General features: G+C 39.6%; 5 protein-coding genes across 5 annotated transcripts; 2 read left to right on the forward strand and 3 right to left on the reverse strand.

Annotated features, from left to right (window-relative positions):
* Positions 1-11,593: 11,593 nt before the first annotated feature.
* LOC121370838 (serine/threonine/tyrosine-interacting protein A-like) lies at positions 11,594-43,206 on the forward strand. The gene is made up of 10 exons (XM_041496341.1): positions 11,594-11,731; positions 13,180-13,212; positions 13,872-13,925; positions 16,102-16,199; positions 17,991-18,051; positions 18,995-19,071; positions 21,262-21,312; positions 39,587-39,659; positions 40,762-40,825; positions 41,850-43,206. Exons 1-10 carry the CDS (start codon positions 11,687-11,689, stop codon positions 41,930-41,932), a joined length of 639 nt encoding a protein of 212 aa, XP_041352275.1. The 5' UTR covers positions 11,594-11,686; the 3' UTR covers positions 41,933-43,206.
* Positions 43,207-49,843: 6,637 nt separating this feature from the next.
* LOC121370840 lies at positions 49,844-63,166 on the forward strand. Its single transcript, XM_041496343.1, has 2 exons — positions 49,844-49,975; positions 61,547-63,166. Exons 1-2 carry the CDS (start codon positions 49,879-49,881, stop codon positions 62,221-62,223), a joined length of 774 nt encoding a protein of 257 aa, XP_041352277.1. The 5' UTR covers positions 49,844-49,878; the 3' UTR covers positions 62,224-63,166.
* A 517-nt stretch (positions 63,167-63,683) lies between these two features.
* On the reverse strand, positions 63,684-91,713 carry LOC121370839 (5'-nucleotidase-like). Its single transcript, XM_041496342.1, has 9 exons — positions 91,206-91,713; positions 87,611-87,827; positions 74,473-74,658; positions 69,383-69,580; positions 67,685-67,816; positions 67,046-67,168; positions 66,263-66,427; positions 65,200-65,403; positions 63,684-64,030 (listed from the first exon to the last, which is right to left on the reverse strand). The coding sequence occupies exons 1-9, from the start codon at positions 91,551-91,553 to the stop codon at positions 63,846-63,848; spliced, it is 1,758 nt and encodes a 585-aa protein (XP_041352276.1). The 5' UTR covers positions 91,554-91,713; the 3' UTR covers positions 63,684-63,845.
* A 20,722-nt stretch (positions 91,714-112,435) lies between these two features.
* On the reverse strand, positions 112,436-112,936 carry LOC121369919 (dynein light chain Tctex-type 5-like). Its single transcript, XM_041495000.1, has one exon. The coding sequence runs from the start codon at positions 112,934-112,936 to the stop codon at positions 112,436-112,438; it is 501 nt and encodes a 166-aa protein (XP_041350934.1).
* Positions 112,937-124,124: 11,188 nt separating this feature from the next.
* Positions 124,125-132,933, reverse strand: LOC121370287. Its single transcript, XM_041495425.1, has 5 exons — positions 132,523-132,933; positions 131,511-131,538; positions 130,118-130,357; positions 125,551-125,672; positions 124,125-124,691 (listed from the first exon to the last, which is right to left on the reverse strand). Exons 1-5 carry the CDS (start codon positions 132,796-132,798, stop codon positions 124,500-124,502), a joined length of 858 nt encoding a protein of 285 aa, XP_041351359.1. The 5' UTR covers positions 132,799-132,933; the 3' UTR covers positions 124,125-124,499.
* Positions 132,934-144,179: the final 11,246 nt, after the last annotated feature.

Consider the following 144,179-nt stretch of genomic DNA (forward strand, 5'->3'; position numbering starts at 1 on the left):
CATAATTAAACCCGACGGGGATGCGTTTGATATCTGATTAGCAGACGTAATTAATTTCTACTGGACAATAATGTTCCGCTGAAATATGGTTGGCAAAACGAGGACATGCCTCCGTGATCTATGTAAAAAAAAAAAAAAAAAAATTCTGTATTTATTTCTTTAATTATTTATTTTTATTTATTTATTTATTTATTTATTTTATTTTTTATTTTTATTTATTTGTTTGTTTGTTTGTCTGTGTTTTTGTTTATTTATTTATTTTATTTATTTATTTATTATTTTTTATTTTTTAAATTTGGTCGTTATTGGTTTATTGCTGTTGTGGGGGATAGGATGTAGCCCAGTGGTAAAGCGCTCGCTTGATGCGCGGTCGGTTTGGAATCGGTGGGCCCAATGGGCTATTTCTCGTTCCAGCCAGTGTACCACGACTGGTATTTCAAAGGCCGTGATATGTGCTATCCTGTCTGTGAGATGTTGCATAAAAAAGATCACTTGCTACTAATGGAAAAAAATGTAGTGGGTTTCCTCTCTAAGACTATATGTCAAATTACCGAATGTTTGACATCCAATAATAAACAAACAAACATATCTAACGAGCGAAAGCAAGTTGGATAAATGGTGTATGTTAAACAACGAAATGTTATAAGATTTCTAAAATGGTATCTAACGGGCACGAATATAATATCTTACATATCCCTAAAAACTACATTTAAAATGCATTTAAATGTCTTTTCGAACTAAAACATGTTTACTACACTCGCGCGGCAGTTAACTAGGCTCAGACTGTCAACTGTTACGACGAAGTTGGCCAACTCGAGGGTTGCGTTGTAATTCTTCCAACTTCGACTTACGACGGGTGCGCTCAGATTAACAACACAATGTGTTATACGATGAGAATCGAGTTGTAAGAGCGCTCAGACTAGAAACTGGACAGTCGTAGAAGTCGTGTCAGCAGAAAGTTGGCATACTTTGTGCTGGCATTTGGTAGTCTGATCCTAGCATTACGCGTCACACAGAAATACGTTTTAGGTTAACTTACACGTCACAGAACAATCAATTTGTGCTTATTTCATTGGATGGTATGGCTATGGCGACCGGGTTATCACCGTGGAGCAACCAGTCACAAGTCTCAAAAGTTATCTCCAACAATATGCTGCAGACGACATTGACACACAGGTGTCTAAGAAATAACAGAAGATATATATATATTGATTTTACATGATTAAAAAACGCGTTTACCGTTAGGTTAGTAGGCCACTGTGCAACCAATCAAAATGGTGTCGGTTAACTGTCAACCAATCACAAGGGCGTCGTTAACTGTCAACCAATCAAAATGGTGTCGGTGAACTGTCAACCAATCGAAACTAAAACGTCTGTCTGTTAAGCCTGTATCACATTTATACGATGCGACCCAACTCAACTCAACAGATGAGTCGCGTCGTGTAGTGTGTATTGAAAAATCTGCCGTCGGCGACTGATTTTCAGTCGGCCCGACTGCATTTGACACGATCGAACATGTTCAGTCGCAGACGACGGCCATCGTATAATGTGAACGGTTTACACGACGCTATACAACTGATGTCTATCGGTATCCAATAGAATATCTACATTTCATCACGTGACATAAAAGTTACAAAGATACCTAGTGTTTGGTTTCATGGTTAATTTTAAATATAATCTCAAACAATTTAAACTCTTTACTAATGATACATATAATCGCCAATTATAAATATACGTTATCATTTATGTACAAATGAAGTGGTACAATAAAGATATCTTCAGGTAAATAGTATTTCTCTTTGGGATGAATTCAATAATTTTACCAGTGACCAGATATTTCAGGGTAATGGAGAATCGCTTTCCAGGACTTATTAGGCACGTCGGAAGTAAGTAGATATGGGGTGGGGGAAGGGCTGACTGAGACCGAGGGCGCAAAGCAACGTTTTGGGGGGGTTCGGGGTATGCTTCCTAGTAAAAAATTTAAAACTAGGTGTCCTGAAATGAAATTTCTTCCATTCTACAAGTAAAATTATCTCTGTCTTCGTCTTATTTTGACACCCAATAGCCGATGTATTTTTCGTGCTGGGGTGTCGTTAAACATTCATTCATTTATTCATTAATTCATTCGTCGGCGAAGTCGTTGTAACATGATCATGGCAACTACGGCAGTCCTAGCTCTCCATTGTCTTGTTGGACACATCTTAGATTGCTAAAGGGGGATAAATAACAAACAAAAATTCAGTTGAGTTGAGTCGCGTCGTATAGTGTGGACGGATTTCAGACACGACCGACTGGTCAGCGATCGTGGCTCGCGACGCGACGCGACCGTCCAATTGAGTCGCGTCGTATAATGTGATCTAGGCTTTACACACCTGGCAATTTACGGTGCAATTTACGACATACCCATATTTCCAGCGAGTGGGTAAAATAAATTAAATAATGGGACAGGGAGTCTTCAAACAACCGCTGGTGTTTACATCGATCCCAAAGGTATTAATATATAAACGCCGTGTCATCGGTGTTAAAAAATCACCATCTTTTTGAGTGGGATATTATTGTTTTCATAGAAACCCTAATCCCGTAATTGACTAATTGCGTCCCACGGTAGGATTTGTTTCTTTCCCCAATACGCGCAGATTGACTGACTGATTGCCAGTAACTGGCAACATCATGATAAAAGGTTCCTGTCCGCTGCAATATATGCCGTGACCATAATTACCAGATGTACGAACTCATCTCGCACCAAGCCAGTGGTGCTTAGTATTTTTTTTATTTTTTTTTTATTATTATTATTTTTTTTGCTGAGCGTAGCATAATAAGCACCCACCTGAAATAATCTGCGTTCAGTAGGGGGTGCAATAAACAGGTTATATCACGACTAAAACTCCCAAACCATCAAAGGCCTATCCTTGAGTGTATAACTGACTTAATAGGGTTGTACTCGAACGTGGTGTTGCCGTATTACATACAGTTAGCAGAGGTTGATGACTTGTGACGCCAGAGGAACTTAATGAAATAACATTAGTTCTTCAGCGGGTGTGTAGAGCACTGGGGAGGGTTACTCGGTGCACATGCACCAACAAAAATAGGCCTAATTATGGGACTCCGAAGGATGGAAGGAAATGTTTTATTTAACGACGCACTCAACACATTTTATTTACGGTTATATGGAAGGAAAATGAAGGAAAATGGTTTATTTAACGATGCTCTCAACACATTTTATTTACGGTTATATGGCGTCGGGCATATGGTTAAGGACCACACAGATATTGAGAGAGGAAACCCGCTGTCGCCACTTCATGGACTACTCTTTTCGATTAGCAGCAAGGGATATTTTATATGCACCATCCCACAGACAGGGTAGTACATACCCCGGCCTTTGTTACACCATTTGTGGAGCACTGGCTGGAATTAGAAATAGCTCAATGGGTCCACCGACGGGGATCGATCCTAGACCGACCGCGCATCAAGCGAACGCTTTATCACTGGGCTACGACCCGGTCCTCTGGGACTCCGAAGAAGCAGCTGTGGTATACCAAAGTGAATAGAATACATTACGTCGTATACTAGACAGACAGACAGACAGAAAACTCACATGCACGTGCGCTTGTGCGGGGAATTGTTGGGGGAGGGCGGATCTAGGCTGGCGAGCGACGTTTTTAGGAGGTTGGGTCATACCCCCCCCCCAAAAAAAAAAAATAATAATAATAATAATAAAAATTAAAATTAAAATTCGCTTGGCAGGGTGGAGGTTCGACCGTCAAAGCTGCCCATCTCAACACGCGCCTGATGCGGGCAGACACCAGACACACATACATCAGAGAGGCGGGACATAGCCCAGTGCGCGGTGGTCTAGGATCGATTCCCGTCGATGGGTCCATTGGGCTATTTCCTGTTCCAGCCAGTGCATCAAAGGCCGGTGTACGTGCTATTCTGTCTGTGGGGTGATGCATATAAAAGATCCCATGCTACTAATGGACAAATGTAGCGGGTTTCCCTTCTAAGACTATAATATGTCTGAATGACCAAATGTTTGACATCTAATAGCCGATGATTAATAAATCAATGTGCTCTAGTGATGTCGTTAAACAAAACAATCTTTAACATACAACAAAAATACAAACGCATACAATGAGTACACACATGAGGGTGGGCGGACAACGGACAGCCGGACAGTGATATGTACAATAAATACAAGACTGGTCCACTGAGAGAAGACGGACAGACGGACAGTGATATGTACAATAAATACAAGACTGGTCCACTGAGAGAAGACGGACAGACGGACAGTGATATGTATAGTAAATAGACTGGTCCACTGAGAGGAGACGAACAGATGAACAGACATACGGACAGTGATATGTATAGTAAATAGGAGACTGGTCCACTGAGAGGAGACGAACAGATGAACAGACATACGGACAGTGATATGTATAGTAAATAGACTGGTCCACTGAGAGGAGACGAACAGATGAACAGACATACGGACAGTGATATGTATAGTAAATAGGAGACTGGTCCACTGAGAGGAGACGAACAGATGAACAGACATACGGACAGTGATATGTATAGTAAATAGGAGACTGGTCCACAGAGAGGAAAGAGACAGTGATATGTACAATAAATAGGAGACTGGTCCAATGAGAGGAGACGAACAGACGGACAGTGATATGTATAGTAAATAGACTGGTCCACTGAGAGGAGACGGACAGACGGACAGTGATATGTACAGTAAATAGACTGGTCCACTGAGAGGAGACGTACAGTGATGTGTATAGTAAATAGACTGGTCCACTGAGAGGAGACGAACAGACGGACAGTGATATGTACAGTAAATAGACTGGTCCACTGAGAGGAGACGGACAGACGGACAAGTGATATGTACAGTAAATAGACTGGTCCACTGAGAGGAGACGGACAGTGATATGTATAATAAATAGGAGATTGGTCCACTGAGAGGAGACGAACAGACGGACAGTGATATGTACAGTAAATAGACTGGTCCACTGAGAGGAGACGGACAGTGATATGTACAATAAATAGGAGACTGGTCCACTGAGGGGAGACGGACAGATGGACGCACGGGTGTGTCCAGAGACTATGACCATTATGAAAGATACCAGAAATAAAATCGTGAAACGCACATGATACGACATACCGTGTTATCGATCTTAGCTAATCACCCAACGTACGAAACGAAAATAACCGAATCTGCATGACAACATAATTTTATTCATATTAGCATTACTTCCAAACAGCTATTTAGGGTTGCAAACGAAGCACTGCGCATTTGTATGCCTGCAGACGGAGAATAACATTTAGTCTTGCCAACAATTTTTAAAATATTGAGGGCCTTTGATCCCTATCTCTTTAACATATTTTAAATGAGGTATAAAACACAGACTCCTGTCAAAAATATCCCCCAGAAATTTGGTCTCCACAACTGGAATCGGACCTTTGTCCAAAAACAGATGGTGGCCTCAATGGTGACCTCTTTTTCTGGCATATATATCTTTGATGGGCAGGATTTAGCCCAGTGGTAATGCGTCCGCTTGATGCGCGGTCGGTTTACTTGCGCGCTATAATGTTGAATGTAGTCATGTATACTGTTGCCTACAATTACCGTGGGGGTATGCTGTATGATGTTCTCATTGGCAGTGTCAGTGTCAGCAATTTCATGTCCAGTGTCAGGTACCTGTGTAAAGGAGAGAAATGGTTACTTAATTATAGCTTGGCACATATTGAACTACATGCATGTCTGTTTTCGGAATTAATGTCTGTTTTACATCCCCTAGGAATTGATTTCGGAATTAATGAATGAAAACGTGTTTTTAACTACACCCCTAGAGCACATTGATTTATTAATCAACAGCTATTGGATGTCAAACATTTCGTAATTCTAACATATAGTCTTGGAGAGGAAACCCGCTACATTTGTTTTTTCATTAGTAGCAAGGGATCGTTTATATGCATGATCCCACAGACAGGATAGCACATACCACGACCTATGGTGTACCAGTCGTGGTGCACCGGCTGGAACGAGAAATAGCCCAATGGGTCCACCAACGGCGATCGATCCTAGACTGACCGCACATCAAGCAGACGCTTTACTACTCGGCTATGTACCGCCCCGAATGAATGAACTAATGAATGATTGAATGAACGAATGAATGAATGAATGAATGAATGAATGAATGAATGAATGAATGAATGAATGAATGTTTAAAGACATTCCAGCAAACAAAGATATGTAATGATAAACATAATTTTAAAATTCAAAAATTATTACTAACAGTGGTGTTGACAGCTATAAAAGAGTCATATTTATGAAAGAAAAATAAATGTTATCACCAGACCATGAAACTTTGTATGGAGCTGTGGTGAACAAACCAATATTGCACCGAATTATGAACATAAAGCGAAAAAAATATTTGAAAACATTATCACAGATGCTTATAGAATTAATCTTAAAATGTTCAAGAGGTAATGTTTTATTTAACGACGCACTCAACACATTTTATTTTACGGTTATATGGAGTCAGACATATGGTTAAGGACCACACAGATATTGAGTGAGGAAACCCGCTGTCGCCACTTTATGGGCTACTCTTTTCGATTAGCAGGAAGGGATCTTTTATATGCACAATCCCACAGACAGGATAGCATATACCACGGCCTTTGTTACACCAGTTGTGGAGCACTGGCTGGAACGAGAAGTAGCTTAATGGATCCACTGCCGGGGATCGATCCTAGACCGACAGCGCACCAAACGAACGCTTTATCACTGGGCTACATCCCGCCCCTATGTTCAAGAGATACAGAATGTGTGCTGTATTTGCCACTCTCATGGAAACACATAAGAATGTTGCCACTCCTGCACCTTGATGAAGAACAGCACACGCAGGGGTCTATTTTCTGTCTACCACAGTTATTTGTACAGTGCCTGTGAAACAAAAATGGTTTTGTGTAATGATGCCACTAACGCACGATACACTAATTAATCATCGGCTTTTATATATATCAAACATTTGTGCATTTTGACACTTACTCTTCAAAGGAAACTGCTACATTTTTCCATTAGTACCAAAGGATCTCTTATATGCAATTTCGCATAGACATCACAACACATACAACAGACTTTGATATACCAGTCATTGGGCACTGGTTGGGATGGGACAAAAAAAAACACCACTTGGTGCGCCAAGGATGTTAGGCCTATATCCTACGACTCAAGCACCTCAAGCTAAGCTATACAGACTGAGTCACTTTAGTACCTGTAGAATATAGCATCATATTTAAATAAATAAATAATTTTTAAAAAAGAATAAAAGAAAACACTATTTAGGGCAGGACATAATCCAGTAGTAAAGCGCTTGCTTGATGCACGGTCGGTTTAGGATCGATCCCCGTCAGTGGGTCTATTGGGCTATTTCTTGCTCCACCCAGTGCACCACAACTGGTATATCAAAGGCTGTGGTATGTTCTATCCTGTCATTGGGATGGTGCATACAGGCCCGTAGGAGCCGGGGGCTAGGGGGGCTCAGCCCCCCCCCCCCCCCCCACACACACACACTTTTTTGCTCAAAATGCTAGGAAAACTTCACGCCATCTAATGTTTAAAAATATGGTCCAAAATGTCTCAGGTAATAAGCCGAAAACAAGCCAGAATCGCTATGAAGGGGGTTAATATTTTTAATTTTTTCTTATGATGCTTTTGTGCTTCGCGCCTGCGGCGCTCGCGGTTTCGCACAACACATTTTATACAACCATAAAAATGAGCCCTTCCCCCCCCCCCCCCCCCCCCCCCCCCCCCCCCACTTTGAAAATCCGTCCTACAGGCCTGGCATATAAAAAAGATCCCTTGCTACTAATGGAACAATGTATCGGGTTTCCTCTCCAAGATTATACGTCGAAATTACCAAATGTTTGACATGCAATAGCTGATGATTAATAAATCAATATGCTCTAGTGGTGTCGTTAAATAAAACAACTTTAACTTTTTTGCATATGCCTTTGAGAATCGAAATCCATTGCCTGTTGCACATTGTTGACGTTTATTCAAACAAAGCTGCAAGTTTATAAATAAAATAAAGTTTGTTTTATTTAACGACGCCACGTCATTTTTTTTATCTTATCATCGGCTATTGGACGTCATACATATGGTCATTCTGACACTCTTTTTTAGAGGAAACCCGCTGTCGCCACATAGGCTACTCTTTTACGACATGCAGCAAGGGATCTTTTATTTGCGTTTCCCACAGGCAGGATAGCACAAACCATGGCCTTTGTTGAACCAGTTATGGATCACTGGTCGGTGCAAGTGGTTTACACCTACACATTGAGCCTTGCGGAGCACTCACTCAGGGTTTGGAGTCGGTATCTGGATTAAAAATCCCATGCCTCGACTGGGATCCGAACCCAGTACCTACCAGCCTGTAGACCGATGGCCTAACCACGACGCCACCGAGGCCGGTCCTGCAAGTTTATGATACTCATATTGGACGACCTGTAGCAAATCTGAAAATCATCGACATACATAGGCCTATGAGCTATCAACACAAGGTTTTAAACACTGGGTGATGCTGTTAATTTTCACACAAAAATAAAGTTTCTGACAGGATGCTTCCTTAAGGTCAGGGCCGTACCCTGATCAAAATCCGGGAGGGGGGGGGGGGGGGGGGCACTACTTTTTATAAACAAATGAAACACTATACAAATTAAACCCTGAGGTGTGTATGCTATTTAGATATTCTCAGGGGGGCAACTGCCCCCTCCCGCCTACCGGAAGGTACAGCCCTGGAGGTAGTTTGACCCAAAACAAATTAGAACAGAAATGTTTTTTTGCGTGGGATTGTTGTTGTTGTTTTTTAAAATTCATATATGCATTCTATATATAACATATTAAATGTCCACTTTCGAAACTGAATGCTAAAATGTTTTGTTGATGTTTTTGGGGGAGTTTTTTGTGGAGGTGTGTGTGTGTGGGGGGGGGGTTAAAAAGTTGGCAAAAAGAAAAAAGGGGGATTTTTTGGAATAATTTTGTAAGTTGTCCGATGGCGCGCAGCGGTTGAGGCGTCTAGCAGGGTCCGAGGATAATGCTCCCGGGGAATATTTTAAAATTGGATGGCTTTATTTAACGTGTTTTCTTGGCATCTGAATCGCAAACTTAGTCATTATTTAAGTACTATTTTAAAAAATATTTTAAGGATTATTTTTCAGAGTTTTATAACCCAATGTTTTTTTGTTGTTGTTGCTTCTAAATTAAATGGCCTTAAATGTTCCAGATATCACTGGCTAATTGTAGGGGGGGGGGGGGGGAGGGGGGCGAAAGGGAGACGCAATGTCCTGTAATGATCAGGGTCCGAGATGTCTCGGTAATCCAGGGACATGCTCCTATGGAAAAATGTTTTTAAACAATCAATTTTAAACTATTTTAATGATTTTGCATAACGCAATAATGTTTATTATTATTATTATTATTATTATTATTATTATTATTATTATTATTATTTAGATGGCCTTTAAACGTGCTAAGGTGTTTATGTCTATATTTATTTAGTTATTATTTAGTTACTTATCATTTTGCTGTGTGTTTGTTTATTTGATCATGACTCGATCCAATCTGATTAAAATTAATTCTACTGGTCTACCAGTAGATCTAACAGCATTGCGTGGACTCCCATGTCCAGGTGACATTTCATCTATAAATAACAATTTAAATATCGACCAATTACACTTCGTCTTTTATAAAGTTATTCGGGAGCATACAAATTCTAAAAATATCAGGCGAGACCAATCTGATTAAAATGAGCTCTACTGGTCTCACCAATAGATCTAACAGCATTGCATGGACTCCCATGTCCAGGTGACATTTCATCTATAAATAACAATTTAAATATCGACCAATTACACTTCGCCTCTCATAACGTTATTCGGGATCATACAAATTCTAAAAATATCGGTCGAGACTATTTATGCAATAGGCAAACTTGTTGGTCTATTTCAACTTTGAAAAAACAGGGGGAAAAGTGCAGTAATAAACTCTGGATTGTATAATAGTATAAACAGATTTTATGGCTATATCATCACAGTTTTTTTTCCCGTCTTGAAACGAATTTTATATAAAATTTTATATTGAAATTAGTTTCCTGCATACTTCATAATTCACCCGAATCATTTCGTATACCCTCGACATAATCCAGAATGTTTTCAAATTCTTTTCAAATCACTGGCATGATTTTGCAAGTAAGGTTTTGATTGGTCGAATGAAAGATCAACTGGACATGAGCTCCAACGGACTGCTGTTAGATCCACATGTAATAGCGGAGCTAATTTTAATTAGATTGAGGCGAGACTATCTATGCAATAGGCGAACTTGTTGGTCTATTTCAACATTAAAAAGGAGGGGGGGGGGGGGGTAGTGTAGTAATAAACTCTGGATTGTATACTAGTATAAACAGATTTTATGGCTATACCATCACGGGTTTTTTCTTCTTTTTTTTATTTCTTTTTTTTTTGGGGGGGGGGGGGGGGGTCGTCTTGAAACGAATTTTATATAAAATTTTATTTTGAAATTAGTTCCCGGCATACTTCGTAATTCACCCGAATCATTTCGTATACCCTCGGCATAACCCCAAATCTTTTCAAATTCTTTTCAAATCACTGGCATGATTTTACAAGTAAGGTTTTTATTCGTCGAATGAAAGGTCATGAGCTCCAACGGGCTGCTGTTGGATCCACATGTAATAGTCAGGCGCGGATTTAGTGGGGGGCCCAAGCAGCCCGGGTCTCCCCTATTTTGGGGGTCAAGTTATTATTATTTTTTAACTATCGCATAACTAATGCACTTATTTCCCAATTTTGAAGATAACAAAAACAGTATGACAATACCAAAAACATACGTTAATATAGCTATTTTGTTACTCAGATGCGAGGAGATCGCGTTTCAGGCCACTTAAATTTCAAAACTTCGCGGGGGAGCATGCCCCTGGGCCACTCTAGGAATCTCGGGCGCTTCGCGCCCTGACCCCCCCCCCCCCCCATTTAAAAATCCTGGATCCGCGCCTGATAGTAGAGCTAATTTTAATTAGATTAGACTCGATCCACACTTAACTGAAATATTGCCCAATCAAGCTTATAGTCCTTCCCACAGGTAATGCCTTTGTTCATACTATGGAATTTACTAAAAGTTGTTTCTTTCACACAAACATAGTTGTTGTTGTTGTTTTGTTGGGGTTTTTTTTTGTTGGTTTTTTATTTTTTTGTTGTTTTTTTGTTGGTTTTTTGTTTTTTGGTTATTTCCAATACTCTTTTACTTTACTTCTAACGTCAAACAAAACTAAAATTAAATTATCAAAAAAAAAAAAGCTTCTTTACCGCCCCCCCCCCCCCCCCCACACACACACACAAACCCACGTTTGACTTTCAAACTAGTCTATATGGTTTTTTGCTTCGTTTTGTTTCTGTTGGATTGTTTGGGGGGTTTTCTAAGCGCGATTAGATTGCATGTCCGTATCTTGATTCACTTTCGACGTTGCGGTATTAAATTTATCTTGTGTTCCGGTTTGCATTTTACTCTTACAAAAATGGTGGGCGATAAGCGAATTCCTTTGTGGCTTGACAATGCTAACTTGTTGTCGTTACAAATGTATTGGTAATATCATTTTATTAATACAAAGTATGCCCAATGGAATCAATAACTTTTCCCCCTGTCCCGAGTGAAGAAAGTGTGGTACGTGTCCTAGTTTATCACAAGAATTTGAAATAATGTCCCCATACTTGAGCCGTAGCAGTGTTATTGTTAACGAGTGTTTGTCACACTGAAGTAGTCTGCAGGTAACTGGTGTTTTTGCAGTGAATTTGTGTCAGTAAGTTTTTGTTTTGAATAGTGACAGTGTATGATGGAACGACTAATAATTCTGACACTGACACACCAGCCCCTACATTACTGATGATACTGCAGTGTAAAATCCTGACAAAGTAATGTAGTCGGTAATGTTTCTCGTTGGAAATGCGGACGAAGTAACACATCGTAAATTTTATTGTTGGAGGCTAATCATAGAACATTACATGGCCAGGACATTGGAGATTAGTAGAGCTGGCCGATATTGAAATTTGAGGTCATATTTGTGTTGGGAAACCCAGTGTTGGGCCACCACACCCGATCTAAACATTCCCGTGCTAAGCACAGATTACATTTAATTAACCCAAGTACTTTGCCGTTCGAGAGCTAGACGGACATTTGTATGATTATGATCGCTCTCATATTTAGAGGTTATTCTATAGCAAAAATGCAGAACGGCCAACTACTATACAGCAGACAAAGATTCTCACTCTAATACAACACAAAGTATAAGTTTAATGCTAAATACCTTCACATTGATAATTTTCAAGTTTTCTAACAAAAAATATTTTACATAATAACCACTAATGCACACGAATGCTGGTCAACTCGCCCCATAAACAACTCGCCTCCTACCAACTAGCCCCAGTGTTGGTCAACTTGCCCCAATGTTTGGACAACTTGCCCGAAACTTTACTGTCCATAAATAATTAAAAATAGACATCTACAAGTTTGGTGTCATTTTATTTATTAATATTACAGTGAAACTCTGCTATTATGACCACTTATTAAATAGTTTTATATTGGGGAAATCCTAATACTGGATAAATAATAATCTATTACAATGAACTATCAAGTCTATTTTAACAACGTTCGTGTGTTTGTCCCTTATTTTGTTAAAGAAGTGATTAGGCAAGGCTTTTGGACTCCGACTCGTGTGCATATTCAACCATATTTAATGCACAGTATTGCTTAAAATATTGGTATATTAATTAATAAAATGGTAATGATACGAGTTGACTAAACAGTGTGAGACGAGTTGACCAACCGCTGGGGGGAGTTGGTTTTGGGGCCAGTTGACCTGCTCCCATACACACACTACATGAAGAAACCTGATACCATCCCCGCTTGTAATAATGTTCCCGGTTAAATACATAGGTGATCGACACACCATGCTAAAACAAGCTAGAAAACACACCACAGTTATGTTGAACTATGTGGATAATAAATGTATTTATTGTAGACATTCATCTGTGTTTGTCAATCCTCTATCTAGATACATGTATGTATACTGTAGTTAGTCAATATTAATCAGTGTGTTATTGAATTTTCTCTAGGATTGGTCTTATACAATGAGGAGAGATATGCAGGTGAGTCTAGGAAGTTGTAATTTTTCTTTTCCATTGAATTTATATCTGTGTGTAATCTTCAATTTGTAAAAACTAGTTGCTTACATTTGACATTATGGAAATTGATGTTTCCTCCAATTAGTGTTTGGCAAAGGCATGGTAGATATTTTGGGGGCATTTTAACCATTTTCAGGGCATTTGTTTTCATTAAAGATGAAACATTTATATGAATAAAAATCATGTGCTTGTTTTAATAAATAAATGACAAAATATATTATAACAGGGATATTTTATTAATACTTGCTTTGAGTGTTTTATAAAGGCAATTTTAGAATTAATTACTGAAAAAGGATTGCTTAATCTCAGGGCAACATGGTGCTCATTGAGGCAAAATGGCACCAGACTATAGGCATGGTGCTTCACCATGCTAAAACAAGCTAGGAAAACCACTATCCAGTTCATTATGATTCACTATAGATGCAAGTTTCACAAATCTCTATACATTTCTAAAATGTTTAGTAAAGTTCTGTAGCTAATCAAAATGTTCACGAATATCATAATCATGACATGAATGAATGTGAAACTGAGGAAAAATTTGAGCTCTAATTCTTGGTCAAATGATTTTAACTTCACATGTACACATGTATGATAATGACTGATATATTTACTGTTGTTTATAGGAAATTGTTCCAGGTGTTTTTCTTGGTCCATATGCTGCTGCTATGAAATCTAAGGTAATTGACCATCAGTAACTACCTACAACAAGAAATATCTATAGAAAAATAATCTCCATGGCATTTTGCATAGCAGTTTTGCAGTTGATGTGTAAGTGCAGAGTTTACTGTCTCAGTATTACAACAAAAAAAACCCAATTAATTAAGAAAAGTGATATATATAATCGACAGCTCCGCAGGGCTTCTAGAATTACAAAATCCACTAGCCATGGGATCAGTGATTTAAAACATTTACTAGCCATGATTCAAAATTCACTAGCCTTACTTTACTTAATACAGTTTTACTAATAGTAATAATCAGATATGTTAAAAACATCAAGATTTGGAGGGTTGGTGTGGGGGCAGCATATTCATATTTACAAAATTGACTTGAATGCAGCAGTTGACAACTTGGTTTGCACTAGCCATCTGACATGGCAATAGTAGTTATTTACTAGCCCAACATTGAATAACATTAGCCATGGGAGTGGGGCTACCATAATCTACAAGCCCTGCATGCTGTTTGTTTTATTCTTTGATATTACAGGATGTTTGCCCAGGTTCCCATGTCTAATGGATTAAGAAAATGAGTGCAAGTAAATCATACTTAGGATATTTTTTCAGGCCGCTGAATAATGCAGTACACTGGTCATTGTTAAATTAATTTATTACAACAGTCGAACAGACATACAAGGGTTGGATGAAAAGGTTTGAGCCTAACTATGCTGTACTTTTGGAATGAGTTTCTTTACTAGTTAATTTTCAATGTAGTCCCCTTGACAGTCCACACATTTCTGTTAGCGGTGCTGCAGCGCCTGGATCCCTGCTTTGTTAAAGGTTTCCTCTTGCTCCTCAAAAAAGTCTTGAACGGCAGTTTTGACCTTAGCATCAGCATAAAATTTCTTCATATAAGTCTGAGGGTGCCAGATCAGGGGAGTATGGTGGATGCTGAATGAGGCTGAAGCCATAGTTATGGACAGTAGCCATTGCAATGATGGACTTGTGAGAAGGGGCTGGGTTGTCCTGGTGGAACAAGATACCTTTTGTCAACTTCCCCGGTTGTTTCTTCTTGATAGCTTCACGCAGCTGCCTTAGCAATTTGGCATAGTACTTCCCATTGATGATCTGGCCCTTTGGAAGGTAGTCCACAAACACAACCCCCTTGGCATCCCAAAAAAACTGAGGCAATCACTTTTCCAGCAGATGAAACAACCTTTGCCTTCTTTGGAGGATGTGGCGCTGGGTGTTTCCTCTGCATGGACTGTTTCTTGGTCTCTGGTTCAAAGTGATCGACTCAACACTCATCCCCAGTCAAATAACGTTCAATGAAATCTGCCAGATCTGCTTCAAAAAGTGCCAAGTTTTCCACAGACATGGTCAATCTGGTGCACTTTTGATCAGGGTTCAAAAAAGCGTGGTACCCATGCAGAAACCTTTGACATTCAAAGTTCTTTGGTTAGAATATTCTTGACTCGCTCATGGGAGATGCCAATGGCAGCCGCTATGGAGCGAATAGTTAATCGTCTATCATCCATCACCATTTGGTGCACTTGATCAATCTTTTCTTGTGTGGAGGAAGTTGAAGGCCTGCCAGACCTTGGTTCATCTTCAATGCTTTTTCTCCCCCTCTTGAATTCCGCTGCCCACCTTTTCACAGTGGCAAATGAGGGAGCACTATCTCCTAATGTGCCGACGATATCGGCATGGATTTCCACAGAAGTTAACCCTTTTAAATTCAAATACTTTATGACGGTCCGGTACTACGTTTTCTACATTTTCACGAAACATTGATACTTCTGACCTTGAAAGTCCTGCTGCAGTCACCAAAGATGATGTGAATTTGAAACAAAATAGCTAGTTAGTCATCAGAAGAGCTGAATTATATGTATACCAAGTTTCGCCGCTCTAGCAGCACTCCATCTTAGTTAGGCTCAAAACTGTTAATCACACCCTCATATATCAAATGTATATATTCAATATAATAATAATAATTGGGAAAGTTTAGCATAGAAATTGGGAATTTTTGGTACCACTTTCTTCTGGGAAGGGGCTTGTCTTCAGACCCAGAGAATGCCTGGATAAATCCCAGATATAGTATAATAACACAGGCAATTTAATACAAATACAGGTTGGTGTACCCTCGTTTTTTTTACTAATACTAATCCATATGTATATATAATTGTTTTTTAATTTTCAGATTCAGGTGTTGCAGCAAGCAGGCATCACTCACATTGTGTGCATCAGACATATAGCTGAGTCGCATTTTGTGAAGCCAAATTTCCCAGAATGCTTCTGGTAAAGCTAATATAAACATTTTATTTTTAATGTTAAAAATTATTTAAAATTATATTAAATGTTCAGAATTATTGCAGTTATACTGGTGTGGGAAAAAGTTATACATTTTTGTTGTGATGCATTTTTAACAGATATGATATACTTTCCTATGTAATACAAAACAAAACAAATCATTTTATATTTCTTATGATATAAATTTATTTTCTAACTTAATGAAAACAAAAAGTGATTTAAAGTTTGTTTCTTTTGCTTAATGACACCATTAAAGCATATTGATTTATTAATCATCAATGTCGAACATTTTGTAATTTTTGATATAATATTATAGTCTTACAGAGAAAACCAGGTACATTTTTCCATTAGTAGCATGGGATCTTTTATATGCTCCATCCCACAGACAGGATAGCACATACCATGGCCATTGGTGTACCAGTCGTGGTGCACTGCCTAGAGCAAGAAATAACCCAATGGACCCACCAATGGGAATCAATCCTAAACCGACCGTGCATCAACGAGTGCTTTACCACTGGTCTTTATCCTGCCCCAAAAAGTGTTTTGTTTTTATTCTTTCTTTTCTTTTTATTGTTTATTTAAATATTATAACTTGCAGAATGCTATATTCTACAGGTACTGAAGTACTGAGATGCTGGGGTCGTAGTATCGAACATCCTTGGTGCATCAAGTGTGTTTTGTCTCATCCCAACCAGTGCCTCATGACGTATATAAAAGGCTGTTGTATGTGCTGTCCTGTATAACGAGCTACTCATGGCGCACTAATCTACCAAAACTATATGTAGCTCCCTTCTTTTCCTTTTGGCTGACCCGTTAAAAATTGTGCCTAATTTCCCTCACAAAAACTGCACATCTTTTCTCTTTGGCTTAATCCTACGGGACGTTCCAAATTCCATAGCACCACCATACCACCCTCTGCCTGTTACCGGCCCCGGTCGGACTGCTGGTACTCCCTTGCACCTGCCAGTACAGGCGGTCTCTCTCCCCCCCTCCCCCCTCCAACCCACCCCATCCCTTTCCTGCCCTGGATGGAGGAGCTGGCCGAGGCTGGCACTTGTGCCCAGGACGGGCATGCACTACAACACTTGCTCTGAATGAGCACGTTAAACACTCTGACCTGACCTGACCTGACCTGCTGTCCTGTCTTTGAGAAATTGCATATAAGAGATCCTTTTGTACTAATTGAAAAATGTAGCAGGTTTTCTTTGATGATTGGGTATCAAAATGCACAAATGTTTAACATCTGAAAGCCGATGATTAATTAGTACATGGTGCACTAGTGGAATCATTACACAAAACAGTATTACCATACGTTGTGTCATCCATAAATTTCTACACTATTTTTATTAATATTTTTGGAATTTTAAATTGTTGTTGATCATCATATACCTTTGTTAGCTGGGGTGTCACTAAACAGTGGTACAGCACTTGCTTGATACACAGTCAGTGTGGGATCGATTCCCGTCGGTGGGCCCATTGGGCTATTTCTTGTTCCAGCCAATGCACCACGACTGGTATATTAAATGCCATGGTATGTGCTATCCTGTCTGTGGAATGGAAAAGAGTAGTCCATGAAGTGGTGACAGCAGGTTTCCTCTCTCAATATCTGTGTGGTCCTTAACCATATGTCTGATGCCATATGAAATAAAATGTGTTGAGTGCATCGTTAAATAAATTTTTTTTTTTTTTTTTTCATTCATTCATTCAAGAAACTAGATATGCATGTAGTTTAATATGTGCCAAGTTGTAATCAAGTAGCCATTTCTCTCCTTTACATAGGTACCTGACACTGGACATTGCCGACACTGCCACTGAGAACATCATACAGCATATCCCCAAGGTACTTGTAGTTCACAGTTTACATGACTACATTGAACACTGTAGCTCGCAAGAGTTTTGCCCGAAAATGCTAGAATATGGATAAAAACATTTATTCACGGCCAAACGGCTACCTGTATATAGAGATGTACAGAATCACTGACAACTAATGTTTTGTGAAGAATGATGCAAATACATGATGAGATGGTTTCAGACCAGCTCATGTTGCCTGAATATCTCTATGATTTTTGCTCAAATTCACGGATTTTTATCCAGCATTGGTGGAGGGTGGGTGCAGTTGGGCTCCCTGTTTCATACGCTTGTAATTAAATTTTCATTACATTCATTACAACTTAATGTCATCCCATTGGTCCATACGTTGCAATGGAAGTTTGTTCAATTCTCGATGAATGTAAAAAATTATGTTGTCGGTGAACGTCATATCTGATGACGTCATTTTATAAGGGCAAGTTGTCTTATTGAGTGTTATTGTTTATGGACCAAAGATAATTGAAAGTAAAGTATGAAGTTTTAGTGTTATTATTAGTAAGTATGATTCAAATTTAATTATACGTATTCTCTGTTATTTCTTTTACGTTTATCTGGGTATGAACCAAAAAAAAAAATCCGCAAACCTGTTGGAGAACGGCTTTGCCAATTCACACAGTTTACTGATGATTTTTTTTGTTGTCATACCAGATGAACGAAAAAGAACAGACAATCCTTAAATGCATAACTAGTAGAACAAAGACTGTGGTATATGCTATCATGTCTGTTGTATGATGCATATAAAAGAGCCCTTACTGCTAATGGAAAAAATGTAGCAGGTTTCCTAATATGTCAAAATTATCAAATGTCTGACATCCATTAGTGAATAAATAAATCAATGTGCTCCAGTGGTGTTGTTAAACAAAACAAACTAGAACGTTTAATATAATACATCTGCATTTCTTTGTTACATTCAGGTGAAGCGCTTTGTGGATGAGTGTTTACACAAAGGTGGAAAGGTTCTAATACACGGAAATGCTGGTATTTCTAGAAGGTGAATTTCTACTTACTATCATTCGTTTAAAATACACTCCATATTAATTGTTTTATTGAAAAGAAAGTTGTTATTTTGTGCCATGCTGTTTTAGTAAAGTAATTTTTTTTTTTAATCGGAGCAGACATCTTGTTTGTGTTTTTTTAACTGGTACAGACAATAAGCAAGCTAGGGTTCTTATGCATTCTGAAAATCCTGGAATGTCCTTGAGTTTTGTGATTTTAAAACCCATGCCTGGAATGTCCTGGAAAAAGCATTAAATTGTATTGTGTCCTGGAAATTTAGGCTAAAATTTTGGTGGTTTATTTTTTTCACATCTTTACTGTTTTTTTGACAATTTGTTATAAAAACATACATTGATTGAACATTTCATGTCCTGGAATGTTTTTGAATTTTTTTTAAAGTTCTGGAAATGTCCTTTAAATTTATGTCTTTTTCAAGTGTAAGGCGTTTTACAGATCTGCAAATTCCCAAATTTTGTGTGGTCAAAATTATTTCTGGACACATGCTTGATGGGTTTATAAAAAAAACCCCACAATATAATCCAGAAAAAGAATCGTGGTACTCTTTGCATTATTGTGGTCTTGAAGAACATATATGAGAGAGAAATTTCTTCTTCATTCCTGTTCACTGACACAAACCTTGCTCTTTAAAAGAACCTTCACTCAATCTCAAGACTAGTTCAAGGAGAGTAATTTTAGCTCCCTTAGCATGTCAATTTATATGGTATCAATATGGTAATATCCTAAATGGTTTCCCATAATCTAAGTTAATAATAATCACTTCCCTCAATCTTTTCATGGCTTCCAGATTATGGTAGCCCCACTCCCATGGCTAATGATATTCAGTGTGAGCTAGTAAATAACTACTACGGCTAGCGAAAAAAAAAAAAAGGTCAAATGTTGCAGTTCAGTCTATTTTGTAAATATGAATATCATGTCCCCACCTACAACCCCCAATGTTTGTGTTTTTAAGCTCTATCTCCCTTTTCAGGTGACTTATCTGATTATTACTATTTAGTAAAATTGTATTAACTTAAAGTAAGGTAGGGCTAGTGAATTTTTAATCGTGGTAGTACATTTTTAAAATCTCTGATCCCATGGCTAGTGGATTTTATCAAAATTCTAGAAGCCCTGATTTTTCTTGTTGAGCTTAACTCGATAATTTTCATGAAGAGGTGTGTAATGATTGAGATTCTGTTGCTGTACATTATGAAGTCAATAAATGTGTTGCATGTGAGAACAATAACTTTTAAATTGTCACATTTCGGTAGGATCAATCCCCGTTGGTAGACCCACTGCGCTATTTCTTGTTACAGCCAGTGCTCCACAACTGGTGTAACAAAGGCTGTGGCTTGTACTATCCTGTCTGTGGGATGGTGCATATAAAAGATCCCTTGCTGCTAATCGAAAAGAGTAGCCCATGAAGTGGCAACACTGGGTTTCGTCTCTCAATATCTCTGTGGTCTTTAACTGTATGAGTGCGTCATTAAATAAAACATTCCTTCCTTCCTTCCTTCTCACAGGATGATACGTTATTTATAACTATAACCCTTAAAGTGACAGATTTCAGTTTTTAAACACTACGGCATATTTTCCACTATTTTAGCCATTTTTCATCATTAAAATCAGATGTTACTTAGATTTTATTCCTTAAATTATCCATTTCCATACATCGAAAGTGTTAGTGGTCATTCTTTTGTTTCTAATATTGTGAAATACTTTTTTCATATTTTTAAAACCCCACATGCCTTTGAGAAGTGACAGTTATGGACACGAACTGTAGTGTATAAATTTTAAGAATATTTTCCCCATTTTAACATCACATGTGTTACTGTATCCAAATGTGTTACAGTTTTGTAGATTACAGACATGATTGCTTTCCATTATAAAACAGATTTCCGCTTTTTAAATATTCCTTTACCGATTTTTATTTTCCGCTTGTTATAATTTTTAACGAGTGGCTATAACTCAGTCTGAATTAACATTGCTATGTTCGAGTATAATCGTTTTTTGTGGTAGGGTGCACAATCATGTCTGACATTAAGTAAACTCAGTGTCCATTTTTGTTGACTGAAACTAGGTTCTACGCCTTTAAGAAATGAAACATGCTGGTACTTTCAGAGATTTAAATGCAGCCTTAAATCATCATAGCCAGATTATTAAAGACTAAACTTATGTTTTATTTTAGTGCAGCGCTTGTGATTGCCTATGTGATGGAGAAATATGGCCTCTCACACAAGTAAGTACCTTGATTACTTACCTTTTTGAAGGGGTGGGACGTAGCCCAGTGGTGAAGCGCTTGTGATTGCCTATGTGATGGAGAAATACGGCCTCTCACACAAGTAAGTACCTTGATTACTTACCTTTTTGAAGGGGTGGGACGTAGCCCAGTGGTGAAGCGCTTGTGATTGCCTATGTGATGGAGAAATATGGCCTCTCACACAAGTAAGTACTTTAATTACTTACCTTTTTGAAGGGGTGGGACGTAGCCCAGTGGTGAAGCGCTTGTGATTGCCTATGTGATGGAGAAATATGGCCTCTCACACAAGTAAGTACCTTGATTACTTACCTTTTTGAAGGGGTGGGACGTAGCCCAGTGGTGAAGCGCTTGTGATTGCCTATGTGATGGAGAAATACGGCCTCTCACACAAGTAAGTACCTTGATTACTTACCTTTTTGAAGGGGTGGGACGTAGCCCAGTGGTGAAGCGCTTGTGATTGCCTATGTGATGGAGAAATATGGCCTCTCACACAAGTAAGTACTTTAATTACTTACCTTTTTGAAGGGGTGGGACGTAGCCCAGTGGTGAAGCGCTTGTGATTGCCTATGTGATGGAGAAATATGGCCTCTCACACAAGTAAGTACCTTGATTACTTACCTTTTTGAAGGGGTGGGACGTAGCCCAGTGGTGAAGCGCTTGTGATTGCCTATGTGATGGAGAAATACGGCCTCTCACACAAGTAAGTACCTTGATTACTTACCTTTTTGAAGGGGTGGGACGTAGCCCAGTGGTGAAGTGCTTGTGATTGCCTATGTGATGGAGAAATACGGCCTCTCACACAAGTAAGTACTTTAATTACTTACCTTTTTGAAGGGGTGGGACGTAGCCCAGTGGTGAAGCGCTTGTGATTGCCTATGTGATGGAGAAATATGGCCTCTCACACAAGTAAGTACCTTGATTACTTACCTTTTTGAAGGGGTGGGACGTAGCCCAGTGGTGAAGCGCTTGTGATTGCCTATGTGATGGAGAAATATGGCCTCTCACACAAGTAAGTACCTTGATTACTTACCTTTTTGAAGGGGTGGGACGTAGCCCAGTGGTGAAGCACTTGTGATTGCCTATGTGATGGAGAAATATGGCCTCTCACACAAGTAAGTACCTTGATTACTTACCTTTTTGAAGGTGTGGGACGTAGCCCACTGGTGAAGCGCTTGTGATTGCCTATGTGATGGAGAAATACGGCCTCTCACACAAGTAAGTACCTTGAATACTTACCTTTTTGAAGGGGTGGGACGTAGCCTGGTGGTGAAGCGCTTGTGATTGCCTATGTGATGGAGAAATATGGCCTCTCACACAAGTAAGTACTTTAATTACTTACCTTTTTGAAGGGGTGGGACGTAGCCCAGTGGTGAAGCGCTTGTGATTGCCTATTTGATGGAGAAATACGGCCTCTCACACAAGTAAGTACTTTAATTACTTACCTTTTTGAAGGGGTGGGACGTAGCTCAGTGGTGAAGCGCTTGTGATTGCCTATGTGATGGAGAAATATGGCCTCTCACACAAGTAAGTACCTTGATTACTTACCTTTTTGAAGGGGTGGGACGTAGCCCAGTGGTGAAGCGCTTGTGATTGCCTATGTGATGGAGAAATATGGCCTCTCACACAAGTAAGTACCTTGATTACTTACCTTTTTGAAGGGGTGGGACGTAGCCCAGTGGTGAAGCGCTTGTGATTGCCTATGTGATGGAGAAATATGGCCTCTCACACAAGTAAGTACCTTGAATACTTACCTTTTTGAAGGGGTGGGACGTAGCCTGGTGGTGAAGCGCTTGTGATTGCCTATGTGATGGAGAAATACGGCCTCTCACACAAGTAAGTACTTTAATTACTTACCTTTTTGAAGGGGTGGGACGTAGCCCAGTGGTGAAGCGCTTGTGATTGCCTATGTGATGGAGAAATATGGCCTCTCACACAAGTAAGTACCTTGATTACTTACCTTTTTGAAGGGGTGGGACGTAGCCCAGTGGTGAAACGCTTGTGATTGCCTATGTGATGGAGAAATATGGCCTCTCACACAAGTAAGTACTTTAATTACTTACCTTTTTGAAGGGGTGGGACGTAGCCCAGTGGTGAAGCGCTTGTGATTGCCTATGTGATGGAGAAATATGGCCTCTCACACAAGTAAGTACTTTAATTACTTACCTTTTTGAAGGGGTGGGACGTAGCCCAGTGGTGAAGCGCTTGTGATTGCCTATGTGATGGAGAAATATGGCCTCTCACACAAGTAAGTACCTTGATTACTTACCTTTTTGAAGGGGTGGGACGTAGCCCAGTGGTGAAGCGCTTGTGATTGCCTATGTGATGGAGAAATATGGCCTCTCACACAAGTAAGTACCTTGATTACTTACCTTTTTGAAGGGGTGGGACGTAGCCCAGTGGTGAAGCGCTTGTGATTGCCTATGTGATGGAGAAATATGGCCTCTCACACAAGTAAGTACTTTAATTACTTACCTTTTTGAAGGGGTGGGACGTAGCCCAGTGGTGAAGCGCTTGTGATTGCCTATGTGATGGAGAAATATGGCCTCTCACACAAGTAAGTACCTTGATTACTTACCTTTTTGAAGGGGTGGGACGTAGCCCAGTGGTGAAGCGCTTGTGATTGCCTATGTGATGGAGAAATATGGCCTCTCACACAAGTAAGTACCTTCCATTCTTACCTTTTTGAAGGGGTGGGACGTAGCCTGGTGGTGAAGCGCTTGTGATTGCCTATGTGATGGAGAAATATGGCCTCTCACACAAGTAAGTATTTTAATTACTTACCTTTTTGAAGGGGTGGGACGTAGCCCAGTGGTGAAGCGCTTGTGATTGCCTATGTGATGGAGAAATATGGCCTCTCACACAAGTAAGTACTTTAATTACTTACCTTTTTGAAGGGGTGGGACGTAGCCCAGTGGTGAAGCGCTTGTGATTGCCTATGTGATGGAGAAATATGGCCTCTCACACAAGTAAGTACCTTGATTACTTACCTTTTTGAAGGGGTGGGACGTAGCCCAGTGGTGAAGCGCTTGTGATTGCCTATGTGATGGAGAAATATGGCCTCTCACACAAGTAAGTACCTTGATTACTTACCTTTTTGAAGGGGTGGGACGTAGCCCAGTGGTGAAGCGCTTGTGATTGCCTATGTGATGGAGAAATATGGCCTCTCACACAAGTAAGTACTTTAATTACTTACCTTTTTGAAGGGGTGGGACGTAGCCCAGTGGTGAAGCGCTTGTGATTGCCTATGTGATGGAGAAATATGGCCTCTCACACAAGTAAGTACTTTAATTACTTACCTTTTTGAAGGGGTGGGACGTAGCCCAGTGGTGAAGCGCTTGTGATTGCCTATGTGATGGAGAAATATGGCCTCTCACACAAGTAAGTACCTTGATTACTTACCTTTTTGAAGGGGTGGGACGTAGCCCAGTGGTGAAGCGCTTGTGATTGCCTATGTGATGGAGAAATATGGCCTCTCACACAAGTAAGTACCTTGATTACTTACCTTTTTGAAGGGGTGGGACGTAGCCCAGTGGTGAAGCGCTTGTGATTGCCTATGTGATGGAGAAATATGGCCTCTCACACAAGTAAGTACCTTGATTACTTACCTTTTTGAAGGGGTGGGACGTAGCCCAGTGGTGAAGCGCTTGTGATTGCCTATGTGATGGAGAAATATGGCCTCTCACACAAGTAAGTACCTTGATTACTTACCTTTTTGAAGGGGTGGGACGTAGCCCAGTGGTGAAGCGCTTGTGATTGCCTATGTGATGGAGAAATATGGCCTCTCACACAAGTAAGTACCTTGATTACTTACCTTTTTGAAGGGGTGGGACGTAGCCCAGTGGTGAAGCGCTTGTGATTGCCTATGTGATGGAGAAATATGGCCTCTCACACAAGTAAGTACCTTGATTACTTACCTTTTTGAAGGGGTGGGACGTAGCCCAGTGGTGAAGCGCTTGTGATTGCCTATGTGATGGAGAAATATGGCCTCTCACACAAGTAAGTACCTTGATTACTTACCTTTTTGAAGGGGTGGGACGTAGCCCAGTGGTGAAGCGCTTGTGATTGCCTATGTGATGGAGAAATATGGCCTCTCACACAAGTAAGTACCTTGATTACTTACCTTTTTGAAGGGGTGGGACGTAGCCCAGTGGTGAAGCGCTTGTGATTGCCTATGTGATGGAGAAATATGGCCTCTCACACAAGTAAGTACCTTGATTACTTACCTTTTTGAAGGGGTGGGACGTAGCCCAGTGGTGAAGCGCTTGTGATTGCCTATGTGATGGAGAAATATGGCCTCTCACACAAGTAAGTACTTTGATTACTTACCTTTTTGAAGGGGTGGGACGTAGCCCAGTGGTGAAGCGCTTGTGATTGCCTATGTGATGGAGAAATATGGCCTCTCACACAAGTAAGTACCTTGATTACTTACCTTTTTGAAGGGGTGGGACGTAGCCCAGTGGTGAAGCGCTTGTGATTGCCTATGTGATGGAGAAATATGGCCTCTCACACAAGTAAGTACCTTGATTACTTACCTTTTTGAAGGGGTGGGACGTAGCCCAGTGGTGAAGCGCTTGTGATTGCCTATGTGATGGAGAAATATGGCCTCTCACACAAGTAAGTACCTTGATTACTTACCTTTTTGAAGGGGTGGGACGTAGCCCAGTGGTGAAGCGCTTGTGATTGCCTATGTGATGGAGAAATATGGCCTCTCACACAAGTAAGTACCTTGATTACTTACCTTTTTGAAGGGGTGGGACGTAGCCCAGTGGTGAAGCGCTTGTGATTGCCTATGTGATGGAGAAATATGGCCTCTCACACAAGTAAGTACCTTGATTACTTACCTTTTTGAAGGGGTGGGACGTAGCCCAGTGGTGAAGCGCTTGTGATTGCCTATGTGATGGAGAAATATGGCCTCTCACACAAGTAAGTACCTTGATTACTTACCTTTTTGAAGGGGTGGGACGTAGCCCAGTGGTGAAGCGCTTGTGATTGCCTATGTGATGGAGAAATATGGCCTCTCACACAAGTAAGTACCTTGATTACTTACCTTTTTGAAGGGGTGGGACGTAGCCCAGTGGTGAAGCGCTTGTGATTGCCTATGTGATGGAGAAATATGGCCTCTCACACAAGTAAGTACCTTGATTACTTACCTTTTTGAAGGGGTGGGACGTAGCCCAGTGGTGAAGCGCTTGTGATTGCCTATGTGATGGAGAAATATGGCCTCTCACACAAGTAAGTACCTTGATTACTTACCTTTTTGAAGGGGTGGGACGTAGCCCAGTGGTGAAGCGCTTGTGATTGCCTATGTGATGGAGAAATATGGCCTCTCACACAAGTAAGTACCTTGATTACTTACCTTTTTGAAGGGGTGGGACGTAGCCCAGTGGTGAAGCGCTTGTGATTGCCTATGTGATGGAGAAATATGGCCTCTCACACAAGTAAGTACCTTGATTACTTACCTTTTTGAAGGGGTGGGACGTAGCCCAGTGGTGAAGCGCTTGTGATTGCCTATGTGATGGAGAAATATGGCCTCTCACACAAGTAAGTACCTTAATTACTTACCTTTTTGAAGGGGTGGGACGTAGCCCAGTGGTGAAGCGCTTGTGATTGCCTATGTGATGGAGAAATATGGCCTCTCACACAAGTAAGTACCTTGATTACTTACCTTTTTGAAGGGGTGGGACGTAGCCCAGTGGTGAAGCGCTTGTGATTGCCTATGTGATGGAGAAATATGGCCTCTCACACAAGTAAGTACCTTGATTACTTACCTTTTTGAAGGGGTGGGACGTAGCCCAGTGGTGAAGCGCTTGTGATTGCCTATGTGATGGAGAAATATGGCCTCTCACACAAGTAAGTACCTTGATTACTTACCTTTTTGAAGGGGTGGGACGTAGCCCAGTGGTGAAGCGCTTGTGATTGCCTATGTGATGGAGAAATATGGCCTCTCACACAAGTAAGTACCTTGATTACTTACCTTTTTGAAGGGGTGGGACGTAGCCCAGTGGTGAAGCGCTTGTGATTGCCTATGTGATGGAGAAATATGGCCTCTCACACAAGTAAGTACCTTGATTACTTACCTTTTTGAAGGGGTGGGACGTAGCCCAGTGGTGAAGCGCTTGTGATTGCCTATGTGATGGAGAAATATGGCCTCTCACACAAGTAAGTACCTTGATTACTTACCTTTTTGAAGGGGTGGGACGTAGCCCAGTGGTGAAGCGCTTGTGATTGCCTATGTGATGGAGAAATATGGCCTCTCACACAAGTAAGTACCTTGATTACTTACCTTTTTGAAGGGGTGGGACGTAGCCCAGTGGTGAAGCGCTTGTGATTGCCTATGTGATGGAGAAATATGGCCTCTCACACAAGTAAGTACCTTGATTACTTACCTTTTTGAAGGGGTGGGACGTAGCCCAGTGGTGAAGCGCTTGTGATTGCCTATGTGATGGAGAAATATGGCCTCTCACACAAGTAAGTACCTTGATTACTTACCTTTTTGAAGGGGTGGGACGTAGCCCAGTGGTGAAGCGCTTGTGATTGCCTATGTGATGGAGAAATATGGCCTCTCACACAAGTAAGTACCTTGATTACTTACCTTTTTGAAGGGGTGGGACGTAGCCCAGTGGTGAAGCGCTTGTGATTGCCTATGTGATGGAGAAATATGGCCTCTCACACAAGTAAGTACCTTGATTACTTACCTTTTTGAAGGGGTGGGACGTAGCCCAGTGGTGAAGCGCTTGTGATTGCCTATGTGATGGAGAAATATGGCCTCTCACACAAGTAAGTACCTTGATTACTTACCTTTTTGAAGGGGTGGGACGTAGCCCAGTGGTGAAGCGCTTGTGATTGCCTATGTGATGGAGAAATATGGCCTCTCACACAAGTAAGTACCTTGATTACTTACCTTTTTGAAGGGGTGGGACGTAGCCCAGTGGTGAAGCGCTTGTGATTGCCTATGTGATGGAGAAATATGGCCTCTCACACAAGTAAGTACCTTGATTACTTACCTTTTTGAAGGGGTGGGACGTAGCCCAGTGGTGAAGCGCTTGTGATTGCCTATGTGATGGAGAAATATGGCCTCTCACACAAGTAAGTACTATGTGATGGAGAAATATGGCCTCTCACACAAGTAAGTACTTAATTACTTACCTTTTTGAAGGGGTGGGACGTAGCCCAGTGGTGAAGCGCTTGTGATTGCCTATGTGATGGAGAAATATGGCCTCTCACACAAGTAAGTACCTTGATTACTTACCTTTTTGAAGGGGTGGGACGTAGCCCAGTGGTGAAGCGCTTGTGATTGCCTATGTGATGGAGAAATATGGCCTCTCACACAAGTAAGTACCTTGATTACTTACCTTTTTGAAGGGGTGGGACGTAGCCCAGTGGTGAAGCGCTTGTGATTGCCTATGTGATGGAGAAATATGGCCTCTCACACAAGTAAGTACCTTGATTACTTACCTTTTTGAAGGGGTGGGACGTAGCCCAGTGGTGAAGCGCTTGTGATTGCCTATGTGATGGAGAAATATGGCCTCTCACACAAGTAAGTACCTTGATTACTTACCTTTTTGAAGGGGTGGGACGTAGCCCAGTGGTGAAGCGCTTGTGATTGCCTATGTGATGGAGAAATATGGCCTCTCACACAAGTAAGTACCTTGATTACTTACCTTTTTGAAGGGGTGGGACGTAGCCCAGTGGTGAAGCGCTTGTGATTGCCTATGTGATGGAGAAATATGGCCTCTCACACAAGTAAGTACCTTGATTACTTACCTTTTTGAAGGGGTGGGACGTAGCCCAGTGGTGAAGCGCTTGTGATTGCCTATGTGATGGAGAAATATGGCCTCTCACACAAGTAAGTACCTTGATTACTTACCTTTTTGAAGGGGTGGGACGTAGCCCAGTGGTGAAGCGCTTGTGATTGCCTATGTGATGGAGAAATATGGCCTCTCACACAAGTAAGTACCTTGATTACTTACCTTTTTGAAGGGGTGGGACGTAGCCCAGTGGTGAAGCGCTTGTGATTGCCTATGTGATGGAGAAATATGGCCTCTCACACAAGTAAGTACTTTAATTACTTACCTTTTTGAAGGGGTGGGACGTAGCCCAGTGGTGAAGCGCTTGTGATTGCCTATGTGATGGAGAAATATGGCCTCTCACACAAGTAAGTACCTTGATTACTTACCTTTTTGAAGGGGTGGGACGTAGCCCAGTGGTGAAGCGCTTGTGATTGCCTATGTGATGGAGAAATATGGCCTCTCACACAAGTAAGTACCTTGATTACTTACCTTTTTGAAGGGGTGGGACGTAGCCCAGTGGTGAAGCGCTTGTGATTGCCTATGTGATGGAGAAATATGGCCTCTCACACAAGTAAGTACCTTGATTACTTACCTTTTTGAAGGGGTGGGACGTAGCCCAGTGGTGAAGCGCTTGTGATTGCCTATGTGATGGAGAAATATGGCCTCTCACACAAGTAAGTACCTTGATTACTTACCTTTTTGAAGGGGTGGGACGTAGCCCAGTGGTGAAGCGCTTGTGATTGCCTATGTGATGGAGAAATATGGCCTCTCACACAAGTAAGTACCTTGATTACTTACCTTTTTGAAGGGGTGGGACGTAGCCCAGTGGTGAAGCGCTTGTGATTGCCTATGTGATGGAGAAATATGGCCTCTCACACAAGTAAGTACCTTGATTACTTACCTTTTTGAAGGGGTGGGACGTAGCCCAGTGGTGAAGCGCTTGTGATTGCCTATGTGATGGAGAAATATGGCCTCTCACACAAGTAAGTACCTTGATTACTTACCTTTTTGAAGGGGTGGGACGTAGCCCAGTGGTGAAGCGCTTGTGATTGCCTATGTGATGGAGAAATATGGCCTCTCACACAAGTAAGTACCTTGATTACTTACCTTTTTGAAGGGGTGGGACGTAGCCCAGTGGTGAAGCGCTTGTGATTGCCTATGTGATGGAGAAATATGGCCTCTCACACAAGTAAGTACCTTGATTACTTACCTTTTTGAAGGGGTGGGACGTAGCCCAGTGGTGAAGCGCTTGTGATTGCCTATGTGATGGAGAAATATGGCCTCTCACACAAGTAAGTACCTTGATTACTTACCTTTTTGAAGGGGTGGGACGTAGCCCAGTGGTGAAGCGCTTGTGATTGCCTATGTGATGGAGAAATATGGCCTCTCACACAAGTAAGTACCTTGATTACTTACCTTTTTGAAGGGGTGGGACGTAGCCCAGTGGTGAAGCGCTTGTGATTGCCTATGTGATGGAGAAATATGGCCTCTCACACAAGTAAGTACCTTGATTACTTACCTTTTTGAAGGGGTGGGACGTAGCCCAGTGGTGAAGCGCTTGTGATTGCCTATGTGATGGAGAAATATGGCCTCTCACACAAGTAAGTACCTTGATTACTTACCTTTTTGAAGGGGTGGGACGTAGCCCAGTGGTGAAGCGCTTGTGATTGCCTATGTGATGGAGAAATATGGCCTCTCACACAAGTAAGTACCTTGATTACTTACCTTTTTGAAGGGGTGGGACGTAGCCCAGTGGTGAAGCGCTTGTGATTGCCTATGTGATGGAGAAATATGGCCTCTCACACAAGTAAGTACTTTAATTACTTACCTTTTTGAAGGGGTGGGACGTAGCCCAGTGGTGAAGCGCTTGTGATTGCCTATGTGATGGAGAAATATGGCCTCTCACACAAGTAAGTACCTTGATTACTTACCTTTTTGAAGGGGTGGGACGTAGCCCAGTGGTGAAGCGCTTGTGATTGCCTATGTGATGGAGAAATATGGCCTCTCACACAAGTAAGTACCTTGATTACTTACCTTTTTGAAGGGGTGGGACGTAGCCCAGTGGTGAAGCGCTTGTGATTGCCTATGTGATGGAGAAATATGGCCTCTCACACAAGTAAGTACCTTGATTACTTACCTTTTTGAAGGGGTGGGACGTAGCCCAGTGGTGAAGCGCTTGTGATTGCCTATGTGATGGAGAAATATGGCCTCTCACACAAGTAAGTACCTTGATTACTTACCTTTTTGAAGGGGTGGGACGTAGCCCAGTGGTGAAGCGCTTGTGATTGCCTATGTGATGGAGAAATATGGCCTCTCACACAAGTAAGTACCTTGATTACTTACCTTTTTGAAGGGGTGGGACGTAGCCCAGTGGTGAAGCGCTTGTGATTGCCTATGTGATGGAGAAATATGGCCTCTCACACAAGTAAGTACCTTGATTACTTACCTTTTTGAAGGGGTGGGACGTAGCCCAGTGGTGAAGCGCTTGTGATTGCCTATGTGATGGAGAAATATGGCCTCTCACACAAGTAAGTACCTTGATTACTTACCTTTTTGAAGGGGTGGGACGTAGCCCAGTGGTGAAGCGCTTGTGATTGCCTATGTGATGGAGAAATATGGCCTCTCACACAAGTAAGTACCTTGATTACTTACCTTTTTGAAGGGGTGGGACGTAGCCCAGTGGTGAAGCGCTTGTGATTGCCTATGTGATGGAGAAATATGGCCTCTCACACAAGTAAGTACCTTGATTACTTACCTTTTTGAAGGGGTGGGACGTAGCCCAGTGGTGAAGCGCTTGTGATTGCCTATGTGATGGAGAAATATGGCCTCTCACACAAGTAAGTACCTTGATTACTTACCTTTTTGAAGGGGTGGGACGTAGCCCAGTGGTGAAGCGCTTGTGATTGCCTATGTGATGGAGAAATATGGCCTCTCACACAAGTAAGTACTTTAATTACTTACCTTTTTGAAGGGGTGGGACGTAGCCCAGTGGTGAAGCGCTTGTGATTGCCTATGTGATGGAGAAATATGGCCTCTCACACAAGTAAGTACTTTAATTACTTACCTTTTTGAAGGGGTGGGACGTAGCCCAGTGGTGAAGCGCTTGTGATTGCCTATGTGATGGAGAAATATGGCCTCTCACACAAGTAAGTACCTTGATTACTTACCTTTTTGAAGGGGTGGGACGTAGCCCAGTGGTGAAGCGCTTGTGATTGCCTATGTGATGGAGAAATATGGCCTCTCACACAAGTAAGTACCTTGAATTACTTACCTTTTTGAAGGGGTGGGACGTAGCCCAGTGGTGAAGCGCTTGTGATTGCCTATGTGATGGAGAAATATGGCCTCTCACACAAGTAAGTACTTTAATTACTTACCTTTTTGAAGGGGTGGGACGTAGCCCAGTGGTGAAGCGCTTGTGATTGCCTATGTGATGGAGAAATATGGCCTCTCACACAAGTAAGTACCTTAATTACTTACCTTTTTGAAGGGGTGGGACGTAGCCCAGTGGTGAAGCGCTTGTGATTGCCTATGTGATGGAGAAATATGGCCTCTCACACAAGTAAGTACCTTGATTACTTACCTTTTTGAAGGGGTGGGACGTAGCCCAGTGGTGAAGCGCTTGTGATTGCCTATGTGATGGAGAAATATGGCCTCTCACACAAGTAAGTACCTTGATTACTTACCTTTTTGAAGGGGTGGGACGTAGCCCAGTGGTGAAGCGCTTGTGATTGCCTATGTGATGGAGAAATATGGCCTCTCACACAAGTAAGTACCTTGATTACTTACCTTTTTGAAGGGGTGGGACGTAGCCCAGTGGTGAAGCGCTTGTGATTGCCTATGTGATGGAGAAATATGGCCTCTCACACAAGTAAGTACCTTGATTACTTACCTTTTTGAAGGGGTGGGACGTAGCCCAGTGGTGAAGCGCTTGTGATTGCCTATGTGATGGAGAAATATGGCCTCTCACACAAGTAAGTACCTTGATTACTTACCTTTTTGAAGGGGTGGGACGTAGCCCAGTGGTGAAGCGCTTGTGATTGCCTATGTGATGGAGAAATATGGCCTCTCACACAAGTAAGTACCTTGATTACTTACCTTTTTGAAGGGGTGGGACGTAGCCCAGTGGTGAAGCGCTTGTGATTGCCTATGTGATGGAGAAATATGGCCTCTCACACAAGTAAGTACCTTGATTACTTACCTTTTTGAAGGGGTGGGACGTAGCCCAGTGGTGAAGCGCTTGTGATTGCCTATGTGATGGAGAAATATGGCCTCTCACACAAGTAAGTACCTTGATTACTTACCTTTTTGAAGGGGTGGGACGTAGCCCAGTGGTGAAGCGCTTGTGATTGCCTATGTGATGGAGAAATATGGCCTCTCACACAAGTAAGTACCTTGAATTACTTACCTTTTTGAAGGGGTGGGACGTAGCCCAGTGGTGAAGCGCTTGTGATTGCCTATGTGATGGAGAAATATGGCCTCTCACACAAGTAAGTACCTTGATTACTTACCTTTTTGAAGGGGTGGGACGTAGCCCAGTGGTGAAGCGCTTGTGATTGCCTATGTGATGGAGAAATATGGCCTCTCACACAAGTAAGTACCTTGATTACTTACCTTTTTGAAGGGGTGGGACGTAGCCCAGTGGTGAAGCGCTTGTGATTGCCTATGTGATGGAGAAATATGGCCTCTCACACAAGTAAGTACCTTGATTACTTACCTTTTTGAAGGGGTGGGACGTAGCCCAGTGGTGAAGCGCTTGTGATTGCCTATGTGATGGAGAAATATGGCCTCTCACACAAGTAAGTACCTTGATTACTTACCTTTTTGAAGGGGTGGGACGTAGCCCAGTGGTGAAGCGCTTGTGATTGCCTATGTGATGGAGAAATATGGCCTCTCACACAAGTAAGTACCTTGATTACTTACCTTTTTGAAGGGGTGGGACGTAGCCCAGTGGTGAAGCGCTTGTGATTGCCTATGTGATGGAGAAATATGGCCTCTCACACAAGTAAGTACCTTGATTACTTACCTTTTTGAAGGGGTGGGACGTAGCCCAGTGGTGAAGCGCTTGTGATTGCCTATGTGATGGAGAAATATGGCCTCTCACACAAGTAAGTACCTTGATTACTTACCTTTTTGAAGGGGTGGGACGTAGCCCAGTGGTGAAGCGCTTGTGATTGCCTATGTGATGGAGAAATATGGCCTCTCACACAAGTAAGTACCTTGATTACTTACCTTTTTGAAGGGGTGGGACGTAGCCCAGTGGTGAAGCGCTTGTGATTGCCTATGTGATGGAGAAATATGGCCTCTCACACAAGTAAGTACCTTGATTACTTACCTTTTTGAAGGGGTGGGACGTAGCCCAGTGGTGAAGCGCTTGTGATTGCCTATGTGATGGAGAAATATGGCCTCTCACACAAGTAAGTACCTTGATTACTTACCTTTTTGAAGGGGTGGGACGTAGCCCAGTGGTGAAGCGCTTGTGATTGCCTATGTGATGGAGAAATATGGCCTCTCACACAAGTAAGTACTTTAATTACTTACCTTTTTGAAGGGGTGGGACGTAGCCCAGTGGTGAAGCGCTTGTGATTGCCTATGTGATGGAGAAATACGGCCTCTCACACAAGTAAGTACTTTAATTACTTACCTTTTTGAAGGGGTGGGACGTAGCCCAGTGGTGAAGCGCTTGTGATTGCCTATGTGATGGAGAAATATGGCCTCTCACACAAGTAAGTACCTTGATTACTTACCTTTTTGAAGGGGTGGGACGTAGCCCAGTGGTGAAGCGCTTGTGATTGCCTATGTGATGGAGAAATACGGCCTCTCACACAAGTAAGTACCTTGATTACTTACCTTTTTGAAGGGGTGGGACGTAGCCCAGTGGTGAAGCGCTTGTGATTGCCTATGTGATGGAGAAATATGGCCTCTCACACAAGTAAGTACCTTGAATACTTACCTTTTTGAAGGGGTGGGACGTAGCCCAGTGGTGAAGCGCTTGTGATTGCCTATGTGATGGAGAAATATGGCCTCTCACACAAGTAAGTACCTTGATTACTTACCTTTTTGAAGGGGTGGGACGTAGCCCAGTGGTGAAGCGCTTGTGATTGCCTATGTGATGGAGAAATATGGCCTCTCACACAAGTAAGTACCTTGATTACTTACCTTTTTGAAGGGGTGGGACGTAGCCCAGTGGTGAAGCGCTTGTGATTGCCTATGTGATGGAGAAATATGGCCTCTCACACAAGTAAGTACCTTGAATACTTACCTTTTTGAAGGGGTGGGACGTAGCCCAGTGGTGAAGCGCTTGTGATTGCCTATGTGATGGAGAAATATGGCCTCTCACACAAGTAAGTACCTTGAATACTTACCTTTTTGAAGGGGTGGGACGTAGCCCAGTGGTGAAGCGCTTGTGATTGCCTATGTGATGGAGAAATATGGCCTCTCACACAAGTAAGTACCTTGATTACTTACCTTTTTGAAGGGGTGGGATGTAGCCCAGTGGTGAAGCGCTTGTGATTGCCTATGTGATGGAGAAATATGGCCTCTCACACAAGTAAGTACCTTGATTACTTACCTTTTTGAAGGGGTGGGACGTAGCCCAGTGGTGAAGCGCTTGTGATTGCCTATGTGATGGAGAAATATGGCCTCTCACACAAGTAAGTACTTTAATTACTTACCTTTTTGAAGGGGTGGGACGTAGCCCAGTGGTGAAGCGCTTGTGATTGCCTATGTGATGGAGAAATACGGCCTCTCACACAAGTAAGTACTTTAATTACTTACCTTTTTGAAGGGGTGGGACGTAGCCCAGTGGTGAAGCGCTTGTGATTGCCTATGTGATGGAGAAATATGGCCTCTCACACAAGTAAGTACCTTGATTACTTACCTTTTTGAAGGGGTGGGACGTAGCCCAGTGGTGAAGCGCTTGTGATTGCCTATGTGATGGAGAAATACGGCCTCTCACACAAGTAAGTACCTTGAATACTTACCTTTTTGAAGGGGTGGGACGTAGCCCAGTGGTGAAGCGCTTGTGATTGCCTATGTGATGGAGAAATATGGCCTCTCACACAAGTAAGTACCTTGATTACTTACCTTTTTGAAGGTGTGGGACGTAGCCCACTGGTGAAGCGCTTGTGATTGCCTATGTGATGGAGAAATACGGCCTCTCACACAAGTAAGTACCTTGATTACTTACCTTTTTGAAGGGGTGGGACGTAGCCCAGTGGTGAAGCGCTTGTGATTGCCTATGTGATGGAGAAATATGGCCTCTCACACAAGTAAGTACCTTCCATTCTTACCTTTTTGAAGGGGTGGGACGTAGCCTGGTGGTGAAGCGCTTGTGATTGCCTATGTGATGGAGAAATATGGCCTCTCACACAAGTAAGTACTTTAATTACTTACCTTTTTGAAGGGGTGGGACGTAGCCCAGTGGTGAAGCGCTTGCTTGATGTGCGGTCGGTCTAGGATCAATCCCCATCGGTGGGCCCATTGGGCCATTTCTCGTTCCAGCCAGTGCACCACGACTGGGATATCAAAGGCTGTGGTATGTGCTATCCTGTCTGTGGGACGGTGCATATAAAAGCAGTCTAATTAAAATTAGCTCCACTATTACATGTGGATCTAACAGCAGCCCGTTGGAGCTCATGTCCAGTTGACCTTTCATTTGACCAATCAAAACCTTACTTGAAAAATCATGCCTGTGATTTGAAAAGAATTTGAAAACATTCGGGATTATGCCGAGGGTATACGAAATGATTCGGATGAATTACGAAGTATGCCGGAAACTAATTTCAATATAAAATTTTGTATAAAATTTGTTTCAAGACGAAAAAAAACCCCCAACCCCATGATGGTATAGCCATATAATCTGTTTATACTAGTATACAATCCACAGTTTATTACTGCACTTTTACCCCTGTTTTTTTCAATGTTGAAACAGACCAACAAGTTCGCCTATTGTATAAATAGTCTCGTCCGATAGTTTTAGAATTTCTATGCTCCCGAATAACGCTATAAAAGGTGAAGTGTAATTGGTCGATATTTAAATTGTTATTTATAGATGAAATGTCATCTGGACATGGGAGTCCATGCAATGCTGTTAGATCTACTGGTAGACCAGTAGAGCTAATTGTAATCAGATTGATATAAAAGATCCCATGCTACTAATCGAAAAGAGTAGTCCATGACGTGGCGACAGCGGGTTTTCTCTCTCAATATCTGTGTGGTCCGTAACCATATGTTTGACGCCATATAACCGTAAATAAAATGTGTTGAGTGTGTTGTTAAATAAAACATTTCCTTCCTTCTTTACCCATTGCAAGTCGTCCTACTAGCGAGGAACTACAGCCACTACCAGTATCAGATTCAGGATAAGCTTGATCAGGGCAGAGATGCAGAATCTTCAGATTTTATTAGAATTTCAAAGTTTAATGCAAGTGCGTGTGCAGGAATTGTTGTAGGGATTGTGGGTCTAGACTGTGGCAAATGAAGTTTACAGGGGGCAGAGTCTTATGGGGGGAATTTGCTTCAGCTGGGGAGGGTGTATGTGTTTTTACCCCCCAAAACCCTCCCTCTTCCAGATTTTTTATTTAGTGTAAATTTTCATCATCTCATGATTTGAAACCCGAGTGCAGAATGTTTTCTGTATTTTGAGAAGTTTTCACCAAGACCTAATGGAGAAAATAATAATAAAAATAAACGTGTGTTGGTGGGGAGGCCTAGGTCACTGTCTAGATCTGCCAATTATATACTGATGGAAAGACATGATGCATCACACAGACACTAAGAGGAAAGAGTTACTGCAGCCAAAACACTCATCTATAGTGTTAGGAAGTCAACTGTCTTACTTAAATTCAGTCCCACATTAGTAACATTCAGTCCCATAGTACATCATTGTACATTATGCAGGGGCCAGGACGTAGCCCAGTGGTAAAGCACTCGCTTGATGCACGGTCGGTCTAGGATCGATCCCAGTTGGTGGGCCCATTGGGCTATTTCTCATGCCAGCCAGTGCACCACAACTGGTATAAACAAAGCAGTGGTATTTGCTATCCTGTTTGTGGGTTGGTGCATATAAAAGATCCCTTTGCTCTTAATAGAAAATTTAGCAGGTTTCCTCTGTATGACTGAATGTCAAATTTACCAAATGTTTGATATCCAATAGCCGATGATTAATAAATCAATGTGCTCTAGTGGTGTCATTAAACAAAACAAACTGTTTAACTTTATGCAGACATAATGATGTTAACAGTGACTGAAATTTGGTCTACAATACCAAGTGTTCCTTTAAAAAAAAAAAAAAAAATCAGTGTAATAGTCATTTTAGTTATTTGACAACCTACTTTTACCTGGTCCATCTCTGTTGTTTCACAAATGGTTTACAAATGGTGATTCATTATTCATGAACATAACAATTCCATTGTAGTGAGTTTAGTACAACAATAGAGCCAGTTACTTTTTATATATGGGATGGTGGGATTTAGCTCAGTCGGTTGAGCTCTTGTCTCAGGTGCTTGAAAGAAAGAAATGTTTTATTTAACGACGCACTCAACACATTTTATTTATGGTTCTATGGCGTCAAACATATGGTTATAGACCACACAGATAATGAGAGAGGAAACCCGCTGTCACCACTTCATGGGCCACTCTTTTCAATTAGCAGCAAGAGATCTTTTATATGCACCATCCCACAGACAGGATAATACATACCACAGTCGTGGTGCACTGGCTGGAACGAGAAATAGCCCAATGGGCCCACAGACGGGGATCAATCCCAGACCACTGGTCTACGTCCCGCCCCAGGCGCTTGGGTTGCAGGATTGAACTATCTTGGTGGATCCATTGAACAGTGCACCACAACTGGTCAAAGGCAATGGTATGTGCTTTCCTGTCTGTGGGAAAGTGTATAGAAAAGATCCCGGCTTTGCTGCTAATGGAAAAATGTAGCGGGTCTCCTCTGTCGACTACAAGTCAGAATTACTAAATGTCTGACATCAGTAGCCGATGATCAATTAATGAATGTGCTCTAGTGTTGTCGTTAAACAAAACAAACTTTAACTGGTCAAAGGCCGTGGTATGTACTTTCCTGTCTGTGAGAAAGTGCATCGAAAAGATCCCATGCTACTGATGAAAAAAATGTAGCATGTTTACTCTCTAAGACTATATATTTAACAGTTACCAATGTTTGACAGTCAACGGTTAATGATTAATAAATCAGTGTGCTCTAGTGGTGTTGTTAAACGAAACAAACTATAATTAGAAGTAATGTAGCACTCTGTCAAGCTAAGGAATTTTGGATGTTAATTCTCTTGTTAGCAAGAGTTACTACCCTTTGATTATTAACTTTGTGTGTAATAACTAAAATGATGTTCTTCATTGAATTATTTAGCTGTTTCAAACATGAAGAATTGTCATCACCTAATAACAATCATTGTCTCTTTTTTTTTTCTCTCTTTTTTTCTTCTTTTTTTTAGAGATGCTTACTTCTATGTTCAGCAACGAAGATTTTGTATAAACCCTAATGAAGGCTTTTCACAGCAGCTTAAGGTATTTATTTCTGTTTCTTTGTTTTAAATACTGACATTCCAAAACTCATCAGTTGCAGTAGTATAGTGAAAAACCATGAACTGTGCTACCCCATAAACCTACATGTGTATCTATTTACATATGATTTGTTTTTAAGGAATCTGCATACAACTGAACCCTGAGGTTGAAACACTTTTGTTGAATTAAGAAAACCTTCCCAAAACCAAAGTGCACAAATGAGAAAAAGACAAGTTGATATTCAAAATATTTGTATACATAGGGAAGTGTATACACAACCGCCATTTTGCACTGTACGCACTACATTAAATAAGGTGTAATATTAAACAAACTTAAAGAAATAACAGTTTTACACTGCTGTCATTGTCAAAGTATTGTCTGCATCGCAGATTCATTGGTTAAGAGTTTTGGTGACACGTGTCACTCTGAAAAACAATAGCCTGTTTACAGGTGTATCTGAAGAATATCAACATCAGTTTACAACATGCATTTAATCTTTTAACAACAAAAACTGGTATGGCTATTATCATTTGTTGGTTGATTTTGACAATAAATTTAACCAGGTAAAACATTATTTCATCAAATCGATTGTACATTACAATACATGTGCACAGAAACCATTTCCCGTTAATAGGCCAGTTCACGATGACTCGAGGATATTTGTTAATATGAAAAAGGAAATTTGTATTATTTAAACATTAAAACACATTATTTTAAAGTTATTTTATGTAGAACCATGTCTCCGTTATAATAAAAAAATTATTGTGTTTTCTAACACACACTGCAGACTGTAAACTTGGGAGGTTTTGGGGTTTTTGGTTGGGGGTTTTTTTTTAATGAGTAAAATATAGCACATGTTAAAATCTGATAGTCCTTTTAGTTGAATGCCACCTAGGCATGTGATGAATGTGCCCTCATAAAAAGGTCTGGGGATTTGTTAACATTTAAAAAAAAATTCTTTTCAATCAGAATTACTTTATTGTCCAGCATGTTTTGTTTTAAATCTATCCTGTGTGTAGCATGTACAGGAAAATTGTGGCTTTGCATTTCCAGCTAGAACTGAAGTACATTATGACTTTGTCAGTAAATAATTTGTTTCTTGCAGGAATATGAACCTATTTACCAAGCAAGGCTGTCTCTTCAAAATGGAGAAAAGTCTGATGAAAATGGTTTGTTCATGTTTGTTGTAGTTGAATGGCAGGATGATTGTAGTGTTGATTCAACTCGGTCAACTATTAGTGTTTTGGGGGGGGGGGGGGGGGGGGGGGAATGTAGCAAAGTTGTAAAGCATTCGCTTGATGTGTGGTCGGTCTGGGATCGATTCTTGCCAGTGGGCCCATTGGGTTATTTCTAGTTCCAGCCAGTGCACCACAACTGGTATATCAAAGGCTGTGGTATGTGCTATCCTTTCTGTCGGATGGTGCATATAAAAGACCCCTTGCTACTAATGGAAAAATGTAGCAAGTTTCCTCTTTAAGACTACATGTACATGTCAAATTACCAAATGTTTGACATCCAATAGCCGATGATTAATAAATCAATGTGCTTTAGTGGTATCATTAAACAAAAACATTTTTAACTTTAATTTTTTTTTTCTTAGTACTTGTTCCATCCAATCCTGAACAACAATACATGTATATCAGTGTTGATTGTATGCACTATTCTGTAGGTTGGAAAGTGCTTTAACAAGAGATCTGACTGCTAATCACATTGAAAAACCTTAATGTCAGCAGCAGCAGGTTTCCAGATCAAATATTAGCTGTGTTTGGCTAGACCAGTTTGCTCGACTGGTTTATGTGTGAAACATTAATGACTACTAATGTTACAGAGATAGTATGAGTTTAATAGGTGAGTGAGTGAGTGAGTTTAAAAATCTAAATTTTCTATTATTTCCCTAAGAAGCGGGCAGAACATAACTAAGTGATAAAACATGGTCGGTTTGGTATCGATCCCTGTCAGTGGGCCCCATTAGGCTAATTCTCATTCCAGCCAGTGCACCATGACTGGTACATCAAAGGCCATGGTATGTGCTATCCTGTCTGTGTGATGGTGCATATAAAAGATCCTTTGCTACTAATGGGAAAAATGCAGCTGGTTTCCTCTCTAAACGTTCCCAGTAGAAAGTTGTGAGTACTAGCTGTTAGGGGGTTAGTACAAAAGATGTTTAATAATCTCTAACACTGTTGCTTGTAGGCATGCTGAAGAGAAAGGTAAGAGAAGATGATGAGGAACAGGAATTCCACAACCAAGAGAGGTTGTATTTGCCTGGAACATGACTTACCTGGAACATGATTTAACCTGGAACATGATTTAACCTGGGTGCAGATTTGTACTTTGTCTTCGAGTCGATGGTTGCGACAACCACATCTTGCCAATTGGTGGTTCATGGATGGAGATATGTGGCAATTAAGTGCCTTTCTGGATGGGGACTCAAGTCACACCTTAACTCCTCAGCTAAAAGTTACCGATAGTTATTTGCTGGTTTTTGAAGATTATATTATGCTAGCTATATCCTCCTGACTAGAATGTTGTTCCTAAGATTTTGACTCTGGACATGGCAGTGGATCGATCTGGCACTGGCAATGTCAGATATACAGTGGACAGAACTGGTCTGACTGGCCAGTACAGTTGACTGGACTGAAACCTGTGACTTCCTTAGTTACTGGAACCAGTGTGTTGCACAAAGTCGCCATGTTGGATGGAGATGTCTGAAGTCAGAATGGCACATGCAGTAGAGCTAGGTTGTTTGTTCTTGGAAAATAATAGCCAGTCCTGCAGTGAAAAGAGCTGATGTTTTGGGCAGGCTACTCCAGTTTTCATTTGTTGTATTAGGTAATGAAATATTTTGGTTTGTTACACACCTGTTGGTGAGAACATCATTCGTTATTTTGTATAACACATACATGTGTGATAACATTTTAAAGACATACCACTGACTGTTCCTAGGTAATGACAAGGTCACCAATGCCATACCATCCAATAAAACAAAGAATGGTCAAATCGAGCATAGACTTGTCTGTGACGCACAAATTGACTATAAGCATAAGGGCCATAAATAGGTAGTTTTTTTGAAAAGCCATTTAAATTTATTTTAAAATGTTTTTTCAAGGTATGCAAGAAATAGATTACAACATTTGTATCCTGTTAGATATCATTTATGTTACAACTTGTTTTAAAACGTATCCAGCTCTCGTTCGCTCGTCAGATACGTTATAAAACAACTTATTACATGGTATCTAAAGGCCATTCATATAGTATTCTCTGTTTAATGATTCATTTCATATAAACCTGGAGTAAGCCTAACCAGTAAGTGCTGTAGATTGAAGCTTGTTTACCTAACAGTGATGTTCAATAATGACCGTGTTTAGTGGTCCATCCTGTGATTAGCTTACCTCGGCAACCCTGGCAGTTAATCGGCAATGCAATTAATTTCAATTTCAACTTATTTTCGTGCTTATATCCAATTACGGTTCAAGCACACTGTCCTGGGCACACACCTCAGCTGTCTGTTCAGGACAGTGGGTTAGTTGTTAGTTAGTGGTTAGTGAGAAAGAAGTGGGTGTAGTGGCCTTACACCTACCCATTGATCCCTTAAGAACTCAATCAGGGTTGGAGCCAGTACCGGGCTACGAACCCTGTACCTACCAGCCTGTAGTCCGATGGCATAACCACTGCGCCACCAAGGCAGTTTCGGCATTGCAATTAGAGACTTCCACAGTGTTTTCAATTTCCTGTAGCATTTATTTGGACATTATTCAATTTTCTGTGTCATTTTTCTTAACTCCTCTCTTTTACATTATGATTAACTGCAAACCGGCTGCGGAAAATGCTTTGGAGACCATTTTTCATTTTGTTGATTGCCAGGGTTGTTTTTGTGAGGACACCCAATAGCAGAAAATCGTTTTCATGCTGGAATGTAGTTACGGTATTTTAACGGAAACTTTCGCCTACGTCTCAGCTGAACAGAAGACTGTTTCGATGTCAGCGCTGTGTTATCGTGTCTAGCTGGAATGTTGCTAAACATTCATTCTCGTACATGTGTGTCAAAGACTGTGGTATGTGCTATCCTGTGTGTGGGATGGTGCATATAAAAGATCCCTTGAAACTAATGGAAAAATGTAGCAGGTTACCTGTCTAAGACTATATGTCAAAGTTACCAAATGTTTGACATCCAGTAGCCGATGATTAATAAATCAATGTGCTCTAGTGGTGTCGTTAAACAAAACCAATCTTTCTTTGATTGGTGTTGAGTGATCCTTGTTTTAAATCCAGTGTCTAGGGAAGCAAGCATGGAACATTTCTCACTAGTCCTTTACACCATTACTAATCTTAAATTGACTAGTGTGACAGAACTGTTGCTAGCCATTGTCTACAGCATATTATTATCTTAAAGAGACTGTGCTGAGTTTCTGTTATTTTAAGAAGTTTCCGACCAATACAAATTTTTAAGGACTAAAATCTAAAATACAATATTAAATATATTTTCTTGTTTAGAATATCAGTGTCAGTATATATCATAAGCTTATGAGGTAGGAGTGCTCAGGGGTTGGCAAATCCTCAAATTCGGGCAAAAACAATAGAAATATTCAGGCAAAAAGACGTGGCCTGAAACCTTTTCACCATGTATTCCCATCATTCTACCCACAATATTAGTTGTAATCCATGTAAAAATGCATAATGATTCGTATGCAATTGAATTGAATTCGGACAAAAATCGGTCTGTCCCCCATTGTGTTTATTCAATGTGTGTGTGGTCGTCCTAAAGTTTGCAAGTAGGCCAAACTGGATTTGGTTCTCTAATAATTTCGTATGTACACCCCCACCCCCACCCCCCCCCCCCCCCACCCCCCCCCCCCCCCCCCCCCCCCACCCCCCACACACACACATATTAAGGAATAAAATTATGTTTGACCTAGCACAAACACTAGGTTGCTCAGAAACATATTTAATACACAACCATTGATATTTTATGCAGGAAGAGTTTATTCAATACGCAATTTTAGTCATTAAAAAGTCTCTCTGTTATCGGCAATATCTCAACAATGGTAAACTCAGGATTGTCCCTTTAATACAGACTTTATTTCAATATAATGATTATCCAGTGAAATGAGAACATGTTGACCTCTCTTATTTCAACCTTTGATACTAATTTCAAACGTCTGAAATAAGAGTAATAAAGTATAAAGAGAAAGAACTAACTTGAAAATCAATCTGTTTGTCATGGACGAAAGAGTTGTTGGCGAGAGGCAACACTTGCGCCCATGACAGGCTTGCTCTGAATGTGCACGTAAAACCCTGTATTACCCATATAGTTAAAAATATCTTGGTACATATCAAAGTGATAGTCCCACTAGAACGCCAAGTGGGACGTGATGTCATCGATTGGCGTACTACAACCTTACAGGAACGTCAACCAAACGAATTGAGTGATATAAATTAAGATCGATTATGGGTAATAAATAGGATACTTAACTCGCTACCATTTCGTATCATGTTTATGTCTCCCGTGAAATGATTTTCATTGTCATTCGCTGAAGCTCGTGACAATTGAAAATTATTTCACTCGAGATATAAACATCAATACGAAAGGGAATCTCGTTTAATATCCTATCAAACTCGCTGACAAAAAAACACACCCTAAACTACAGACAGAAAAGAAAATGGCTGCCTGGTAGATAAATGTTTCACGCATTTGGTTAGTGGCCCAGTACGTTCAGCAGCCCTAACCATTTTGCATTTGTAGGCTGTGTTAAATGACCAATGCAAGGGAAATACTTTAAGGAGAGGACCAAGGGTAATGGGGAACGTGAACCATATTCCTGAAAAGGACACTTCAATGAAAAATTGTTCAAGAAAAAGAGCAATTTTTTAATAATTGTTTTGAGGTGGGGAACCGGCCTCGGTGGCGCAGAGGTTAGACCATCGAACTACAGGCTTCAACCCAGAGCAAGTTCTTAAGGGCTAGGTATAAGGGCCACTACACCCTCTAAGTGAAGAGTCACTCTTCACTGTCACTAACAACTAACCAACTAACAACTTACCCACTGTCCTGGACAGACAGCCCAAATAGCCGAGGTGTGTGCCCAGGACATCGTGCTTGAACCTTAATTGGATACAAGTTGAAATGAATGATGGTGGGTGGGGGGCAGGTCCGCCAGGTTGTGTCTCTTGGATTTGCCCTTTTATTGTTCAAAGGCATCATGTTTTATCTGCAAGTTGTGTTAAATGCGGTATTGTGTCGTACTGCATCTCTAAGCTGTATGCTTTGTGTGAACATGATGTCATAAACGGGTAATTTCTACAGATCAGACGTTGTCTGTTTGTCTCACAGGAATGTTACTTAATGACTCTTCCAGCCTCTTCTACTCCTGCCATTCTGTGTGATCGTTGTTCTAGTGCTGGAGTCCAGCTGCATGTGCAGGTTTTCTGTTAAATGCCAGTGTCAGTCCGGGGTTTTGTTTCCTCTACCACATAAGTTATCCGTCGTCCACATTGTGGACAGATAGATATTCGGTGGAATCAGGAACCGACAGGTCAGTTCCATATTACTGATTTCATAGCCCTGTAGGAACGATATATTGAGTGGGAATGAGGGCGGGGGCACAACCTCTAGTGAGGGGGCACAAGCCATATGTTTATCTTTATTTATAGAGTTGGGCCAAAAATACAACTACATTGTCGTCCTCGAGCAGGGACCACGTGCCTCCACCGTACACCACCCACCGCCCCCCCCCACCCCCCCCCCCCAAAAAAAAAAACCCCTCCTGTCCCTAAGGGCCTGTTTCAGTGCAATCGAATTTGACGGACTACTTGTGCGGATTTAAAAAACTGATAAATCTAATGGAGACCTTTCTGGAGAAGTGTTGATCTGGCAACATACTGGAAATTGGTAGCTGACAAAGAAGAAGGTGATGGTGATGATGAAATTGTCATACACATATGGGGGGGGGGGGGGGGTCGATGGGTTCGACCGCCCCCCCCCCCCCCCCTCCTGAAATCGCTTTTTTTATAATTTAATATATCTGACATTGATATCTGACATTATTATATTTACTCAACATAGAAATATATGCCCAATCTATTTTGGAACCCCCCTTTTCAAAATCCTATGTATTGGAACCCCCCTTTTCAAAATCCTATGTACGCCCCTGATACAGCCACAGTTCGAGATTATTGTCCTTTTGTGATTACTATAAGCAAGGAAGCTTGATACTCTGTTCGGTTTATTTTCAGTGAGGAAGATATTGTGTTTTGAGTTCAATGAAAATCTTTTCTTCTTCTTTTGTTATCATTTCATGTATGAAAGAATCAGAAAGGAAATGAAAAATTAAGATAACTTTATTTTTGTTATTTTATGTTTGTGTTTGTTAACTATGTGCAAGAGAAAAAAACAAGCAGCGATTTCTATTGTGAAATAATGAATTCATTGATTGTCATGTGCATGTCTCACAACTGTTTTCAGATAAAGAATTCATTGTCTGTCTCATGCATGTGTCGCATTAAGTACGAGTTTTCTGAAGAGTGCTTTCGGGAGTTATACCGAAAATGATGAAATGATTTGTATCTAGTTGATGAAGTGCCTTGTATTCTGTCAAATGTTTTCAATAAATGTTTTCTTTATATTATGATCGTGACTCGCGTATTTGTTATATGCAGGTGCGTGTGCAGGAAGTTATACGGGCGAGCGAAATTTCTAGGTGTTCGAGTACTGCTTTGTAGGATTTTTTTTTTTAAAGAATTTTTTTTCGCTTTGAGCAGGAAGGGGTGGGGTCAGAAAAGAAAAATATGGGCCGGTCGACCATCGTGTCAGCAGTAGCGTAGGCAGTGTGTGTGTGTGTGTGGGGGGGGGGGGGGGGGGGGGCACGGGGCCATGACCCCAGTCAAACGTTTTTAACTGTTAAATTTTATAACATTATACATACATAGTGTGGGTTGCCCCGTCCCTAGTACCCCCCCAAAAAAAAAAATTAAAAAAAAAAAAATTAATAATAATAATAAAATAAAATAAAACTTTTTCAACATCTACTGTAGTACGTACTGAAACGCACTACAATAAATGTTGAAACATCAACACCAAATATTAGACCTCTTTTACATTCCCATTGCGCATGTGCGCGAAGAGTAATATCCCTTGCCGAATTAGATTGTATCCAAGCTATAAACTTGGGGGGGGGGGGGGGGGGGGGGGGGACATGGTCTACAGTTGTCATGAGCGTCTGAGTAGCTTCGAAGAAGCTGTGAATCTCTAGCGACTGAAGTACATATTTCATATCAAATGGTAAAATGGCTGCGAAAGACGGTCTACTAAGGTCTCACTACACAGATCACTTCCGGGTGAGAGTTGATTGATGACGGTCCACTATAGTTCCTAATTGTGACACATGTTATGGTTCACATATTCACTTCTAGGAAATGATTAAGAATTAAAACAATATGTATGTTTAATGGTAAGCCTTCTGGCTGTATTTTACCCATGTTATTTTGTAATATTGTGCATCGACCTTTTGGGACATGGGTGTACAGCGCAAGAGACGGCCGGAGTGAATCGGTTAATGAACCACCTGTTCGGACCGGTACTACAGCCAGATGCGGTCATATAGCAAAAAACTGAGACGGAAATGTTCTCAATTTTGTAGTGAAAATAAATGCTTATATAATGTATGTTCGCAGTGGTGTATGTTGTTAGTGCCAACGAGAATCCGTTCTATTGGCAATCTTCGTTTGAAGTTGGGAAATTTAACATGGGTTTCAGTGGCAGATGACATCTGTGTAGTGAGACCTAAAGTTTATATCGGAATGATTTAAGACCAAAAGCAATGAAACATTAACTCGAGAGCCTGTCTTGGGTTTGAACAGCGCAAAATCAAAAGATTCATACACTAAAAGTAACTTAAGTGGAATATGTTTACTACTTTTAACAATTAGAATTATAGTTAAATATTCACGCGGTTTTCCAATAATGTTTTGTGTTTGTGTTGGGGGTTTTTGTGGGGGTTTTAAATACCTAATTTTCCCGCTATTCAACTTCAAAAAGTGGAACGTTTTTCTTTTGAATCACCCGCTATTTGATAATATGTCTGACTTTGATTTGATTTATTTTATGTTATTTAGCAATTTGGCAAATCCGATCAGAATATATTATGTCGCCACATTTATGTTGTCAGTAGCCAAAGAAAATATAACACATTTAATGTTCTTTAAAGCATAGTAAAGCACTCGCTTGATGCATTGTCGGTCTAGGATTGATCCTCGTAGGTGGACTCATTTGGCTATATCTCGTTACAGCCAGTGCTCCACAATTGGTATAACAAAGGTCGTGTGATGTACTATCATGTCTGGAATGCTGCATATAAAAGAACACTTGCTGCTTTCGGTCACGAAAAAATGTAATGGGTTAAACTAGTTGAATTGAGAAACTTTAATTTGACATTCTTCACAATAGGTATTGCTGTTTTATTTGTATATTGATCAATGTTTTTGTTTGTGGTTTTTCTTTAGGGAATGGGTTTTTATTTTGGGTGGGGGGTTGTGTTTTGTTTTTGTGGGGTTTTTTTTTTTTTTTTTTTTTTGGGGGGGGGGGGGGGCTCTTTCTCTCTCAAATTACACATACGTTTCCCTTTATTTTTGCATGAAATCGAACTGAAATCATTAACAAAACACTTTAAAAAACTTGTGATGGTATATAACAAGATAGTTTGTTTTGTTTAACGACACCACTAGAGCACATTGATTTATTAATCATCGGCTATTGGATGGATGTCAAACATTTTGTAATTTGGATTATAGTCTTAGAGAGGAAACCCGCTACATTTGTTTTCCAGTAGTAGAATGAGATCTTTTATATGCACCATCCCACAGACAGGATAGCACATACCACGGCCTGTGATATACCAGTCGCGGTGCACTGGCTGTCACGAGAAATAGCCCAAATACCCCACCGACGGGAATCGTTCCCAAACCGACCGCACATCGAGCGAGCGCTTTACCACTGGGCTATGTTCCGTCCACATAAGAAGATAGAGGCATGCTAGGCTAGGCTATGTTTACCGTGTCAAATAAATTCCACAGCAAGAAGCAACCGATGAAGCAAGAAAGGAATATTTTAATACTTTATTTAACGACACTCGACACAGTTTACCCAACAGATGAACTACAATGGCGTTACGTCATTTTCTGGAGAAGCCCCACAGGAACGTCACTTCCAATATAAAGGTGTGGACAAATGGACAAGCATAGTCTAAATACATGTTCGCTGTCAAGACTATACCGGTGGAAAGCTTTGTACGAAAGTCCCCTGCTCGGGCCAGATTTCGTACTAAGTAAGAATGTAGCCCTATTTTATATTATTGCATTAATAAATTAATAGCAGAATAGGAGGGTTGCACGGCATTTAAGCTATTAGATAGCTCCAGAAAAGACTGCATAAAACAAGCGTGTGTGTAAGGGAAGGGGTTTTGGGGGACGAAATCCCTGCTCAAATATATATATATATTTTTGTTTTTTTCAATATATTTTCCAGGGAAGCATGACTCGACCCCACTATAAACTTCTCTCACCGCAGCAGGGCCGGATTTAGACCTTGGGGGGGGGGGGGGGGGGGGACACTTCAGGTTCGGGGGCCCCTCAACATAGAAATTAAATTACATGACAAAAAAAGAAATGAACTAATTTTGTAATTATTACATTTTTTATACAGGAAGTGCTTAGACGGGGGGGGGGGGGGGGGGTCAATTTCCCCCTTATAAACCAGGCACTGCGCCGCAGTCTAGACCCCCTCCTGGTATACATTCCTGCACACGCGCCTGTAAAATTATGTACGGTTCATTTTAGACCGGACCGGCCTCGGTGGCGTCGTGGTTAGGCCATCGGTTTACAGGCTGGTAGGTACTGGGTTCGGATCCCAGTCGAGCCATGGGATTTTTAATCCAGATACCGTCTCCAAACCCTGAGTGAGTGCTCCGGAAGGCTCAATGAGTAGGTGTAAACCACTTGCACCGACCAGTGATCCATAACTGGTTCAACAAAGGCCATGGTTTGTGCTATCCTGCCTGTGGGAAGCGCAAATAAAAGATCCCTTGCTGCCAGTCGGAAAGAGTAGCCCATGTAGTGGCGACAGCGGGTTTCCTCTCAAAATCTGTGTGGTCCTTAACCATATGTCTGACGCCATATAACCGTAAATAAAATGTGTTGAGTGCGTCGTTAAATAAAACATTTCTTTCTTTCTTTCATTTTAGACCGCTTTATTTCATGTTTTTATGTTTATGTTTTAATGATTTGTCTATTTTATATTTATATCATATGTTCAATGGTTTTTATTATTTTAGTGGAATTCGCAATAACAGGTGAGAAAATCGAGCGCAACCATACGGTCCACGGGGTCTCCCACGTTTAACATCGACAACGTCCTGTCACTGTAAAAGCCATAGAACATACGATATAAATATAAAGTAAACAAATCATTATATATATATATATATATATATAAACATGAAATAAAGCTTTACAGAGACAGAAGTATTCGGTCTAGGTTCATTTAGGCTAATTAGTTTCAAAAAGTACTCTATTCAACCAGATACATTTTTGTCATATCCTATGTGTAGTCTCGTTTGCTACGTGCATATGTTTTGGCTCGGTGCAGGCGTGGAATGCGGGAAACGGACGCATCAACAATTCAGTTCTATTATTATAATCATAGCAGTGTATTTATTTGAACGTCGCGGGTTTATTAACCGCTTGAAAAAGGCTCTAAATGATATTTTCGTATGCCCATTGGGCTATTTCTCGTTCCAGCCAGTGCACCACGACTGGTATATCAGAGGCCGTGCTATGTGCTATCCTGTCTGTGGGATGGAGCATATAAAAGATCCCTTGCTGCTAATGGAAAAATGTATCAGGTTCTGTCCTTAAGACCATATATCAAAATTACCAAATGATATCCAATAGCCATTAACGTCACTTTTCTCAGTTCGACTCATTTTTCGGTCAGCTTTGAAATGAGGGCGCGGGGTCAACAGAAGAAGGAAATGTTTTAATTAACGACGCACTCAACACATTTTATTGACGGTTATATGGCGTCAGACATATGGTTAAGGACCACACATAATGAGAGAGGAAACCCGCTGTCGCCATTTCATGAGCTACTCTTTTCGATTAGCAGCAAGGGATCTTTTATATGTGCCATCCCACAGACAAGATAGTACATACCATTGCATTTGTTACACCAGTTGTGGAGCACTGGCTAGAACGAGAAATAGCCTAATGGGTCCACCGACGGGGATCGATCCTAGACTAACCGCGCATCAAGCGAACGCTTTACCACTGGGCTACGTCCCGCACCCGGGGTCAACAGAGATCTTTAAATGTCAAGGGGTACAAATTTGAAGAAATTGTAAATTCTCTTTTTTTTTTATAAATATCTTCATAGTCCTACCTTTTATATGCGATTATTTATTTAAAAAAAAAAAAAAAAAAAAAAAAAAAAAAAAAAAAAAAACCACATACTGAAATGGCCAAATATTTGTTTTAAAATTTTGATTTGCATAGTATTCAATATAAAATCTCATCTTTGATGTCACTGATATCATACATATATACTGGTTAGATCCCTTGTTGCTAATGGAAAAATGTAGCGGGTTTTCTCTATGACTGCGACTAAAAACTTATCAAATGTTTGACATCCAATAGCCGATGATTGATAAATGAATGTGCTCTAGCGTTGTCGTTAAACAAAATAAACTAACTTTTTGTATACTTTATTTGTATTTGAGTGGTAAAGAATTCTGGAGTTTTTTAAAAATATAATGGTACACAATTTGATATACAGTAAAACTCATCTAAACCGAAAACCCTGAGACCAAGTAAAAAGTCCGGGTTTAAGAGGTATCCGGTTTAGCGAGGTTCTTTGCACAGATATTTAAAAAGGGACCGTGGAAAAACGTCCGGTGTTGAGGGAATTCCGGTTTACAGAGGGTCCGGTTTTGAGAGGCTTCATTATAGTTTATTATGTCTAAGTTTCACTGAAAGTCGCATTTATCAAACTACTTAGTTATTTAATTAATACGGGTCCAGGTTCGCAAACAGTACATGCAGATTCCAGTGTTGTCATGCCAATCAAATCTGAGGACACAAACAACTCTACTATCGGTAGGAAGATAACACGGTCGCCTGAAACGAATGATTTGAGCAAGAACGTAAGTTGTTAAAGGGACATTCCTGAGTTTGCTGCAATTTTTACGATCTTATCGACTAACACAGGGTTCCACCTAGCATCTGGAAAATGGGAGTCATCATGACTCGCAGGGCTTTATTTTGGGAGTCATGCATTCAAAAATGGGAGTCATCTATCGCCAGATATTATGTTAGCAACCTTAGTTGGAGTTATCTCCCTTGATGTATTGGGTGAAAGTAATCGCCCTTGTTTTTCACTCTTCCTTCTCCTTTTGTATTTGTCAAGTAAAGTTGTGTTTTACTTTCTAAGTTTGTGTTTCTGATTAGTAACTATTAGGGTGGCAACTTTTCTCTTAACTGGCGTGGTGGCAGCAGGTATCGAAACCACGCGTCTGAACACAAGCAGACTTTCTCGTAAGCTGTCCTGTATAGTTTTACTACGTCACGTAGCTGATCGGTTCGACGTTTAGCTCGCCTGTAACACACATTCTTTCATCGTAGTTCTACAACACCAACACACCATGGCACAGACACACCGCGCTCCAAAACAATGGTCTCTAACAAAAGTAGAAACAGTAAATTCATTCGAAAACTGGCGTCAAAATATAGTGTGCACGTTGTCACTCGATCCCAACTTCAGCCGTTTCCTGGCCGATGGATATACGTGGGATAAGAAGTCCCGTGCAGAACCCACAAGAGGTTTCGCTGACGATGGTGAACATATCCCAGTAAGACAACGTCTTACAGCTCAACAAAAAAGCAACTACTTAGACTTGATGTTGGGACAAATTGGAAATTATTGCCCCAACATATCTCGCAACACCATAATCAAAACATCCACATCTCTGCCTTGCATCTGGCAGTCAATACGCCTACATTTTGGCTTCCAATCCACCGGGGGTCATTTTCTGGATTTTGATGAAATTCAACTACAGCCAGAGGAAAGACCGGAAGATCTCTTCAGCGCCTAACTGCATTTGTAGAAGACAATCTACTCACACATGATAGTGGCATCACTCACCATGGTGACCAGGTTGCTGAAGATGAAAAAATGTTTCCATCTCTTGAGAACTTCATTGTTCTTCAGTGGCTGAGACTTATCAATAAAGACCTACCTAGACTTGTCAAACAAAGGTATGGCACAGAACTTAGATCAAGAACTTTAGCATCAATCAAGCCAGAAATATCACAAGCTTTGCCGTCATTAATCGATGAATTACGCACATCTGAAGATGCAAAGGTCATGCGCTCCTCAGCATGGCGGTCGCAACAAATACCCAGACACCAATAGGCTAAGCATTTTACCTCTCGGACGCCATCCAAAGTGTGCCCCATATGCAAAGCAGCAGACCGTTCCTATGATCATTTCCTGAGCCGTTGCAAACACCTTCCTGAAAGTGATCGCAAATTCCTTCTAAAAGCTCGACAAATAATCAACATAGCTGACAACCAGGACTCTGCAGACACTGATGACGACGAACAAAACGAATCGCCATCTGAATCTCACCAGTCTTCTAGTGCTTCTACACTGAGAGTGCAGATCAGACAGTCACCCTACATAAATGTGTTTTACAAACATAACAATGTTCGAGTAACTCTTGACACCGGCGCCACTGGAAACATGGTCAGGTTATCAACTGCACAAGCATTGGGATTCCACATCAAAAAAACATCACAATCAGCTCATCAAGCAGATGGCTCATCTCCCTTGAATTTGATTGGAGAAACTACTGCCACTTTCTCTCGGGGAGATAAGGAATTCCATTTTGAAGGCTTGATCGTGGAACATCTAGACGTAGACATACTTGCTGGGACACAATTTATGGAAAGTAACGACATCGGCATTCGACCTGCAAGGCGTCAGATAAGTCTTAAAGATGGTACACTTGTTCACTATGGCTCTATATCTGAAACAAAGGATCAACACACCATTCGCCGAGCTTGTGTACTCAGAGCACTACCCACTACTACCACAGTGTGGCCCGGTGACTATGTTGAAATACCAGTGCCTGATGACTACGCACTTCAAGATGATTTGTATGCTGTAGAACCACGAACCGATAACATTCATGCTACACAAGCCAAAACATGGCCTCCACACAGTCTCCTCCAAAGTGTTTCGGGGAGAATTCGCATACCAAACACAACCGACAGTCCACAACTCCTGAGGAAAAATGAAATTTTTTGCCAGATTCGACCAGTATTCATCCCAGACGTTGACAATGTCAGTGACAAACCACATCTCCCCAGAACAAATACCAAATCACAGTCATATGGCAAGTTCTCAGACCAAATTCAAATAGACCCTCACCGTATTCTCTCTCCAGAAATCAGAAAGGAATTCAGTGCTCTAGTTCAGGAATATGATGATGTATTTGACCCTTCCATAGAATGCTATAATGGTGCCAGTGGTCCATTCCAAGCAGTAGTTAACACGGGTCCAGTACAACCTCCTCAGAGGAAGGGAAGAGTACCCCAGTACTCCAGAAAGCAACTCGGGAGAACTTCAACAGATGTTCGACGACCTCGAGGACAAGGGAGTTTTCAAACGTCCTGAAGATGCAGGTATGAAGGTTGAATACGTTAACCCTTCCTTGTCAGAAAGCCATCAGGCGGCCATCGCCTGGTCACATCATTCGGTGATGTTGGTCGTTACACCAAACCTCAGCCGTCCCTGTTACAAATCGGTCAATGGAAATATATTATTACCACTGATCTGTCCAGCGCTTTCTACCAAATACCACTTGACAAGAATTCCATGAAGTATTGTGGTGTCGCTACTCCGTTTCGCGGTATCCGTGTATACACCCGATCGGCAATGGGTATGCCAGGTTCAGAAACTGCACTAGAGGAACTTATGTGTAGAGTTCTAGGAGATTTATTGACCGAAGGGATTGTCACTAAACTCGCTGATGACTTGTATTGTGGCGGAAATACCCCTGAAGAATTAATCAACACTTGGCGTCGGTTGTTCACAGCCCTTCGACACAGCAACTTAAGACTGTCAGCACACAAAACAATAATCACTCCACAATCAACCACAATCTTAGGATGGAATTGGCAACAAGGCTGTATTCAGGCTAGTCCTCACCACATCGCTACTTTAGTGTCGTGTTCGCCTCCCAACACAGTCTATGGTTTGCGCTCATTCATTGATGCATACAAAATTCTCGCCCGCGTTATACCCGGCTGTTCGAAGATCCTTGCCCCTTTTGATGATATTGTAGCAGGTCGCCAGTCAAAAGATGAAATAGTTTGGAGCAATGACCTTCATGATGCCTTTTCTCATGCCCAGACAATGCTCTCGTCAAACAAAGCAATTGTTCTCCCAAACCCAAAAGACCAACTTTGGATTGTTACAGATGGAGCTGTTAAGGATCCAGGCATAGGAGCAACCTTGTACGTAACTCGCCACAATCAACCTCGTGTTGCAGGATTCTTCAGCGCAAAACTCAGACCACGTCAAGTCACATGGTTACCATGTGGAATTGAAGCACTGTCGATTGCCGCTGCCACAAAGCACTTCAGTCCTTATATCATCCAGTCCAGTCTGAAACCTATCATCCTCACTGACAACAAACCTTGCATCCTTGCTTTTGAGAAGTTATGCCGTGGCGAATTTTCAGCAAGTCCTCGGGTTTCAACTTTTCTATCTACAGTCAGCAGATTTCAAGCCTCCGTCCGTCATCTAGCTGGGAATGCAAATATCCCATCAGACTTTGCTAGCCGAAATGCTCCAGAGTGTCACAATGAATCGTGTCAAATATGTACTTTCATCCAAAAAACTGAAAATTCTGTTGTTCGACACATTCTCATAGATGACATACTATCAGGTAAGACTCGGATACCCTTCACCACAAGATCAACTTGGCACTCACTACAAGAAGAGTGCAAGGATTTACGGCGTACCCATTCTCACCTGATTCAAGGTACTCGCCCTTCGAAGAAGCTCACCAACATCAAAGATGTTAAACGTTACATCAATACGGTAACCATTGCCAAAGATGGTCTCCTCGTCGTAAAGCGAATTGATCCACTATTCCCCACACGAGACTGTATTGTTGTTCCCCGACAAGTTCTAGAAGGTCTCCTCAATGCTTTACATATTCAGTTGAATCACCCATCAGCATTTCAACTAAAAAAGGTAGTTCAAAAATACTTCTTTGCGCTTGACATGGATCGTTCCATTGACTCTGTATCCAACAACTGCCATCAGTGTGCTGCTCTGCGCAAGACTCCATCTACCATTGTCGAACAAAGTTCAAGTAATCTACCTGAGACTGTAGGCAGTCTCTTTGCTGCGGATATCCTTAAACGAGAACGCCAAGTCATCATAGTTGTGAGGGAATGTGTTACATCCTTTACAGTCGCCTGTCTGATTGATAATGAACGTAGTGATGTCATTCGACAGGCATTGATTCGTTTGTGCATAGAATTACGCCCTCTTGACGGACCCCCAGCAGTCATCCGCACAGATCCTGCTCCAGGCTTTCTCGCGCTGGCAAATGACAGTTTCCTACACAAACACAGAATCACTCTTGAAATCGGTAGAGTCTAGAACATAAACAAAAACCCAGTTGCTGAAAGAGCAATACAAGAATTGGAAAATGAACTCCGTCATCAAGATCCTACTCGTGGTCCTGTTACTCCTACCGAGTTAGCCATAGCAGTCGCTAGTCTCAATTCCCGCATTCGAAACCGTGGCGTATCATCTCGTGAAATGTGGACTCAGAGAGACCAATTCACAAGCAGCCAATTACCCCTTTCTGACCAACAACTTATTACAGACTAACACTCCGCCAGATTATCAAACCACCCACACAGTGAATTATCCAAAACTCCTAAAGGAATCCAATCAACCATGCCTTCAGTACACATTGATGATTTAGTGTATCTATATTGTGACAGAAATAAGACATGTGCACGTAATCGATATCTTGTTGTGAACATTGACGGGCCATGGTTCGACATCCGCAAATTTGTTGGATCACAACTTAGAAATAACTGTTATCGTGTTAAACGTTCTGAGTGTTACATAGTACCAAACAAGACTTGTCAAATTCCACAGTGTACTTCCGGTGACACAGATAATGATGATGAAACACCCCCAGATCCTGACGTTGACACAAGTTATGATCTTCCTCCGATTCCAACTGAGATCGCCTCGCCTCTACCAGACATATCTTCCCAATCACTGGACAACATCCTGGACACAACGGAGGACTCGCTACTCCCCTCCAGACCACGACGACGGATAAATCTACCAGGTCGATTTAAGGATTTTGTGTTGAACTAACATTCACCATGTTTTTGTTCTAACCACGACATAGAAATATACTGTGTCAGTGTCATGAATCTGCATTTAACTATCGTTTACCATGTTTTATTCCAGACCCCAATGACAAGAACATCTACCGCGTCGATTTTGATGATTTTGTGTTGGTTTAATAGTAGCCATACATTTATTATACTCAGACAGTAAGTTCTAAACTTAACATTAACAGTACAAAAACAAAAAGAAGAAAAAAGTGGTTACGCCAGATATTGTGTTAGCAACCTTAGTTGGAGTTATCTCCCTTGATGTATTGGGTGAAAGTAATCGCCCTTGTTTTTCACTCTTTCTTCTCCTTTTGTATTTGTCAAGTAAAGTTGTGTTTTACTTTCTAAGTTTGTGTTTCTGATCAGTACCTATTAGGGTGGCAACTTTTTTCTTAACTGGCATATGATATATATTTCTGAAATCACATAATTAACTAAATAACTGTCTCGTTTATATTACATGCATATATTATATCCATTATTCTTTCTGTATAATACATATACATGCATATCCATTGTTTTTCTTCTTGTAAATAATTTAGTGGGGGGTTTTTCTGTCTTTTTATGTAGTCCGAAGGGACGTAGAAAGTGTGGTTGTTTCTACATCCGAATATTGTTACATATCCTCTATATAGCTGGTATTTAAAACTTGTGGCACCCTGTTTCAACCGTTTCTCAACCAAAATAGTGTAACAAATGGACATCGAAACCAAAAATGTATAACTTAGCGTGCTCACTGAATCCCGACTAAGTACTTGCGTCATTATTAACAAAATAAATCTTCCAACGACAACATAAAACATTTGCCCGCCATTTTAAATTTGCTAAATAGAGGGAAGCAACTCGCCCTGCACATTAAGAAAAGAATTGACTTACTATGCACCCTGCACTATCTTTTTATGCACCCTTTGGTTTTTAGTCACCCAATGCTGCATGTTAACCTGCTTTTGTAACATAGCTGCATCTGCGCAATCATTATGACTAACACCTATTTCATTTGCTCAACCATCTACATGGCATTGTACATGTCCGTATACAGACCGCGCATTCGACATTGTCGCGATGATCTAAATTTAGACAGGAACTGGCACATTACATCAGCAACACTGTTTTTAACACTTATGTTACCGTATTCACACGGTTAGGAACAAGTTAAACCAGTTTTGGTTTTTTTTTAAAATAATGTTAAAGCGATTGACAGCGGGAAAAAAATACACACAAAGAAAACCCTCGCGGATGATATTCGTATAAAGACCGCGTATTCGACATTGTCGCGATGACCTAAACTAAGAGAAAGGGACTGGCATACTACATTAGCCACACTGATTTTAACACTTGAGTTACGTTAAACATATTGATAAGATTGGGAACCAGTTAAACCGGCTATTTTTGTACTGAACATCGTTGCTGTTGTATGCTTTTCTTTTTTTCTATCTGTTTGCTGACACCAGTTTGGTATTGTGCAATAAATTGAACTGGAATTTAATTTAATTAGTCGTTAGGTTTTTATGTATTAAAAAAATGAATGTAGAATCGATTGACATCGGAAATATTTTATTTAGGAGTATTTTAGGTAAATGTTGCGTCAAATACGCAGGATTCCTGCGTCATATGAGACAGACTTTTTGACGATTGTAATTACATATCAAATATATTTTTCTGTATAAAATATTAGTGTCTGTATATTAAACGTGTTTCTGGTCAGTCTAATATTTGTACTAGGTTAAATTTCATTTTATTTCCTAAAATATTTTCTTCTTTTTGTACGTACGAAATTATATGAGGACAAAATCCAGTTTGGACTTCTTACAAATATTAAGTCGACAAGAAACACATTGAATATACAGACACTGATATTCTAAGCAATAAAATATATTTAATATGTAAGTTTATTCGTAGAAATATTGTATTAGTCGGAAACATCTTACAATGCAGCAAACTCAGGAATGTCCCTTTAATAGACAAAAACTATTCAGACTATTCGATACATAGATCAGCCTCTGCGGCGACAGCGGATTTTAGACCGAATGTCGAGATAACCGTACAACGAATAGCCGCTATATATAATATTCTAACTTGTTCAATCAATACACACCTTTTCAAAACGCATTCATTGATTTCAACTTATCTCCGTGCGTATATCCAATTAAGGTTCAAGCACGCTGTCGTGGACACGCACCTTAGCTATCTGGGCTGGCTGTCCAGGACAGAGGTTTAGCGGTTAGTGAAAGAGAAATCGGCATTGCGGCTCTGGGTGGAAGCCGGTAACGGGTTACTAACCCAATACCTAACTAGCAATATGTCCGATGGCTTAACCACTACGCCACCAAGGCCATTGTTTTTTTAAAATGGGAGTCTGCTGCTATATCCGTATACTAATGCTTGACACACGCCTACTGATTAACGCCAACTCGACGGTCACGTCGACGTTAATCGGTAAGTGCGTTCAGGGTAAACACACGACAATGGCGTCTAATATACAGTAACTGTTTTGCCAAGACTAGACAGACGCATCGGCTGGTGTGTGCAGGTGCACATTTAAAGACTACAGCCGACGGGACAGTCGAGTCGGCGTTAATCGATAAGTGTGCGTCAAGCTTAAAAAGCTATAGTTTGAAAAAATTCCAAAAGGCAACTCCGTCCCGCAGCCTCTTATACCGCTGTATTGTAACCCTGTTGGGTTTTTTTTTTATTGCTTTGCGAAGTAAATGGGTACGCATGTTTTAATTGATTTTATATAGCTATGTTCAAACATCTCTTGGACTCATGCCTATAAAATCGTTTATACTGCTAAATGCAGATGGTATGCCGAAGACATGACGTTGATGCCCATGTTAGGTCAGGTCAGGTCAGGCCAGGTCAGAGTGTTTAATGTGCACATTCAGAACAAGCTCTTGTAGCGCACGTCTGCCCTGGGCACAGGTGCCGGCCTCAGTCGGCTCCTCTGTCCAGGACAGAAAAGGGGTGGGGTGGTTTGGAGCGGGGACCGCCTGCACCAGCAGTCCGACCGGGGCCGGTAACAGGCGGAGGGTGGTATGGTATGGTGCTATGGAATTTGGAAAGTCCTGTAGGAGTAAGCAAAAGAGAATGGGTGCGCACTTTTGTGAAGGAAATTAGGCGCAATTTTGAACGGTCCGCCCAAAAAATTATAATATGGAGCTACATATAGTTTTGGAAGATTAGTATGTCGAGAGTAGCTCATTAAGTTGGCCTAGATGGCGTTGATTTGTCTTCCTAGGTTGCCCATAGGGGCCCTTAAAAGGGCCTGATCTGTTCAGAGCATGCCTATGTTCAGACTTTAAAGCCTTTATAAGGTTTCATAAGAACTTGGCCTGGACCCTGTCCATTTAGAGATACGAAATTGGGTACTATAATAGGTTTGTCTGTTTTGATTATTATCCTAGGAAGACAGCAAGGACGCTATGTAGAAGCAGTATTGAGGCCTAACAGCATTGTCTATGCAAAGAAGGGATATCATTTGCCACAACTGAGTCATAAAAGGCCTTTGATCATTGACGAACGGGATATTCGCGACGATGTCACCGCTATCCTGCGAAATTATTCAGGACAAACTTCGATGCGCAGCAGACTTTTGGAACTGGATGAAAAGCAGAAGCCCGTAGTGTATAAATGGGAGAAAGTTAATATTTTGCCTTCTGTCAGGCCTCAGCAACAGCAGGTGTCATCTTCGTTGTCATCTTTGTTGCGAAAACCACTCGTTAGAAGTGACAAATGCGTGGTCAAGAACCAAGATGTTACGAAAATGGCCAGCGTGTACAAGGGATTTGAGCTGGATCTGTCGGGAGCCAAAACGAGGAAGTATTATGAAGATCACTTCCCACTTCTGGCAAACATAGCGACCCACAGCCAACTGAAGCCACCATCTCGTCGCGATCTTGCCATAGAAATTCAAAATAACTATGTCCTTAAGAAGCAGCGTGACGTGCGTAACAGACTTGTCCGCCTCAGTAGTGATATTAATAATTTGGAAAGACAGGAGTCAGAGGGGCTTGTTACCACGCTGAGAAATGAAGAATTTGACCCCAGAAGTTGGCCATGGAATACAGATATATATCCTTAAATGTAGATGTGTTCTCCTTCTGTTTCGAACTAATCGGGGGCTTTTGGTTTATAGTAGTTCACCTACAAATCAATAAGGACCAAAAGCAAATTCGTCTGAAATCCATAGTAATATTTATGCATATAAACGATGGGTCTACTATGTGTAAAGTAGAATATAATTTAAATTAACAGGGAAGGGGAGGGGGAGGAGAATGAGACTACGATATTAAATTATCGTCACTTAGTATTCAGAAACTAAAATTAAAATCATGTTTGAGCTATATTATATTTTTAATTTATTATTATTATTATTATTATTTGTGTTGTATTTTGTTTTACATATATCATGCAATGCTCAAAAACATGTGACTCATTATTTAAACTCTATTTGTTATATTGTTTTGTATGTTTCATATTGAAATTCTAATCTACAATATTTGTTGAAAGTGTTATTGTCAAATCCTGTTTAATTTATCATTTCATTTACCATGGACTATGTACAATTGTTGATGACCAATTTCCATCATGCACTCTCATAAACTTAAATCAATACGATGTCTCTGTTAATATCTACTTTCTTCCTAGCCTTAATAGTTTACGTGTTGCGTTCTTGAAGGTATTTACCAATTTATTAATGTACCACAGTCGTTATTATTGTTTTGAATCATGAAAAAAAAATGGTTGTAATTTTAAATGTGTGTCATGTAGGCCTTAGGCCCGCAGTCTGAACATAGACGTTAATGTACCACAGTCATTACTATTGTTTAAATCATCAAAAACTAATTGTTGTAATTTTAAATGTGCGTTAAGTAGGCCTTAGGCCCGCAGTCTGAACATAGATGTTAATGTACCACAATTATTATTATTGTTTGAATCATCAAAAAGAAACTGTTGTAATTTTAATAGTGTGTGACATGTAGGCCTTAAAATAGAAAAACAAATAAACAAATATGCTGCTTTGATGAATTTTTCATGGATGTTTTTTTTCACACTTAACACTGTTATATATTGCATTTCAAAACTGTACATAATAGATGTTACTGTTGTCCATAGTACAGGTGTTATAAAAGACTGTTTTAAATGTGATTAAAAACAAACAAACCAACAACTAAAAAAAAAAAAAAAAAAAAAAAAAAAAAAACATCAACAGAAATTGTTTTTAATCACGTAACATCAGATTATTTAATTTAATTATATACGGGCATTAAGCAATTATGAAAGCATATTAAACAAAGATGCTGATGAAAAACGTTTTCACAATAACACAATTTATTGCATTTGAAAATAGTACATAATAGATGACACTGTTACTCCAGGCTAAGGCATATATACGTGTGTTTCAAATGTGACACCGTCATAGAGAGGAAACCTGCTACAATATTTCCATTAGTAGCAAGGGATCTTTTATATGCATAATCCCACAAATAGGATAGCACATACCACGGCCTTTGATATACCAGTCTTGAAGACTACATGTTAAAATTACTAAATGCTTGACATCCAAGAACCGATGATTAATAAACCAATGTGCTCTAGCGGAGTCGTTATAAAACTAAACAAACTTTAAAGGTTTTTTTAAACTTTCAAGACTACATACTGTAAATGATTAGGGCATTATAAAAGTGTGTTTAAATTGTAGATCTATATAAGATAAACAGCACAGATGAGTATGAAAGCTATAAAGGATGGGGTAGATGACGTCGACACTTCTCCAGACGTGCACACCTTCTTGGTGCCATCCACGAAAGTAATTCTGCCTTCCAGTCCAATAGTAACTGGAGTCATCTTCTCTAGGTACTTTCTAAATACGTTCGAGTCCATGTAGCCTGTAAAATAAGGTAAAACATCAATCGCTGCACCAACCTTAGTGGTCTAGTAAGGGACGGGTCGTTAAAGTTTGTTTTGTTTAACGACACCACTGGAGCACATTGATTTATCAATCATCGGCTTGTGGACATCAAACATTTGGTAATTTTGACATATAGTCTTTGAGAGGAAACCCGCTACATTTTTCCATTAGTAGCAAGGGATCTTTTGTATGCATAATCTCACAGACAGGATAGCACATTCCACGGTCTTTGATATACCGGTCGCGGTGCACTGGCTGGACCGAGAAATAGCCCAATGGGCCCACCGACGGTCATCGATCCCTGACCAACCGCGCATCAAGCAAGCACTTTACCACTGGGCTACATCCCCCCAAAGGGGCGGGTTATAGTCCAATGGTAAAGCGGTCAGTTTAGGATCGATCCCCGTCGGTGAATCCCATTGGACTATTTCTCATTCCAGCCAGTGTATATCAGTAGCTGTGGAATGTGCTATTTTGTATGTAGGGTGGTGAATATAAAAGATTCTTTGCTACCCATTGGGCTATTTCTCGTTCCAGCCAGTCAACCACGACTGGTATATCGAAGGCCGTGGTATGTGCTGTCCTGTCTGTGGGAAAGTGCATATAAAAGATCCCTTGCTATTAATGGAAAAATGCAGCAGGTTTCCTTTCTAAGACTATATGCCAGAATTATCAAATGCTTGACATCCAACAGCCGATGATTAATAGGTCAATGTGCTCTAGTGGTGTTGTTAAACAAAACAAACTTTAACTTTAACGTTTTGATTAAACCCAAATCCTCAAAAAAGATACTACTAAATGAAATACCTAATATATAGGCTATGCAGAACGTAGATAGAACCTTGCAACTGTGACTCTTTCCATGTAGCCCACTGGGCTATTTCTCGCTTCAGCCAGTGCACCACGACTGGTATATCCAAGGCCGTGGTATGTGCTATTCTGTCTGTGGGATGGTACATATAAAAGATCCCTTGCTGCCAATCGAAAAGAGTAGCCCATGAAGTGGTGACAGCGGGTTTCCTCCTTCAATATCTGTGTGGTCCTTAACCATATGTCTGACGCCATATAACCGTAAATAAAATGTGTTGAGTGTGTCGTTAAATAAAACATTTCCTTCCTTCCTTTCCATGTATGCTTATACATTACCTGTTTTTGGGGTGTCTATTTTGTTCTTTTTGATGACGGTGTAGTCGTCTCCACCGTTGGCAGTGAAGTCCGGCAGAATGATGTCGTATATCTGGGTCAGGTTCAGGGGTTCGAACTGAGGGACATCACACTTTGTGCACCTCACCTTCACCTCGACGACTCGATGCTGGGGAGGTTTGCTGACGTCATAGACCACTTTCATTCCTATGGCAATAATATAATTCATGTAATAGGGGCACAAAATAGAAGCTAAGAACAAAGTGTATATTTGGTAGCATTGGTTGTGGTGGTGTTGGTGGTGGCGGTGGTAGTGTTGGTAGTGGTAGTAGTGGTAGTAGTAGTAGTAGTAGTAGTAGTAGTAGTAGTAGTAGTAGTAGTAGTAGTAGTAGTAGTTGTAGTAGTAGTAGTAGTAGCAGTAACAGCAGCAGCAGCAGCAGTAGTAGTAGCAGTAGTATATATATTTGGTAGTGGTGGTGGTGGTGGTAGTGGTGATGGTGGTGGTGGTAGTAGTAGTAGTGGTAGTAGTAGTAGTAGTAGTAGTAGTAGTAGTGGTAGTGGTAGTAGTAGTAGTAGTAGTAGTAGTAGTAGTAGTAGTAGTAGTAGTAGTAGTAGTAGTAGTAGTAGTAGTAGCAGCAGCCAGCAGCAGCAGTAGCAGTAGTATATATATTTGGTAGTAGTGGTGGTGGTGGTAGTAGTATTAGTATTGGTAGTAGTAGTAGTAGTAGTAGTAGTAGTAGTAGTAGTAGTAGTAGTAGTAGCAGTAGCAGCAACAGCAGTAGCAGCAGCAGCAGTAGTAGTAGTAGTAGTAGTAGCAGCATCAGCAGCAGTAATAGTAGGAGCATTGCCATCATCATTACAAAATTGTTATTATTATCATCATAGTCGTTATCATCAGCATCAGTGTCATATTATTATTATTATTATTATTATTATTATCAACATGATCATCATCATCACCATCATTATTATCATCATCATCATCATCACCATCATTATTATCATCATCATCAATATCATATTATTATTACTACTACTACTACCATCATCATCATCATTCTTATACCTGACATCTGGAGGAATCCACCGAAGAGGTCACTGTTGGGGTCTGTAGAGTACGCGTGAACGCTGTGTTCGAGCGCGCCCAGAACGTGTTCTCCCTTCAGCTGGATTCGCTCAATAGTGTTCATAAACGGCTGGACGGTCAGCAGGGTTTCCATGTTGATGTCCCCTGAAAATAGATATGTATCACTATCATATTCACGAAAAACACCGAATCGGAACAAAATATGATGTTTTCGCGTTTGTTCCGCAGGGAACGGGCTATATTATATTCGAACGTTTTGTTCCTCACTGGTACTAATTTAGTAAGAGAGCTAGACGAACATTTGGACCGTCTACCTCTTACCGTCAGAGTACCCGGGCTAGTATTAATTAAGTGCGGTCGGTCTGGGATTCAATCAAACTTGTTATTTTAGGATCGATTCCCGTCGGTGGCCCCACTGAGCTATTTCTCCACAACTGGTGTAACAAAGGCCGTGGTATATACTATCCTGTACGTGGGACGGTGCATATAAAAGATCCCTTGCTGCTAATCAAAAAGAGTAGCCCATGAAGTGGCGACAGCGGGTTTCCTCTCTCTATATCTGTGCGGTCCTTAACTATATGTCTAACGCCATATAACCGTAAATAAAATGTGTTGAGTGTGCGTCGTTAAATAAAACATTTCCTTCTTCAAACTTGTTATCAATCAAAGAAAGTTGAATTTGATCACGTTTGGAAATAAAACAGCCCAGCTAAAATTAATGTTATGTTCGGGCGAGTTGGTATTGCATGTACTATACCTTACCAGGATCAATGTTCGATCGAATGCCACCGCCATTCATTATAGCTATTGCGACCGTGCTCCATTGTTCAGCATCGCCGCGCTTTTTCATGTAGAAATCAACAAGGCCGTCTGTGATGAAGTTCCCTTAAACAAATAAAAATCAAGCCACATAACATCACGAACATCTAAGTTATACTACACAAGGGTTTCAGTAGGATTCAAAAATATATTTGTTCTAGCAACTTCGGGAATTTGGTCAGAAATTCTGTAGCAAAATTCAAATTTCAATTGGCTAAACAATAAAAAATGGCTGTAGAATTAGGCGCGGATCCATTGGTTTATAAAGATGAGGGCAGGGGGCGTTAAATGTGGTAAGAGGGGTTTGAACAGGCTTTTAAAAAACTATATATATTAGTTGATTTTAAAAAACAAATTGACGTTTGCGAAGAAAAGGGGGGGGGGGGGGGGGGGGGGGACGAATATTACCTGATCTGATTAACTTAAAATAATACTCCAAATTGTGATCGATTTCAGTAATGTTATCTTGATGGCATGACATCAAAGGCATAACAGAAGTAAGCGTAGTACATATGATTTTAGATATAAATATTACAGTGTGTCTGCTACTTACATGGATGTGTAAATATAAAATTAAATTACCCATGTTGCACTCTAAGCGCCTGCAAAATTCTTGGTCTCCTTGCAGAAACACGTTGGTGCTGCCCAATACTTCCTTAGCTTTTACTTCGACGCCTTGTTTCCATGGTTCCATCATATCCAACGTGTTTTGATCTGGTCAAAGCGACAACACCAAATACTATAGAGCGTCGTAAATGCATATAACTTTAGGATGGCCAATCTAGCATGAATCTTTAATACAGTTACCATAATACAGAATACAAAGAATTCCATAAACAAAGATTCTTTTAAATGTTAAATTGACAGCAGTGAAAACTGAAATGTTAGAAAGCTATTCGTATTCATTATTATTTATTATAAACATACGTTTAAATCAGTTTAGAATTGGATACAAGAACATTTTATTATTAAAAAAATACTGTTATTTTTTACTATTTTAATATCACAAATATCTCGAAATAGTATTGTTCTTTAAATTACTTGTAATAATTTAATATTATAAACTCTAAATAGTGTTGTTTTATTATCATAAACAACTTGAAATATATTTTTATTATTATAAAGCCAGTGCAACGTGGTATTTTGATCCCCGTAGAATACTGATCCCTGGTTACTTTTCTGTGTAGAATACTGACTCCTGGTTACTTTTCTGTGTAGAATACTGACTCCTGGTTACTTTTCTGTGTAGAATACTGATCCCTGGTTACTTTTCTGTGTAGAATACTGATCCCTGGTTACTTTTCTGCGTAGAATACTGATCCCTGGTTATTTTCTGCGTAAAATACTGACTCCTGGTTACTTTTCTGCGTAGAATACTGATCCCTGGTTACTTTTCTGCGTAGAATACTGACTCCTTTGCGTAGAATTGTTGGGTTTTTGTACCATAGAATTATGACCGGCGATCAGAATACCACGTCACTCCAGTAGTGTGGTATTTTGACTTCCGTAGAATATTGACCCTTAACCACATTTTTATGTAGAATAGCTACTTTTTTTTTACCCGGCATCGGTGGCCAGTGGTCAAGAAACTCGACAGCACCCCCTTTCAATAATGTTCCAGTGAAATACATATTTGCTGGCGCGATTTGAATAACTATTTTGCGATATATTATATAAAAATCATTACAGAACTTAACCTCTCTAAAGAGGAGACCTCTTAAAACTGTTCTGTTTAGACCTTTACATTAAATTTAATAACTGCCCTCCACCCTACAGGCCCGTAGGACGGATTTTCAAAGTGGGGGAGGGGGATGGGATGGGGTGGGGGGAGCTCATGTTTATGGTTGTTCTATCGTCAGGTTTCCGTATTAGCATTACAAGACATTTTTAAACTCCCGAAATAAAAACTGTTCTAGTAGTTGCTGGCATCTTCCGACGACCCAAAAAGTGACCAAGACGCCGTGCTTGAACCTCAGTTGAATATATTTATACAGGAAAACGGAGGAAGCATGTAGACATTGGGGGGGGGGGGGGGGGCACTGAGGGCGCAAAGCAAAGTTTCTAGGGGTTTTGAAAATTAAATGTCCTGAAATGCAATTTCTTGCATTCTGTAAGTTAAATTCATGTCTGCTTTAAGAATTGCTACCAACAATATTTTTTTTTTTTGTCAGAGCCCCCCGCCCCGGCAATCCCTGCTGCGCCGTGCCTGGTATACTAATGGAACTATGATAAAAAGAAATATAAAAACACATTAACGTAAGAACTGATTTTCAAGAGCACCTTGCGTCACAGTGCTGTCTAGAAGTATGGGGTTGCCCGACCATGACGTCAGAGTGCCCGTGTCATTGAACTCCAGCTCGATATGACCCAGATATTTGGCGTAGGCGTAATCTTCAATCACAAGAACAGGATCCTTCCCAGCCTTCTGGAACACCAGCGGATAAGGACCTTTAGGTTTCTCATTTGATGGTGGGTCACCTGTTGTAAAAAAAAATTGACAATTTTTTTTTAATTCCGCTATGATATTTTTGTTTTAAAGAGATGAGTTTGTTTTGTTTTACGATACCACTAGAGCACATTGATTTATTAATCATCGGCTATTGGATGTCAAACATATGGTAATTTTGACACAGTTATAGAGAGGAAACCCGCTACATTTTGTCGTTAGTAGCAAGGGGTCTTTTATATGCACTATCCCACAGACAGGATATATAGCATATACTACGGCGTTTGATATACCAGTCGTGGTGCACTGGCTGGAACGAGAAATTACCCACTGGGCCCTCCGACGGGGATCGATCCTAGACCGACCACGCATCAAGTGAGTGCTTTACCACTGGGCTACATCCCGCCCCAACTTAAAGGCGGTGAATTCTAATTATATCGGGCGATTCATAAAAACAGGTTCTACTTGTTGAACTTGAACAGAGGAAAAGGTATGAAAGTGTGGGGGTGGGGGGTGCAATTGACCGAACCCCAGTCTCATATAATTATGTATACCAATGAGAATCTACTCTTGCGTACCTGTGCACTAACAACAGTGGTGTATGTCGCAACGTTTTCTTTTCATACAGCCCATAATATGATAATTTGTTTCTAGGTTAAAAAAAACACTTTCTGCAAAGCCTGACTATTCAATATGGGACGACCGTCTCTCCGATAAAATCTATATATAATACTCTTCAAACAAAAAAGTAGGGGAACCTGAAATATTAATGTTAATATAAACTATTAGACCGGATATACGTTTTTACCACAGACATCCTAGTAAAGAACGTTCAGGTCTGTTTATCAACACACCGAAACACATTCCATAGTGCATCACGCAGTTGTCCCCGTACACGTGCGTGGGGTGCATTCTCGATTTTGACAATTTCCAGGAAGGTCGATTAATCACTGTGGAACATTATTTCTGTCAATCCTTTTCATTCTGTTGATCATACAGTTGTTATTATTTTATTTTTTTAGTCATTTTTATTGTTTGAATTTGCGATTTACTGATAAAAAAACCCGTCAACTTTCAAATTTCACTTCTGATCCCAATCGTCTTTCAAGATCTTTGGTGGTCATAAAACCTACTGTAATACTGAACTACCGTTTGTAATGTTTGCCCAATTAATTCACTATTATCATATAACCATTCCCCACAGCTAATATACCTTACAATTTTGGCAATTGTAAATTCTTATTAGAGTTCCCCTATTTTTTTTTTTTAAGAGTATATAATAGTTCGTACGGACAATTTTACCTGTAGCGGTGTGTTACAACTTAAAAGGAAATCTTTACATGATAGATAGCACTAAGAATGAAAAGAAGTGTATTACATTATGTAACAAAAGACTACAAGAGCTGTAAGAAAAGAAAAGAAAATATTGGGCCAATCGGCCATCGTGCTGTAGATCTTGTGGTAGCCCAGTGGTAAAGCGCTTGCCTGATGTGCGTTCGGTCCAGGATCGATCCCCATCGGTGGATCCATTGGGCTATTTCTCGTTTCATCTAGTTCACTGGTATATCCAAGGCCGTGGTATGTGTTATCCTGTCTATGGGAAAGTGCATATAAAAGATCCCTTGCTGTATTAGGGAAAATGTAGCAGGATTCCTCTGATGACTACTGTGTGAGAATTAGCAAATGTTTGACATCCAATAGCCGATGATTAATTAATCAATGTGTTCCAGTAGTGCTGTTAAACAAAGCAAACTTCCTCTTGTTTTAGATGTTGAGTAAAATTACATTTAGTTTTGTCTAACAACATAACTAGAGCTCTTTGATTGATTAATCATTGGTTACTGGATGTCAAACATATGGTAATAGTAGCATATGCACAATCCCACAGACAGGATATACAGCACATACTACGGCCTTTGATATATCAGTCGTGGTGCACTGGCAGTAACGAGAAATAACCCAATGTAGCCACCTACGGTGATCGATCCTAGAACGACCGTGCATCAGGCGAGCGCTTTACCACTGCAAGACATAATTTATATACAGTTTTATTGTTGTTATTTTTTTATCTTTGATTGTTTTGTTTGTATTGTATTGTATTGTATTGTATCGTATTGTATTGTATTGCACTGGATTGGATTGGATTGGGTTTTTTGTTGATATCGGTTGTTGATTTGTTTTGTTGTTGTTTGTGTTTTTTTTTTTGGGGGGGGGGGTTGGGGGGGGGGGGGTTTGTTGTTTTGTTTTTTGTTTGTTTGTTTCCTTTGGGGTTTTTTCAAAAATTTCACTTTTCTGCATTCTTACTTTTCCGAGGGGCGAGACGTAGCCCAGTGGTAAAGCGCTAGCTTGATGCGCGGTCGATTTGGGATCGATTCCCGTCGGTTGGCCCATTGGGCTATTTTTCGTTCCAGCCAGTGCACCACGACTGGTATATCAAAGACCGTGGTATGTACTACCCTGTCTGTGGGATGGTGTATATAAAAGATCCCTTGCTGCTAATCGAAAAGAGAAGCCCATGAAGTGGCGACAGCGGGTTTCCTCCCTCAATATCTGTGTGGTCCTTAACCATATGTCTGACGCCATCTATCCGTAAATAAAATGTGTTGAGTGCGTCGTCAAATAAAATATTTCCTTCCTTCTTACTTTTCCGCTTATTCATTTTCAAAAAAGTGGGACGCTGCTGTTTTGGTCATCTCTCTCTCATATATGCACACACATACATGCATACAATTCGAGGTTTTGCTCATCATAATCAATTCTTATAAATGTTAGTCAGTAATTAAAACATGGTTTGGTCTTTGTTTTTTTTTCTTTTGGGGTTTCGAAAAAAATTTGCAAAACGAATGTCAGTCATTTTATAGGGGCCAGTTTTTTATCCATAAAGTCCAATTTATTATTTAATAAATGTTAAAGTTTGTTTTGGTTAACCACACCACTAGAGCATCATCGTCTATTGAATGTCTAACATTTGGTAATCCTGACATATGGTCTTAGAGAGGAAGCCCGCATTAGTATGAAGACATCTTTTATACTATGCCACAGACTGGATAGGACATGCCACGGCCTTTTATATACCAGTTACGGTGCACTGGCTGGAACGAGTGATCGAATGAGAGAGAAATATAAACAGGGTGTAACGAAGGTGGGGAGGGATCGAATGAGAAAACAAAAGAGAGATACAGAGGGAGAGATACAGAGAGACAGACAGACAGACTGAATACCGAGATATACAGAGAGATACAGAGGGAGAGTAAAAGAGAGCGAGGGAAAGAGCTAGGGAAGGTGGTTGATCGAATGAGAGAGATAGGAGAGAGAGAGAGAGAGAGAGAGAGAGAGAGAGAGAGAGAGAGAGAGAGAGAGGGAGAGAGAGAGAGGTGGAGAGAGAGATAATGAGCCAGATAATAAGAGAGAGAGAGAGAGAGAGAGAGAGAGAGAGAGAGACAGAGAGAGACAGGGAGAGAGAGTCAGACAGAGAGAGACACACAGAGAGCGAAACAGGACCCTTTTTGTTGACAAACAAGGTTAATGTAACCTTACTTATACAATGGGTATTTCCGTGTCACCAGTTTTGTTATAAACCAAAAACGCCCGTCAGTGTGCTTTAATGACGTATCACCTTACTTGGTACACATGTATAAGTGACAGATTCAAAGCACCAATGGGTATGTTTAAAGACACTAGCACAGTGCACACATCGAGTGTTGTTTGATGTATGATCAGGGTATGAAAGGAACCGCAACGTAAAATATATTTATGTTAGAGTGTCGGTTACCTGCGAAAATGGGTGGATGAATTTGACGATAGTACTGTCGGCTTTTAGAATGTTTTCGCGAAACCTACTTGAATTAATAGAAAGAATCTTTTTAGAATCACTAAACAGCATTCTGTATTGCATATATATGTGTGTGGATTTTGACGTATAATTTGGAAATGTTTGTATTAAGCAATAACTCATACTTCAAACAGTAGCATGCTACTATATTATTTTATTAAGCAATAATTCATACTAAAAACGGTAGCATATTGCTATATTATTTTGCAGCAAATGTACAAATAGGCATATTATGTTAATGGAGGTTGGGTTGGGGGGTTAATAGAAGTCACGAGTCGGAGAATCTCTCTCTCTCTCTCTCTCTCTCTCTCTCTCTCTCTCTCTCTCTCTCTCTCTCACAAACTCTCTCTCTCTCTCTCTCTCTCTCTCTCTCTCTCTCTCTCACAAACTCTCTCTCTCTCTCTCTCTCTCTCTCTCTCTCTCTCTCTCTCTCTCTCTCTCTCTCTCTCTCTCTCTCTCTCTCTCTCTCTCTGTCTCTGTCTGTCTGTTTCTTTATTGAAGTCACGAGTTGGAGAATCGGGGTTAATAAAGGGAAAGGACACCAATCTCTCTCGCTGTATGTGTGTGTGTGTGTGAGTGTGTGTGTCTCTCTCGCTCTCTCTTTTTCAAGCACGCATTACACTAGTAGGATAATAGTTGTATCTTCCACGGAGACAGCTATACGGTTGTTTTTTATTGGTTGTTTGTTCGTTTTCTTTCTTCATTTTCTTTGGGTGTGTGTGTGGGGGGTTGGGTTTTTTCTGTTGTGTGGGGCTGGGGGTTTTTGGGGTTTTTTTTGGTGTGTGTGTGTGTGTGTGTGTGTGTGTGTGTGTGTGTGTGTGTGTGTGTGTGTGTGTGTGTGTGTGTGTGTTTCTTCTGTTTTGTTTTGTTTTTGCTGGGGGGATTGTGTTCTTTTGTTTCCATGTTTTGTTTTGTTGCAGGGGTGGAGTGTCATGGTTGGGTTTTTGGGTTGTTGTTGTTGTTTGTTTTGGTTTTGTTTTTGGGGGGGTTTTGGGGGGGGGGGTAAGGAAGGGTGTTCCGGGTGGATGCGGGCTGGAATGTGGGTGAGTTGGGGCACTATAACGTCTTTGAATGAATTATATTGGTACCCACCAGTGTAAAGAAACGTGTTGGTGTGTCCCCCAATGACCACGTCCACGCCGTCCACTTCCTGGGCTATTCGTTTGTCCATAGTAAATCCAGAATGTCCCAAAGCGATGATGATATCGACCCCTTCACGTTTCAACTTGTTTACTTCTGCCTGGACGGCTGGGATCTCCGGGTTAAATATCAGGTTCCCTGCAAGTAAAGACACCATTAAAGACATCATGGAAAATCTGATAGGCAACCCAAACGTCGGTGAAGTCAATGATTGCTCCAATGATTTATTTTTAAAGGTTTCATTGTGATAAGTATGCTTTTTAGAGTCAGACACAAAAAGCCAGCCAACTAACCAGCCAGGGCCTCGTTCCACGAAGCGATCTTAGCGCTACGATCACCTTAAGTGTATACAGTCGTTATACACTTAAGGTGATCTTAGGGCTAAGATCGCTTCGTGGAACGAGGCCCTGGTTGGTTACTTGGCTGGCTTTCTGTTAGTTGGTTAGTTGGCTCCCTGACAGGCATTATCCTGAAACTCAGTCAGTCAAAATGTAAGCTAGCAGTATAATTATTTATTACCCATATGGGCTCAAATATACGGGGTAATATTTTTTCGAACTCTGCACAGTGTGCAGATTGCTTCTACAGTCACTGATTGGCTGGCTTTAAAAAGACAAGATTTGATTGGCAATTACATACTGCCGGGACTACTTTTTGTTCATTCATGATTCCATTCATCGGTCAAACTATTACTACGAACTTCAAATATTTTTTTACGATACGAACATTTGCGGAATTAAAAATCAAAATATATGTACAAATGTTTAAAAATGTTTTTATTTTATTATTTTGACTGGGTTTTTTAAAACTATTCTTTGGTGGATACTGTTGGGTGTGCACCGGTAACGGCGCGTATGAATATATTGTTATGGCTGGTAGAGCTTGTTAGTTGTTACAGCAGCGAGAACGTAAATATACTTTTAAAATCGTTAAAGATTGGCAATGGGTAATAAAGAGAACAACCAACTCACTACGAGGAATTACGGATTATCTGTCCCTCGTGAATTAATGCTGTAAAACCCTCGCCAGAGGCTCGGGTTTACAACATTGATTCACTCGGGACAGATAATCCGTAATTCCTCGTAGCTCGTTAGTTATTCTCTAATTCTTACACACTAGTTGGTATTTTTGATAACACATATATATAGTGTTAACACACATACGTGCAATAACATTTTAAAGACATACGACTGGCTTCTCCTAGGTGATGATCAGGTCACCAATGCCATGCCATGCCACCCAATGAAAAACAAAGCACGGTCGAATCGATCACTCTATGACGTACAAGTTAGCCTGAAATTGACGTGTCTGTGACGCACAAGTTAACTATAAGTGTTAGGGCGGTACATAAGTTTTAGTTGGAATAGGTTTTTTAATTTATTTTAAAACTTTTTCTGAAGATATGTAAGAAATAGAATACTACATTCGTGTCCGTTAGATACCATTTCGTTCGTTGGATACGTTTTCAAACAACTCGTTGTAAAATAAGGGTATCTAACGTCCGCTCATGTAGTATTCTCTATATAACCCAATAACATTAACGTTGGTAACAGTTTCAGTCAGTCAGTCAGTCAGCCAGTCAGTCTGTCAGCCAGCCAGTCACTCAGTTGAATTTGTTAACAGGTCAGTCAGCCAGCCACTTTGTCAGGCAATAAGTTAGTCGTATACTTAGCCAGCCACCCAGTGAGCCACTCAGACAGTTACCCACACATACAGTTACCCAGCCAGTCTGCCAGTCAATCGGTCAATCGGTCTGTCGGCGGGTAACATCTCAAATCCATTAAATGAAATGTCGTCCCTGCTGAACTATAAACATCATACATTATTAACATTAAACAGTATCAGTTTCCGTATATTCAATGTGCTTCTGAACGTTCTAATGTTTGTAGTATCACTAAATTCATTTTCTTTTGTAATACCTTTTGTTTTCTTACGTACGAGTTAAAGTTAAATTTGGTTTTGTTTAACGACACCACTAGAGCACATTGGAAGGAAGGAAATGGTTATTTAACGACGCACTCAACACATTTTATTTACGGTTATATGGCGTCGGACATATTGTTAAGGACCACACAGATATTGAGTGAGGAAACTCGCTGTCGCCACTCCATGGGCGACTCCTTTCGATTAGCAGCAAGGGATCTTTTATATGCACCATCCCACAGACAGGATAGCACATACCACGACCTTTGATATACCAGTCGTGGTGCACTGGCTGGAACGAGAAATAGTCCAATGGGCCCACTGACGGGGATCGATCCAAAACTGACCGCACATCAAGCGAGCGCTTTACCGCTGGGCTATGTCCATCCCCTAGAGCACATTGATGTATAGAGATTATTATATGAGTTTGTGTGTCAGGATTATTGTATTACCCGAGCGAAAGCTTACGAGTTTCGTAAAATCAGTATGATTCAGATGCAAGTGTAATAATTTCTTCATTATCCAAAATATTATTTTTAACGAATAACAAACAAGGACCATGTCGTCATTTTGATAACCGTTTACACTGGCGAAGCCGCATTAAGTTATGACGTCATTCGTTGTGCACGTGAAATCATTATGACACACGTGGGTCATACTGGTTATATTTCCCTGAATATCTTGAATTATGTGGATAATAAAGCTGTTTAATAATATTTTGGATACTGTGGATAATAAAGAAATTATTACACTCGTGTGTGAATTTTACTGATTTTACGAAACTCATGTCAGGATTAATGTATTATCCTCGCTCTCGCTCGGGTAATACAATAATCCTGATACAGTTTCGTAAAATCAGTACGACACACAAGCTCGTTAAACCGGTTTAGCTATACTGGTTTTGCTAAAACACTTTTGGTTGGAAGTTACGAGCGTTCACACGTCTGACCGCTATACCGGTACGAAGTTGAAGTGTAGTTATCCGCAATTGCGCAAGCGGCGTTCTCTTCATGCGAATAGTCACACCGACTTGTCGAATGCGATCGTTGTGTGCTGTGAGAACACCTAAATCGGAACTACTTTAATGTTATAAGTTCCGACTAATCGCATAATGAGAGTTTACGCCGAGTTAGAACATATATTTCTCATGACTAATCGCGTGCGACAAGTTAGAGCGACAAATAGTATAATGAGTATCCCGCTTAACACGCTTCTGTTTATTCTGACTGTGATGTCAGGTCAGGTCAGGTTAGGTCATAGGTTTCTAGGGTATCCACGAGTACTCGAGTAATTGGGCACGGGTCGAGTCTAGCAAGACTCGAGTACCCGCGCAAGAAAGAGCACTCTCATGTATTTATATTTGTGTACGGCTATTTTGCCACATGCTTGTCGCCTTTTACATTATAGGACTATGAAAGAAAGAAAGAAATATTTTATTTAACGACGCACTCAACACATTTTATTTACGGTTATATGGCGTCAGACATATGGTTAAGGACCACACAGAGTTTGAGAGGAAACCCGCTGTCGCCACTACATGGGCTACTCCTTCCGATTAGCAGCAAGGAACTTTTATTTGCGCTTCCCACAGGCAGGATAGCACAAACCATGGCCTTTGTTGAACCAGTTATGGAACACTGGTCGGTGCAAGTGGTTTACACCTACCCATTGAGCCTTGCGGAGCACTCACTCAGGGTTTGGAGTCGGTATCTGGATTAAAAATCCCATGCCTCGACTGGGATCCGAACCCAGTACCTACCAGCCTGTAGACCGATGGCCTAACCACGACGCCACCGAGGCCGGTCATTATAGGACTATGAGACATGGGTGGAAACAAAAGTCGAATGAATGGAATTCAATACAATGGCATGGTTTGGCATCCATGTTCAGCGCTGGAATTAAGGTGCTCATTATTATCTAATTTAAATGTCAGGTCGAGTTTGACCCTCGAGTATTCGGAGTCCAATATTTCGGACTCGTGGAGGCCCTAGCACATTCAGAACAATATGTTGTAGCACACCCCTGTCATGGGCGCAGATGTCGACTTTCGCAGGCTCCTCCATCCAGGACTGGAAAAGGTTTGGAGTGGGTGGGAGATGGGGGGGGGGGGCGCCCGCGCTTGTATGTGCAAGGGAGCACAAGCAGCCCGACCAGGGTCGGTAGTGGGCGAGAGTTGGTTTTGGTGCTATCAAATTTGCAAATGTCCCGTAGGATTAAAGCCAAATAGAAAATATTGCGTAATTTCTTGAAGGTAATTTTGACGCATATTTTAGAAATGTTCATCAGAATTGAAAATGGAGCTAATTGGTTGATTTGACTTAGTTTATCGAAAGATAATTGTGACGTCACTGTCACTTCCGCTTTATACTCGGCTTAGTTCAGCCAGACGGAGCAGAAAAACGTCCGCTTCACGGTAAACCAAAACGGCCACGCAGGGAACCATTTAAATAGTTCGCGAACGTTAGGGAAACGTTAGCTGGCTGAACTTGTGACTGGTGAACTAAAATAGTTTGCGTTTACACTTAACATTTAAAGTGCTTTAGTTATACCAGTTTAACAAAACCATATAGCCTACCGACGTGTGTTAGCTGTACCGGTTTAGTAATACCGGTATAGTGCAAATATTGCGATCACACTTACATTTTAAACTGGTTTAGTTACAAGTGTAAGTGAGGTCAGTTACAGTGACGTGGCATGATGTCAGTTTCACTGCTGCGACTGCCACAAACTTGCAGCTGCTATAGCAACTATAGTGATATCAGAAGTGTGCCAATTTCCAATGTATTATTGTGCCATAGGTATTTATGTGACCGTTTATTGCAGTGCTGCAGAATAAAAATGATTTGTGCATTTTATGGTACATGCATAGAATTTTGCACAGTGATTCTGTCTGCCGTAACGATCGTTTTACGATAGATAACACATTTTGAAGGTAAAATGTACCTAGGCGGCCATTTTGAAATCTGCTATATGTGAATCCTATTTTTCTCTATTAGATGTGCTATATACTATAGTCTTCTTTCAGATCAATTAATGTTTTTCAAGTTAGTAAACCTATATTACTATAAAATGCTTAACAAATATAGAATTGAACAGACAATGTTAACTTTCAAAATGGCCGAACGACTTCAAAATGGCCACTAAGTTTCAGATTTTGTCATACACAGAACCTTTTGTTCATTATTATAATAACTGTATCCATCTAGAAAGAACAATTATGTCAGTTTAAGATTGTAATCCATGTTAATAGTTATGATAATATGAAATATTTCATTATTAATAACTTCAAATTCAGACAGTAAATTTATAATTCAAAATAGCTGCAAACATCCAGGTTTAACCAAACATGAAAGCAATTTCTATCACCTTCTGACTGATAAATTACTTCAGCTAAATTAACATTAATGTGATTCAATAATAGTTTAATATAACACTATATTACTAATGCTTAACAAATGTAGACATAAACTGTCAATGTTAACCACTTCCAAGATGGTCGTCAAAACACAAAATGGAATTTTTTAGTATTATAATAACCATTTTCTGCCAGCAGATGGTTAGTACTGTTTAAGGTTGGAAACCTATCTTAATATAAAATGAATAATATAGAATGTAAAAATTATTAATAACGTCAAAGAAAGTAAAAACAAAATAGCTGCCAATAGTATACAGAGTTATGCATGTCTAAAAGTTATTCATGTCTAAAAGTAATTTGGAATTCGGCAGTGCCTATAACCTTCTGACAGATAAATGACTTAAGTTGAAATTATTAAACTAACATTAATGTGATGCAAGATTAGCTAATGATATGCATATAAATACTGTCATCTTTTAACTTCTCATGCAAACATTTACATACATGAATATATATTTAAACTTGTAAGTAAATATACTTCGAGTGCGTATATACGTGATGAGAACGCATTTGCATACGGATTTATATAATACTCTTGGATTACATTTGCACGAGCAACAGAGGTCATGCAAAATTAACTTGCTACACAAATCTTGTCATGTGAACAGATTTCTTATTTGCTCTAGTGAGCAAACAAATTCAAAACAGATTTCAAAAATGTCCCATGTAACACAATTGCAATCCATTGCATCAAACAGGATGCACGTCTAGACATATTTTGACACTAACAGCCAGACAAATGGTGTAACAGGTTTGGACAAACTTGGGCGAAGCTCTTCACATAGAAAATAGAAAGTCTATTTTGTCATTCGAAAGATTTTATTGCCAAAAGTTGTTTCCACAATATAGTGTCACCAGTCGCGAGACCGTTCCCTCATCCAAATTATCTTTTCATGAGCTAATCCAAGGGCAAGACCTGCTCTTAAGTAATACTTAAAATGTCTCCTCCTCTTTGCAGTAAGTAGACTACTCATGTCGGATGCTGTTAACGAACTGATATTTTGTCAAAATTTATATACATGTATGCCCATATCAGACTATGTCTGTCGCTATTACCACATGTGAACACAACGTAAATATAATTTTGCTCACAGGCGTATCTATAATCCATACGCAAATATACTTACATGGGTAAATTTCTTCATGAGAACTGGGCATAATAAAAACATATTGTAGTCTAGTACATAAAATCACGAACACTAAACAAAATAATTCAAAATGGGTACCAATATCCAGGTTTAACCAAGCATAAAAGTAATTTCTCTACTCATCTCACTGATAAATTATTTCAGTTGAATTTATTAAACTAAAATTAATATGATGCAAGAATAATTGATGATGTGCATACATGGAGAGCATACAATCACATGGATAAACAACAAGGAATCTAGATTTATGAGTTGCTTATGCATTCTCCTTAGGGTGCAATGCCGTAACCTATTTTCGTTGTCCTTGACATTCTTCTTTCAACCACAGTGTATCAGTTCGTAGCACGACGTTGATGCTTCTGGGAGGGTGGTTCAGAGTGGTTGCCACTCGGTAAAGACGTTGGTCCGCTACCGGTCAGAAGGAATTGGCAACTGTGGATTGGGAGACAGACACATATTACAGTGCTCAGCTGTACGTTAATGGACACGCTTTATGTGACACTCCTGTGCAATCCAAGTTGGTGGACTATTCTCCAGGATACATATTTTCGAAGCTATCTATAGTGCAGCGCACACAGTGAGAATTTTGCTGAGCAAAATAACACGAATGCCACGTCATAGCCTACGATGGTTTTACGATTTCATAGCGCTAAGATAGCTTCGAAAATCCATAGCTTGAATATTAGATTTCTGGACAAACAATTTAGGGGTTTTTTTTGTGGCATCATTGAGTGGACTGAGTTTCACTCGTTCTGCAGTACATAAGGATGTCAATGGCAGATTATTATTTCCATTGACTGGTAACTAGTAACATCTTTCATGTGTATTAGTAGCACAAGTCATCACTCAACTTAAGAATGTACTTCATATTCCAAATAATTAGCCTCAAAACATAGATCTATGCAAAGACAACAAGTGAACTTTTTTTCGCGACAGGGTACACAGGGCAGCTAACTGTATACAGCCATAGGCGTACAGGCTCCCACGTTTTTAGGGGGCGTGCTGGTTTTTGTCCACACTAAACGAAAATGCCCGAATCTGGATAACAATCTTTATTCATATTAGTATACTGTAAAACAGCTATATAGGGTAGCAAACGATTCACTAGGCATTTTTACATGAATTACAACTAATTTTGAGGACAGAATGATGGAAATAATGGAAATAAGGTCTCAGGTTACCACATTTTGCCCGAATATCTCTAAACTTTTTGCCGAAGTTTAGATTTTGCTCCAGTAGTTTCCCCCTGCCCCCTGCCTCTTAGCTTGTGTATACAGCTACCTCAGGATATATATTCCGGGTTGATAATGTACTATTCTTTCCTAATCCCCTGTGAGAAATGTCTGGATCGTTCCACCGTGGTCCCAATACTGAATTTGGAGGAGTCAGAGACTTCCCTTGAGTATGCAGAGCAAATATTTGTGCCCTAAGTATCAGCATAGTTTGCGAATACCACTTGTATTGACATTCGTGGGAATGTCTATTAACCAGATAGCCTTAGGGATACAGTTGAACACGTGAGAGGCAAAGGCTCGAGTAGATGAGTTCCTCCAACTGCATCGATGCCAAAGAACACAAAACATTTCTTATGCGTGGACAAAACCAAAATAGAATTGTTCAACTACTTGTCACACTATGCCAACATGTTACAGAGAGGACAATGAAGGGCATGCAGTTTGTGGGCACAGTGTGATTTGCCCTTTGACAGCAGCTAACTTGGCAGGAGTGATGCCATGTCTGTTTTTGCACATGGCAGATACTGCCAAGGATGGCTTCAAGACTGTTGATATTGATGAGTTATGGAATGGAATGGAAAATTGTTTAACGTGCACATTCAGAGCAAGCTGTTGTAGCGCACGCCTGTCCTGGGCACAAGTACCGGCCTCAACCGGTTCCTTCGTCCAGGACAAGAAGATGAGTTATGGGCAATAGCAACAATAAACAATGTAAACATTGATGATGAACTGTTATGGTGTTTGGTACTGTTGAAAAGTTCAAGTTCATAGCAATCTTTTGGCCCAAGGAAATCTGCTACACATCCGATATTCTACGCCTTTACACGCTGTGACAGCATCTTTTTTTATGATATTTACATTTTATTTTATTCATATCATATTAACTTAGGTTTGCAACCTTATCCATCTGCTGGCAGAAAATTATTACTACAATATTTAACAAAAGGTTCTATGTAGGACAAAACGTGTAACGTGGTAGCCATTTTGTTTTCAGCCAACCCATGGGCCACCATTATTAGTTTTTGCAATACAGACATTTATAAAATGGTAGTACATGGAATTGTTTGGATATAGTATTTTGTGGGGAGCAGCAACTTTTGGAGGCTTCAGCGGCGGCAGCACCACGCAGAGGAAATCCACCAAACACTCGAAGGGAAAAGTGGCACACAGTCTTACAATAATGGGCGGCGTACGTGGGAAGACTATTGGACACTAGTTACCTATGCTGTTCGAGGATATGTTTGAAGCGTGTCGTGAAGTCTTTTTGGGCTAAAAACATTATTAACTGTGTGGATTGTGTCGGACGTTTTGTATGTTGTAGTCCTTGTTAAAGCTGCTATATCCGGTTACCATGATAAAATGTTTCCTTCCGTCCTTCCATCACTACTGACAGTCTCAAAAACAATATGGTTGACCCTCCATGACATTGTGATCCCCCACCGACATACATTCCTGGGTACGTCAATAGGAGCGAACGCGAGATGAATACAATTGTAAACAAATGCAAGATAAATGGTATCTAACTGACACGTGAGCTGGAGACACGAATGTAGAATTCTTTTTCTGACATATACTCAAAGGCAAAAGTTATTGTGACATGGATTGTTTGGAGTAATAAATTTGTGAATGGATTTATGGATGTAAACCAGAGAAAATGTGCATGAAACAGCTCAAAGAAATGCAACAAAGCAGTTGTTGCAGCGATTGCATGCTTTGTGCAAGAAACATGGAATATTCGGGAGAAATGCTGTCCAGTGTTCACCATAAAAGGCCAGACATTCAGTCGCAAATCATTGCCACTCTGTCCAGCCTTCAGAAGTCCAGAAGTCGGTGAACTGTTTGATGCAATTTCGTCATGCCATGCCTCAGTGAAACTGACAGATGACGAGTCATAGGGATGCTTGAATCTGGGACCTCGCAGCGTGACCATATGGCACTTATGGCAACGATATCAACAAAACAACCAGGTCAGGGACCGTCCCCGTAGCGGCCGACCACCCGTGACAACCCCTCTCAAGACACATGGATCCGAATCAAGCATCTGCGAAACAGGTTCCAGGCAGCAACTCTCACAGCCTGTACCATCCCTTTCTCCAGCGTTTAGTGGCCTCAATGACACGACGGTGCCAGGCCTGTATCAATGCTCAAGGTGGATACACTCGCTACTGACTGTGTGAACTTCGCTCTGGACCCCCTCTAGTGATGTGGCTGATTTGCATATGGCAGGTGCGCCCTTTCCGTGGACTATTGCTCGTTTCAATACCTTCGGACATTTCTCTTTCCATTTTATAACGTTTCGTACATAGCAGTAAAAACTTATCATTAATTATCTTTGTCTTTTGTGTGTCACAATAACTTTTGCCTTTTAGTATACCTTTTTCTTTAAAATACAGGTTTAAGAGAAATTAAAACATATTCTGAACCAAGTTATATACGGCGCTCGTGTTTACGTAATATACACTGTTGACCTGCACACCATCTGACAATAGAAATCGATGTGTGTAGCCTTAATCTCTGTGGATGGTTTGGATTTAAATGAAAGAAGCCAATCAGATGCCTTTAAACCTTTGGGCTACTGAACCTTCGGACTATTGAACCTTCGGACCATGGAACCTTCGGAATATAGAGCTGTAACCAAAAATAGTTTGACGTAATGGCAAAATTCAAAATGCAAATATACGCAAATTATTAAATTCCAGTTACATTCATTACAATACAACGTCATCCCATTGGTCCAGCCTTAGCAACGGGAGTTTGTTTATTTCTCGATGAAGGTAACAATTATACCGTCGTCAGGGAACATCAAACCTGATGCCGTAATTTTATAGTGGTAAGTTGTCTTACTGAGCGTTATTCGAACAACGCAGACAATTTACTAAAATGAGAATCAGTGCACACAATCTTAATATTGAACTTGGAAGATTCTGTAAAGCTTAAAAATACCTAATTGAACCGAGCACTTGTTTGTAATTCTCAAGCTGTGGAAGATGAAAAAAATATTATTTTAGACTGCCCTATTTATTATGTTGAAAGGCCAGAACTATTTGATAAGTTAAACTCCTTTTCCGACCTCTCTACTCTAAATAGCAATTTACAATGTATATTTATTATGTCATACAATAATGGTGATATTGAAATTCTTAACCATGTATTAACATTTATTGACGGCTGTATTTCTAAATGTAAAGTTCTTGTTCCAGCTATCAGTGGGGCAGTAATTTGTACTTAGACCATTTTATTTTTTATAATATACTTTATTATTACATAATAATTTTATTCCTATAAATATAATGAAAATTGTGTTTCTCTGTCTGGCCTGTACATTAATATTGTTATTATTATTAATTGTTGTTGTTATTGTTGATGTATGTTTGTTTGTTTTTTATCTGTTTGCTGACACCAGTTTGTTTGGTAATATGCAATAAATTGAATTGAATTGAATTGAATTGAATTGAATTTAATCAACAACAAAAATATTCAAAATAAAATATGAACTTTTAATGTTATTATTTGTAAGTATGATTCAAATTTAATTATAAGTAATAAAATCATCCACAAACTTATGTTAGAACGGCTTCGCCGATTCACACAATTTGCGGATGATTTTTTTGTAACAGATTATCCTTAAATAACATTTTATTACAACGTTAACAATAAAATCGGAGGTGTAAATGCAAACGTTTTAAACTACGTGGCGTCATTATGCATAATGTAAATGATTGGTTTTTAAGCGCCAAATCGTCCAATAATATTATACGTTACACCATTGCATAATACCTTTTCACTGAGAAGTCGCTTTAAAAAAGACTTGATTCAACTCGACAAAACATTACCTGTATGAGATATGCCCCGATTGGTTGGTGTTGTGATTTTTATTTCCTCGGTTATGAGTTCCCACTGGAGTAATAATAATGTTTAACATCCAATAGCCGAAGTGATTAATTAATCAATATGTTTTTGTCGCTTAAAACCCCCCCACCCCAAAACATTAAAACATTGAACCCGACTATCTTGCGCCCTTGTCGAAGCAACACAGTGGACTTTAAAAACTTGATTGAACCCGACTAAAACATTATCTGGATGAGATATGCCCCGAGTGGTTGGTGATATGATATTTATTTCCTCGGTTATGAACATCCAATAGCCTATGATGATTAATTAGTAAATATGCTTTAGTCGCTTAAAAAGACACCCCAAAACTTGCTTGAAACGAACAAAACATTACCTGAATGAGATATGCCCTTAGTGGTTGGTGTTGAGATTTTTAGTTTCTCCATTATGAGTTCCCAGTGGAGTAATAATAATGTTTAACATCCAATAGTCGATGATGATTAATTAGTCAATATGTTTTGGTCGCTTAAAAAACCCCACCCCAAAACATTAAAACTTGATTGAACCCGACTATCTTATGTCCTTGTCGAATCAACACAGTGGACTTGTCAAAACTTTCAAAACTTGATTCAGCCCGACTATCTTGTGTCCTTGTCGAATCAACACAGTGGACTTGTCAAGACTAAAAAAAACTTGATTGAACCCGACTATTTTGTGTCCTTGTCGAATCAACACAGTGGACTTGTCAAAACTTTAAAAACTTGATTGAACCCGACTATTTTGTGTCCTTGTCGAATCAACACAGTGTACTTGTCAAAACTTTAAAAACTTGATTGAACCCGACTATCTTGTGTCCTTGTCGAATCAACACAGTGGACTTGTCAAAACTTTAAAAGCTTGATTGAACCGGACTATCTTGTGTCCTTGTCGAATCAACACAAAAAACTTGACTGAACCTGACTAAACATTACTGAGATATGCCCCGAGTGTTTGGTGTTATGATATTTATTTCCTCGGTTATGAACATCCAATAGCCTATGATGATTAATTAGTAAATATGCTTTAGTCGCTTAAAAAGACACCCCAAAACTTGCTTGAAACGAACAAAACATTACCTGAATGAGATATGCCCTTAGTGGTTGGTGTTATGATTTTTATTTCCTCGGTTATGAGTGCATTTTACATCCAACAGCCGATGGTGATTAAATAGTCAATATGCTTTAGTCGCTTAAAAAGACACACCAAAACTTCAAAAACTTGACTGGACCAAACAAAATATTACCTGTATGAGATATGACCTTAGTGGGTGATGTGATATACGAGACGATGCCTGTCTTGGTTGCTTGTCGAATCAACACAGTGGACTTGTCAAAACTTTAAAAACTTGATTCAGCCTGACTAAAACATTACCTGGATGAGATATTCCCTTAGTGGTTGGTGTGATGTATGAGACAATGCCTATCTTGCGTCCTTCTCGAATGAACACAGTGGACTTATCAAAACTTTAAAAACTTGATTCAGCCTGACTAAAACATTACCTGGATGAGATATTCCCTTAGTGGTTGGTGTGATGTATGAGACGATGCCTATCTTGCGTCCTTGTCGAATCAACACAGTGGACTTGTTGTAGGTACCCTGCATGGTCGGCTCCTTGCTGGAATCGAGGTTAGCAGACAGGATTGGGAAGTTGATCTTCTTAAGAAATGGGTCAACCAGTCCAACGATGTTTCGGTCAAATTCATGGTTGCCAAATGACTACAATGGCAAAAAGGAAACATAGTTTTTATGCTTATGTTACTAGTGACTAATGATCTTGTTTCAAAAGAGGTCATTTGGTTTTTCACTTATAGGTTGTGAGCAGTCGCATCTTATTATTAAGTGCATAGGTTATTTGGTTATTTTTGCAATACATAATTTGTATCAAATGTTACTGTGTATATGACTATCATATCTAGTATAGAATGTGTGGATCGGGATGGGGGGGGGGGGGGGAGTGGAAGAAACCATGGCAAACATTTGTTGTATACATGCATAACTATTCTAATGGTGAATTACATTTGGATAAATTTGATGATGATGATGATGATGGTGGTGGTGGTGATGATGATGGTGGCGGTGGTGGTGATGGTGGTGGTGGTGATGATGATGGTGGTGGTGGTGGTGGTGGTGATGATGATGATTTTAAAAAGAGAATATGTATACAGATTTAATATTTTAATTACAAAATTCCTGGGCGTCTTGCCAAATAAGTTGCCTAAATATTTGAATAACTGGTCCCGAAATATCAGTGTATTTGTACTTGTCTATGGAGCAGGACGTAACCCAGAGGTAAAGCGCTGCCTGATGCGCGGCCGGTCTAGGATCGATCCCCGTTGGTCGGTTATATGTACTCTAGTGGTGTCGTTAAACAAAACAAACTTTAACTGTTTAACTGTACCATGATTTTCAAAAATTGTACATCAAGTCTTATCAATAGAAAAAAAACTCTTTTTTTTCAATTCTACATTAATTTACTTAAATAATGATCGTTTACGTAATTTTGTCAAATATATTTTAATTTTAATTAATTGCAATAGATTCTCCTTCCATGGATGTATATTTTTCTTGTACTTCGTTCACCTTTTCTCGGTTGATTTTCTCTCATTGTACGGATAAGCTCATGTAATGTCAACAAACTAAAGTAAACATGAGATACACCACTTAACATATATACTATGTACGTACACTTGGGTTAAGGAAGTTCTGTAGTGTACGGGTTATATCATATTTCCAGGCTTGTAAAGACGTCAAATCGGTCCTTGAGGACTGACACACACACACACTCGCACGCACGCACGCACACAACACGCACGCTCGCACACACAAACATGCGCACGCACACACACACACAACGCACACGCACGCACGAATACACACGCAAACACACAAACACACACACACAAACACACACACACACATACACACACAAGAAACAGTTTTTAATGTGTTCTGTAACATTGTCCTGAAATATCTATGAATTATTTCCTAGACAGGTGTTCGGTTCACATACCAGTAGCAGGGCCGTTCTAAGAGGGATGACAGTTCTAAAAAGTACCCCGAGTATCCTGACCGTAAGAGAGCAAGACGGACATATGGACAGTTATGACACACTCATTACGAAATTGATAGCGTCATAACTGTCCACATGTCCGTCGTGCTCGCTTCCGGGGAGAGTATTCAGGCTATTCTAAAAGCATCGAGCTAAGAACAGTAATAATTTATTAAATTGTCTGGACCCATTGGGCTATTTTGGTTCCAGCCAGTGCACCACAACTGGTTCATCAAAGGCTGTGGTATATACTATCCTGTCTGTTGGATGGTGCATATAAAAGATCCCTTGCTGCTAATCGAAAAGAGTAGTCCATGAAGTGGCGACAGCGGGTTTCCTCTCTCAATATCTGTGCGGTCCTTAACTACATATATCTTACGTCATATAACCGTAAAATAAAATGTGTTGAGTGCGTCATTAAATAAAAGATCTCCTTCCTTCCTTCCTTTTAAGTATTTGTTTTATAGTTTGAAAGGTGCCTTGCTGTCAACAGAAAAATGTAGCGATGGAAAAATGAAATATTGTTTTGACGCGCTAAAAATATTGTTTTGACCACTAAACATGAAATATTGTTTTGATGAAATATTGTTTTGACTAAACATAAAATATTGTTTTGACCACTAAACATGAAATATTGTTTTGATGAAATATTGTTTTGACTAAACATAAAATATTGTTTTGACCACTAAACATGAAATATTGTTTTGATGAAATATTGTTTTGACTAAACATAAAATATTGTTTTGATTGAGTCAGTCGTAGAAAGGCCAGCTACATTCTGTATTCCATGTAATGATGGGTTGGGGGGGGGGGGGGCCTACAGCTAATCCACGACTGGTATATCAAAGGACGTGGTACGTGTTGTCCACCCTATGGGAAAGTGCCCATAAAATATATGCTGTTTTGTTTGCAGGAGTTAGCCTAAATGGCTTTGTGTCGACAGCGAGTGTCCTTTCTTGGCCTCTCGACCATGTGTTGAGAATCATCCCAAATGTATAGTATTTTTCAAAAAGTTAAAGTTTGTTTTGTTTTACGACACAACTAGAGCACATTGATTTATTAATCATCGTCTACTGGATGTCAACAATTTGGTAATTTTTGACATATAGTCTTAGAAAGGAAACCTGCTACATTTTTCCATTAGTAACAAGGGGTATTTTATATGCACCATCCCACAGACATGATAGCACATACCAGGGTCTTTTATATATCAGTCGTGGTGCACTGGCTGGAAATAGAAATAGCCCAATGAGCTCACCGACGGGGATCGATCCCGCCACCAGTACTTTAAAATGCGCTAAGGTAAATAATATTTTCTTTTGCCTTTCCGTGTAATAAATATACTTCTACAAATATCTACCTGTATGGCCATTCTTCACCTACAATATTTAGAGAAGCAGTAATAAAGTTAAGTTTGTTTTGTTTAACGACACCACTAGAGCATATTGATTTATTAATCATCGGCGATTGGATGTCAAACATTTGGTAATTTTTTACCTAATAGTCTTAGAAAGGGAACCCGCTACATTTTTCTATTAGTAACAAAGGCTATTTTATATGTACTATCCCACAGACAGGACAGCACATACCACGGCCGTTGATATGCCAGTTGTGGTGCACTGGCCGGAACAAGAAATAAGAAGCAGTAATAAAGAAAAATCAGGGCTAAGTTATATTATGGTCTTCTCAATCTACACAAAAAAGGACGGTTTTAAACTTAAAAAACCTAACCTTTTTTACACATTTAAACTTATGGCTAGGTGCAGCTGCATCCTCTGTCTACCCCTACACCACCGCTAGTATACGGGGTGGGGGTGGGGGGTGGCTGACTGAGATCGAGGGCCCAAAGCAAAAGTTTCTACGATGGTCTGGGATTATCTCGCCCGTAGTTTTGAAAGTTTGAAAACTATATGTCCTGAAATTCATATCCCTCTCTCTCTCTCTCTCTCTCTCTCTCTCTCTCTCTCTCTCTCTCTCTCTCTCTCTCTTCATAATTATATACGAGCCCCCCACCTGCTCCGCCGTGCATGTCTACGTCAACTTACCATAGCGTCGTATCCCAGCCAGTTCATGAAGGTGGACGTGACGTTGCCGCCGTAGACGTAGAACCAGTACGTCCCTTGGTACTGGTCACCTGCGTCCAGCACCAGCGTGTTGTTTGGTCTCTTGGCACGGAACTCCTTCACTTTAGTCACCAGCCTGGCGTACCCGCCGAAACACGCCTGCCTCCGTACATCCTTGTCTGCACACGGGCTGCTGTACTTGTTAGTCTGCTCATATCGCGCGTGCACGTCATTTGTGTGGAGGATCGTCAGGTTGAAGGCACACAGGCACCGGGGAACCACGACCACAAGAAGTGCCACAAGCAAACAAACTGAAAGACACGATGTCATGGCTGACGCTCTAAGAGTAGTCCACACTGCGGAGAGATTTCAACAGCTGGGGTGGAAAGTTGATTTTGTTCAAATATTTGTCGTCTGTGGCTTGCTTACACTATCTGTGTTCCCTGTCTGTCTATCGTATCTACCTCGGTATATCTTATCTATCTATCTATTTATATATCTGTCGCGGCGTGGCGTCGCTAAGCGCTAGTTCCATTTGTAGAAGAACGCTGGTGTTAGCCTGTGTCAACTGGTTTTACGTAACGTTGCGTGTTGTAATAGTTAACAGTACAGCTTTTAAGTGTAAACGTGTTAAATGTGAATGGACACTTAGGACGTTACCGACTGGCTAGTGGCTGGCCATCCCATGTCGCAAGGAAGTAATTGGAGACTAATTTATATTCTCGGAATTCATTTTATGGAGTGAAACTCAACGAAAGAGATATGGGTCCTTTTTAAAAACAAAACAATACATAACACCTTTGTCAGAGATCTAGCTAGCCTTTAATTGTTTGTTCTGTTTAACGGCACCACTAGATCACATTGATTTATTAATCATCAGCTATTGGATGTCAAACATTCGGTAATTGCGACATATAGTGTTACAGAGGAAACCCGCTACATTTTTCTATTAGTAGCATGAAGTATTTTATATGCACCATCCCACAGACAGGATAACACATACCACGGCCTTTGGTATACAAGTTGTGAAACAAATCGTAAGTCATCACGGGGATATTAATCTGTGATACACCAAAGTTACATCAAAAACAATAATTTAATTATGTACATGTATTACAATCGGCCATAATTTATATAAAACTAATAATAGAGAACAGGGGTCCATTTCACTAAACATCGGGCCGATTTCATGTCTGGGTTTCGTAACACCGGGTTATATCAAAACCTAGGTTTAACATTGGTTTACGTAAAACACTGAAAAATTTGACCAAGACCTACACCCGTGGTGTATTTCACTTGTTTTACCGGCCTCGGTGGCGTCGTGGTTAAGCCATCGGTCAACAGGCTGGTAGGTACTGGGTTCGGATCCCAGTGGAGGCATGGGATTTTTAATCCAGATACCGACTCCAAACCCTGAGTGAGTGCTCCGCAAGGCTCAATGGGTAGGTGTAAACCACTTGCACCGACCAGTGATCCATAACTGGTTCAACAAAGGCCATGGTTTGTGCTATCCTGCCTGTGGGAAGCGCAAATAAAAGATCCCTTGCTGCTAATCGGAAAGAGTAGCCCATGTAGTGGCGACAGCGGGTTTCCTCTCAAAATCTGTGTGGTCCTTAACCATATGTCTTACGCCATATAACCGTAAATAAAATGTGTTGAGTGCGTCGTTAAATAAAACTTTTTTTGTTTGTTTTCTTTTTCTTTTTTTCACATGTGTTTTCAAAGCCACGCTTTTTACATGGGTTACCCGCAGATTGGGAAAGGGACATAAGCGAGGAATAGCTTTCACTTCATCACTTTGTAGTTGAAACTCGTTACCGGTATATTATTAGCATTCGCATTCGAGATGGAGGATTAGCTACCTCCCCCCCCCCCCCCCCCCCCCACTCCCAAATGTGGAGCAAACCTTCACATTCTGTCAAAAATGGTGGACATATTTGGGAAAATGAGCTGGCCTGAAAACGTTTCACCGTGTATTTCCATCATTTTACTCACAATATTAGTTATAATCCATGTCAAATGCTTACAGAACCCTACATAGCTGTTGCCAATAATGCAAAAATGCTTACAGAACCCTACATAGCTGTTGGTAATAATACAAATATGAATAAACGTTTTGTTATTGGCATTTCCCTTTAATTCTAACATAATATTAAAAAACAAAAGATGGGATGCGTATGCCTGAGGGCACCGAAATAACGTATGGTCAAATTTTCAAAACTGTGGGCCTGTACCGCCTTGTTCCCCCTTTATTAAGACGAGACAAACACGAAAGTATGTCATTATAAGACTGCAGTCTATGATAGACGTTTATTGCTTTAATACCGGTGGTAACCGATCAACTTTCATTACTAGTACTTCCTGTTTTCGTGCAGTTCATACACCATGAAGAAATTTTTTATTTTTACTAATTTAATAAATAACTATATTTATTACCCCCAGTGACCACTCATAACAGAAAGAAAAAAATTCCATATTTTCTCAGTGAGAAATATTATGCAGTGTTGTGACGTACAATATTACTGGATGATTTGACGCTTACAAACCACAATCTAATTAAAATTAGCTCCACTATTACATATGGATCTAATACCAGCCAGTTGGAGCTCATGTCCACCAATCAAAACCTTACTTGCAGAATCCTTAAATTACTTCCGAATTATCCTGAGGGTATACGACATGTTTCGTGTGAATTACGAATGCCTTAAAACATGTTTTATTTTATAAAATAAATAATTTGTAATGTAAAACTGAAGACTGATTTAGTTGGGTGGGGGGGGTTATAAATAAATAAATAATTTTTAATGTAAAATTGAAGACTGATAACCCACCCCGTACGTATTGGTATGGTTCGCTGTACTGCGGCCACTAAAATAGACTCGCCCGATATTTTTAGAATTTGTATGCTCCCAAATAACGTTATAAAAGGCGAAGTGTGATTGGTCAATATTTAAATTATTATTTACAGACGAAATGTTACCTGGACATTGGGGACTACGCAGTGTTGTTAGTTTTAAATCACTGGCAGGATTCTGCAAGTAAGGTTTTGATTGGTGGACATGAGCTCCAACTGGCTGGTGTTAGATCCACATGTAATAGTGGAGCTAATTTTAATTAGATTGACCAACCAATGACTTTGTCGGTACTAAATATAACATTATCGCGATTTGGCAAACACACAAAATGACGTCATGTACTTTAAAGGGACATTCCTGAATTTGCTGCAATTTTGTAAATGTTATCGACTGATAGAGACTTTTTAACGACTGTAATTACATATCAAATATATTTTTCTGAATAATATATTAGTGGCTGTATATTAAACGTATTTCCGATCGTTATAATATTTGTACTAGGTTAAATTTCATTATAAATAGTATTTCCTAAAATACAATTTTTTCGTAGGTACGAAATTATTTGAAAACAAAATCCAGTTTGGACTTCTTACAAATATTAAGACGACCAGAAACACATTAAATATACAGATAATGATATTCTAAAGAAGAAAATATATTTAATGTGTAAGTTTAATAAGTACAAATATTTAATTAGTCGGAAACATCATACAATGCAGCAAAGTCAGGAATTTCCCTTTAATGAGTTTGCGTTCACGACTATTTTAATATTAAATTTATAACAAAATGTCTTTTTAACGCAAATCATTATTTATATTTTTAACAGAATAACGATAATTTTGTTTTTAAAAATTATCTGTTAACGTGATTAAAATGCAAAGTTATAGCAATACCCAGAACAGTGTGTAAAGTGGTTTACATTGTTTCTATAGCCTACAGGGTGTATACTACCAAATCAAATCCCATAGACGACAATAGTAACATATGTGGCTAAAACTCCTACCTGCAACGTATCAACCGACATAAACGCCACGGATATAAATACTACCACCCCTTACACTTAAAGTGAATCAGAAAAAAATGGGGGTCAAGCTGCTCGTTTCTGAGATAACGGGTAGCGTCTATGACTACCCTAGTTTCGCACAAAATTCGAGTACTTTTTTTTTACAGGTACCCCATACATGTTTCAAGCACAAGGCTACTTGACACATTGGTACTAGATGAAATAAAATTGCAATTTTTTTTTACCCAGATGAAACTATTATTTTTTACAACCAACACACTCACATTTATAACCAATCACAGGACTTGTGGTGTTCACTTCTCTATCAAAAGTTCGGTGCACCTCGCACTTTAACCCAGCCGGAAGTTATTTGGTTTAGTACTACCTACATGTACATGCATGTGCGCCTAAAATAAAGGCGTTTAGAGAAAACATATCTGGGGTAATAAATAGAATAGTAAAATCAGTACCAGTTATTATCAATGTATGTCCCGAGTTTGATTCGGGGCATAATTTTGATAATAACTAGTATCTCGTTTATTATCCTCTATATATCTCAGGCCACGAACATGGTGAAGGGGTGGATCTAATTATACAGTCATGCTAAAGGGGGAGGGGGAGGCGGTTAGAACCCCCTAACCCCACCCTGTATTCGTTTCTGTACACAGTGGCGTAGGTAGGATTTTGTATTGGGAGGGGTGGGGGGGCACCTGGCAGCCAAGTAAACGATGATATTGCCCCCCCCCCCCCCCCCCCCCCCCCCCCCCCCCCCCCCCCCCCCCCCCCCCCCCCCCCCCCCCCCCCCCCCCCCCCCCCCCCCCCCCCCCCCCCCCCCCCCTCCCCCCCCCCCCCCCCCCCCCCCCCCCCCCCCCCCCCCCCCCCCCCCCCCCCCCGGCTACGCCATTGTTTCTGTAGTGGCTTCAAATGATCTCTAACATACGCTCATATTTCATGGCTCTGCAATACTGACGTAAAACACGATTTTGCTGCCGAAATTATCCATGAAAAAATTACTTTGAGCAAACCCAGCGAAAAACCACCTCAAGGGCAGATTTAAACAAGCAATACAATTGTAACCCAGTGTTAAACTTGGATTACTGAAAACCAGACATGTGAAATGCACAGTAAACATGACCCAGGGTTTAACCTAGGTTTAAACCATATGTTTCCAAAACCCACCGATAGCCTAGACATATGAAATCGTCCCACGTAAGTTTAGAAGGAAATGTTTTATTTAACGACGCACTCAACACATTTTATTTACGGTTACATGGCGTCAGACATATGGCTAAGGACCACACAGATATTGAGAGAGAAAACCCTCTGTCGCCACTTAATGGGCTACTCTTTTCGATTAGTAACAAGGGATCTTTTATATGCACCATCCCACAGACAGGGTAGTACATACCACAGCCTTTGATATACTAGTCGTGGTGCACTGGCTGGGACGAGAAATAGCCGAATGGGCCCTCGTAAGTTTACGTCTGCTACTAGCAGTTATACCGGTCGTGTGTTTGCATGTGTTTGGCATCAATTTTACTCAGAAAGTTGCATCATTACGGAAGCTGGAGTATTTTTGAAGACAAAAGAAAATGAAATCTGTGTTCTTCTAGCAAGGCCGTACCCTCCGGGGAGGGGGGCTATAATAGTAATAAGACTGGGCTTACGATGTTTTGTGAAATTGGGCCCTGGGTTGCAGTTTAGTTTTGAAATAATTTGCTAAATATCACACACCAATAACTATATGTAGACACGTAGACACGTAAAGTAACCATTATGTTCCAGTGGAACGTATCTTGGAGTGATCAAAGACTTGTACCGTAATTTCCTGCGTATTGCCCGCTACAGTAGATAGTCCGCAGCGATCTATATTTACGTTTTAGGATAATAAAATGCTCAGATAGCCCGCTCCGGCTTGACAATGCGCATCTTGGTAACACATACATTTCCTAACTTCTAACTTATTACCCCCTTGAGTGGTTGAGATATGGTTCAGTTAAGAGATAATCGTGTGGAGTTTATAGATTTGCGTGTGTTATTATCTAGGTCATCTCTGATCTAAGGTTCCGACGCCATATAACCATGAATAAAATGTGTTGAGTGCGTCGTTAAATAAAACATGTCCTTCCTTCTGATCTAAGGCGTTAGCCGCAAATGTAAACATTACATATATATAGTTATGCCCATTGTAAACTAAAATGTTTCCCACGGAACCACTTTTCGTATTTTATAACAAATTACCTTGCTACAATCAAACCATAAAACCTTGAATAATTAACATGACCTGCCCCACTTTGCGGGAATTATTATCTGTTTGATACAGTCTGTTTGCCAAACCCTCATTTTCAGCCGAACCTTGCAGTTCGGTACCCACAATTGTTCTTTGTGGTTTTTGCACCTTTGATGGGTACTGATTGAGAATCCGTTGAGGATTGAGAACCCTTGAGCATTTTAAAATATTCAAGATGGCGTCCAAGATGGCTACCAAAACATATAAATTGCAATATCTCGAATACTACATCACTTAGAATAAAACCTTTGAGGTCTATGACTGGGTTTTAAGGGTCACGGAATTCAGTTTTAAGTGCCCTTAGCTAATCAAAGCATTGCACCATTATCTAAATCCAAGATGGCCACCACCAATTTGACTGTTAAACATGAAAATAGTTACTTCCTTGGAAATATTGGAAATAGCCAAAACAATCATGTCAATGTTTGGATACTATGGGTCATAATATTCATTTATAACAACATTGTGCTACATATGATATTACATGATCATTTAAATCCAAGATGGCCACCAAAATGGCCATCGTGACAAAAAAGTATCCATATATTATTTTCTTTTTACGGAATGACACATTTGGTCAGACATGTTCATTAAACCAGCACTCATGAGATATGGCCATGGACCAGGTGGAATCATTGGCATAACCCTTAATTCTTCTGCTCTCAAGAGGTGGGCACCGAGTCCCCACACATGTAGCCAACTCGTCAAAGATGTAGCAGATATGAGAAATGCAAGCAACTATTCTGTACCAGTCAGAACTCACAAGGAGGAAATGCCATCTTGCAGAGAATCTGATAGAAAGTACAGAGAGAAGATCAAAGATAAGCTTGCCACATGCATAGACCCCTTAAACACAGACAGTCCTCCTACAATCCTGGTAAACATTATCACCGGGCCAATATGCCCTACCACAGTAAATGTTGACGATGCAGTCACCATTGGAAAACATCAGATGTAAAAATATGAAGCAAACTGGTCAGACGGTTTCTAAGGTTCTTTGGTTAAAAGGGTGTTGACGATGGCTGCTAGCAAGAAGCACGTCGAAGTTAATTCAAATGGAATACTCAACACTGACATGGCTCTGGTGAATTGGCGTGGCATAAGCCTTCAGGAAATCATGCAGTACGAGTTGGCTCACATCCCAATAGCGCTCTTTGGAGATGTCAATAAAATGCGTATAACCAAGACAAAGTCAACCACGAAGAAAGCCCTTAAAGTAAACGTTTCCATTAGAATCTCGCGCACACCTTAAGTCACTGTCATTGATGGCTGTTCATTGCTGTGAATTATTTATTGGCCAACAAGTGGCAATATACAAGACGTTGTAGATGAGTACCTGAATTATATCATTAATAAACTGTATGAGAGTGATGTTTATCTTATCTTTGACTGTTACCATCCATACAACATCAAGAGTGGTACCAAGAATAGCCGTGTAGGAATCAACGTTAGTAGGCAGTATAAACTTCTTCCACGAACTCCGCTCCCACCACAACAATTTGTCCTTACCTGCACAGAAAACAAGGTTCAGCTAATAGATATAATCTGTCAGCAGCTACTTCATAGAGTAAATGATCTTTAGGCGACTGGTAATATGACAACTGCAAGTCTTCTTGTAACAGGATCCAAATCAGTTCCAACAGAATCTTTCATAGGACTTTTCATACAAACAGAAGACATGAAAACAATTCACGAAGAAGCCGATTGGATCATTCCACAGCAAATGATGGCAGCTGTTACAAGGGGTAAACTGTATTAAAGTTATTTCAGATGACACAGTTGTTCTTATCTTGCTGGTGTATTATTACCTTTGCGGTAAATTGTCATGTGATTTGCTGATGGAAGGAACTAGTACGACTAGAACTATAATAGACATTGGAGCAACTGCAATGAAACATGAATTAATTGCACTAAATCTGCTAGCAGCCCATACCATCTCGCGCTGTGACACTGTAGCTATGACGTGGGGTATCCAAAAAGAAACAGTCATCAAAGGTATTTCTAAAGGAAATAAACTTACTAAACTTGGGGATTTAAGTTCCAATATGGATGATGTCATAGAAAAAGCCACATAATTTGTTGTTGCTTGCTATGGTACTAATAAATACAGCAGTCTGTCACATGTTAGGTACGAAATGTGGTTGAAACGAATGGGAACAAAACCCACGTGACAAAGACCCCGAAGATGAAATCCCTCCCATTGATATCAGAAGCCTTGTGTGAGAATCAGGACCCACCCGATGCAGATCCAGCAGACTTTGGTTGGTCAAGAGATGAAGCATCGACAACTCTTTCCCCAGTAACTCTTCCATCTCCTCCTGAAATTATGATACTGATTCGTTTTGGATGTTCCACCGAAACACCCTGTTTAACTGCAAAATGTGAGTGTAGCACAGCTATCGTTTACAGGTTTCTGTAGCTGTTATGGAACAGACATTTGCGACAACCGATTCACCAAAGACGTGGAAAGAAAGAAAGAAATGTTTTATTTAACGACGCACTCAACACATTTTATTTACGGTTATATGGCGTTAGACATATGGTTAAGGACCACACAGATTTTGAGAGGAAACCCGCTGTCGCCACTACATGGGCTACTCTTCCGATTAGCAGCAAGGGATCTTTTATTTGCGCTTACCAAAGGCAGGATAGCACAAACCATGGCCTTTGTTGAACCAGTTATGGATCACTGGTCGGTGCAAGTGGTTTACACCTACCTATTGAGCCTTGCGGAGCACTCAGGGTTTGGAGTCGGTATCTGGATTAAAAATCCCATGCCTCGACTGGGATCCGAACCCAGTACCTACCAGCCTGTAGACCGATGGTCTGCCACGACGCCACCGAGGCCGGTTTAAATAGTGGAGTCGAGGACAATGAAAGTTTGGAGGTTGAATGAAGTGCGAAACATTCATTATCATTGGTCATTTGGTATTTTCTAGGAATCTGTAATTAAAATAAAACTTGATTGTTTTGGTTAAAGTAGAAGGCAAGATTTGGCTACTTGTTCTCTTTTGGCAGCCATTTTGGTGGCCATCTTGGATTCAAATGATGGTACAATGGCCTAGTTAACAGGAGGTTGTTATCAATGAATGTTATGACCACTAAAGCCCAATGAGAGACATCCACAGTTTTGGCTTAAGTGACAAATGACAATTTTCGTGTTTGGGCAGCCATAGTGGTGGTCATCTTGGATTTAAATGGTGATGTAATGCCTTCGTTACCAAGTGATAGTTATAACTAAATTTCTTGATCCCTAAACCCCAGTCATAGACCTCAAAAATTATATTCTAGGTGATGTAGTATCCGAGATACTCCCAGTTCTACCAAATAAACGATATTTAACAACCTGGACATCGAACAATCTGAACTATCCTTGTGATAAAAGTGAAAACAAAACCCTCTTGTTTTAAGTATGCGATCCACACAGTGACAGTGTAAACACTGGGTGGGCTTGCGACTAATCATATTCATTTGTGTGTTTGACATACTGAACAATGTCAACTCGTCTCTTTGTAATCCAAATGGCAAGTCTGTTATAGGTAGCGCTAAACCAAATAACATCTGGCCAGGTCAAAGTTCGAGGTGCACCCAACTTGTGTAGGAGAAGCTAATATCACCAGTCCTATCGTTGGTGTGTTTGTTGTCCCAATTTTTTTGTTTTATCTGGGTCATAAAACTATGCATTTTATTTCACCCAGTACCGCTGTGCCAAGTAGCCTTGTGCTTGAAACATGAAAGGTGTACCTGTAAAATATTTTTTGGTACATTTCATTTCATTTTATTTCAACTTATTTTACTGCTTATATACAAGTAAGGTTCAAGCACGCTGTCATGAACACACACCTCAGCTAGATGGGCCGTCTGTCCAGGACACTAGGTTAGTGGTTAGTTGTTAGTGAGAGAGAAGAGGCTGTAGTGGTCGTTAAAGACAAGGCAGGACATACCACGGTTTTTGATATACCATTCGTTTGGCACAGGATGGGACGGGGAAAGAAAACTTGTCAGCCGAGGAGGTTCCACCCCCACGATCCAAGTACTTTAGGCGAGCACTTAAATTCGCAAACTAAGTGTCCATTTTAGGGGGAGGGACGTAGCGTCCGATTGATACACTGTCGGTTTGATATCGATCCCCATCGGTGGGACCGTTAGGCTATTTCTCGTTTCAGCCAGTGCACCATGACTGGTGTATCAAATGCCGTGGTATGTGCTACCCTGTCTGTGGGATGGTGCATATAAAATATCCTTTGCTACTAATTGAAAAATGTAGCGGGTTTACTCTCTTAGAAGACTATATGTCAAAATTACCAAATGTTTGACATCCAATAGCCGATGATTAATAAAGCACTGTGCTCTAGTGGTGTCGTTAAACAAAATAAAACAAACTGTTTTTCACAGGTTGAAACTAGTATAGGGTGTGTGCGACTTTAAAGGGACATACCCTAGTTACTGAGCTAAACCCCGCCCATTTGGTCAACAAAGTGATAGGCGTCAAATGTATTAAAGGGACAGACCCTAGTTTCAACCCATGAAAATTAACACTAAGTTTAATTAATCAACAAACCTGTAACACATTTGGATAAAGTTACAACTGAGTGAAACATGAGTCTGTGACTTTGAAATAGTGAAATACCCTCTAAAAATAGACTAAAACTCAACTCCATAACTGTTATTTCTCAGACGCACGTGCGTTTTTAAAAATATGAGAAATGCATTTTGTGATATTAGAAACACCAGGATGACCAAAAACATTTCGAATGTACAGAAATTGATAATCTAAACCATAAAATCTAAGTAAAGTATGATTTCAGTTATCAAAAACTGCTATAATAGTCAAAAATATACATTAGTGTTTAAAAACTAGGGTATGTCCCTTTAAGGTAATACCGAATGTTGTGTAGTTCAGTTGTGGAAGGAAGAAGGAAATGTTTTATTTAGCGACGCACTCAACACATTATATTTACGGTCATATGGCGTCATATAGGACCTTACAGATATAGAGAGAGGAAACCCGCTGTCGCCACTTCATGGGCTACTTTTTTCGATTAGCAGCAAGGGATCTTTTTATATGCGCCATCCCACAGACAGGATATTACATACCACGGCCTTTGTTACACCAGTTGTGGAGCACTGGCTGGAACGAGAAATAGCCCAAAGGTGCCACCGACGGGGATCGATCCTAAACCGACCGCGCATCAAGCGAGCGCTTTACCACTGGGCTACGTCCCGCCCCTTTCAATTGTGGAAAGAAAGAAGTGTTTTATTTAACGACGCACTCAACACATTTTATTTACGGTTATATGGCGTCAGACATATGGTTAAGGACCACACATATTTTTTTTTAGAGGAAACCCGCTGTCGCCACATAGGCTACTCTTTTACGACAGGCAGCAAGGGATCTTTTATTTGCGCTTCCCACAGGCAGGATAGCACAAACCATGGCCTTTGTTGAACCAGTTATGGATCACTGGTCGGTGCAAGTGGTTTACACCTACCCATTGAGCCTTGCGGAGCACTCACTCGGGGTTTGGAGTCGGTATCTGGATTAAAAATTCCATGCCTCGACTGGGATCCGAACCCAGTACCTACCAGCCTGTAGACCGATGGCCTGCCACGACGCCACCGAGGCCGGTCCTTTCAATTGTGGAATGCGCTGGATTGTAGGATTCTTCCTCCTTGGATGATTCCGTGGATTGTTTCGCATTCCACGGCCGTGGTATGTGTTGTCCTAAAACCATTTGTTGTTAAAGGGATTGACCGGCCTCGGTGGCGTCGTGGTTAGGCCACCGGTCTACAAGCTGGTAGGGTACTGTGTTCGGATCCCAGTCGAGGCATGGGATTTTTAATCCAGATACCGACTCCAAACTCTGAGTGAGTGCTCCGAAGGCTCAGTGGGTAGGTGTAAACCACTTGCACCGACCAGTGATCCATAACTGGTTCAACAAAGGCCATGGTTTGTGCTATCCTGCCTGTGGGAAGCGCAAATAAAAGATCCCTTGCTGCTAATCGCAGAGTAGCCCATGAAGACGCACTCAACACATTTTATTTACGGTTATATGGCGTCAGACATATGGTTAAGGACCACACAGATTTTGAGAGGAAACCCGCTGTCGCCACTTCATGGGCTACTCTTTCCGATTAGCAGCAAGGGATCTTTTATTTGCGCTTCCCACAGGCAGGATAGCACAAACACAGTTATGGATAACTGGTCGGTGTAAGTGGTTTACGCCTACTCACTGAGCCTTGCGGAGCACTCACTCAGGGTTTGGAGTCGGTATCTGGATTAAAAATCCCATGCCTCGACTGGGATCCGAACCCAGTACCTACCAGCCTGTTGACCGATGGCCTAACCATGACGCCACCGAGGCCGGTAAATTATATGAAGACAAATTCCAACTTAAACTTCTTATAAATATTAAGACGACCAGAAACACATTGAATGATGTTCTAAACAAGAAAATATATTTAACATGTAAGTTTAATCGTAGAAATATTTAATTAATAGGAAACATCTTACAATGCAGCAAACTCAGGAATGTCCCTTTAATGGATGGAGTAATCTATTTGGTGGAGGTTTTGTTTTTTTCAATATAAACCTCGTTGTATTATGATATATTTTAATGAACTATATATTTGGCGGCTGTGGATTGCTTTACTATGTAAGAAGGCAAACGAAATAAGCAAAACGAAGAAGTGAAAAAAACACCTATATCTTTGAAATGTAATCTATGAAATGTAAAATTACACAATAAGCTTAAAAGCATTCAGAGGTCTGTGTAAATACTTTTCGTGCATAGTGCTTTTTTTCTTCTTCTTCCTTTTTATACGGGTGGGGGTTCAAGTGCCTTTTCCTGTGTCATATTTATTCCAAAAATGCCATCCGAAATGGGTTGTGATATTAATCATAAAGGGGAAAGTTTAAATAAATAACAGCACAATACGAAATATATTTAACTGTATAGAACTTGAGAGCGTAGGCATGAGTCCGTTTCGAATGTGCTGTATTTCGAAGATTGCTGAAGTATTCACTGTGTAGAAGGTAGAGAATTTAAGTTTGATTTGTAATACAGAGTACCTTTGCGTTAAGTACCTGGCGTGATCAGTAGAATAAGCTGCTGTCGTTTGGAAACAAATCATTCCATACATTGCAGTTTTGTCAGTCCGTCTATAGTGTGGTGTGAAAGAAAGAAAGAAATATTTTATTTAACGACGCACTCAACACATTTTATTTACGGTTGTATGGCGTCAGACATATGGTTAAGGACCACACAGATTTTGATAGGAAACCCGCTGTCGCCACTACATGGGCTACTCTTCCGATTAGCAGCAAGAGATCTTTTATTTGCGCTTCCCACAGGCAAGATAGCACAAACCATGGTCTTTGTTGAACCAGTTATGGATCACTGGTCGGTGCAAGTGGTTTACACCTACCCATTGAGCCTTGCGGTGCACTCACTCAGGGTTTGGAGTCGGTATCTGGATTAAAAATCCCATGCCTCGACTGGGATCCGAACCCAGTACCTACCAGCTTGTTGACCGATGGCCTAACCACGACGCCACCGAGGCCGGTCCATAGTGTGGTGTAATGCAAGTGAAAATAAAACACGACTGTAGTGATGTATTAATATTGGGTTATTTAAATAAAGTCTAGAGAAGAAATTAGATAAACAAATTGAAATTAGGTTTGTTTGTTTTGTTTAACGACACCACTGGAGCACATTGATTAATTAATCATCGGTTATTGGTAATTCTGACCTATAGTCTTTAGAGAGGAAACCCGCTACAACGACAGGGATCGACCATAGACCATCAAGCGAACGCTTTACCACTGGCTACGTGGTGTGGTGCATAATAGAATAGAATAAACCGGCCTCGATGGCGCAGTGGTTAAGCCATCGGACTACAGGCTGGTAGGTACAGGGTTCGCATATAAAAGATCCCTTGCCGCTAATTGAAAAGAGTAGCCTATGAAGCAGCGACAGCGGGTTTCCTTCCTCAATATGTGTTTGTTCCTTAACCATATCTCCGACGCCATATATCCATCACACTACACCTTTTTCCGGTTAGCAAACGCGATTACTGAACCGACCCCTTCAGTAATATGAATTGAACACGTGTAATCAGACGCAGTGTGGTAAATGACGTAGCCATTGTTTAGGACGTAATGTACAATAGGATTGTTTTCGGTGGAGGGGGGGGGGGGGTCTCAGTGCATCTGTTACTACCTTTAGATATATTTACCGATATGGATGGATTAAAGATCAGATTTCAGACATATTGTAAACTGTAAAATAGGTCTGGACGGAGCCATGTAACATTAGAGGCCCTAATGCAGATTTGTATTGATTTCGTCACGCAGATGTGGATCTCCTATTTGAAAAGGACCCCTGCGCGTGCTGTAACCTCACCGTGGTGCAGGGGTGTAACATTATCTTTGAGAATGGCCAATACAGCACAAATTGAAATTTAAAGTAAAAGTCAGTATCTATCTGTGATATTCGTATTTTTAAAGAAGTGTTTTATTTAACGACGCACTCAACACATTTTATTTACGGTTATATGGCGTCAGACATATGGTTAAGGACCACACAGATTTTTTCAGAGGAAACCCGCTGTCGCCACATAGGCTACTCTTTTACGACAGGCAGCAAGGGATCTTTTATTTGCGCTTCCCACAGGCAGGATAGCACAAACCATGGCCTTTGTTGAACCAGTTATGGATCACTGGTCGGTGCAAGTGGTTTACGCCTACCCATTGAGCCTTGCGGAGCACTCACTCAGGGTTTGGAGTCGGTATCTGGATTAAAAATTCCATGCCTCGACTGGGATGCGAACCCAGTACCTACCAGCCTGTAGACCGATGGCCTGCCACGACGCCACCGAGGCCGGTTATTCGTATTTTTGCACAGTTCTTTACACTGTTTTTATTTGGATCTTGAATTTTTGTATTGATGTTGATCATCACCTTGTTTGTTTGCATTGCCGTGGTTTGACACCCAGTGGCCGATGTGTTTTTCGTGCTGGGGTGTCGTTAAACATTCATTCGTTCATTCATTCACTGAAAAGGTGCGCCTGTTGTCTTTCTAAATGCATAGGGTATGAGCGGCAAAGACTTCTTTTAAATCATATAAACAGAGAATAATACATGAGCGGCCGTTAGATACCGTTTATCTCACAACGAGTTGTTTTAAAATGTATCTAACGAGCGAAAGCCAGTTTGATACGTTTTTAAACAACGTGTTGCGAGATAAATGGTATCTAACGGACACAAATGTATTATTCTATTACTTACATATCCTCAAAAATCAGGTTTTAAGCAAATTTTAACATCTTTATCGACTAAACGATATTTACAACCCTTTGTACTTGTAGCTGACTTACGCGTCACAGACACATGATTGCCAGGTTAATTATACGTCACCGTGTTTTTTGTGTGTTTTTTTTTGTTTTTTGTTTTTTATTGAACGTATGGCATTGGTGAACTGGTCATCACCTAGGAGCAGCCAGTTGTATGTCTTGAAATTGTTAACACACGTACGTGTGTAAACAACTATGTGTTATAAAAAATAACACATGGTGTTCTCACCAACGGGTGTGTAAGAAAATAATGTTTAAAATAATTAGTCTGTTATTACTAAATTAGTAATAAACGTACACGTTCAATAAAGATTTTAATAAACACATATTTTTAAAAACAATATTTTTACAATAAATGAAGTGGATTGACAAACAGGTTGTGTATCTCCACATATGTTCATAACAATAATTCAAAACTTCCAGTCAATCCAATAATCGATTTTGAGTACCCACACAATATGTTTGGTTTTCTCACCTTCCCACAGTTCTCTTTCTTTTCCATAGAAATCCGGGCATTTTCTACTCCCCATAAGCGTACGAGACAGGGGGCAGGCGGTGGTGGGAGGTAACTCCCCATAACGCTGTTGCAAACCCTCAAAATAGGGAAAACATTATAGAGATAATCGGGCAAAATGTGCTAACCTAAGACCTTTTTGCCATGTATTTCCATCATTCTACTCTCAAGATTAGCTGTAATCCATGTCAAAATGCGTAGTTATTCATTTGCAACCCTATATAGCTGTTTGGTTGTAATGCTAATATGAATAAATGCTGTCCGAATTCGAGCATTTTCGCTTAATTCGGGCAAACACCAGCGCTCGCCTGATGTGCCATCGATCTAGGATCGATCCCCGTCTGTGGGCCCGTTGGGCTATTTCTCGATCCAGCCAGTGCTCCACAACTGGTGTAACAAAGGCCGTGGTATTTACTATCCTGTGGGATGGTGCATATAAAGGATCCCTTGCTGCTAATCGAAAATAGTAGCCCATGGCGAAAGCGGGTTTCCTCTCTCAATATATGTGTGGTCCTCATCCATACGTCCGACCTCATATATCCGCCAATAAAATGTGTTGATTGAGTCGTTAAATAAAACATTTCCTTCCTGATCAATTGCCCTTTACCTATTATGCCCCTTTTCTTGATTATCTGAGCCTACAAAACAGATAGAGAAAATGTCTTTGTTTTCTTTAAAGGGACATTCCTGAGTTTGCTGCATTGTAAGATGTTTCCGACTAATAAAATATTTCTACGATTAAACTTACATATTAAATATATTTTCTTGTTTAGAATATCAGTGTCTGTATATTCAATGTGTTTCTGGTCGTCTTAATATTCGCAAGAAGCCCAAACAGGATTTTGTCTTCAAATAATTTCGTACGTACGAAAACATCTTTGTTAGGAAATAAAATAAAATTTAACTTAGTACAAATATTAGAACGATCAGAAACATGTTTAATATACAGCCACTAATATTTTATGCAGAAAAATATATTTGATATGTAATTACAGTCGTCAAAAAGTCTCTGTTAGTTGATAGTATCTTTAAAATTGCAGCAAACTCAGGAATGTCCCTTTAATAATACCATTAGAGCACATTGATTTATTAATCATCGGCTATTGGATGTACATGTAAGTATATATTTTTGTAAACTGATTTTGATTTATGAGAGTTAAGAAATACGGTGTACATTTTGACATCAGAACAGAACAAACAGAAATTTATTACGCTCAGGCGTTACCCAACGATATATGAGGAACATACAATAACAAAGAAAGAAATGTTTTTTTATTTAACAACGCACTCAACACATTTTGTTTATGGTTATATGGCGTCAGACATATGGTTAAGGACCACACAGATTTCGAGAGAAAACCCGCTGTCGCCACTACATGGGCTACTCTTTCCGATTAGCAGCAAGGGATCTTTTATTTGTGCTTCCCACAGGCAGGATAGCACAAACCATGGCCTTTGTTGAACCAGTTATGGATCACTGGTCGGTGCTCGGACCCCAAAATTTTGTATATTAATTTTCTTTCTGTTTTTTAACGATCCCCATCCAAACCTCCCCCAAAATTCCCGTGGCATTCCGCCTCATGTCATTGTCCCTCCCCCCCCCCCCCCCCCGCGCCCCTAAATGGATTTTCTAGATCCGCCACTGTAACCCCTTGAGTGTGTACACACTGAGACTTGGCATCTTTTTGTGAGCAGAAGGTCATGGTGATTTAAAAAGTGTCCAGATGGTAGAATGTGCATGGCCAACGATGGTGTTGAATCCACAATTCCAAGTTTCGCAGATTTTATTTATGAGTAAACGGTCATTTGTTTTAACGACACCACTAAAGGACATTGATTTATAAATCATCGCTTATTGTATGTCAAACATTTGATAATTTGGTTGACAGGACTGTGCGTAGTAGGGCCTTTGATACACTAGGTCCATCTAGGGGATTCGATCCTATGGACCTAGGCACCATAGACAAGCGCTCTATCAACTGAGCTAAATATCGTCTTCTCAATCACATCAAGGACGTTCCAAATATAATTTTCAAAATACTCTCTTAAAAATTGTTTATTCTTTTTTTTTTAAAGGGACGGAATATCGGATTTTCCATTTGAGTGAACAGGCAGATAAATAAGTAGGTGACAAATGTCCTGGGAGCAAAACACCCGGATCCTTAAAGCAACCAGCCACAATATATCATTCTCCTTTTACTGGAGATTGTTAGTGCCGTGGATCAGACCATCTTTATTAACAAAATATAATGAGAATGCCAGCAAAGTATACAGATCTATATTTACGCGTAGAGGAAGTTGATGACAGTGTGGACAGCTCAGAACAAAGTGTCAGAGGAAATTGGCAGAACCGAGTCATAACTATTTACGGATGACAGGTATTGAGTTCGTATTACAGGAGATTACCGACTCCAACCTATAGCGAGTGTATCACGAGGCTGGGAAAGTCTAAAGGCGAGGCCACACGAGAATAGCCGATAGCATAGCAACCACTGAGATCATAAGAAGAAGGAAGGAAATGTTCTATTTAACGACGCACTCAACACATTGTATTTACGGTTATATGGCGTCAGACATATGGTTAAGGACCACGCAGATATTGAAGGAGGGCACCCACTGTCGCCACTTCATGAGCTACTCTTTTCGATTAGCAGCAAGGGATATTTTATATGCACCATCCCACAGACAGGGTCGTATATACCACGGCCGTTGATATGTCAGTCGTCTGGAACGAGAAATAGCCCAATGGGCTCACCGATGAGGATCGATCCCAGACCGACCGCGCATCGAGCGAACGCTTTACCACTGGGCTACGTCCCGCCCCCCTAAAATCATAATGTTTGTTTTATCAATCGGCTATTCTCGTGACTATTCTCGTACACGGCACTCGTATCGTGTGGCGTCGCCTTTAGTCACATACACCGAAGAGTTTTCAGCAAAGGCCTTGGTGGGGGAGGGGGGATAAATAGGAAACACCAAGTTATGAGTCCTCGACTGTGTGCTTGAATGTTAACTGGATATAAGCATAAACATAAATTATTATCGAAGGTCGGGACGTAGCCTAGAAACAAAGCGGTCGGTTTAGGATCGATCCCCGTCGGTGGGCCATTGAACTATTTATCGTGCTAGCCAGTGCACCACGACTGGTATATCAAAGGCCATGGTATGTGCTACTTTGTCTGTGGGATGGTGCATGTAAACGATCCCTTGCTACTAATGGAAAAATATAGAAGGTTTCCGTTCTAAAACTATATGTCAAAATTACCAAACGTTTGACATCGATTAGCCGATGATTACTAAATCAATGTGCTCTAGTGGTGTCGTTAAACAAAACAAACTTTAAATTATTATCGACTAACTTCAAAGTATACACTAAATAGAAACCGAAATACTTAACTTGAACTGTAAAGTTATTGGGCAATTTGACGTTGGGCATTAAAAGGTAACATAGTAATGTTCATTTTAAATATTTATTTCTCTGCCATGAAATACATGTATACATACATGTGATAAATCGACAGTTAATACATCAATATTAAACAATTAACAACGAACAAATGCATAACTACAACATTATTTTTAAAATGTTAAGACACATTAAAAGTCATCATTTTAAGATACGTAACAGTGTATGCATTAATATAATACTTTTAATTACACACTACAAGTCAGTAATATTTTAAGGTACAGTGTATATATAATACATTTAATTGCACACTACAAGTCAATAATATTTTAAGGTACAGTGTATGCATATAATACATTTAATTGCACACTACAAGTCAATAATATTTTAAGGTACAGTGTATGCATATAATACATTTAATTACACACTACAAGTCAATAATATCTTAAGGTACAGTGTATGAGACGCCGGCCCAAGATGTCACAATTCTAAAACATTATGTACCAAGTCGGCCTATTGGTATAAACAAACAACAATAGTAATAAACATACAATATCACATGTACATACAATTAGGATATATGTGTGTGTGTGTGTGTGTGTGTGTGCGTGTGTGTGTGCGCGCGCGTGTGTGTATGTGTGATAATAATATGATATATATGATATATTACAATATACATGTACATTCATATCAATAAGGAGAATGTAAATTATAGTCATATAGGTAATGTATTATATACAAATTGACATCTAAATGCAATATATTGTATATCTTGATAATTACAGTATTCTTAGATTAAGGAAGTTCGAATTTTAAATGCTTTAAATAGATATTTCCCCACACAAGTTACACAATATGTTTTTGTTTTTACTGGTCAGCAACTGTATACATTTTAGCCTATTCCAGTAGTATTTCTCTATATACTTTTCTCTTAAATAGCTGTACAATATACAGATTAATACAAAATGATACTCATCTTCGACATCTCTGCTATTACAATGAATACATACTCTATTGGAACGACATATCTTCTTATTTATATCTACCAGTTTCTATTGCCAAAATATGTGAAGACAGCCTTAATTTCGTAATGCATTCTTTATAAATATCAGGTATAAATTTGTATTGTTGAGTATGGAAGTCTTCGACCAAGTATCTAAACAATATGCCGCATTTCACAGATGCATTTAGCTGATGGTAAAGATTCTGCAATGCTTGGTCAAATATCCTTTGCTTAATTAGTGATAAATAATACATTGTACTTTCAACCAGATGGTCCTGATTGTCCCAAATATAACCAAGCCCCAGCTCTTGAAATGTTTTCTTAATGAAAAATACCCAGTTATTTTTATAGACGCAGCTAGATTTCATCTCACTATACATTGTACTCAAAATACAATTATCTGTTTTGATCAGTTTGAACCAATATTTGATCATACGATGGGTACATTCGTGTACCAATGGTTATCTACCTAATTCAAAATAAATCATAATATTGGTTGTACATCCTTTAACTTTTAATTTTTTTTTACAAATGTCAAGGTGAATTTTTTCAGTTAAATCTGCTTTTTGAAAACCCCAAATTTCACAACCATAGAACAGTACGCTAGCTACATACGTATCAAATAACGCCAACAATGAACTTTAATGTATATTATTGTAACTTTATTACACTCAGGCCGTTATGCAACGGCGTAAAAGGAACATACATATTCTGATTTTGACAAGATGATTTACAGGAGGGTACAAATAATAGGAATACATTGCTTGTTTAGATATATGGATCAGTATCATTCGAAATACACGGCGTAGCATGACGCCACGGCAAAGAGAGACGAGTTTTTGTAGGTAACGCACGCACTCGTGTCTACGTCCGCGTTCCAGACACACCGGCTGGCCACCTGGATGCCTTGCTTCTCGTCCTGCCCCACGAAGAGCTGCACCACCAGCTTGTACCTCTCCCAATGGCACTGCTTTATCTGGAACATGATCTCGTTGGTGAGCGTCGTCGACAGGTCCCCACACGTGGACGAGTCGTACTCCACGTCCTTCAGTTTACCCTCCAGTGTCTGCAGCATCAATGTACGGACAGTCTCGCGCTGGAACCTCCCCTGGCCCTCTGGCTGAAGTCTGTATGTGTTTTCCAGCTGGCAGCTGCAGTTGGGAGTCCTGGATCGCTGACTCTCCGAACCGTCTGAAATACTGGAATTGAGTTTCCTGGAATTGCTCATTCCAGAGTCCTCAAATGTTGTGGTGAGAGCAGGTTTGCGTCTTGGACTTTTGGCAGCCATTGTTTTCTTGTTGTTGTTGTTGTTTGTTGTTGCTTTTTTGTTGGTGTTTTGTTTTGGTGTGGGTTTTTTTTTTAAGACCAGCAATCCGTGTACACGTTCTGAACTACTTAGAATATTTGTGATTGACCTTCATTGTATATAAAGAATAGCACTCAGGTGTTGAAATAGGTCTTTATATTACTAGCAATCCGGACTAGTATAAGCACTTGGTATTCATCAGACGACACAGAATGCAAATGTATATTTTTTTCTTTTTTCTTGAAATAGAGAGCCTCTCGCAATGTTTTAACAACTGGAGTCCGGCGTTTTAAATATAAAATATAAATCACTAACCATATAAACGTGACCACAAAAGCGATGTCAGTTTTGTTTATTAACAAACCTTAATTCAATCATTTCCATCAGAGAATCAAAACATACACCTGCACTTTTTGTCCATTCAACAGACTGTCGAATTTAAAACAATGAAACCTTTTCTTCTTCTTTTTTCGTATTTGTTTTGTATTTCACATCCTCCGTTATTTGAATTCAGTGTCTTTTCTTTTCTTTTCTTTTACTTCACGTATTAATTCACTTAACATCCACTATAAAAGTGTTCGACATTTATCAGTTCTTTGAGTTAACAACACAAACCACACTGGCGTAAGTCCTTGAGAGTTAGGTCACTCACTTCAGCAGGTTAGTTCCTCAGCAATAGAAAGATCCTCACTATTGTGAAACGCAATTGGATTGAATGACCAGTGCCGTGTTAATCTGGATCATCGTACGCCACTGGTTACCAACGACCTTCACGGTAACCTGATTGCTTCATTGTGTCAGAGAAATTAGCCGGGGCTTTTCCAACTCAGTTTGTAAGGGGCATTAATTTATGATAATTAGTGGTATTGTGTTGATGTTTGGAGTCATTGGCAGTGGTTTGTGTACAGGCCTCGGTGGCTCAGTGGATAAGCCACCGGTCTACAGGATGGTAGGTACAGGGTTCGTAGCCCGGTACCGGCTCCAACCCGAGAGCGAGTTCGTAAGGGCTCAGTGGGTGGGTGTGAGACCACTACATCCTCTTCCCTCTCACTAACCAACTAACAACTAACCCACATCCCAGATAGCTGACGTGTGTGCCCAGGACAGCGTGCTTGAACCTTAATTGGATATAAGCATGAAAATAAGTTGAAATGAAAGTGGTGTGTGTTGTGTATACATGCATAATATTGTGTGTGTGTGTGTGTGTGTGTGTGTGTGTGTGTGTGTGTGTGTGTGTGCGTGCGTGCGTGTAGTTCAAGTTATTTATTGCTTTACGTTTTTACGACTTATCAGCATAAGACAATGTACAACAAAATAACAAATATATACAGAATATGTACAGGATTACGGTGGACAGTGATTTAGTAACTAATAATAATAATAACTAAATAAAGGTTCTATTGACTTATATTATTTAATACATACAAGTGTACTGAGAGATACATGTGTTAATTAATATGCATATAAACGAATCGGACCATACTGAATAAATAGAAGTAATGTTTATATTAATCAATTTGCTCTAATAGCTGATCTCTAACGACATTTTCTGTAAATAAAACTTTTCCGAGATTGTTAAATTATTTAATATTGTTAGACGCTAATAGCTGGGTAAGTTTGAAAACGTTCGGATGTTTATGGTAATATTTTAAAATACATTTCATTCTTAAATCATAATATCGTGGGCACTGGAGGATAAAATGATACGCATCTTCTATTTCATTTTCTATTTCATTTTCTATTTCATCTTGTATATGTATGTATGTATGTATGGATGGATGTATGGATGGATGTATGAATATCTATATATTGTATTACATACTAACGCACTGGCCCAGGGGATAATTAAATCCTTTCTGGCCTCATAAATTGTCACATGCCGTTGCTGGGACTCGAACCTGTGGCAGACTTGCCACGATACGCTCTCGGCTTAAAAAGAGGGGTCGGTGCGTAGCCCTGTGGTAAAATGCTTGCTAGATGCGCGGTTGGTCCAGGATCGATCTCCGTAGGTGGGCCCATTGGACTAAATCTCGTTCCAGCCACTGCACCACGACTGGTATATCAAAGGCCGCGGTATGTACTATCCTGTCTGTAGGATGGTGCATATAAAAAGATCTGTTGCTACTAAAGGAAAAATGTACCAGGTTTCCACTCCAAGACTATATGTCAAGATTACTAAACATTTGACAGCTAATAGCCAATGATTAATAAATCAATGTGCTCTAGTTGTGTAGTTAAACAAAACAAACTTTAACTTTATCTTTAAAAGAATGCTATTTTACCAAACCACATGCATGGGGCTATAACCTATGCGGTCAATCCCGCTTACGTTCATGAAGCAGTAGGGAAACCTGGCAATGGCTAGTATGTATTGACGTATGAATACCTATATATTGTGTGTATGTATGTATTGATGTATGAATACCTATATATTGTGTGTATGTGTGTATTGATGTATGAATACCTATATATTGTGTGCATGTGTGTATTGATGTATGAATACCTATATATTGTGTGCATGTGTGTATTGATGTATGAATACCTATATATTGTGTGCATGTATGTATTGATGAATTAATACCTATATATTGTGTGCATGTATGTATTGATGTATGAATATCTATATATTGTGTGCATGTATGTATTGATGTATGAATATCTATATATTGTGTGCATGTATGTATTGATGTATGAATATCTATATATTGTGTGCATGTATGGATTTATGTATGAATATCTATATATTGTGTGCATGTATGTATTGATGTATGAATACCTATATATTCTGTGTATGTATGTATTGATGTATGAATACCTATATATTCTGTGTATGTATTGATGTATGAATACCTATATATTGTGTGTATGTATGTATTGATGTATGAATATCTATATATTGTGTGTATGTATGTATTGATGAATGAATATCTATATATTGTGTGTATGTATGTATTGGTGTATGAATATCTATATATTGTGTGTATGTATGTATTAATGTATGAATATCTATATAGTGTATCTATGTCAAGGTTGACTGTTACATACATAGATATTAACGCACTGGCGCAGGGAATAATTAAATCCTTTCTGGCCTCACAAATTGTCTCATGCCGTTGCTGGGACTCGAACCTGTGGCACCGAATCGCCCGCAATGTATGTATGTATGTATGTATGATTGTGTATGTTTGCACGCGCATGTGTGTGTGCGTGTGTGTGCGTGCGTGCGTGTGTGTGTGTGTGTGTGTGTGTGTGTGTGTGTGTGTGTGTGTGTGTGTTTGTTTGTTTGTCTGTGTTTATGAATGCATTATTTTTGCGAAAAATTTCACTATGAAATTATTTCGCCAAATTAAATAAATTTTACCAGCTTATTTTGAAATTCGCAATTGACGAATTTGGCGATTGCTAGAGCTAACACTGAATATATATATATATATATATATATATATATATATATATATATATATATATATATATATATATATATATATGAACATATATAAAACTCTGCCTACACCGGATGCTGTCTATTCCGGACTTCGGATGCAACTTCAAGAACAAAAGAACGGTTTATGTAATAATTAGCTCCGTCTACAACGGCACGCCATCATACCTCTACTGTCTGCCAGTGGTCACCTTTTAAACAATGACGGCAGTTTGCAAGTAAGTAGGACACCAAAGTGTGATGAAATAATCGCGCCTTTTTTGAAGGTTTAATAAACAATGAACCACACTTGTTGTACATAACGGGTATACATTCGATTCTTGCATTCGATTCTTGGCGCATTCTGTATTATTTATCGATGAAGACGGACGTCAGCCCTTGCTCTCTCGATCTGCCCCCCCACCTGGGGGGATTGCTCAAATCCTACGGAATGCTGTTAGAGTACCGGGTATCGTGCACCGGGTCACGGGCCTCCGTGACCTTGGTGTACGGGGACCCGGTACCACCGAAGAAAGGAAGGTGGAGGAAGAGGAGACGTGCGCCAGCGGCGGCGCAGGGGGAGACAAAACCGGCGGCTAAACCGCCGGCAGCGACTCCGTCTGTTAACGCCGCCCAACTGAAGAGGAAGACGAAGATGGAAGTGGTTTCGGCCCCAGTCATCAACGTCCCCTCTGCAGGAACCGAGGAAAGTGATATGCCGGACTCAGTCTTCTGTACTTCGTCATATATCCGACCCGATCCGCCTGCCTTTACTTCTGGGCTTCCGGACTTGTCGCCGATTAAACCGGTGGCATCCGTTGAGACCCAGGCCCGGAAGACGGCTGTTGTTAAGAGGAAGGCGACCACTCCCCCGAGTGCCACTCCAGCCAAGCCAAGTCGCCCGACTCAACCGCCGAATCCAGTTGAACAACCAGAGGGACCATGGACACTGAAGGCCGGCAAACTCCATCCGCGGTTCCATCAGCTCATAAAGATCAACATCGAGGACGTGCGCCAGCTCATTAGTGAGCCGCAACATAGCGCTTACCTTCCGCTACCGACCGAGTCCGATGAAGGGGAATTTGCTGTCCATCGAGTCCAGGTGGACGTGGATATCACTGCAGTTTGCGCTACCGTTCGCCGGAAGGGAAGATATAATCAAGCGCTGCTACTTAAAGAGATGGACAACCCGTCACTACATCGCGTCCTTAAACTCTTGGCGGGGTCAGAGTACAGTCACATCGCAAAGTGGATAGCAGCCTCTCCCTACCGGCGTGATCTTCCACTACTGGACGCCACCGACTTCATCGGCTCGCCGTAGCCCCCAACCTCCTAACAACCTTTACCTCCGTGAGTACTAACCTCCTTTATTGGGCTAGTTAGACTTTAAATGTTTTGGAACGCAGTTCAAAATTCTTATGTTTATTTTTTTATAAATAGTCTAACGCATTTTATTTTGGCGCCCGTTCAATTGCTCAAAATCACCTTAAAACCTTTCGGCCGAGCAGTCTTAACCTTTTTTGGCTAAAATTATAGAGTCCAGACATGTATCGGTATGCAGTACTCTTTGTAGACTTAGGTAAAAAACAGGCTTCACCGAGGAATCGAAATTCAGCCAATCAGAACACGGCTCCCACTCGGTGTTACTTCTTGTTTATGAAGTGGCTTTTTTCCAAATTCCGCCCACTTCAAACTTACCCCCCCCCCCCCCCCCCCCTGCTCCGGAGTCAGTCACTGGCGAAGTCAGAGGCTAATTCCGTAGTGGGCGTGCCTGAACCTTCGTGGATAGGGGCACGTAAATATAGTTACCCATACACCCATAACGGGTATAGGTAGCAAGATAAATCGGATTATTATTTGTATGTGTTCATACATGCATTGTATTATACCTATCTGTTGTTTAGTCATAACTAGTACCTGCATAAATGCGAATGACGCATCCGTTTTATGTTGTCTTAACAGAGAGATTTAACTTTGAAATTCAAGATCGGAAGACAAAGCAGTATCAGATATACTAAAACGTGGTGACCATTATAGCAATTGTACGACGACAATATTTCAGTATAGAGAAAACGAATAGCCAACAGAAAGTTCGAAAATTTGAATGATTTGTTAGAAACGCAAATATCTTTCAGATTTACACCGATCACTAAAACAAGCATTGGTTAGCCTTGCTTTCACAGATGTCTTACACACAGTCCAAAAGTCTGGTTAATATAACGTTTTATTTACGTTGGTATTTTCTGATTAGTATATCGCAAGAACCATAACTCTGGACGAACTCTGTCTACACCGGCACTCTGTTTAAACCGGCATATTTTATCGGTCCCAATTGAATCCGGTTTAGACAGAATCCACTGTATATAGATAAATACATACATGTCAATGCCAGGTTTGCCCACAAACCCATATAGGTTACGGTATAGATCGTGTGCTTCATAAACTCCAATAATTTCAGCAATCCACTGGACGTTTTTTAAAAGGACAAACAGGCAGGGATTTTGGACTGGTGTGCATATTCAACGATATTTAATGCACATTATTACTTAATATCAACAAGCTACTCTCGATTCACAAATGTCAAAACCTATATTAGCTCTGCCTTTCTTTTTGACCGACCGTTCAAAATTGTGCCCAAATTCCTTAATCAAAATTGCGCACCTTTTTCTCTTTGGCATAATTGCTCCATTCAAAATTCCATAGCACCATTACCCCCCCCCCCCCCCCTCCGCCTGTTACCGACCACGGTCGGGCTGCTGGTGCTCACTTGCACCTGCCAGTGCAGGTGGTCCCTCCTTACCTCCCCCCCCCCCCCACCTTTCCTGTCCTGGATGGAGGAGCCGGCCAAGGCCGGCTGTTGTGCCCAGGACAGGCGTGCGCTACAACAGCTTGTTCTGAATGTGCACGTAAAACCCTATGACCTGACCTTAATATCAACAAGTATATTGGTATATTTAATTAATAAAACGGTATAAATGTGATGGCTACTATATATAAAGGAAACGGCAATTTTTGGTGATATAATATTGTTGTCAAACAGGACTAGTGTAAGCACTGAATATTCATCTGACAGACACAGCAAAGATGGGTCCGCCCTCTGGTGAGCAGGTAGTTACGTGATACTTAACGCGCCACACAGGTATAATTAGTCGTAGAACTGCGGGGGGAGGGGGGTGGGGGTGGGTGGGTACGAGCGTACGGGTATTTTTATTTTTGCAGAATTATGAGTAAGATACGAGTCACAATGTTATGTAATAATATACAAACGTAGTAAGCCAGAAGTAAGTATACACATTATTTTTCTATACAAAATAAACCACTATTGTCAAACTGTCCACACAAAACAAAACCGAAATAATTGTGCAACGATATATGATGTTTTGTCCTTGAAGAAACGATATAGTTCATAAAACTACATACTGAAATGATAAAAAAAAAAACTGTTTACTTAGTTCATTGTTCTATTCGTTTAGTTGCCTTCACCTGTGATTTCAGTTTTACTAAAATAAATTAATTTGATTTAAGAAAAAAAAAAAATAACATTCGCGTTTCTCGCTTCTGTTGCTCAGTATAGCATATTATCATCATAATATTCTACAGTATCTCATCATCTCCCATTAAGTCCATCTTGTCACTGTAAAATATTGTTATTATATATTCATTATATGCCGTTGTGTAACGGCCTGAGTTCAGTTCTGTGGTTGGTAGATTAAATTACCAGACAAGGTTGCGACGCCGCCGTTTGGACATAAAAAAAAAATACGTACCGGCATTATTAACTTTACAGGGTATTGTGCTGCATTTTTTTTTTTTTTTTTTTTTTTTTTTACCAATCTGATGTATCATGACATGTCCCAATACTAGTCTTTGTTTAGTGGTATGGAGAAAATGTAGGCACTTATGTTATTAGCATACATGTAGACAAAGAAATTAAAACGTATTCCAACGAATAATCTGTAACCCCTAAAATGATAATGGATTTTATTAACCGACAGGGTTTATTACTGTAAATAATTCTGTAATACTTTCAAAAGTCACGCAGCCCAAACTTACAATCCCAGATCCCTTTAAATTTAGATGGATATTTGTATCATCTGGAGTCTGACCACTGTTGATGTTGCAAAGTCCGATGCCTTCCAATCTGATGAGCAGTTTGTCTTGTAACTGTAGACGCCAGTGCACAAGAAATTGTTCATGTGAGAAGAAACATATTCCATATGACATTGCTTGTTATTGTAAATGTGAGCTGCATACATGAAACAATGTATGAAGATGATGATTCTTTTGAATAAGTGTGGATTAAGATTGGATCATCTATAAATTGCTGTCGCATCTGTTTGTTACCGAGTTACAGTTTTTCATGCAGTGACATGTATGTTTATGTGTCTGATTCTGATTGTTTTGAATGAATACATTATTAGTGTGTGTGTGTGTGTGTGTGTGTGCGTGCGTGCGTGCATGTGTGTGTATGTGTGTGTGTGCGTGTGTGTGTGCTGGGAATTTTGTTTAGCTTTTTTGTTTTTCACTTTTTAAATATTATTTTTAGTTTTAAAGTGATAGCATACGACAGTACAGTTATTTGCCTTTTTGATGTTTATTTGTTGTTGAAAATAAATTAAAAACAAACCCTTTAAAATGTATTTTAAATAAATCATCAACAGCAAACAGTTTAAGACTATTTGTGATGACATCGGTTAAGAATTAGTGATGTTAACAACATGATATTACTTTTTTAATCTGACAATGCCAACCTAGATTTTGACCAGAAAATCCTAAAAGCTATGTAAAACAATGCCATTATTGTGTGAGGAACAATCATTATTTTTCGTTATCAGTGGGAAACGCTGACATTACCAAACCGACTTTATTGGTTTCCGATGTGGCAAGGTCGTCAAAAGTTAGAAGTTAAAGTTTGTTTAACAACACCACTAGAGCACATTGATTTACTAATTATTGGCTATTGGATGTCAAACACTTATGGTCTTAAGGGAAAGCATCTACATTTTTTCCATTAGTATCAATGAATTTTTTTTATATGTACCATCCCACTGAGAGGATAGCACATACAATGATCTTTAATATACCAGTCGTAGTGCACTGGCTTAAACGAGAAAATTCAATGGTTCTATCGACGGAGATCAATCTCAGACTGACCGCGCATCAGGCGAGCGCTTTCTTATTGGGCTACGTCACACGGAAATCATCTACATTGTTCCATTATTAGCAGTGGGGTTTTTATATCCACCATCCCACTGACAGGATAGCACATACTATGACCTAGCCATTGAGTTGCTTACAATGTTATAATATATGATATGGTATGGTATTTATAACACAGGGTTTTTCTGTGTGTGTGGGGTTTTTTTTTATTGTTGGTGGGTTTTTTTTACACCTAGCAGCTGGCGATTTTTGTTGTGTTGTGTTGTTAAGCAATCATTAGCTCATTCATTCATCCACCTTTTGTTCGTTACTTCCTTCCTTCCTTCCTTCCTTCCTACGGGGGCGGGACGTAGCCCAATAGTAAAGCGTTCGCTTAATGCGTGGTCGGTCTGGGATGGATCACCATCGGTGGTCCCATTGGGCTATGTCTCGCTCTAGCCAGTGCACCACGACTGGTGTATGAAAGGCCGTGGTATGTGTTATCCTGTCTGTGGGATGGTGCATATAAAAGATCCATTGCTGCTAATCGTTAAATAAACATTTCCTTCATTCCTTTCTTCCTACGAACATTCTAGCATTGAATTATGTACCTTACTGTGTGCATTAAACTGCAGGGGGTGGGTGGGGATACATATCAGTAGATTTAACGAAACATTTTTAATTGAACAATAGAAAAACCATTAAAACCTGCTAATTCTGTTTTTAAAAATATTTAATGAAACAAATTGCTTTTTCTACAGTAGCTTTTGTAGAGTACTAGTAGTTGGCGCAGAGTGTGGTGGGTCCAATTTCACAAAACATCGTAAGCCTTAGTTTTGCACGTAAACCACAATTCTTATTACTATTGTAGCACAACAAATATAGTTAGAAGTACACATATTTTTTTTATTTTGTCTTTAAAATGCTCCATTTTCCGTAATGATTTAATTTCCTTCGTAAAATAGATGCCAAACACTTGTAAATGTATGCCTGATATAACTATTAGTCGCAGACGTAAACTTCGATGTTTTGTGAAATTGGCCCCAGGCTTAATGGTTTAGACACTCGAGCTAGCTAAAAGCCTATAGCAGGATCGTTACTAATTACTACGCATTCAGTTTACCACCTTAATTCCTGTTATTGTGTTCACTGTTGTTTGCTTTTTGTTTTACTTTGGTGGGTGGGGGTCTGATTCTGGGGGCAATTTCACAAAACATCGTAACTTTACGTCTGCGACTAACAGTTATACCGGGCATACATTTACAAGTGTTTGGCATCTATTTCACGAAAAAAAAGTGCATAATTACGGAAAATGAAGCATTTTAAGGACAAAAGAAAATGAAATATGTTAATTTCTAACTATATTTGTTGTACATGTACTATAATAGTAATACAAATTGTGGTTTAGTCGTAGATTTACGTTTACGTGCAAAACTAGCTAGGCTTACGATGTTTTGCATGGGCGGATCCAGGAAATATTTTTATGGGGGGACCAAAAAAGAAGGGCACATTGACTCGTCAAAAGGGCACCTTACTACAAGTTTTGATATTTACAATTAATATGAATTCCTACAGTTCTACGTCATAATATACTAGCAATAATGAAGTAAATTGGCGTCACTCGCGTTAGAACCTCAATGGGGCCCCATTGAGACTCAATAACACAGACACATATCTGCAAGCTTGCGCATGTACACGAAAATCTTGATTTCATTTATCTACAATATAATTATTGTTTACTTAAAAAAAAAATAATTCTACAAACAAAAAGGGCACTTGGACATTTTGAGGGCACTTGAACAATTTTTTGGGGGGACGCGTCCCCCTGGTCCCCCCCCCCCCCTTGGATCCGCCCATGTTTTGTGCCTGTAGAACAATTACCCTACATAGCTACCCTCCCCATCGACCTTCAGCCGTATGATTATTTCAAAACAAAATAAGAAGAATTTGTTTTGGGTTTTTTTAAACTCCAAAAACAACCCACACACGAATATCCCCAAATAAACAAACAAAAACAATATTTGAAACAAAAAACAGGGGAAATCGTATTCAATGTAATCCACCAAAAACAAACGTGTTACTGCAACCATATTTATTTTGAATCCATCAAGAGAAATAACTGTGTAAGCGTGGTGAGGTGACAGTAATAGGCCTATATAGAATATCAGGTTACTACGTTTTGATATCGTGGTTATTTGGCGAGGTTAAAATAATGGTGTAACAGGGGAACGTAAGCGAGCCTATTACATCGTTATCGAACCGAGCCAAATAACCACGATATCAAAACGTAGTAACCTTATTTTTTATCATGCAATCCCTTTCAAGTTATATTTTTGTAATATGTTTCAGTCAAATGCGGAATAGAACTATTAGTTTTATCGTGTAGAAATTACTACCGGAAGTCGAACAATAGCAGATGCCCGAAAGCATATTGGGAATGGCATAGCCAGCCTAAAAGTTATGTGTTTCCTAAGTTTAAATAGAATACTTTGATTATATTTAAAAGTCTGTTGTGTCACAACATTACAATTATTATACGTTTTTCTGTGAAAATAAATTCAAGTTTATATGTGACCTGAAGAAGATCTAAATCACTGGCTGCTAGTGACTGTGACGTCAGATGCTGTTCCAATGTAAACATTCTTTGCAGGAAGCTACTTTCTTCTTTTTTTTCAAAATGTTCAATTCAAACGGCTTGCTAGTTCCGAATTGAAGCGAATAATGGAGAATTGAAAAATAAGAGCTAATTTGATGTTATAGGAAGTATAAATGTTATATTTATTTATGCAGTTCAACAATTATTGCTGTAAATGGATGTTTGAGAAATTAGAAAACGATCTACGTGAAAATTGAGCAAACATCCGTCGTGCGCACAACTCATTTCCTGGTGACACGATAACACTTCTTAGTGACACGATAACACTTCGAATTATCAGGTAGGGGTTATCAGGTCAGTAGGAAACATGGTTTGCGTGATAGTATTAGTTACTTCCCGTGGACTATGACTTTGGTGGAGTGTATGATAAACGCTGGCAGGTGTATTGGAAAGAGCAGGTCGTACAGTTTGATCACCTCCTCGGTGTGAATTTTGATGTTGCCTGCATGCATCAGCGGAACCAGTTGGTGTAAACCGTAACGCTCCAGTACAGACGGCTGTTCGCTGATGTAGAACTCAAACTGCAATTCAAATAGACTTCATTGATAAAGGAAAATAACAATAACAATAATTATTATTTAAACAAATAGATAATATAATATAATTAAATTAAGTTCATAAATGAATAAAGAGGTAGGCCGTGCTTTTGTAAATGCAAGAAGGCTCTGAAACAAAAAACACATACATAAATTTGGGCAAGTGGTGGTGGTGGTGCGTGGTTTTTTGTATATGTGTTCGTTGTTTGTTTCCGGGTGGGTGGGTGGGTGGGGATTGGGGGGATTTTTGTTTGGGGTGTGTTTTTGCTTTTTTTTTTTTTTTTTTTTTTTTTTTGGGGGGGGGGGTAACATTTAAAAAATATATATTTTTAGGGTGGGCAGGGTGAATTTCTGAGGTGTATTCTAGGGTGTGTGTGTGTGTGTGTAGGGGGTCTTTTTTTGTTTTGCATCAAACATTAAATTACACGAAAATCAGTTACAATGTCCGTGAATGTTCGATCTCCCTGAACACGCCACAGGTTACCAAAACAAAAGCTTAAAGTCACCTCGTACTGATTACCCTCACACAGAAAGCTGTAAGAATTATTAATAATTAACTGGCAATAAGGAGATAAATAACCTTGGCAAATACTTAATACAGGCGAACAAAATGAGGGATATGCTATTACTACAAACAACTTAATATATCTATATTTGTGTAACCCATATTGCCGATTGTTTATATATAGATATAGATGGATTGTTTTATCGGTATATGTGTATGTATTTATGTAAGTCATTCTCCACCATTGTTTCGCACTATAGTACATAATATTGTATTTCATTGTTATAATGCTGATAAGTTGGAAAACTTAACGCAATAAAGAACTTGAACTTGACTTACTGCTGCTGGCAAGTTCCCCAGAACCTTAAATCCACTGAACCGGAAGAGATTAGTTGCTCTGGCCCGGAGAACGCTGATTGTGAAGTTGCGTAGCATGTTCAGGTATGCCAATTTTGTTAATCCTGTAACGACACAATGTGCGGTAATGAAGAAGAATTTTCTATGGCTTTTCAATCTGTCGGTTTATAATTAATGCCTAAGCTGTTGTCAACTGTAAAATGATACAAGATATAGGTTATTAACACACAATAAGGTGTTACAAATACATATGTAAGAAAAAAATTGCATAAGAAATACTAAGATATATAATAGTAGTATTTTAATAAATATTAGATAATAGATAATAATATTAACAGAGGAAGAATCAAGAATTAGGACACTGTTGTTTTACGTCATTTCATTGAAAAAAAAACAGAAAAACTAAAACATTAGATCTCGACCATATTTTAATTTTATATTAATATTAATCAATTTACAAATTTGTTATAAGAAGAAAAGGTTGGAATATAAATTACAATAACAATTAAGATGATTGTGAAAATGATGATGATGACAACGATGATGATGATGATGATAACAATTTTAAAATTCGAAAGGTTTGATATAATATCAAACTTGTGAAACAGAATATATATTATTTAATACCTAATGACGATTTATATCTTATATTGGTATAAAACAAAAAAACAATTTGATTACTTAGTTTTATGCAAATAAGCAGGTTTCTTTACATTAGGGAGAATTGCGTATTATATTTTTAAAAATTTTCGATAAAATATTTGGGGCTGTCCGCGTGTCTGAGGATATAAATAAGAGGTTATTTTTAAAAGGTTGGGTTTTTTTGTTTAACGACACTCCTAGAGCACATTGATTTATTAATCATCGGCTACTGGATGTCAAAGATATGGTAATTTTGACACAGTCATAGAGAGGAAACCCTCTACATTCTTTCATTAGTAGCAAGGGATCTCTTATATTCGCCATCCCACAGATATGATGGCGCATATCACGGCCTTTGATATACCAGTCGTGTTGCACTGGCTGGAACGAGAAATAGCCCAAAGGGCCCACCGACAGGGATCGATCCTAGATTGACCGAGCATCAGGCGTGCGCTTTATCATTGGGCTACGTCCCGCCTTTAAGATATAAATAATGTCAAAACCTGATAAAGAAAGAAAGAAATGTTTTATTTAACGACGCACTCAACACATTTTATTTACGGTTATATGGCGTCAGACATATGGGTAAGGACCACACAGATTTTGAGAGGAAACCCACTGTCGCCACTTCATGGGCTACTCTTTCCGATTAACAGCAAGGGATCTTTTATTTGCGCTTCCCACAGGCAGGATAGCACATACCATGGCCTTTGTTGAACCAGTTATGGATCACTGGTCGGTGCAAGTGGTTTACACCTACCCATTGAGCCCTGCGGAGCACTTACTCAGGGTTTGGAGTCGGTACCTGGATTAAAAATCCCATGCCTCGACTGGGATTCGAACCCAGTACCTACCAGCCTGTAGACCGATGGCCTAACCACGACGCCACCGAGGCCGGTTAAAAAAAACAAAAACAAAAAACAAACTTGATAAAGAATATCGTCAGAAGATAATTATACTAATAACTGAACATCGCATTACTAAATGACGGATAATAATGAGGAGATGGGTCAACGCAGGAACTGATTAGATAATTAAATAATAAATAATAGTAATTAAAAAATAAACATAGGCGTTGAAAGCGGGTGAAGGGTGGAGGGTATCACAGTTATAACAAGAATTAATATACAACTGTCACCCACCCCTAATTGTTGGAATCTTCTATGAGTCACTCGGACTTATGCTTACAACTTGTAACCTTAATTGACAACCCTGTCGTAAATGTGTCATTGTAATCACCTCACTATGTAGCATCGGGTCCGTAAGGTGATGCCATAGGCGAAGGCCGCATATGTCATTGTTTTATTTCTCAAATTTGACTTCACGCCCATAATTATATACATATAACTGACTTTGGAACATTTTTGTATGTATATATTTTATATTAAATTGGGAATTTTTAGTTCATCTTCAAAAACATAAAGAATGTGTACGTTAAGATAATAAGGAATGTGTACGTTAATATAATACGGAATGTGTACGTTAAGATAATAACGAATGTGTACGTTAATATAATAAGGAATGTGTACGTTAAGATAATAAGGAATGTGTACGTTAATATAATAAGGAATGTGTACGTTAAGATAATAAGGAATGTGTACGTTAATATAATAAGGAATGTGTACTTTAAGATAATAAGGAATGTATACGTTAATATAATAAGGAATGTGTACGTTAAGATAATAAGTGATCATCGGTTTCATTTCATTTTCATTTTAGCTTATATATCAAATTAAGGTTCAAGCATGCTGTCATGGACGCACACCTCAGCTATCTGGGCTGTCTGTCCAGGACAGTGGGTTAGTTGTTAGTTGTTAGTGAGAGCGAAGATGGTGTAGTGGCCTTACACCTACCCAACGAGTCGTTAAAACCCGTGTATTTATTTTGTTGGATTCAGAATTGGTTTGACTGTTGAGAGAGGGAGACAACTTACATAATTATAGTGTAAACATCCAATCTAATTAAAGTTAGCTCCACTATTACATGTGGATCTAACATGTGACATCAGTAGAGCTAATTTTAATCAGATTGTATAAACATCAAGGTTGATTCCTACATCTAGAACTGTATGCCATAGCATGTTATGTGTTCCCTGTATATTCAGGTTTCATGAGAGTGTCTTCCCATTTTAAACCCTTCGAAGTAAAGAGTGGTAATATTTTAAACGTGTTTGGCACTAACGTGTTCGGCACTAACGTGTTCGGTATTAACATGTTTGGCACTAACATTTAATGTTAAAACACAATGACAGAAATATCATACATTGTGATATGAATTATTACATTTATATTGGTCAGTTAAATTTCAAAATTGAAAATGAGAAGCATCCTTTGCGGAATGGTGCCGAATATCGAAGTCTGTCGTTGGTAATAAAACCCTGCTTTTATTTAAATACAGATAAACGTCTTTATATTATGCGCCCAATAGTCGATGTGTATTTTTGTGCTGGGGTGTAGTTAAACATTAATTATATGAATGCTGAAGGAACCGAAACAACAAGGTCGAGATATTGGTGGCTCGAGACAAAACATAATAGTTATTAGTGAAAATTATTTTGTGGAACAATTACTCAACCTCGAGATACCCTGGGCTGACAAGATAACCGAGGTCGAGATAACGACGTTTGACTATATATTGTTGTATTTTTTAGCGGAATGAATGAATGAAAGAATGAATGAATGAATAAATTAATAAATAAATTAATTAATTAATTAATTAATTAATTAATTAATTAACGAACGGACAATAACTGTTTAACGGCACCCCAGCACGAAAAATATATTGGGTGTCAAACATAGGTAAATATATTGATGATCAACATCAAAATTATAAAATTAAATTAAAACACAGAGTAAAGAGCTGTTAAAAATATACATGATACAGGTAAGTATATTAAATTTTCGAATAATAATCAACATCTCGTAAAAAAAAGAAGATCAAAATAAGTTCAGAGTGGAATCGAAACGACTCCCATGACATTTCGGCTAGAAAGTGTCTATCTGAGTAATATAATTATACCGCACCAACATGTCGTAAACCGTCAGTGTACACTGTCAGTACTCACAATGTGGTGAGGGATCCTTCTTCAGAATAAATATAATTATGTGTCAAGTATCTATGGCCGTTACAAGCACAACACAAGAACGTCATTTTTTCTACACCGTCTATAGGAGGACTGCTACTCTCCCAGGACCGGTGTAATAGAATGAACCTTTAAAAAAAAAAGAAAAAAAACTTGTTTTCGTGCTTATATCCAATTAAGGTTCAAGCACGCTGTCATGGCACACACCTCAGCTATCTGAGCTGTCTGTCCAGGACAGTGGATTAGTTGTTAGTGATTAGTGGTTAGTGAGAGAGAAGAGGGTGTAGTGGCCATACACCTACCCATTGAGCCCCTAAGAACTGGGTTGGAGCCGGTACTGGGCTGCGAACCCTGTACCTACCAGCCTGTAGTCCGATGGCTTAACCACTGCGCCACCGAGGCCGGTTAATTTCCTTCAGAATGCAACAGGAAATTGGTTGCTTATATGCTATATAAAACCGCACCGTACCAATCATCTTGCCAAGTTGATGTTTTTAAGTGTCCATTAGATACTACATGTATTTATCTTAGAACTTGTTGTTTTAAAACGAAATCCAGCCCGCTTTCGCTCTTATGATACATTTTGAAGCGGATTGGTATACGATCATTGGTACCTAACGGCCACTCGTGTAGGTGATACATAACACACTATGTATGCTTTATGGCTAGCGCAAACTCTTCTCTCTTTTTTCGGAATTTATATTGACTTTAAAAAGTTGGAATGTCAGTAATTTAGTTCAAAAGTTTTAAATAACAAAATCTACAGCTTATTTTACATACACACATTTTCACTGGGCCTGAAACTATTAATTGATCAAACTTTACCTGTGGAACTGAAAGTAATTTCCGCCCTGTACACATTTGTATAGTCCAGCGGGATAGGCTTTCCTCTGGTTAAACGATGGAGCTCGGTTATAGGCAGGCCGTTGCCGATCAGGCTCTCCGCCCAGGACTCAAACGAAGACAAGGGCGTGTTACGTACGGTGGTTCCGAGCTTTTCTATAGCGACTACAGCGGTCTCCAGGTGCAAACGGGAGTGGGTGGTCATTTTGTGGGCACGAAGAACTGAAAATGCATGTACAAACTTATTTAGTTGCTGTATGATTATTTTATATTTGACCTCTTCATTTGAATATTCACTCCATATGTTTAAAGTCACTGGTCTGACTTCTGAGGTGCGTTCCTGGTGGTGGTGGTGGTGGTGGGGGGGGGGGGGGATTTGTCGGTTTTTTCCTCCAAATATGCATGCATTTACATATGCTTGTACAAAAAAAAAATAAAATAATAATAATAATAATAATAATAATAAAAAAAATATATATATAATAATAACTTAGTTAATTGCTGTATGTTTATTTTGTATTTGACCTCTTCATTTGAATATTCATTCCATATGTTTAATGTCACTGGTCTGACTTCTGAGGTGCGTTCCTGGTGGTGGTGGTGGGGGGGGGGGGGGGGGGGGGGGGGGGGGGGGGGATTTGTTGGGTTTTATCTTCTTAATTTTGTTTTTCGTTCTTTTTTTCTTCTTCCTCCAAATATGCATGTATTTACATATGCTTGTACAAAAATAAATATATAAAATAAAATAAAATAAAAATAAAACAAGCATTCTGAGAGTACTGCTAAAGCAATACATGTCCCTTACGGGCCTAACACATTTTCATATCTCCTAATTCCAAGGGCCATAACTCAGTGGAAATTACTAAATCACCATAAAAGTTAAAGCTTGGTCTGTAACAGTATATGATAAATCTATATAGAAAATCCTATCTCAATATCTTTAGGCATTGCAAAAAAGGTCCGAAAAACACATTTTTGTATCTCCTATATTCAAGGGCTATTACTCTGTTAAAAATGGGTATATTACCATAACAATCAAACCTGATTTGTAACAGTACATCATAAAGCTTTATTCAAAAAAATTAGCTCAGTACCTCAAGGAATTTAAAAATAAAATGTGGGACGGACGGACAGACATAATGACGAAAATGAAACCTATAGTCCCCCCCGGTTTGGCCGGTAGGGGACTAATAAATAGACAGACAGATCGGTAGTTAGACAGACCGAAAAACAACTAGCCGTTGATGAAACTCTTAGTGGACATCTGGCCGTAAACTGTCACAAAAATGTTTAGTGCCAACTAAATTCTGCTGAATGCGGAAACAAGCTATATATTCCGAGTAATAAATAGTTTAATGTAAACGAACAGACTTACCAACTGACAGTCTGGATTCGCCCAACACCTGCGAAAAAGGAAGAAAGGAAATGTTTTATTTAACGACGCACTCAACACATTTTATTTACGGTTATATGGCTTCAGACATTTGGTTTAAGGACCACACAGATATTAGCAGAGGAAACCCGCTGTCGCCATTTTATGGGCTACTCTTTTCGATTAGCAGCAAGGGATCTTTTATATGCACCATCCCACAGACAGGATAGTACATACCACGGCCTTTGTTACACCAGTTGTGGAGCACTGACTGGAACGAGAAGTAGCCCAATGGGTTCACCGACGGGGATCGATCCTAGACCGACCGCGCATCAAGCGAAGGCTTTACCACTGGGTTACGTCCCACCCCCTGTGAAAAAAAAGAGACGATCATTACTTATCTACTCATAAATTTATGTACATTGGTTACTTTTTCAGTAGAAATATGTACCTGGAATTTAGTTTTTATCAATGAGACGAAATCATTTTAAAACAATATTACAAAACAATATCAAAGTTTTTATAATAATTTAATTGATAGACGGCAGATGCGATCAAATGGCCTAGAACTTTTGTATGGTAATCTAACAGTTAATAGAGTGTGGAAAATTAACGGATGGGTGTATGGACGGGTGTATGGACGTATGAATGGATGGATATTTGAATGAATCGATCGATCGATGGAAGGATGAATGGATGGATGGTTAGATAGATATATGGATGGATGGATGGATGGACGAAGTGATGGTTTTGAATGCAGTACAATTTAAAATAAGCTACCTACCTTGAACGAATGGGTGTATGGACGTATGTATGGACGGGTGTATGGACGTATGAATGGATGGATATTTGAATGATCGATCGATGGAAGGACGAATGGATGGATGGTTAGATAGATAGATATATGGATGGATGGAGAGATGGATGGATGGACGGACGGACTGATGGATGGATGGATGGATGAATGAAGTGATGGTTTTGAATGGGTCAGTACAATTTAAAATAAGCTACCTACCTTGAACGAATGGACTTCTTTCAACCCATTGAAGGGAAGAGATTTTATAATGTTGTATATGCCAGAGATAATTCTCGTGTGTGTTCCTGCCACGCTCAGGGCCGACTCCGGGAGCTTAATATCCAGCAAGTAGAATTTCGTGTTCACCTCGGGGTGGGGCCCCGCCACGGGGACGGCCAGGCAGCCGAGGACACACGCCGAAAGAAGCAGCAGAGTGCGCATGCTGCCGTACCCCCGCCTGAAACACGATCCTGAATCTCCGACCACGTGTTCCATGATGTCCTCTGACTGCCTCTGGTAGCAACTAGCTTCTTTTGGGTCACTCCACTCTCTTATACGCTAGTTCCGTTATTTAATGACAAAGAAATAAATGATGCCGTGTCAGATCATATAATATGTCAATTATTTCGTTTCCTTCCCGGCTTGTCAAGTGTTGTAGAATGATGCTTTTCTTTTTATGTTGGTGAGACAATAGCCCACGGCGAAAAGAAAAAAAACGTGAAATTCTCAGGTTTAATAGCGCTAACGGTTTCTTCTTTTATTCATTTTAAATAATGCATTTAGTTAAATAGCAATCAAAAGATATAGTTCAGAATGGCAGAATGATAACATTTAAAAAAAAATCAAATTTATTGTTAAAGCTTCCCCGTGATCTAGTGGATAAATTGCTGGAGAATCGAGCTGACGACAGTAGTTCAAATCTCGTCAAAGCTGTCTCAGACATTCATTTATCTCTTTCATATATCACCCTCTGCCTATCATTCTTATTATCACATTATTTTAATAAAAATGAAAACTTTCTGATTTCTCCCGTTTCGACCCTGTCTGTTCGTTTCCTCTGACTGTCTTCTGAACCGTCATACCATCTCCTACCTGCCTCAACTTCATTGGTTATGGCGTGGTTAGTAGATAAACTTATATAAAAGATCCTAAAATTAATTCTACGTAGTGGGACAACTTGGTGTTTACCAATTACGAATATTTTCTTCCCGACCCATTACACGTTTGTCGGTGTGTGCAGTCAAAAGGTAACGACGAGCTGATGCTGTATATCACAATACAGATATTAGTACTACGAATCCGTGTGGCTGGTTACATCGTGGGTATTAATAATCAATATAATAATTTTTAAAAACTAAATAATATAAATATAATAATTAGTCCATGAGCTGAGACCCCATATTTGACTATTTGGTACCATCCAAGGGCACCAAACGTTTTTGACATATGTATCTGAATATCAAAACAACACGACAGACGTTTCTCCGTATTAATCTGCATGTCGACCATTTGCAAATGACCTTAGTAGCCATATATTCACAGAATTCCAATAGCGACAAAAGGATTGCTGTCCAATAAAAATACTTTATTTTGAAAATACACCACCTAATGATCAATGACCAAATTATCAATGACCCAATGGTCAATGACCTAACACAGTAGATTTTTCATGATATACATAAATGATTTTCTACTTCAAATGACCGACCATCACCAAATGAACTTAGTATGTCATGTATTCGGCCTCTTCAGTATCATCCTAACATCGTGTATCATTGTAACACTGAATAAGGTTGCTACTATGTGCATCGGTTGTTCGAACATTTGTCCAATGGCCGACATAGAACAATATATTGTAGCTGAGTTGTTAAACACCTACATTTCGCATTCAAAAAGGGCTTGCTTTTTTACACCGAATTTGTTGCAGTTAGAAATAGTAGAGCCTAAGACGAACAAATTAAATGAAATAACAAGAAAATAAAATAAAACACGCACAAGCACAAATGATACCGCGAACGGCTATCCTAAAATCCCCCCCCCCCCCCAAAAAAAAAAAAAAAAAAAAAAAAAAAAAAAATAATAATAATAAAAAATTAATAATAATAAATAAATAAACACACCCCAAAAACCCCAACCGAAACAAACAAATCAAACAAACCAAACCACCAAACCAAACCAAACCAAACAAACAAAAACAAGTTCCATAGGCGTGCGGGTACCCATTTTGGTAGTCCAATGCGAATACGCTTCTTCATTTCATTGTTAAAGAAAACACGGTTCATACAGCAAATGTTCCCGGGACATTTAGTATTCGGCTTACCGGTATATACTACCCAAAACAGGATTTTCTACTTCCCGGGCCGACGCCACTTCATTCAATCATTCAATGGTATCGTGCGTGTACAGACTGTGTACCCATCTGGCATCCTCGTCCTCTGTCGATAATGAAGTTTGTCGGACTCACGGCACTAACTAACGACCGCCAGTAGTAGGGGAAGTTGTCAGACTAAACTCACGGCTAAAAGCTGATGGGCAAATACAAGTGTATGGCAGGAATGGACACAAGAGACAAGCACCTGTCGTGGTTGAAGAGACAAGGACTAGGATGTGGAGGTGGACAGCGAAAGAAGTTCTAAATCAGAATTACTGAGAACAAAATATAGGCCTAAATATTTGGTAATTATTTGTCATATTATGTGTGTGTGTGTGTGTGGGTGGGGGGGGGGGGGGTAATTTAGTCAGCCTATAGCAATATTAAAGTCTCTCTCTCTCTCTCTCTCTCTCTCTCTCTCTCTCTCTCTCTCTCACACACACGCACACACGCACGCACATACACACATGTACACACATGATACACACACACACACATCATACATACACACATCATACACACACACACACATCATACACACACACACGCGTGCGCGCGCACGCACACACACCCATTTCATGTGGAAAAATTAAGTTTAAGCTTCGACGAATCATTTTTATGCGAACAGGTGAAAGTAGCCATTTGTCATTACCAAACGTCTGTCTTATAAAAATCCCGCAGTTACAATCTAAATCTGTTTTAATGGCGTTCCGTATTTGATCTGTTATTAGATTTGAAACAAAATCTAAACACTCTCCACCCCACCCCATCCCACCCAACCCCACCGCACTCCATCCCATCCCATCTCATCCCATTGATAATAAATAAGATACTTAGTTCATGTTTCGTGATTAAAGCTATATTTATGACACGGTGCCTTTAAATACATGTTACATACATGCATAAATACATGTTGAGGTATGATAGTTTTAGTACATTCTGGTATTTCGGTGAATATGGACGAAAATAAATTTTTGCTTAAGGGCGATATTTCAGAAATGATCACATTGAGTTGATTATTTAATTCTTCAGTCTGCTGGAATCACAGTGCACCCATGCCAATGAATCTTAAAATAGCAACCTGTTTATCATCAATCAGATTTTGTCACTAACAATCACGTACTTTGGTGTAAGGAACCCGAATGGGAAACGTTTATCAAGACCAATAAATCACAACGAAAAATGACTGCAGTGATTATCACCGTGCTGTCATGTGTTTAAAATACTTGTGACTGTGCTTCGTGTAGTTTGTTGTTAAAATTGTTATAGTATGGGGGTAGTTCCAGACACATGGCGGCAAGATATAATAAATCATATCTCAAAGTCCAATATGACTGATCCACGCGATCAATTAGCATATCGAGGGATGTCATTGGTGTTGGTGGTATGCAAATTAGATTGTATTTTCTACTATCTGAACCAAAACTTGCTTTTATAACAGCCAAAGCCTGCTTTTTAACTCTACAGAGACGTAGAGACTTTTTATATTTTTGATTAATTTGTATGTTTCGTTCATTGTCAAAAGCTTATTCTAATATTACGATGACGTACCCATATGTACATGTATTAGTATTAATATCTTAGTTTTTAAATTGAGTATACATGTGAATATTTGTTTATGCCTTTAAAGATTTTATGTCTTTATCTGATTTTAATAAGATGTTGGTTTTTTTGTTTTTATTGTTGTTGTTGTTGTTGTTGTTGTTGTTTTACTGTCTGAACCAAAATTTGCTTTTATAACAGCTAAAGTCTGCTTTTTTTTTTATCTCTATAGAGACGTAGAGACGTTTTATTTTGTTTGATTAATTTGTATGTTTCGTTTATTGTCAAAAGCTTATTTTATATTACGATGACGTACCCATGTGTACATGTATTAGTATTAATATCTTAGTTTTTAAATTGAGTATACGTGTGAATATTTGTTTATTGTATATATCGTCTCCCTGTGGAATGGCTTATGTACTTTTATATGTTTATTTTAAATGTAATTATGCTGTACATGAGGTGAGACGTAAATAAAGATATCTGTCTGTCTGTAATATTTTAAATAATAGACTGACTTGTTGGGCTGAACACAACGATGTCCTGGCAAAAGAACAGAATGGATTTAGAAGAGGTAGGAGTACTATTGACCATCTCTCAACACTCACCGCTATTATAAACACGAGAAAGAAGACGAAATTGTCTACTTTTACAGCTTTTGTTGGTATCAAGAAAGTCTATGATTCAGTTGATAGGTCCATACTGTGGCAAAAAATATACACTATGGGAGTGAAGGGCACATAATGTCTTAGGTTTTGAACATATTGCACTACACAGAACAGAGAAAAAGAAATCTGCAAAACGTGATTCTGGTGGTATTATTGTATATTATAGAAATAGTATTAGTGCTGGTATTGAGTTATATTCCAAAGAGAATGACGATCTGATGTGGTTAACACTGAAAGCAACGTATTTTGGAATTCAAAAAGATATATACTTATGTCTGTGTTATATTACCCATTTGATAGGATATTATTTACTATGTCAGATCTATATAACAAGTGTAATGGAAACTGTGAGTATTTACTAATCGGTGATTTTAATAGTAGAACTCGTGATTATTTAGATTATGTGCCAGAGGACGATGGTCTTCATGTTCCCTTGCCTACAGATTATGTTGCAGACGTTAGTGAATTACCGCGTGTTTCTATGGTCCAGGCTGTCCACAACACTAACGGACTGAAATTGCTTGACCTATGCAGGGAAAGTGGGGTACGCATCGTGAATGGGCGAGTTGGCAAAGATAAACATATAGGTCAATTCACTTGCGTTAATTACAATGGTCATAGCGTGGTCGATTATGCAATAGCGTCCAAAGAGTTGTTCCATTCATTAGTTGACTTTGCAGTGCACGACCCAAGCGCATACTCTGATCATTGTCAGTTGTCATTGTCACTGAATGTGAATGTATATATTAATAATATCGAGTTATCTACAGCAATAAAGGACTTTAAATTTAGATGGTTGCCAGAAAAAGAAATTGAGTTTGTCGATAAACTTTCGTCTGATGAAATTATCGATAGATTAGATGAACTTGAATACAATATATTTTTACAAACTTATTTAAATGAGGAATTTGTCAACCAAACTGTGTTACATTTTGTAAATATTGGGTATAATATCCGCCCGGTCCCCTCCATTATTATTTTTAGTTAGGGTTAGGGGTTAGGGGTTAGGATTAGGGTTAGGGTTGGGGTTGGGGTTGTGGTTAAGGTTAGGGGAGGGGGGGGGGGGACCGGGCGGATATTTTTCCAAATATTATTAATGATGTAGCAAAACCCTTTTTTTCTACAAACGTGTCATACGGTGTTACTCCGCGTTTCCAAGTAACTAGACAGAGACCTGACTGGTATTCGGATGTCTGTGAATTTAAACGCTGTGAATTTCTCAGGTTACTGAACGAGTACAGACAAAATGACTCTGAAGAAACAGATTATTGATGGTACAAGCGCGCACTAATTTCAAAGCAAGTGTAAGACAGTGTAAACGTGACTTTGATTGTAAGCAGACAGATAGATTATTAGCAGCCAAACGTAATAACGTCAAAGAATATTGGAAATTGTTGAAAGGCGTGTCATATATAAACTCACCTAATATAACTAGTAATGAATTTGGGAGGTATTTCAAACATGTGAATAATCCGTCAAGTGACTTGTTTACTCCAGATGAAGATGTGATTGATTTTATTGAACGATATGCAAATGATGAATTTCAGGTGATGTTTGAAGAACTGAATATTTCTATTGATTGCGCTGAAATCATGAACGCTATTAACCAGTTACATACTCAAAAGAGAAGCGGACCAGATCGTGTTATAAACGAGTTTCTAATCAGTGAAAAAGATATACTATGTTCTTATATGTGTTCTATTTTTAATGCAGTTTTCAAGTCTAGCCACTTCCCACAGTCATGGGCGGATGGTTACATAATACCACTACATAAAAAGTGAAGCATAAATGATGTTAATAACTATCGTGGTATTACCCTACTTAGTTGCCTGGGTAAACTTTTTACAAAAATATTGAACAATCGACTTACCGGTTGGGCTGAGAACTATTATATATATGTTGAAGGACAAGCTGGATTTCGCACAGGCATGGGAACAACGGATAATTTATTTGTATTGCATTCGTTAATAACACACTTCGTGAACAGTGGAAAACAGCTTTTCTGTGCATTTGTGGACTTTTCTAAAGCTTTCGATTATGTAGTGAGAGACAATTTGTGGTATAAATTAATAAAATTAGGAATTAGAGGGAAAATGCTAAATATAATACGCGATATGTATAGATGTACAAAATCCTTTGTGACGGTCAACGGTTCATTGTCAGAACCTTTCCTATGTGCAGCTGGTGTTAGACAAGGGGAATGTATTTCTCCGTTTTTATTTGCAATGTATATCAATGACCTAGAAGAGGAACTAATTACTAAAGGTGTAGATGGAATTGACATAGGAATGATGAAACTATTTATGCGTTTGTACGCAGATGACATAGTTTTAATGGCTGAAATTAAAACTGATTTACAATTATGTATAAATACACTTCATGACTACTGCATACGTTGGAAACTTCAAATTAATATCGAGAAAACTAAGATTATGGTGTTTTGTAAAGGAGGAAGACTGTCTAAAGATATACATTTTAAATATGGGATTGTCTACTTGAAATTGTTAATAGACTTTCTTATTTAGGAGTAGTGTTTACCCCAAAGGGATCCTTTATTGAATTGCAGAAACGTTAGTAGGTCAATCACAAAAGGGCATGTTTCAGATAAGAAAATATTATCACTTGCAAAATCATGCCAGTGATTTGAAAAGAATTTGATATCTTTCGGGATTATGTCGAGGGTATACGAAATGATTCGGGTGAATTACGAAGTATGCCGGAAACTAATTTCAATATAAATTTTAAATAAAATTCGTTTCAAGACGAAAAAAATCGTGATGGTATAGCCATAAAATCTGTTTATACTAGTATACAATCCAGAGTTCATTACTGCACAAATTCGCCTATTGCATAAATAGTCTCGCCCGATATTTTTAGAATTTGTTTGCTTCCGAATAACGCTATAAAAGGCGAATGAATGAATATTTGAATCCATTTATTTCTTTAAAACCAAGTCACGTGTGTTATATTTTTGATAAGTTAATATTTCCTATCTTATGTTATGGATGTGAAGTCTGGGGTTTTAACCCGGCAACATACATAGAAAGAGTACACCTAAAATTCTGTAAACAACTGCTTGGGGTTAAACAGAATTGTCAAAACGATTTTGTATATGGTGAACTTGGTAGATTCCCTATGATCATAAATAGACACTATAGAATTGTTAAGTTCTGGTTAAAAATTATAACATCCGATAATAGAAAATATGTCAAAATGTGTTACGACATGATGTTAAATGACATTGTTATATTTCCTAACAAGATTAATTGGGCCATAAATGTGAGAAATTTATTGAATGAAACCGGCTTCTGAAGTATGGTTGAACCAAGGAATTAGAAACGAAGTACATTTTTAAAAATTATTTACATTGAGATTAAAAGACATATATATATACAGAGCTGGCGATCACGACTAGTACAATCTACAAGAGCTGTATTATATCGTAATTTCTCAGATACATTTAGTTATAAGCAATATTTAGACTGTGTGTATGTTGAAATATTTAGATTTGCATTGACTAGACTTCGTGTATCAGCACATAGGCTATCTGTCGAAACCGGAAGGTGGGAATAGCCAAATGCTGTATTAGTCGAAGACCGAGTATGTTATACCTGTAACGTTATTGAAGACTAATACCATTTTATACTTATGTGTCCTGTTTATAATACCATTCGTAGAAGATATATTCCTGAATTTTATACAAGAAATCCTAGTATGTTTAAATTTATTCAATTATGTATCAGTGAAAGTGTTCATTTATTGAGGAAACTAGCTCTGTTTTGCTATAGAGCATTTCAACACCGAAATAATATATTATATAATTAATTTAAAGCTTCTCCAGCATAACTCATGTATAATATTAATATTATTTGTGTGTGTCATTATCCTAAATTATTTAATTGTGTTGTATTAATTAGCTTATCCTCTTATTATTATTACATTGTTAGCATTTATATAATGAAATGCATGTATATATACACCTCCTGTTTTATAATGTATTTACTTAATGTTATTTTGTATGCTCAAGGGCCAGTTGGCCTAATGCAATAAAGAATATATATGATGAAAGCGCTACGGGCTTTGTACACAAATGTATCGAGCTGTGTAAGATTTAACGGTTTTAACACGGAATGGTTTCCCGTTAATTGTGGTGTAAAGCAAGGTTGTTTACTTTTTCCCATTCTCTTCAATATATTAATTAACGATTTAGCCACATCCTTCAAAGCTCTCGGAAAAGGGGTATCCACAGATTCTGAGACAATTTCTGTTTTACTCTATGCCGATGATTTGGTGCTTTTAGCAGAGAATGAAACTGACTTGCAAGCTATGTTGAATTGTTTGAATATATGTTGTAAGAAAAACAAAATGATGATTAATGGTGACAAATCGAATGTAATTCATTTTCGAAACAATTCGGTGCTTAAAACATCTACAGTGTTTACCTGCGGGGATAGTGTGTTGGACGTGATTGATAAATATAAATACTTAGGATTGTTTTTAGATGAACACTTAGATTTTAATGTTACTGCTAAAGCAGTCGCAATGTCAGCCAGCAGAGCCAGATGTAAAGAAATGGGCGGTATGCCGTACACAGGTTTTTTTTTACCAAACTTTATAATGAAACTGTCTTACCAGTGATTACATACGGTGCAGCAGCAATTTGGGGAACTAGAGAGTACAGTGTTGTTAATAAAATCCAAAATCGGGAGGCTAGATATTTCCTGGGTGTAGGAAAGTATACACCAAATGCTGCGGTGAACGGTGATATTGGTTGGCAGCACTTAATTGTGTCTCAGTGGAAAGCAGTTCTGGGTCATTGGAAAGCAGTTCTGGGTCAGTGGAGGAGGCTCGTCAACATGAACCAAAGAAAGAAAGAAAGAAATGTTTTATTTAACGACGCACTCAACACATTTTATTTACGGTTATATGGCGTCAGACATATGGTTAAGGACCACACAGATTTTGAGAGGAAACCTGCTGTCGCCACTACATGGGCTACTCTTCCGATTAGCAGCAAGGGATCTTTTATTTGCGCTTCCCACAGGCAGGATAGCACAAACCATGGCCTTTGTTGAACCAGTTATGGATCACTGGTCGGTGCAAGTGGTTTACACCTACCCATTGAGTCTTGCGGAGCACTTACTCAGGGTTTGGAGTCGGTATTTGGATTAAAAATCCCATGCCTCGACTGGGATCCGAACCCAGTACCAACCAGCCTGTAGACCGATGGCCTACCACGACGCCATCGAGGTCGGTACATGAACCAAGACAGGTTAAACAGACAAGTTTTTATCTGGGCTAAAAACCTACAATGTAAAAACTCAAACTACACAACACGCCTTTTCCTCAAGGAACTCAATATGGACAATCTAATTAAAATTAGCTCCACTAGTTAATTACTATTACCTGTGGATCTAACAGCACCCCGTTGGAGCCCATGTCCACTTGACCTTTCGTTCGACCAATCAAAACCTTACTTGCAAAATCATGCCAGTGATTTGAAAAGAATTTGATATCTTTCGGGATTATGTCGAGGGTATACGAAATGATTCGGGTGAATTACGAAGTATGCCGGAAACTAATTTCAATATAACATTTTATATAAAATTCGTTTCAAGACGAAAAAAATCGTGATGGTATAGCCATAAAATCTGTTTATACTAGTATACAATCCAGAGTTCATTACTGCACAAATTCGCCTATTGCATAAATAGTCTCGCCCGATGTTTTTAGAATTTGTATGCTTCCGAATAACGCTATAAAAGGCGAATGAATGAATGAATGAATGTTTAACGACACCCCAGCACGAAAAATACATCGGCTATTGGATGTCAAACTATGGTCTATAAAAGGCGAAGTGTAATTGGTCGATATTTAAATTGTTATTTATAGATAAAATGTCACCTGGACATGGGAGTCTATGCAATGCCGTTAGATCTACTGGTAGACCAGTAGAGCTAATTTTAATCAGATTATCAATATGGATTACTTGTTTGATGTAAATAGTGTAATACCTATAGCATTGGTTATCAACGTTTTAGAAAAGTATACAAATAAATTAAACGACATATGGCCAAATGACACTGCAAATAACGTTGGCAAGTTGCGCTCTTACCGTTTGTTCAAAAACCAATATGGTAATGAACATTACGTTACTGTGATGATGTCCAAACAATACAGGAGTGCATATGCAAAATTTAAATGCGGGGTTGCCCCAATTCGTCTTGAGACTGGGCGCTATGAGAACCTTCCAGTGGAACAGCGCATATGCCCTATATGTGTCAAAATAATTGTGTGGAAGACGAGGTCCATGTTTTAACCGTGTGCCCCATGTATACCGACTTACGTTTTAATTTAACATATTTAGCTGTTTTTTAACGACAGGATGACCTCTTATTAGACATGCACAAGTTTTGTTTTTAATATCTCACAAATATTTAGTTTTTAATTCAACCAAAATCCTATTTTTAATTTTGGCCCGACGTCGGGCACTGTTGTATTCTTAAATTTGTATTATTTATATTTTCATAAATGGATAAAAAATGATGTTCTACTTTAATTCGACGTCAAGCCCCTTTTTTGTTCTCTTATTTTTTTTATATTATGTATTAATTATTTCGTGTGTGTGTGTGTGTGTGTGTGTGTGTGTGTGTGTGTGTATTTAAGGTATTATTTTAATGTCAGTCTCTCGTATGGAGTGGCTTGTGTACTTGTATTCCTGTATTTTTATATTTTAATGTTTTTAAACCTGTGCACACATGGTGAGACTTAAATAAAAATATCTCTCTGTCTGTCTGTCTTGGGTCTGCTGGAATCATAGTGCACCCGTGCTATTGAATCTTAAAATAACAACCTGTTTATCATCAGCCAGGGGGATTGTGTCACCAACAATCACGTACTTTGGTGTGGGGAACCTGAATAGGAAACGTATTTCAAGATCAATAAATCACAACGAACAATGACTGTACTGATTATTGCCGTGCTATCGTGTGTTTAAAATACTTGTAAAATACGTCAAAAAGTAAAAAGTAAAGTTTTTTTTATTTAACGACGCCACTAGAGCACATTGATTTTTTTATCATATCATCGGCTACTGGACGTCAAACATATGGTCATTCTGACACTATTTTTTAGAGGAAACCCGCTGTCGCCACATAGGCTACTCTTTTACGACAGGCAGCAAGGGATATTTTATTTGCGCTTCCCACAGGCAGGATAGCACAAACCATGGCCTTTGTTGAACCAGTTATGGATCACTGGTCGGTGCAAGTGGTTTACACCTACCCACTGAGCCT

Source organism: Gigantopelta aegis, chromosome 4 (genome assembly GCF_016097555.1).
Source record: "Gigantopelta aegis isolate Gae_Host chromosome 4, Gae_host_genome, whole genome shotgun sequence".
Taxonomy (NCBI): domain Eukaryota; kingdom Metazoa; phylum Mollusca; class Gastropoda; order Neomphalida; family Peltospiridae; genus Gigantopelta; species Gigantopelta aegis.

Excerpts from the sequence above, each read along its gene's own strand:
- LOC121370839 (XM_041496342.1), bottom strand. The coding sequence starts at position 91,553 with ATGACATCGTGTCTTTCAGTTTGTTTGCTTGTGGCACTTCTTGTGGTC. Across the intron at positions 87,828-91,205 it reads GGCTGGGATACGACGCTATG|TCATTTGGCAACCATGAATT; the intron begins GTAAGTTGACGT and ends TTGCCATTGTAG. Across the intron at positions 66,428-67,045 it reads TCGATCGAACATTGATCCTG|GGGACATCAACATGGAAACC; the intron begins GTAAGGTATAGT and ends ATCTATTTTCAG.
- LOC121370840 (XM_041496343.1), top strand. The coding sequence starts at position 49,879 with ATGGACAAGCATAGTCTAAATACATGTTCGCTGTCAAGACTATACCGG. Across the intron at positions 49,976-61,546 it reads CGGGCCAGATTTCGTACTAA|GAAGACAGCAAGGACGCTAT; the intron begins GTAAGAATGTAG and ends TTATTATCCTAG.
- LOC121370287 (XM_041495425.1), bottom strand. The coding sequence starts at position 132,798 with ATGGAACACGTGGTCGGAGATTCAGGATCGTGTTTCAGGCGGGGGTAC. Across the intron at positions 131,539-132,522 it reads AAGAAGTCCATTCGTTCAAG|GTGTTGGGCGAATCCAGACT; the intron begins GTAGGTAGCTTA and ends CCTTTTTCGCAG. Across the intron at positions 125,673-130,117 it reads AATTACTTTCAGTTCCACAG|GATTAACAAAATTGGCATAC; the intron begins GTAAAGTTTGAT and ends GTGTCGTTACAG.
- LOC121370838 (XM_041496341.1), top strand. The coding sequence starts at position 11,687 with ATGGAATCAATAACTTTTCCCCCTGTCCCGAGTGAAGAAAGTGTG. Across the intron at positions 11,732-13,179 it reads TCCCGAGTGAAGAAAGTGTG|GATTGGTCTTATACAATGAG; the intron begins GTACGTGTCCTA and ends AATTTTCTCTAG. Across the intron at positions 13,926-16,101 it reads CTGCTGCTATGAAATCTAAG|ATTCAGGTGTTGCAGCAAGC; the intron begins GTAATTGACCAT and ends TTTAATTTTCAG.
- LOC121369919 (XM_041495000.1), bottom strand. The coding sequence starts at position 112,936 with ATGGCTGCCAAAAGTCCAAGACGCAAACCTGCTCTCACCACAACATTT.